The sequence below is a fragment of the Garra rufa genome, unplaced genomic scaffold, assembly GCF_049309525.1.
Source record: "Garra rufa unplaced genomic scaffold, GarRuf1.0 hap1_unplaced_004, whole genome shotgun sequence".
Taxonomy (NCBI): Eukaryota; Metazoa; Chordata; class Actinopteri; order Cypriniformes; family Cyprinidae; genus Garra; species Garra rufa.
The window spans coordinates 1-117,500 of record NW_027394279.1 but is presented as its reverse complement, the minus strand read 5'-3'; the positions used below and the strand labels follow the sequence as shown (position 1 = coordinate 117,500).

General features: G+C 38.1%; 5 protein-coding genes across 5 annotated transcripts; 1 reads left to right on the top strand and 4 right to left on the bottom strand.

The window, feature by feature from the left end:
- Window positions 1-40,271: 40,271 nt before the first annotated feature.
- On the bottom strand, window positions 40,272-43,842 carry LOC141312736 (von Willebrand factor A domain-containing protein 5A-like). The gene is made up of 12 exons (XM_073832615.1): window positions 43,803-43,842; window positions 43,015-43,217; window positions 42,528-42,938; window positions 42,338-42,452; window positions 42,043-42,218; window positions 41,578-41,666; window positions 41,355-41,499; window positions 41,199-41,278; window positions 41,008-41,122; window positions 40,763-40,921; window positions 40,573-40,676; window positions 40,272-40,494 (listed from the first exon to the last, which is right to left on the bottom strand). Exons 1-12 carry the CDS (start codon window positions 43,840-43,842, stop codon window positions 40,272-40,274), a joined length of 1,860 nt encoding a protein of 619 aa, XP_073688716.1.
- A 7,361-nt stretch (window positions 43,843-51,203) lies between these two features.
- LOC141312729 (von Willebrand factor A domain-containing protein 5A-like) lies at window positions 51,204-58,600 on the bottom strand. The gene is made up of 18 exons (XM_073832609.1): window positions 58,561-58,600; window positions 55,709-55,911; window positions 55,227-55,637; window positions 55,037-55,151; window positions 54,725-54,900; window positions 54,109-54,197; window positions 53,882-54,026; window positions 53,720-53,799; window positions 53,527-53,641; window positions 53,282-53,440; window positions 53,103-53,206; window positions 52,797-53,014; window positions 52,574-52,636; window positions 52,340-52,366; window positions 52,075-52,125; window positions 51,702-51,785; window positions 51,469-51,608; window positions 51,204-51,395 (listed from the first exon to the last, which is right to left on the bottom strand). The coding sequence occupies exons 1-18, from the start codon at window positions 58,598-58,600 to the stop codon at window positions 51,204-51,206; spliced, it is 2,412 nt and encodes an 803-aa protein (XP_073688710.1).
- Window positions 58,601-60,225: 1,625 nt separating this feature from the next.
- Window positions 60,226-72,117, top strand: cyp19a1b (cytochrome P450, family 19, subfamily A, polypeptide 1b). Its single transcript, XM_073832598.1, has 10 exons — window positions 60,226-60,373; window positions 63,026-63,201; window positions 63,294-63,444; window positions 64,816-64,970; window positions 65,068-65,244; window positions 69,025-69,139; window positions 69,348-69,459; window positions 69,543-69,705; window positions 69,904-70,145; window positions 71,437-72,117. Exons 2-10 carry the CDS (start codon window positions 63,057-63,059, stop codon window positions 71,701-71,703), a joined length of 1,527 nt encoding a protein of 508 aa, XP_073688699.1. The 5' UTR covers window positions 60,226-60,373; window positions 63,026-63,056; the 3' UTR covers window positions 71,704-72,117.
- Window positions 72,118-73,505: 1,388 nt separating this feature from the next.
- ap4e1 (adaptor related protein complex 4 subunit epsilon 1) lies at window positions 73,506-105,814 on the bottom strand. Its single transcript, XM_073832597.1, has 21 exons — window positions 105,533-105,814; window positions 103,768-103,839; window positions 103,569-103,692; window positions 103,355-103,428; window positions 103,153-103,274; window positions 98,996-99,155; window positions 91,415-91,581; window positions 91,219-91,292; window positions 87,734-87,856; window positions 87,544-87,653; window positions 87,096-87,235; window positions 86,895-87,007; window positions 86,693-86,811; window positions 83,854-84,150; window positions 82,646-82,757; window positions 81,937-82,075; window positions 80,216-80,456; window positions 78,448-78,978; window positions 78,187-78,377; window positions 76,807-76,967; window positions 73,506-76,671 (listed from the first exon to the last, which is right to left on the bottom strand). Exons 1-21 carry the CDS (start codon window positions 105,659-105,661, stop codon window positions 76,511-76,513), a joined length of 3,360 nt encoding a protein of 1,119 aa, XP_073688698.1. The 5' UTR covers window positions 105,662-105,814; the 3' UTR covers window positions 73,506-76,510.
- A 1,314-nt stretch (window positions 105,815-107,128) lies between these two features.
- On the bottom strand, window positions 107,129-116,398 carry LOC141312721 (guanine nucleotide-binding protein subunit beta-5a). The gene is made up of 8 exons (XM_073832602.1): window positions 116,326-116,398; window positions 115,913-116,045; window positions 115,696-115,839; window positions 111,757-111,848; window positions 111,431-111,479; window positions 110,700-110,796; window positions 107,839-108,005; window positions 107,129-107,762 (listed from the first exon to the last, which is right to left on the bottom strand). The coding sequence occupies exons 1-8, from the start codon at window positions 116,385-116,387 to the stop codon at window positions 107,751-107,753; spliced, it is 756 nt and encodes a 251-aa protein (XP_073688703.1). The 5' UTR covers window positions 116,388-116,398; the 3' UTR covers window positions 107,129-107,750.
- Window positions 116,399-117,500: the final 1,102 nt, after the last annotated feature.

Genomic DNA, 117,500 nt, shown 5'->3' with positions numbered 1-117,500 from the left:
CAAATACAACAGACACATGCTTGCCAGCAATGGAAACCCACATGAAAAAAGAACAACTTACCACATCCTCCCTAAGACAAATTTTTTGTTTTACATTTTACATCTTAATGAGGTCAAATGAACACCATACAGACACAAACAGAGCAACAACACGAGAGATTGAAAAGAAGACTCCATTTTTTTTTTTATCTTACCAGTTGAGGCTCCATAATCCATTTCTAAAAAACAAAAACATTTCTCATTAAAATGAGCTGCTCATACCAAATGTAAACTGAACATTTTCTAAAAGAAATTCATTCTACACCCTGGGTAGATTAAATACTGTATTTTATTTTCATACTTCACATTTTACATTGCTTATAATTTACCCGGGGTTAATAAATAATTCAGTGTATTCATAAGCTGCCGTTTGGGTTAACCTCCTTATTTTAATGTTTGCACCATCATTAATTCAATGATGAACGCGCACAAGACCTATTTACATTACGGCTATAGCATTGTGCATGCATAGTATTATACAATATTATTATTATTACAGGACTTGCAAAATCGCTAACCTGACGTCCTGGGGCCAGGGGCGCCGCTCGCAATTTTGGGCCCTATGACAAAATATGAAGTTAGGCCCCCCCTACCACACCCATCCAGGACAAAACATACAAGCCAACCTAGCTTTTCAAAATCTTTGTCTGCAATATAATAGTACTGACATATTACTTTTGTTATTGCTTCTGACCACATTTTGACCTACCATGGCTGTAGCTAGCAGATGATATATTGTTCAAAAATAAATGTAATAGAAAATAGAAGAGTGCAAAATGCAGTAAAGTGCAACTTTCCTGCATAAAATCATTCTACATAACTTCAAATTCATCTTTAATGTTGACTAAGTAAGGCTATGTCAGACACTGAAGTAGTAGAATGAATGCTTATAATCGAACTGCAATGTCTTTTAGTCTGTTTTTAAAAGGCAGGATCTTAGTGGCATGCTGGTTACCTCCTTCTTCAACTGGGAGAAGAGTTGGGGGAACTTCGTGAGGAAGAGTGAGTGAGGGCGAGGCTGCATCTGTACAGTAGGAGGAAGATCTCATTATTAGTGAACTAGAAATCTGCTATCATACACAGTGGTAGTATTTCAAGTCCGCCAGCAACTTGTTGTATTGAGTATCAGATAGTGGTTTGCTATGCAAGCAGTGCCAACATTACATCAAAGGAAGCTTCATGAATAAACATACACCTTTCTTTTTGAAAAACTTAGCGAGTAATTGTCGGCCCGTTTTCTCTCTCTGTGCTCTCTGTAACCTCGCTTGTCGTTTCTGATGACCGGACTTATGCTTCTTTGTTGAACTTGATGACATATCTGCTTTGACAGTTCAACACCTGTATGGCAAGCCGTTTTAGCCTAAAATATACGAAGTGTTACTTGTCGTAATTGCTTTTTTACTAGTAAGAATTGAATTAGAGAGCTCTATAATTTAATTCTTACTAGTTAAAAAGCCACATTACAGATATGTTTAATTGCAGAGCTCTGTAATTGATTTAAAATAAAACAAACTGTATACTTGATTTATCCCTTTAAATGGTCTAAACAAGGCTGAAATGACATTGTATACGATTTTTTGTTTTGTGAAAACCTGTTTCTGAAAAGTAAATCGTGTTATGTTAATATGTTACCGTACATTGTCCAACCCCACTCATACCACGTTCCTTTTACATGTGCAGCTCTTAAAAAGGGTCATAAACTGCCTTAAACTGATATTTAGAAATTCTGCAGATACAATGTAAATAGTGAAATTAAATTCCTTTGTTGATATTTGTCTACTGAAAATATTTTTGATTGACATTTAGACTCCCATCTGATTTTTTATATTTAAAAATTAAAAAAAAAAAAAAAAAAAATTTAAATACATTTTCAGGCTACCAAAATCTGAAAAGTACCTGCCCGAACGGCTGCCAGAGATTTTGAAATTTTACGAGCCTGTATTATACCCAGAACAGGGAGGAGTGAGCATTAGTGAGTACACAAATATAATTGAATTCATACTAGAAGCCTGAGCATGGAATCTTTAATCAGACCTCACATATGCAATAGAAGCCTCAGTTTTCCTTTATGGTTAATAATAGTTCCAACTTGCACTCCTAAATGTGCATTGAAAACTGACAGCTCATAAAACTCGCTAAAAAAAAAAATCAACATGTTGATAACACATAAGCAGTGTTTCAGAATGCTCTCAATTATATATATTTGCTCTGGGATAAGTGAATATGGGGCTGGGAGGGAAGAATCACAGTATACTCACTACAAAAAGCTAGACTACACCACTGGCTGAAGTTTATCACTACACAAACAGTTTAAATGAGTAAGTTTGTTGAAGTGAGCAGCTTCAGTACTTCAGACTGCGTTGTTGCACTCCACCATGATATAAAAAAATAAACATAAAACTTTGTGTGCTGTAGTTTGTACAGAACATAAGTGAAAGACAGTCATTTGTATCAGCGATGATAGACAAGAAGCTGTCGAATTACAATTAAATGAACCTTAATTTTGACAAAAAATGACTTTCGACCCATTTTTCCAATGTACTGAAAACTTCCCAGTGTGACATTGGATGGGTTTATTCCAGAGCGCATCACACTGTATTCCTGTGATAAAACGTACATTTTCAGCACCATTATTCACTTATCACCAGCAGGGTGGACTATTGTAATGGTCTCCTCACTGGCCTTCCCAAGAAGACCATTAGACAGCTGCAGCTCATACAGAACGCTGCTGCCAGGATTCTGACTAGAACCAAAAAATCTGAGCATATCACAGCAGTCCTCAGGTCCTCCAGTTATGTTTAGGATCGATTTTAAAGTACTTCTACTCGTTTGTAAAGCTCTCAATGGCCTAGGACCTAAATACATTGCTGACATGCTCACTGAATACAAACCCAACAGACATCTCAGATCACTAGGATCGAGTCAGTTAGTAATATCAAGGGTTCACACAAAACAAGGGGAATCCGCTTTTAGCTATTATGCCACCCAAAGTTGGAACCAGCTTCCAGAAGAGATCAGATGTGCTAATACATTAGACATATTTAAATGCAGATTCAAACCCACCTGTTTAGTTGTGCATTTATTGAATGAGCACTGTGCTACGTCCGAACAGATTGCATTATTTTATGTATAATCATTTCTACTGTTTTAATTCATTTTTAAATCAAATTTTAAATCATTTAAAATGTTCTTAAATCCTCTGTTTTTATGGTTGTGATTTATTATGATGATTTTTATATTATGATTTTAATTCTTCTTATGTACATAGTGTATGAAATGTGCTATATAAATAAACTTGCCTTGCCTTGCCTTGCCTTGCCTTGCCTTACCCGGCACTGACACAGACTTCAGTGCTAGTGGAGGAGGAGGAGCTACAGACAGACAAAACCAAAGGTCAGAACAGATTCAGATCTGGAGAAACAACCATGGACAGACACATCCAACAAAACTAACAAACAGTGCCAGTCTTTAGGCTTGTAGTGTGAAAAAATGTCAAAGAAATTTGACCAGTTTGACTATTTTAAAATTTAAGTGCATTATGTATTTAAGTGAAAGTGTATTGATTGTAACACATTCAGACAGACATTAAAATATTTAAACAAGTGAAAAACAAAGAGTGCAAGTGAGTTTGAGTAATAAGATACACATGAAACACAAATAAAATATTAAGTATATACAAAAACTAAATAAACAGAGACATTCAGACATTGGTAGCTGAGCCACTTGAGGGCCTTCAAGCAGAAAAACAGATTCAGATCAACAGAACTAAAATAAGAAAAGCTTTGGAATAGGGATGATATGAACATTTTGGGCCCAAAACAGATTTGCAATTGCCTTTATTGTTTTGACTGCACTTAGTCATTTCTAGTTGGCATTGTGTACATCTTAAAGGGATAGTTCACCCAAAAATAAAAATTTGATGTTTATCTGCTTACCCCCAATGCATCCAAGATGTAGGTTACTTTGTTTCCTCAGAAAAACACAAACAAAGATTTTTAACGAAAACCGATGCAGTCTGCCAGCCTTATCATGGACGTGGATGGGCACCAAACCTTTAAAAGTAAACAAAAACATGCACAGACAAATCTAAATTACACCCTGCGGCTCGTGATGATACATTGATGTCCTATGACACGAAACGATCGTTTTTTGTGAGAAACTGAACAGTATTCATATAATTTTTTACCTTTGATACACAGCCACGTCCATCTTTAATGTGCACGAGTTTGGCATCAGTAACGTCACATGAGCACGTGCTCTGTTGTAGAATACGCAAACGCCGGAAGCGATCTGTTGCATGTATACGACACTCATTGTTTACACAGAGCACAGAGATTGTGGTTATGGTTGCTATTCAAAATGGTAATTACTTGCGCGTATCCTGATTGTTCAAACCGATTTAAAGCTAAAAGATTAAAGTAGTTTGCACAAACTCATCCGGGACTTTTCACTGATTTCCCTTTACGGCGTTTGCGTATTCTACGCTAGAGCGCGTGCTCATGTGACATGACTGATGCCAAACTCGCGCACATTACAGATGGACGTGGCTGTGTATCAAAGGTAAAAAATTATATAAATACTGTTCAGTTTCTCACAAAAACCGATCGTTTCATGTCTTAGGACATCAATGTATCATCACGAGCCGCAGGGTGTAATTTGGATTTGTCTGTGCATGTTTTTGTTCACTTTTAAAGGTTTGGTGCCCATGCATGTCCATGATAAGGCTGGCAGACTACACCGGTTTTCGTTAAAAATCTTCGTTTGTGTTTTTCTGAGGAAACAAAGTAACCTACATCTTGGATGCATTGGGGGTAAGCAGATAAACATCAAATTTTCATTTTTGGAAGAACTATCCCTTTAATGAGGTCAAATGAACACCATACAGACACAAACAGAGCAACAACATGAGAAATTGGAAAGAAGAATCCATATTATTATTATTTTTTACCAGAGCGCATCACACTTTATTCCTGTGATAAAATGTACATTTTCAGCACCATTATTCACTTACCCCACACTGACCTAGACCTCGGTGTAGAGCGATCCGGTGAACCAGGAGCTACAGACAGAGAAACCAAAGGTCAGAACAGATTCAGGTTTGGAGAAACAGCCATGGACAGACACATCCAACAAAACTAACAAACAGTGCCAGTCTGTAGGCTTGTGGGGCCCTAGGCAAGATAATGAGAATGGTCCCCAGTAGTGTGAAAAAATGTCATAGAAATTTGACCAGTAAAGAGAATTTTTATTTAAATTTAATATTTAAGTGCAGTATGTTTTTAAGTGAAATTGTATTGATTGTAACACATTCAGACAGACATTAAACTATTTAAACCAGTGAAAAACAAAGAGTGCAAGTGAGTTTAAGTAATAAGATACACATGAAACACAAATAAAATATTAAGTATATACAAAAACTAAATAAACAGAGCATAAACAAAATAAACATATGTTTTTTTTTGCTCTGTTTAAGGCCTACTAATATTCTTACATGATAAAAAAAAATAAAAATCCAGGCTATTTTGTTTGATTTTAAGGAGTGATTGATGATCAAATCTAATGAGGTGTGCTTAGGTGTGATTTAGATTTAGTACATTCAGACATTGATAGCTGAGCCACTTGAGGGCCTTCAAGCAGAAAAGCAGATTCAGATCAACAGAACTAAAATAAAAAAAAGCTTTGGAATAGGGATGATATGAACATTTTGGGCCCAAAACAGATTTGCAATTGCCTTTACTGTTTTGACTGCACTTAGTCATTTCTAGTTGATGTTGTGCACATCTTAATGAGGTCAAATGAACACCATACAGACACAAACAAAGCAACAACATGAGAGATTGGAAAGAAGAGTCCATATATATATATATTTTTTTTTATTTTACCAGGTATGGCTCCGTAATCCATGTCTAAAAAACAAAAACATTTCTCATTAAAACGAGCTGTTCATACCAAATGTAAACTGACATGACAAGGAACTACAGTATGTTGAAATACCATTTTTAACTGGATCTGAACATTTTCTGAAAGAAATAGATCAGTCTAAACCCTAGATAAATAGATTGATTAGATAGATGAAATACTGATAAAATTAGATTAAACACTGTATTTTCATACTTCACATTTTACATGCTAATAATTTACCCAGGGTTAATAAATAATTCAGTGTATTCATAAGCTGCCCTTTGGGTTAACATCCTTATTTGAATGTTTGCTCCATCATTAATTCAATGATGAACGCGCACAAGACCTATTTACTTTACATTTTGTATTTACTATACAATTTTGAAATATTTGGACTATTTCAATTACAGCTTTTTATCTGAAAATACTTTAGCGAAGAAACTCCATCGCACACCTCTAAGTGATAGGTGCGTAGGATAATAAGACCAACCTGGTGGATCGTTTCAACAGACAAGCAATACCCGCACACTATCGTAACTTGCAGTATTATTTATTGACACAACGTTTCGGTCACATGACCTTCATCAGGTCTGAAAATACTTTAAAATATAACTGTGATGCGATCTAGAAAAACCCAACACATGGTGAAATTTTACCTTATTTTGTTTCGATACCATATGAAAGCTGCGTTCAAGCCCTCAAGCAAACACTGTTTTTATTTTGTCCATTGTAGCTTAAACGTAACAAATGTTATGGCCATCTTAATGCAATGGAATTATGAGAAAATTGGGTTTAAGGACAGACAGGTTCTTTCACTTCACAGGTTTAACGAGAGCTGTCTGTCAAGTCACAAACAGTTTAAACGAATAAGTTTGTTGAAGTGAGCAGCTACAGTACTTCAGACTTCATTTTGATAGGTTAACTGTTTGTGGTGTTAAGAGAAAGCACCTCCGCAGCGTGTTCTTTACATAAGTGAAAGACAGTCATTTGTATCAGAGATGATAGACAAGAACCTATCGAATTATAATTAAATGACCTCACTCTTTGTGTAAGAGCACTTATTGATTTCTAGTTGATGTTGTGCACATCTTAATGAGGTCAAATGAACACCATACAGACACAAACAGAGCAACAACATGAGAGATTGGAAAGAAGAGTCCATATTTTTTTTCTTACCAAGTATGGCTCCATAATCCATTTCTAAAAAACAAAAACATTTCTCATTAAAACGAGCTGTTAATACCAAATGTAAACTGACACGACAAGGAACTACAGTATGTTGAAATACCATTTTTAACTGGATCTGAACATTTTCTGAAAGAAATAGTTCAGTATAAACCCTAGATAGATAGATCGATTAGATAGACGAAATACTGATTAAATTTGATTAAATCAGTGGTTCTCAAAGTGGGGGGCGCACGAGTACTGCAGTGGGGGTGCGGGTCATCAGCAGAAAAATAAAAAAGGCCGTAAACAGCCAAAGGACGTAACTTAGAATGGGAGATCGGTGTGTGAAAGAGAAGAGAAAACCATAGATGAATTCGCACAAACCCAGGCAGGTGCTAGTCTTTCAAAAGCTCAATCCCGAAAATATGACGAGGTATAATTGCTCTCGGCTTCAAAGTTAAAATGATTTACAACTGTCGCTTTGTTGTGTCCAGCAGAGATGTAGCTCCGCTCAGCTAGGAACCGGTCATTTTTTTTCTCTCTCTTCACCAACCCCTGTTCCGACTTTGCGCAAACTGCATTGCAATTAATGTGTGTACGATATGACGCTTTTTGATTTTGATTTGGACAATTTAAAGGTCTCCGCAATCTGCTTTTGAAGAAATATTTTGTGCTACAGCGCACATTCTTTCAAATGTTTTTTTTAAAGTAATGTCTTGTATTTTTTTTTTTTTTTGCAAAAATCATAATCACGATTATTTTGGTCAATATTGTAATCACGATTATTTAAACGATTATGACAGGCTTCAAAACTTTACATAGCGATTAATTTAAAGATAGCAATACAGCTAGAACAAGATACAAATAAAATAAAACAGTGCTTTAAAAATACTGAATACTTTTATGCAAGTCTAAAGTAGTCTAAACAATACTACAGAAATTTAATTTGAATGTAAAATAAAACAATGTCTTCACTCTAATAGTTAAACATGCTTTGTTTCTTATTAAAACTAAAAACGTCCTTCATTCAAGAGCAGTGAGTGATGTTTCTCGTATAAAACGTATTTTTACGTTTTATTCATATTAGGCACAGAGACGCCAAAAGGAATATAATGTGTTGCCGCTTTAACCACAAGGATCCATTATATTGTTACGCACGGATTTTCATTCTCAACTGTTTATGTTCATTTAAGACATAACTGACAAGAGTTTACATGAATAATTACCAAGCCCCTCATTTTGAAATATTTGTGCGTGTATTTGACCGATTAGGTGCGTACCTTGAGCTAACGGAGAACTTTCATGTCCGTGTTCCGCTCCGTCTCTGAGCACATTAAGGACAGCGGATTTCTTTGGTGCTATTAAAAACACAACATCAAAGAAACATTAATAAATAAAGCACGTCCCATTTTATGAAAGCCACCTTACATGATTTAGCTGATTTGCATGTGAAATTTGGCTTTTATGGAGGAGCGAAAGCGCACCACTGGTAAAAGGGCAGAATGGGGCGCAATAATCGTTTCATCTCGATTACTGCATTTTCATGATCGTTTGAAGCAGAAATCGAAATCGAAACTGTATTTCGATTAATTGCACAGCCCTACTATAGCTCTATTTCATGCTTGAAAAATTGGGATTTGCACTAAAAGAGTAGCCTACTTTGATTGTGGCTGCATTTATTGCCTACTCGACTAAGAAAGAACTGTGTCATTTATTTTATTTTATTTTTATACCATAGATTGTTTAAAAATGCAGTGGCTGCAACTAATTTAAATGGCTGTATTATAATAGAGAAAATAAACATCTCGTTCATGTACTCATATTTTCATTCATTCCTGTCCCTTGCTTAAGGCGTAAAATAAATATATAAAAAAAGTCTTTCAGAATCAGCCAGTGCTACCAAGTAAAAAAGGTGATCCAAAAGTACAGCAAAAGCAGTAAAATCTTGAAATATTTTGACTATTTCAATAACTGCTCTTTATCTGAATATACTTTAAAATATAACTGTAATGCGATCTAGAAAAACCCAACACATGGTGAAAATGTACCTTTTTTTTGTTTCGATACCATATGAAAGCTGCGTTCAAGCCCTCAAGCAAACATTGTATTTATTTTGTCCATTGTAGCTTAAACATAACAAATGTTATGGCCATCTTAATGCAATGGAATTATGAGAAAAGTGGGTTTAAAGACAGACAGGTTTTACTTTCACTTCATGGGTTTAACGAGAGCTGTCTGTCGAGTCACAAACAGTTTAAAACGAGTAAGTTTGTTGAAGTGAGCAGCTACAGTATTTCAGACTGCGTTGTTGCACTCCACCATGATATAAAAAAAATTTAAATAAAACTTTGCGTGCTGTAGTTTGCACAGGACTGCCGGGGAATGTGCAGTGATACACCTTTATCAAATATGTTGCGCGGTTTATTTTGATAGGTCAACTGTTTGTGCACCTCCGCAGCGTGTTCTTAACATAAGTGAAAGACAATCATTTGTGTCAGAGATGATAGACAAGAAGCTGTCGAATTATAATTAAATGAACCCTAATTTTGACAAAAAATGACCCATTTTTCGAATGGACTGCAAACTTCCCAGTGTGACATTGGATGGGTTTTTCCAGAGCTCATCACACTTTATTCCTGTGATAAAACGTACATTTTCAGGATTAATTTCACTTACCCCGCATTGGCCTAAACCTCAGTGTAGAGCGATCCGGTGAAACAGAAGCTACCGACAGAGAAACCAAAGGTCAGAACAGTTTCAGATCTGGAGAAACAGCCATGGACAGACACATCCAACAAAACTAACAAACAGTGCCAGTCTGTAGGCTTGTGGGGCCCTTGGCAAGATAATGAGAATGGTCCCCAGTAGTGTGAAAAAATGTCATAGAAATTTGACCAGTAAAGAGAATTTTAATTTTTTTTTTTTAATATAAAATTTAAGTGCAGTATGTATTTAAGTGAAAGTGTATTGATTGTAACACATTCAGCTTTGGAATAGGGATGATATGAACATGTTGGGCCCAAAACAGATTTGCAATTGCCTTTACTGTTTTGACTGCACTTAGTCATTTCTAGTTGATGTCGTGCACATCTTAATGAGGTCAAATGAACACCATACAGACACAAACAGAGCAACAACATGAGAGATTGGAAAGAAGAGTCCATTTTTTTTTTATCTTACCAGGTATGGCTCCGTAATCCATATCTAAAAAACAAAAACATTTCTCATTAAAACGAGTTGTTCATACCAAATGTAAACTGACATGACAAGGAACTACAGTATGTTGAAATACCATTTTTAACTGGATCTGAACATTTTCTGAAAGAAATAGTTCAGTCTAAACCCTAGATAGATAGATCGATTAGATAGATGAAATACTGATTAAATTAGATTAAATCAGTGGTTCTCAAAGTGGGGTATTGCAGTGGGGGCGCTGGCCATCAGCAGAAAAATAAATAAAACCGTAAACAGCCATTGCAATTATTGTGTGTACGATATGACGCTTTTTGATTTTGATTTGGACAATTTAAAGGTCTCCGCAATCTGCTTTTGAAGAAATATTTTGTGCTACAGCGCACATTCTTTCAAATTGTAGTGAATTTTACAGGAGACTCAAGTCATTTTAACTTGGCCCACCTTGGGACGCCAATTATGTAGTGAGTTCTGCTTTCGCCCACTAGGAAGGCGAAATAGTATAGTGATGGGTACTCGTATCACCGATGACATTATGATTCTTGGATCACATGTCACTTAATGTGCGGTTATGAGTACATCACATAAGAAAGATTGGTGGGATATCTAGCTTCTAGAACCTCTTACTGTATTATCAACACAAGGAAGACACAAGTGTAATAAAATACATTTTATTAACAAATGATAGACAAGAGTAATCAACTATTAAATGAATACAATAAATGCAAAAGGAATAAAGTGCATAAGATGCATAAAATGTGATTCAGTTGGGTGTTACTATGTCATAGCTATGTTATCTTATGGAAAGATAAACTGTTGCTACCCTGAAACAAATAAGGTAAAGAACCTTATTATGCATCAAACAAATAAATGAGCTATTATTTGTTATCAACTGCAATCAGCGATACAATATCTAATGTAAATTAGAAAAATCATATACTGATAGTACACAACAATTCCAAGGTCTCTGGAAGAGGATTGGAAGTGATATTTACATTCTCTGTGGTTGATTGAGCAGTCCGGTAGTGGTGAATTCTTCCGGTGAAGTCAGTGGGAAAAAGAGCAGGAATCCGTTTCGACAGCCTTGAGCATGAAGCGCTGTAGGATGCTGATCTCCTGGAGCACCAAAGGGTCCTAAGATCTGGAACACGCAGATGTGGCCCTGGTGTAGGTGCTGAAGGCCCTTAGCTGGGAACACGCAAGCAAAGGTACCTGAAGTGAAGGTTTGCTTGCTGGAGCTCAACCTTGTTGCAAATGTCTGTTGGTCTTCTGCCTCTCTCGGCTAGAGACTCAGAACTTGGTCAATCCGCTTTGTCTCTCTCGGATGGAGACTTAGGATGTGCTGCATCTGTGGTTGCCTCGCTGGACGAAGACTCTGAACGTGGAAAATATCTCTTTCCTCACAGACAGAACATAGTTGTATCTGCTGCTGCCTCAAAGCTGGAGACTCGAAGCGTGGAGCGTCTGTTTCTGTCTCTCTGGACAGTAGGCTCAGAATGGTTGTGTCTGTTAGTGTCTCTCTCTTGTGGAGCTAGAGACTCAGAATGGAGGTATCTGTAGCTGCCTTCCCAGTAACGGGCAACAGACTCAGAAAGAAGTTTGATCGGTTACTGTCTCACCCTTGCGGCCTAAGATTCAGAACTGGTGTAACTGTTATGTCTTTCCCCGACGGGACTCAGACTCAGTACTTTGTTGCTCTGTTAGTGTCCCTTCCCCTACGGGACTCAGACTCAGAACGATTATCTGTTAACGTCCCCTGGACGTGCCGGAGACTCAGAACAAAGAGTGTCTTTTGGAGAGGTACCTTTATACCTTTCCGATGAGGAGGAGATTGCAATTTGCGGGGGGACATGGGGTAGCCCACCCTTCTTTCCTCTTGTGGAAGTCATTTGCATAGTCCAAACACAAAGTTAGAAAAGTGTCAATAATGTTTTACTGGTGCATTTCTCACTTTCCAAAACACAGTCATGTAATGAACACATTAAGTCCAAACATGATGGGAAAAGATTGAACTGTCATGCATGCATTCATTTGTCCATTAACAGCTGAGTTTGTGTAAGATGTTGCACTACACATCGCTGTCAGTGAGAATACTTATTTCTCTGAATAAGTATAAGATGTGTGTGTTATGGTTCGCATCAGTTCAAGGTTTGAAAACATAGTTATGAATGGATTTGGATGGATCTTTGTGATCTCTCTTTGTTTCACCCATTGCTGCTGTGTCTGGAGATCCTAAGGAATTTTTAATGACCGTCACAGGACCAAACCTTAGAAAACAGTCTCAAGGTGGGTAAAGGGCAGAAACTGCGTCTTGACCAATAGGAAGTTCTGTCCTTTCCGGGTTTTTGTCCCAAAGGTCTCTTCTTGCCCTCTAAGAGGTGTCTGGCAGTTGTCCTGGCATCCTTATCTGGTGGCGTTGGACAGTTTGCTTATGTTATTCCACCAAGATCCAATCAAAATGTAGCAAACCTTTGTCAACTATTGTGGCCAGGGAGGGGCCCTTGCCATAAACTGGCCCCTGGAATGCGCGGTCCACTACAAAATGGTTTTGTTAAAGTAATGTCTTGTATTGTAGAATGCACGCTCACAAGAAGAGATCAAAAAGATCATAATGTCTTTAAAATCTGGCAAATTACCAGGCTTTGATGGATTCCAAGTAGAATATTACAAAAAGTTTGTGGAGGAGTTGACCCCAGTATTAACGGAGGTATATTCAGAGGTACTTGAGGATCATATGCTGCCTGACAGTTTTAATGAAGCTATAATAACAGTCATACCAAAACCAGGAAGAGATATGACAGATCCTGCTAATTACCGTCCAATAAGTTTATTAAATGTAGACTTCAAAGAGTTAACAAAATTACTAGCCTCAAAATTAGAAGGTATTTCACCTAAAATCATATATAAAGATCAGGTGGGCTTTAAAAAAAAAAAAGATCTTCGACCGACAGTATATGGAGGCTATACAGTGATTCTCAACTCCAGTCCTCAGGGCCCACTGCTCTGCACATTTTGTATGTTTCTGAATCTGACACACTCATTTCAGTTCATGGATCTTTCTCCTAACGAGCTGATTATCTTAATCAGGTGTGTTAAATGAAGGAGACATACAAAATGTGCAGAGCAGTGGGCCTCGAGGACTGGAGTTGAGAATCACTGGGCTATTACATCTAATATGGATGAATCATTCTAATTTAGACCCCATCGTGGCAATATCCCTAGCTGCGGAAAAAGCCTTTGATAGGGTGGAGTGGGGGTTTCTGTTGCAGCATTAAAGAAATATTGTTTTGGTTTTCGCAATTTGTGAAGTGGTTTAAAATTCTTTACTCCAACCCTAAAGCAGCTATAATAACTAATGGAATAACTTCTTCTTTTTTTAATTTGTCTAGGTCCACCTGTCAAGGCTGCACTCTCTGTCCATTACTTTTTATATCAGTTTTAGAACCGCTTGCGTCAATGATTAGAGAAGACCCAAGAATAAAAGGTGTATTTGCTGGGGAAAGAGAACACAAATTATTGTTATATGCTGATGACATATTGCTTTTAGTTAAAGAACCAGCATGTTCCTTACCAATACTTCTTAATGTTATTGAATCTTATTCAAAATTTTCAGGATACAAAATAAACTGGCATACAGTAAGCCAGAGGCTATGCCAGTATCACGAGCATGCTTTTCTTCCTCAGTGAGTACATTTAAATTCAAATGGATGAATAAAGGAATACAATATTTAGGCATCAATTCGAGCCCTAATTTAGAGAATATATTGTATTTAAATATGGAACCTTTGTTGCAGAAAATACAGACAAAATTAGAGAGTTGGAAAAAACTTGTGTTAACTTTATGGGGGAAGATTAATATAATAAAGATAGTGATAGTGCCACAGTTTAATTACATATCAGGAATGGTCCCTGTTACCATGCCTCCTCGGATATATGCACAATTTAATGAATTGTTAATGGGAAGGTAAAAGACCTAGGATTGGGGTAAATAAATTATGGTTGCCTAGAGACAGGGGAGGCTTAGCATTACCTAATGTAGAGCTCTATAAAATAGCATTTGAAATCTCTAAACTCGCTAGACACTGGGGGAATGAGGATTCAGATTTAGATTGGGTATTGATAGAACAACAACTTACTTCCCCTTTTAGGCCAATAGAGGCTTTTTCCCAAAATTCAGAGGAGAACTTACAACATCCAAAGAACAACGAACAACAATGAATAAATGCTGGAAATGTAAAGAAGAAAATGGTACATATATGCATGCTCTTTGGGAATGTTCAAAGATTCAGCATTTTCGGAAAGCTGTGTTAAAATATTTATAGGCGGCTGCATACATGAAAAAAAAACACCTAACCCCAAAAAAATTCTAACAAAAGGTTTCTCAGCTGTTTTTTGTAGTATTAGGTGTCCTTAATAACATACTAAAAGTTTACCAAAGTTTGACCACTAGAAAGGTGTCACAAACAGTTTAAACGAGTAAGTTTGTTGAAGTGAGCAGCTACAGTACTTCAGACTGCGTTGTTACACACACAAAAAAAATAAATAAATAAAACTTTGCGTGCTGTAGTTTGCACAGGACTGCCGGGGAATGTGCAGTGATACACCTTTATCAAATATGTTACGTGGTTTATTTTGATAGGTCAACTGTTTGTGGTGTTAAGAGAAAGCACCTCCGCAGCGTGTTCTTAACATAAGTGAAAGACAGTCATTTGTATCAGAGATGATAGACAAGAAGCTATCAAATTATAATTAAATGAACCCTAATTTTGACAAAAAATGACCTTCGACCCATTTTTCGAATGCACTGAAAACTTGCCAGTGTGACATTGGATGGGTTTTTCCAGAGCGCATCACACTTTATTCCTGTGATAAAACGTACATTTTCAGCATTATTATTCACTTACCCCGCACTGACCTAGACCTCAGTGTAGAGCGATCCAGTGAACCAGGAGCTACAGACAGAAAAACCAAAGGTCAGAACAGATTCAGGTTTGGAGAAACAGCCATGGACAGACACATCCAACAAAACTAACAAACAGTGCCAGTCTGTAGGCTTGTGGGGCCCTAGGCAAGATAATGAGAATGGTCCCCAGTAGTGTGAAAAAATGTCATAGAAATTTGACCAGTAAAGAGAATTTATATTTAAATTTAATATTTAAGTGCAGTATGTATTTAAGTGAAAGTGTATTGATTGTAACACATTCAGACAGATATTAAAATATTTAAACAAGTGAAAAACAAAGAGTGCAAGTGAGTTTGAGTAATAAGATACAATGAAACACAAATAAAATATTAAATATATACAAAAACTAAATAAACAGAGCATAAACAAAATAAAAATATGTTTTTTTTTTTGTTTGTTTATGCTCTGTTTAAGGCCTACTAATATTCTTAAATGATAAAAAAAATGCAGGCTATTTTGTTTGATTTTAAGGATTGATTGATGATCGAATCTAATGAGGTGTGCTTAGGTGTGATTTAGATTTAGTACATTCAGACATTGATAGCTGAGCCACTTGAGGGCCTTCAAGCAGAAAAACAGATTCAGATCAACAGAACTAAAATAAGAAAAGCTTTGGAATAGGGATGATATGAACATTTTGGGCCCAAAACAGATTTGCAGTTGCCTTTACTGTTTTGACTGCACTTAGTCATTTCTAGTTGATGTTGTGCACATCTTAAATGCCACTGTACACCATACAGACACAAACAGAGCAACAACATGAGAGATTGGAAAGAAGAGTCCATATTTTTTTTTATCTTACCAGGTATGGCTCCGTAATCCATATCTAAAAAACAAAAACATTTCTCATTAAAACGAGCTGTTCATACCAAATGTAAACTGACATGACAAGGAACTACAGTATGTTGAAATACCATTTTTAACTGGATCTGAACATTTTCTGAAAGAAATAGTTCAGTCTAAACCCTAGATAGATAGATCGATTAGATAGACGAAATACTGATTAAATTAGATTAAATACTGTATTTTCATACTTCACATTTTACATTGCTTATAATTTACCCAGGGTTAATAAATAATTCAGTGTATTCATAAGCTGCCATTTGGGTTAACATCCTTTTTAAAGAAAAACATTAAAAATTTCACCCAACACATGGTGAAAATTTACCTTTTTTTTATTTTGATACCATATGAAAGCTGTGTTCAAGCCCTCAAGCAAACACTGTTTTTATTTTGTCCATTGTAGCTTAAACATAACAAATGTTATGGCCATCTTAATGCAATGGAATTATGAGAAAAGTGGGTTTAAAGACAGACAGTTTTTACTTTCACTTCATGGGTTTAACGAGAGCTGTCTGACGAGTCACAAACAGTTTAAACGAGTAAGTTTATTGAAGTGAGCAGATACAGTACTTCAGACTGCATTGTTGCACTCCAACATGATATAAAAAAAATTAAATTAAACTTTGCGTGCTGTAGTTTGCACAGGACTGCCGGGGAATGTGCAGTGATACACCTTTATCAAATATGTTGCGTGGTTTATTTTGATAGGTTAACTGTTTGTGGTGTTAAGAGAAAGCAGAGCGTTCTTAATACAAGGGAAAGAGTCATTTCTGCTTGCTTCAATAAATTGCTATTTTTCTGCACTAAACAAGTGAGTTATGCCACGATATTGTCAGAGATGACAGACAAGAAGCTTTTGAATTATAATTTTTTTAACCCATTTTTCGATTGTACCGAAAATATCCCAGCGTGACATTGGATGGGTTTTTCCAGAGCGCATCACACTTTACTTAATGAATTTCACACTGAGGTCCACTTACCCTCCATTGACCTTGACCTCGGTGTAGAGCGATCTGGTGAAGCAGAAGCTACAGACAGAGAAAGCGAAGGTCAGAACAGACTCAGATCTGGAGAAACCACCAAGGACAGATACACCAACAAAACAAACAAACAGTGCCAGTCTGTAGGCTTGTGGGGCCCTAGGCAAGATAATCAGAATGGTCCCCAGTAGTGTGAAAAAATGTCATAGAAATTTGACCAGTAAAGAGAAAGTACATAAAAGGACTATTTTAATATTTAAGTGTACTATGAATTTAAGTGAAAGTGAAATTGCTAGTAGGCAAAGAAAAACAGCTGAAGATCCCTTGTTTTTTTAGTTATTATGTACTGATTCAAATTACTGGGGTGGAGAAGACGGAGTGGGTGCAAGCGCAATAATCAAATATATTTTAAAGCAAGTCAACGGCATGGTTCTGACTGGGTCCACTGTCTTTATTTTTTACATTTGTTTTCTGAAACACTGAATGAACACATAAAACAGAAAAAATGCATAATCAGCAATCATTTCTTCAAACATTACACACTTCAGTCTTTCACATGACTAATATAACACTGAGGTGCACTTACCCAGCGGTAAACAACACTTACGAGGTACAGAAGCCCATGACCGAGCAGCTCCTGGGGGTACAGGTGAAGAAAGCGAAGGTCAGAACAGATTCAGATCTGGAGAAACAGCCATGGACAGACATATCCAACAAAACAAACAAACAGTGCCAGTCTGTAGGCTTGTGGGGCCCTAGGCAAGATTATGAGAATGGTCCCCAGTAGTGTGAAAAAAATGTCATAGAAATTTTTAAGCAGTAAAGAGAAAGTACATAAAAGGACTATTTTAATATTTACAGGTCCTTTTCCAAAAATTAGGATATTGTGATAAAGTTCATTATTTTCTGTATTGTACTGATAAACATTAGACTTTCATATATTTTAGATTCATTACACACAACTGAAGTAGTTCAAGCTTTTTATTGTTTTAATATTGATGATTTTGGCATACAGCTCATGAAAACCCAAAATTCCTATCTCAAAAAATTAGCATATCATGAAAAGATTCTCTAAACGAGCTATTAACCTAATCATCTGAATCAACTAATTAACTCTAAACACCTGCAACAGATTGCTGAGGCTTTTAAAAACTCCCAGCCTGGTTCATTACTCAAAACCACAATCATGGGTAAGACTGCCGACCTGACTGCTGTCCAGAAGGCCATCATTGACACCCTCAAGCAAGAAGGTAAGACAAAAAGAAATTTCTGAACGAATAGGCTGTTCCCAGAGTGCTGTATCAAGGCACCTCAGTGGGAAGTCTGTGGGAAGGAAAAAGTGTGGCAGAAAACATTGCAGAACGAGAAGAGGTGACCGGACCCTGAGGAAGATTGTGGAGAAGGACCGATTCCAGACCTTGGGGGACCTGCGGAAGCAGTGGACTGAGTCTGGAGTAGAAACATCCAGAGCCACCGTGTACAGGCGTGTGCAGGAAATGGGCAAAAGGTGCCGCATTCCCCAGGTAAAGCTACTTTTGAACCAGAAACAGCGGCAGAAGTGCCTGAACTGGGCTAAAGAGAAGCAGCACTGGACTGTTGCTCAAATTTTGCATGTCATTCGGAAATCAAGGTGCCAGAGTCTGGAGGAAGACTGGGGAGAGGGAAATGCCAAAATGCCTGAAGTCCAGTGTCAAGTACCCACAGTCAGTGATGGTATGGGGTGCCATGTCAGCTGCTGGTGTTGGTCCACTGTGTTTTATCAAGGGCAGGGTCAATGCAGCTAGCTATCAGGAGATTTTGGAGCACTTCATGCTTCCATCTGCTGAAAAGCTTTATGGAGATGAACATTTCTTTTTTCAGTACGACCTGGCACCTGCTCACAGTGCCAAAACCACTTGTAAATGGTTTACTGACGATGGTATTACTGTCAGGGGCGTCGCTGTGTCGTTCTGGGCCCTGTGCACTGACTCAGCTAAGGGGCCCCCGCTGTACTACGTTCCGGGGGGGGGGGGGGGGGGGGTTGATCCTCGGGGGCCCTCCCCACACTTGGGGCCCTGGTAATTTAGTCCCCCTTTTCCCCCAACTACGACGCCCCTGATTACTGTGCTCAATTGGCCTGCCCAGTCCCCTGACCTGAACCCCATAGAGAATCTGTGGGATATTGTGAAGAGAAAGTTGAGAGATGCAAGACCCAACACTCTGGATGAGCTTAAAGGTGCAGTGTGTAATATTTAAGATTATCTCTAGACAGAAATGCAATATCATATACATAACTATGTTTTCAGGGGTGAATAAAGACCTTACTTAATTAACCATTATGTTTTTATTACCTTAAAATTACCAGTTTATATCTACATAGACCGCGGGTCCCCCCACATGGAGGCCGCCGTTATGTTTCTACTGTAGCCCTGAACGGACAAACTGCTCTACAGATCGCGTTTCATCACTGCTGTTCTTGGGAAAAAACACTGACACAATGATGAACAAGTAACTGCAATATTCACAATAACATCGTTTTATTGAATTATCAAGTAAATATAATTCTATTATTTACGTTTTAAAAGAAACTTCATTATTCTTTGCTGTCTGAAACGACGACATCTTAATCGTGTGTCGGTTGCCGTAGTTTCTGTAAAGGGAGGGGTGAGCGGTGGACGGCGCCGTTCGTTGCAATCAGGTTGCAATTCAAAACTTAACCGCTAGATGCCGCAAAAATCTACACACTGCACCTTTAAGGCCGCTATCGAATCATCCTGGGCCTCCATAACACCACAGCAGTGCCACAGGCTGATTGCCTCCATGCCACGCCACATTGAAGCAGTCGTTTCTGCAAAAGGATTCCCGACCAAGTATTGAGTGCATAACTGAACATCATTATTTGAAGGTTGACTTTTTTTGTATTAAAAACACTTTTCTTTTATTGGTCGGATGAAATATGCTAATTTTTTTAGATAGGAATTTTGGGTTTTCATGAGCTTTATGCCCAAGATCATCAATATTAAAACAATAACTATATTAAAACAATTTCTTATTATTCTGATTCTAAAAGGCTTGAACTACTTCAGTTGTGTGTAATGTTTTTTGTAAGTCTAATGTTTATCAGTACATTACAGAAAATAATGAACTTTATCACAATATGCAAATTTTTGGAAAAGGACCTGTAAGTGTAGGCTACTATGAATTTAAGTGAAAGTGAAATTGCTAGTAGACCCAGAAAAACAGCTGAAGTTCCCTTGTTTTTTTAGTTATTATGTACTGATTCAAATTACTGGGGTGGAGAAGACGGAGTGGTTGCAAGCGCAATCATCAAATATATTTTAAAGAAAGTCGACGGCATGGTTCTGACTGGGTCATCACTGTCTTTATTTTTTACATTTGTTTTCTGAAACACTGAACACATAATATATAAAAAATGCATAATCGGCAATCATTTCTTCAAACATTACACAATTCAGTCTTTCACATGACTAATATTACACTGAGGTGCACTTACCCAGCGGTGGCGGTGGCAATGGCGGAGCAGCTCCTGGGGGTACAGGTGAAGAAAGCGAAGGTCAGAACAGATTCAGATCAGGAGAAACAGCCATGGACAGACATATCCAACAAAACAAACAAACAGTGCCAGTCTGTAGGCTTGTGGGGCCCTAGGCAAGATAATCAGAATGGTCCCCAGTAGTGTGAAAAAATGTCATAGAAATTTGACCAGTAAAGAGAAAGTACATAAAATGACTATTTTAATATTTAAGTGTACTATGAATTTAAGTGAAAGTGAAATTGCTAGTAGGCCAAGAAAAACAGCTGAAGATCCCTTGTTTTTTTAGTTATTATGTACTGATTCAAATTACTGGGGTGGAGAAGACGGAGTGGGTGCAAGCGCAATAATCAAATATATTTTAAAGCAAGTCAACGGCATGGTTCTGACTGGGTCCACTGTCTTTATTTTTTACATTTGTATTCTGAAACACTGAATGAACACATAAAACAGAAAAAATGCATAATCAGCAATCATTTCTTCAAACATTACACACTTCAGTCTTTCACATGACTAATATAACACTGAGGTGCACTTACCCAGCGGTAAACAACACTTACGAGGTACAGAAGCCCATGACCGAGCAGCTCCTGGGGCTACAGGTGAAGAAAGCGAAGGTCAGAACAGATTCAGATCTGGAGAAACAGCCATGGACAGACATATCCAACAAAACAAACAAACAGTGCCAGTCTGTAGGCTTGTGGGGCCCTAGGCAAGATTATGAGAATGGTCCCCAGTAGTGTGAAAAAAATGTCATAGAAATTTTTAAGCAGTAAAGAGAAAGTACATAAAAGGACTATTTTAATATTTACAGGTCCTTTTCCAAAAATTAGGATATTGTGATAAAGTTCATTATTTTCTGTATTGTACTGATAAACATTAGACTTTCATATATTTTAGATTCATTACACACAACTGAAGTAGTTCAAGCTTTTTATTGTTTTAATATTGATGATTTTGGCATACAGCTCATGAAAACCCAAAATTCCTATCTCAAAAAATTAGCATATCATGAAAAGGTTCTCTAAACGAGCCATTAACCTAATCATCTGAATCAACTAATTAACTCTAAACACCTGCAACAGATTGCTGAGGCTTTTAAAAACTCCCAGCCTGGTTCATTACTCAAAACCACAATCATGGGTAAGACTGCCGACCTGACTGCTGTCCAGAAGGCCATCATTGACACCCTCAAGCAAGAAGGTAAGACACAAAAAGAAATTTCTGAACGAATAGGCTGTTCCCAGAGTGCTGTATCAAGGCACCTCAGTGGGAAGTCTGTGGGAAGGAAAAAGTGTGGCAGAAAACATTGCAGAACGAGAAGAGGTGATCGGACCCTGAGGAAGATTGTGGAGAAGGACCGATTCTAGACCTTGGGGGACCTGCGGAAGCAGTGGACTGAGTCTGGAGTAGAAACATCCAGAGCCACCGTGTACAGGCGTGTGCAGGAAATGGGCAAAAGGTGCCGCATTCCCCAGGTAAAGCTACTTTTGAACCAGAAACAGCGGCAGAAGTGCCTGAACTGGGCTAAAGAGAAGCAGCACTGGACTGTTGCTCAAATTTTGCATGTCATTCGGAAATCAAGGTGCCAGAGTCTGGAGGAAGACTGGGGAGAGGGAAATGCCAAAATGCCTGAAGTCCAGTGTCAAGTACCCACAGTCAGTGATGGTATGGGGTGCCATGTCAGCTGCTGGTGTTGGTCCACTGTGTTTTATCAAGGGCAGGGTCAATGCAGCTAGCTATCAGGAGATTTTGGAGCACTTCATGCTTCCATCTGCTGAAAAGCCTTATGCAGATGAACATTGCTTTTTTCAGTACGACCTGGCACCTGCTCACAGTGCCAAAACCACTTGTAAATGGTTTACTGACGATGGTATTACTGTGCTCAATTGGCCTGCCAACTCCCCTGACCTGAACCCCAAAGAGAATCTGTGGGATATTGTGAAGAGAAAGTTGAGAGATGCAAGACCCAACACTCTGGATGAGCTTAAAGGTGCAGTGTGTAATATTTAAGATTATCTCTAGACAGAAATGCAATATCATATACATAACTATGTTTTCAGGGGTGAATAAAGACCTTACTTAATTAACCATTATGTTTTTATTACCTTAAAATTACCAGTTTATATCTACATAGATATCAAGTAAATATAATTCTCTTATTTACGTTTTAAAAGAAACTTCATTATTCTTTGCTGTCTGAAACGACGACATCTTAATCGCGTGTCGGTTGCCGTAGTTTCTGTAAAGGGAGGGGTGAGCGGTGGACGGCGCCGTTCGTTGCAATCAGGTTGCAATTCAAAACTTAACCGCTAGATGCCGCAAAAATCTACACACTGCACCTTTAAGGCCGCTATCGAATCATCCTGGGCCTCCATAACACCACAGCAGTGCCACAGGCTGATTGCCTCCTTGCCACGCCACATTGAAGCAGTCATTTCTGCAAAAGGATTCCTGACCAAGTATTGAGTGTATAACTGAACATCATTATTTGAAGGTTGACTTTTTTTTGTATTAAAAACACTTTTCTTTTATTGGCCGGATGAAATATGCTAATTTTTTTAGATAGGAATTTTGGGTTTTCATGAGCTTTATGAGTCTGTAGGCTTGTGGGGCCCTAGGCAAGATAATGAGAATGGTCCCCAGTAGTGTGAAAAAATGTCATAGAAATTTGACCAGTAAAGAGAAAGTACATAAAAGGACTATTTTAATATTTAAGTGTACTATGAATTTAAGTGAAAGTGAAATTGCTAGAAGACCAAGAAAAACAGCTGAAGTTCCCTTGTTTTTTAGTTATTATGTTCTGATTCAAATTACTGGGGTGGAGGATACGAAGTGGGTGCAAGAGCAATCATCAAATATATTTTAAAGAAAGTCGACGGCATGGTTCTGACTGGGTCATCACTGTCTTTATTTTTTACATTTGTTTTCTGAAACACTGAATGAACACATAAAACAGAAAAAATGCATAATCAGCAATCATTTCTTCAAACATTACAGACTTCAGTCTTTCACATGACTAATATTACACTGAGGTGCACTTACCCAGCGGTAAACAACACTTAGGAGGTACAGAAGCCCATGACCGAGCAGCTCCTGGGCGGTGTAGAAGAAGCGGTGGCTGAGCAGCTCCTGGGGCTGGTGAAGGTGAAGAAAGCAAAGGTCAGAACAGATTCAGATCTGGATGACTGTTATATGTGGGATTGTTTTAACTTTTGTTTTGTTGCAGTTACTCACTAGCTCATCTGCAATCAACTGGGCCCAGTTTTTCAAACGTAATCTACTAGGATTTTGGATAACAGATTGGATCAAATCTTGAAAATGGGTTTTTCAAAAGAAAAAAATGATTACATAATCGGATTAGATCACGTAATCCAGGCCTACAACAAAGTAGAAAGAGTTTGGCCTCATAAAATAATCCCCCAAACAGCTGTCAAAATTGACCAAAAACAAAACATTTTATTCTGTCACTAATTGATATACATATTCATCACAATTGAAAATATTTTTGTTTTTAGAATATTTATAAGTGATGCATGCAATGATTACAGAATAACCAAAAAAATGCAAAGAATGGCAATCACTGATTTTTGAAATCCAAAACAAATCCAAAATAGAAATAGTGTCTAACTATTGCGCCCCTTGTTGCACGTCCTGTTTGCTCGTTGGTTTGAGCAAACAGGAGGTTGGTTTGTGTTGTAGGTCTCAAATGAACGGACTGCTGGAAGAGGATGGGGTGGGGATCCCTTCTGAGGGAACTCTCACTGCGTCCCCTAGGCGTCGCTATTGGAGAACGCCGCAGTGTGACTCGTGTCTGAAGAATGCATATGAAAAAACTACATGAAATGACCGGCGACAGCGTATGACGTCACCGCGGCACGACCGCCGCTGCTGGTGCATCACTACCGGGCGTCACTGAATAAAGACACACATCCTTATCGCACACATCCTCTTCGCGTCTTCAGCTTCTCTTTGTCTAGGAGTGCATGTATTCTCTCACCGGAGGCCTGCGTGTGACGTGTGTGGTAATCTGATACCTGCACTTTCACATTGCCCGAGCTGTGAGAGAAGAACGCAAGCAACATTAACTCTTGAGAGAGTAAAATGCAATCGGTGAATTCATTGCTTGTTTGTAACAAGAGGCATGCTCTCATACCCACTTGCACTACTCTCTGCTTCGTGGGTGTGGTAGTTTACAGCACGTTCAGCTCCTGAGGGAACTAATGGGCTCATTGCGAAAACGCATTCGCAAAGGAGGGAAGTGAGTTTCTCTGTTCCTCATTTTGCATGAGTGTGTTTGCCTCTCGCGGCAAACGCATTCGCCGCGTTACGGTGGCTCCCGCGGGAGCCGAATACAGTGCTGTGCACCGCGATAGTGGAGTTAATTTACCGCCCCCCAAAAAAGAGGGGATTTCCTGAGGGTCTGGAGATTTTTGGTCAGTTTTTCACCTCTGGTGGTCCTTCCTACACACACAGATATCTGAGGATGACTGTGTTTGTGAAGCTCTTGCCTAGATGGTGCTGTCTCCACTGCTAGGATTAGACAGCCCACTCGATTGGTTTGGGCTGTGTTTAGGAGGACTAACCAGAGGTCTTTCACTGATCTGTTAGTTTCCCCAGACTCATTGGCTGATGGTCTGTATTTTACCCCGTTAAACAGGTTTTAAGTTTGAGTTAAATGCAGGTCACTTATGGGTGAGTACGATCCATTTTTTCCTTTTATAAAAGTAAAGGAACGTAATACTGTCTCAGGCCTGTGTGTTGTGTTTTGGCTTCTCAGAGAAAAATATGACGAGTCTACGGTGGATGCTCCCCCTATTATCCTACGGATTATGGTTACGGCAGTGTTCGTTCTCTCCACGCCACAGATCGTGCGGTAAACCACCCTTAAAGCATACGTTAGACATAGGACTTATGTCCTTTTCAAGATAAGCTCCTTAAGTTTCTTTCTTAGGATTGCCCTTGGCATGTTTAAAGCCGTTCTTTGCAGGCCTTATCTGAGAATCCCTCTTCCAGACCCTCTCTGTGGACTTCAAATCCTGGAGTGATCTCCTCAGCTAAAGGTTCTTTCCAGCACCTCCTGAATTTTTGTCTCCGAGGAGCAATTTCTCAGTTCTCCAGTTCCTGCTCCGGGGAATTTATGTCCTGTTGAGACAGGAACATAAGTCCACCTAGACTGGGGTCTGTCGATTGCACTGTTAGCCCGAGGGCAGGGTCGGGTCGCCCGAAGTAGTACTCTTCTTTCCGCGGAAAGGGTTTATTCAGAGTACCGCTTCTCACTGACAAACCCAGGTTTTCCTCCCAGTTCATCTGGGTTTGGAGCCTGTCCGTCTTGTCCAGGCTGATTCTCATTCTTCAGGCCTCACGCACGGGCTGGGCTCTCCCCTTTCTGAGGAAAGGGTCCCCAATGAGCGCCCCATCGTCAGAAGGGGCGTTCCTCGGTGGCCTTCAGGGTTAGTAGTCTGTCCTCATGGCTAACCAGGAGCTCTCCCTTCTCAGGACCTTAAGGTGACTTTGGTAGCTCCCCTTACTGCGGAAAGGGTCCTCTCAGAGCACCACCCTCTGGCGGGTGTTGGTATTCCTCCCTGTCCTCAGGGTTTGAAACCTACCCTTGATAAGGCTAAAGACAAGTATGGCAAGATTCCCTCTTTTGTGGGGTAGAGTCTGCCACCAGGCTTCCTGAGTCAAATGTGATTTGCTCCCCTTTAAGAAGGATCCCACTCTAGAGCACTGCTTCTGGCAGGCGGGTTTTCCTCTCTGTTAATCAGGGTAAGGAGCCCGTCTGCGCCTGACTTCTGGGTTGAGTACAAGATCCCTTTCAGGCCTCATAACTAGCTAGGAGCTATCCCTTTTCAGGACCTTGACATGACTGGGCTGCTCCCCTTTCTGCGGAAAGGGTCTTCTCAGAGCACCACCCTCTGGAGGGTGTTTGTGGCAAACTTCCCCCTTTTTTCAAAGGGTAGAACTAGTCATTACCTCATCTCAGGCTTCCTGAATCGAGCACGATTGCTCCCCTTTGCGAAGGGTCCCATTTTAGTGCACAGCTCCGGGTGGGATGAGTATGCTCCCTTTCTAAGGACGGGGAATTTCTGAGCACCACCTTCTCCTAGTAGGCTTGATAGGCATCCATGTGGACTGGGTTTAATATGCTCCCCTTTACACTAAAGGTTCCCTTCAGAGCGTAACCCTTTGTTAGGACGGATGTTCCTCCCTGCAAGTCGGGGTTAGGAGTCTGTACGCTATCTACGTTCACTATCATGATGGTCAGTAGCTCCATGATTATATCAGTCGACTAACAGTCTACAGACTGTCTGTCCTGATTAGGGTGTAGCATTGCTCCCCTCTCTCAAGGGAGGGTTCTTCCCCTATCTAAATGCTTGTCATCTCTGACAAGCCTGGAGCTTTAGCGGTGAATTACCTAAAAGGGAAAACACTGTCTCTTAAAACCCCTTACTAGAGTAAGTTTCCCACGCTAAACCCTGGCCACTTTCTGGAATCCACAACAGTGGTAAGGGCACACGCAATCCCTGTGCACTTCCTAAAATCCACATAAGTGGTAAATTCCCACCAAATTTCTGGGTTCTTTTCTAAAATCCTACACGGTATGGGTTACGCGGTACTTCGTTCCCATTTTTGAGCTGGTCTTAAAACCCCGGTCTCCCAGGGTCCAACTCCACTTGATATCAACTTAGATATCTCCTGACCATCTGTTTCCAGGGTTTGTTATCTGACGATAACCCCTGCTAGAACGGTCTGTGTCCTAGGACAGGCCTGTTAGTTGCTATCTCTGAGTCAGTTCACTGAGGGAACTAGACTCAGGTGGTACTGGCAGTTCCTGTTCTAATTAAGTCTAAGTATTAACTTAGTCGTTCCTCCGAAGAAATATCTGATTCCAACCTTAGCTGTGCTCTGGGTCCTTTGACCCATCCAGGTAAGTGAGTAACAGTTCAGGCTTTGGCCGGGGAGGATACATTTTGACAGCCGTCACCATGTCCTAATTGGGGCAATTCTTTTCAGAATTGATGCTTAGTGCTAGCTGTCATAGCATACACTCCCCTCAGCATGGCAGCGTGGGTATAACCGTTCCCCAATAGCGACCCCTAGGGGACGTGGTGAGAGTTCCCTCGGAAGAGAACGTCTCTAGGTTACGTATGTAACCATGGTTCCCTGAGGAGGGAAGGAGACACCGCGTCCCCTAGGCTTTCTTGCCATGCTTCGGATGAGAATCTTCAGATGATGAAGCAGATGTGTGTTTCTCTTTATTCAGTGACGCCCGGTAGTGACGCTTTTTTTTTTTTGCTTTGAAAAACTGGCTCAAAAGTTAGCTGGATTACATGATCATGGATCGCAAAAAAAAGGATTACTAAATCCAGATCAATTTTATCCGGATTAAACCTTCTGAAAAACCAGGCCCATCAAATATATTTTAAAGCAAGTCGACGGCATGGTTCTGACTGGGTCATTACTGACTTTAGTTTTTACATTAGTTTTCTCAAACACTGAAAAAATACATAATACAAAAAAATGCATAATCAGCAATCATTTCTTCAAACATTACAGACTTCAGTCTTTCACATGACTAATATTACACTGAGGTGCACTTACCCGGCGGTGGCGGTGGCTGAGCAGCTCCTGGGGCTACAGGTGAAGAAAGCAAAGGTCAGAACAGATTCAGATCTGGATGACTGTTATATTTGGGAGTGTTCTAACTTTTGTTTTGTTGCAGTTACTCACTAGCTCATCTGCAATCAACTGGTTAATTGATGTCACCTGAAGGAAACCATTTTAAACTCCGGGGCCCAGTTTTTCAAAAGTAATCTACTAGGATTTTGGATAACGGATTGGATCAAATCTTGAAAATGGGTTTTTCAAAAGAAAAAAAAAACGGATTACATAATCAGATTAGATCACGTGATCCAATCTTGGTTTTGATCTGGATAAAACCTTTAGTTTGGGTTTTTCAGAACTTTTTTGTAGGATTTGGATCACTTTGGTCCAAAAAATCTGGATTAAACTGATCCCATCAGAAGGGTGGATTCAGTGTGGATTTCATGCCCAAAATGTAATGAAAACTTTTAAAATGTATCAAATAATACTATATTTGGATCATGCAGTATCTTATAAGATATCCTATTTATTCATAAGGTTTTAATTTTATTTGTTCATCCGTCAGGCTACAGTGATTAGGTAGGCTTTAACGTATTCAGCCTTTCAGTATAGGCCTACAGAAAAGTAGAAAGAGTTTGGCCTCATAAAATAATCCCCCAAACTCAAAATTTACCAAAAACAATACATTTTATTCTGTCACTAATTGATATATATATATATTCATCACAATTGGAAATATTTTTGTTTTTAGAATATTTATAAGTGATCAATGCAATGATTACAGAATAATCAAAAAAATGCTAAGAATGGCGATCACTGATTTTTGAAATCCAAAACAAATCCAAAATAGAAATAGTGTCTAACTATTGCGCCCCTTGTTGCACGTCCTGTTTGCTCGCTCTGGCAGAATGCAGGAGGTTGGTTTGTGTTGTAGGTCTCAGATGAACGGACTGCTGGAAGAGGATGGGGTGGGGTTCCCTTCTGAGGGAACTCTCACCGCGTCCCCTAGGGGTCGCTATTGGGGAATGCCGCAGCGTGTCTCGTGTCTGAAGAATGCATATGAAAAAACTACATGAAATGGCCGGCGACAGCGTATGACGTCACCGCGGCACGACCGCCGCTGCTGGTGCATCACTACCGGGCGTCACTGAATAAAGACACACATCCTTTTTGCGTCTTCAGCTTCTCTTTATATAGGAGTGCATGTATTCTCTCACCGGAGGCCTGCGTGTGACGTGTGTGGTAATCTGATACCTGCACTTTCACATTGCCCGAGCTGTGAGAGAAGAACGCAAGCAACATTACCTGTTGAGAGAGTAAAATGCAATCGGTGCATTCATTGCTTGTTTGTAACGAGAGGCACGCTCTCATACCCACTTGCACGACTCTATGCTTCGTGGATGTGATAGTTTAAAGCACGTTCGGCTCCTGAGGGAACTAATGGGCTCATTGCGAAAACGCATTTGCAAATGAGGGAAGTGAGTTTCTCTGTTCCTCATTTTGCATGTGTGTTTGCCTATCGCGGCATTAACAAATGTATTCGTGGCGTCGCGGTGGCTCCCGCGGGAGCCGAATACAGTGCTGCGCATCGCGATTTGTGGAGTTAATTTACCGCCAAAAAAACAAAAAAAAAGAAAAAAAGAGGGGATTTCCTGAGACTAGTTCAACCATAATTATGGCAGAACAGTCTTATTAACTGCAGCTGTCTGAGGCTAGCTGTGTTTTAATTCTTCCCCCTTTAGGGTCTGGAGGTTTTTGGTCAGTTTTTCACCTCTGGTGGTCCTTCCTACACACACAGATATATGAGGATGTTTGTGTTTGTGAAGCTATTGCCTAGATGGTGCTGTCTCCCCTGCTAGGATTTTAAGTAGACAGCCCACTCTGATGGTTTGGGCTGTGTTTAGGAGGACTAACCAGAGGTCTTTCACTGATCTGTTAGTTTCCCCAGGCTCATTGGCTGATGGTCTGTATTTTAACTCCTTCAACAGGTTTTGTTTAAGTATGAGTTAAATGCAGGTCACTTATGGGTAGGGTTGGGCATCGAGAACCGGTTCCAACTTGGAACCCAAAACAAATCCAAAATAGAAATAGTGTCTAACTATTGCGCCCCTTGTTGCACGTCCTGTTTGCTCGTTCTGGCAGAATGCAGGAGGTTGGTTTGTGTTGTAGGTCTCAGATGAACGGACTGCTGGAAGAGGATGGGGTGGGGTTCCCTTCTGAGGGAACTCTCACCGCGTCCCCTAGGGGTCGCTATTGGGGAATGCCGCAGCGTGTCTCGTGTCTGAAGAATGCATATGAAAAAACTACATGAAATGGCCGGCGACAGCGTATGACGTCACCGCGGCACGACCGCCGCTGCTGGTGCATCACTACCGGGCGTCACTGAATAAAGACACACATCCTCTTCGTGTCTTCAGCTTCTCTTTGTCTAGGAGTGCATGTATTCTCTCACCGGAGGCCTGCGTGTGACGTGTGTGGTAATCTGATACCTGCACTTTCACATTGCCCGAGCTGTGAGGGAAGAACGCAAGCAACATTAACTGTTGAGAGAGTAAAATGCAATCGGTGCATTCATTGCTTGTTTGTAACGAGAGGCACGCTCTCATACCCACTTGCACGACTCTATGCTTCGTGGATGTGATAGTTTACAGCACGTTCGGCTCCTGAGGGAACTAATGGGCTCATTGCGAAAACGCATTTGCAAATGAGGGAAGTGAGTTTCTCTGTTCCTCATTTTGCATGTGTGTTTGCCTCTCGCGGTATTAACAAATGTATTCGTGGCGTCGCGGTGGCTCCCACGGGAGCCGAATACAGTGCTGCGCGTCGCGATTTGTGGAGTTAATTTACCGCCAAAAAAAGAGGGGATTTCCTGAGACTAGTTCAACCATGATTATGGCAGAACAGTCTTATTAACTGCAGCTGTCTGAGGCTAGCTGTGTTTTAATTCTTCCCCCTTTAGGGTCTGGAGGTTTTTGGTCAGTTTTTCACCTCTGGTGGTCCTTCCTACACACACAGACATCTGAGGATGTTTGTGTTTGTGAAGCTATTGCCTAGATGGTGCTGTCTCCCCTGCTAGGATTTTAAGTAGACAGCCCACTCTGATGGTTTGGGCTGTGTTTAGGAGGACAAACCAGAGGTCTTTCACTGATCTGTTAGTTTCCCCAGGCTCATTGGCTGATGGTCTGTATTTTAACTCCTTAAACAGGTTTTGTTTAAGTATGAGTTAAATGCAGGTCACTTATGGGTAGGGTTGGGCATCGAGAACCGGTTCCAACTTGGAACCGTTTAAAAAATAACGATGCCATTGGAATTGTTTATAAAATTTGTTTTCGATTCCGATCGCCGGTTCCAAACACGCAAGTTTTGGTTTCCATTGTGGCCACCGTATTTCCGGAAGTGCTTGCCGCGCGCTTGTTCAGTTGCAGCTATGGAGCACGGTAAGCGGCGCTCAAAAGTGTGGCTTTATTTGACACTAAGAGTTTACTCACACTAGGCAGTTTGAACCGTGCCCGAGTGCGCTTGACCACCAAAGCGACTAGTGTGGGACAATCGTACTCGGGCCCCGTTCACGGCAACCGTGCCTAGTGTGAGTACACCCTAAAAAAGCCTGGGTCGGCACAGAGCAACACATGTGACAAAATTATATCTTGCACGGGAGGATGCACTACGAATATGACGAAACACCTACGCTTGCATGATGTACAAATTAAGGGGTGTAGCGTGTTTGACGTGCTGCGCAGGTCCACTGTCTCGTCATGTACAGAGAGTCCAGACCAGAATGCAAGTTCTGCATATAAATCTGTTTTTGGTCTGGTGCAGAGGCATTCCTAATTTTCTCCTACATGGGCTGCAGCTCCTAAAACTAAAACTCATATTGAATCAAAATAAAATTATCCTCTGTGAAATCAAATGAGCCTGTGACATGTTTTGACTCCAGCCCACAAAGAATCGGAATTGAGAATCGAAAAGAACCGAAATCGAAAGGAAGAATCGGAATCAGATTCGATCAAAACGATGCCCAACCCTACTTATGGGTGAGTACGATCCATTTTTTACTTTTATAAAAGTAAAGAACGTAATACTGTCTCAGGCCTGTGTGTTGTGTTTTGGCTTCTCAGAGAAAAGTATGACAAGTCTACGGCGGATGCTCCCCCTCTGATCCTTCGGATTATGGTTACGGCAGTGTTCGTTCTCTCCACGCCACAGATCGTGCGGTAAACCACCCTTACAGCATACGTTAGACATAGGACTTATATCCTCTTCAAGATAAGCTCCCTAAGTTTCTTTCTTAGGATTGCCCTTGGCATGTTTAACACTGTCCTTTGCAGGCCTTTTCTGAGAATCCCTCTTCCACCTCTGTGATTTTAGAAGCATATACCTTTTCTTTAAATAGAGACACCCAGAAAGCAAAGAGACATAAAAGGTAAAGAATGTCATCTAGATGAGGGGAAGCAGCTGGGGAAGCAAATGGGCACCTTTGGTGACCCAAAAGGTCTCTTAGAAGGTTTTCTATAGGTTGACTAGTATGCTAAAAAAGGAGTTTTCTTTGGTCCCTGGGGGATAGGGAGTTACAGGCTGTTTTAAGAAATAACCTTGAGGACTAGAGAAGGGATATAAAAGTGGAGGAAGCCCTCCCTTTCTTGTCGCATTCTGCAGCAACCTGTGTTCCTGTATGACTGTCTGACCTTCTTTGCAAAGAATAAATCCTTACAAAAGACAATTGATTGAGTTTGTCTCTTATGCGATGAGAGTCGTTTGATTTTTGCCACGACACAGACCCTCTCTGTGGACTTCAGATCCTGAAGTGATCTCCTCAGCTAAAGGTTCTTTTCTATCTCCTCCTGAGTTTTTGTCTCCGAGGAGCAATTTCTCAGTTCTCCAGTTCCTGCTCCGGGGAATTTATGTCCTGTTGAGACAGGAACATAAGTCCACCTAGACTGGGGTCTGTCGATCACCCTGTTAGCCCGAGGGCAGGGTCGGCTCGACCAAAGTAGTCCTTTCTGCGTAAAGGGTTTATTCAGAGTAACGCTTCTCACTGACAAAGCCAGGTTTTCCTCCCAGTTCATCTGGGTTAGGAGCCTGTCCCTCTTGTCCAGGCTGATTCTCATTCTTAAGGCCTCATACACGGGCTGGGCTCTCCCCTTTCTGAGGAAAGGGTCCCCAATGTGTGTCCCCAAGATGTGTGTTTACTTTGTGTGTGTCTTTATTCAGTGACGCCTGGTATTGACGCACCAGCAGCGGCGGTCGTGCCGCGGTGACGTCATACGCTGTCGCCGGCCATTTCATGTAGTTTTTTCATTTGCATTCTTCAGACACGAGTCACGCTGCGGCGTTCCCCAAAAGCGACCCCTAGGGGACGCGGTGTCTCATTCCATTCTCAGGGAACCATGGTTACATACGTAACCTAGAGACGTTTTTCTTGTTTTGTTTTGTTTTAAATTTGTGTATTTTCATTTCATATAAAAATAAATTTATGTTGACCCCACACTGGCTATTCTACTTGTTGCTCTTTACATATCTATATTTATACATTGTGATTTCCTATCCTGTTTGAGCACTGGTTATCCAGATTTGGTGATCCTGAAAAGTTCCTTTCCGGATCAGATTGATCCAATCCGATGTTGCTTTGAAAAACTGGCTCAAAAGTAAGCTGGATTACATGATCACGGATTGCAAAAAAAAAGGATTACTAAATCCAGATCAATTTTATCCGGATTAAACCTTTTGAAAAACCAGGCCCCGGACACATGCTCTCATTCTCTCTGATTCTGTGGCAAGCCTGGCAGAGCTTATCCTGTTTTTGTCACAGTCCCCTTTTTGTTCTCTTTTGTCATTTGATAAACTTCTTTTTGTTTGGTAAACTTGTTTTGTGTCCTTGAAGTTGCTTCCCCAGAGTCAGGGTTGTAACATAATGGGGGCTCGTCCGTTTCTTTTTTTATATATACTTTGGGACTGTGCTTTTTCTTTATCCTCTTTTGATTATGTTTTGGTGAGTATGGTTGTTTGAATATTTTCTGTGATTATGCAAGCGTTTCCCCGGTTAGATAGGGTGAGAGTTCCAGCTGGGTTAAATATTCAATCCTTCCTTCGGTTCACTCTTTTATTATTTTGACTTTTTTATTTTTGAGGTTATTCTGGGTGGAGACTTGTTCTCTGTCAGGGGTAAGCATTGCACAACTGTTTTAATCATTGATAATATGGTCTACAGTTGTTGTTGTTGTTTTTTTGCTTTTAAAGCCGCCTCGTGCCCGGTACACTTCAGAAGATAGATAGGTATCAGAAAATGTTAGACTGGTATCCAGGTGTTTCTCATGTATTTTGTATTTAGGCTCAACAACCATGCTCACTTTTGAAAGGAGCAAGAGGACAATATTTCAGTTGGGTGAGTTGAAAGTTCATTTTTGTGCTTGTTTGGTCTATGATCCTAACTTCAGTGTGAAGCTTTTGTGTGATGTTCCTTCGTGGACTTTAGTGTAGACTAATGCTGAGTATAATATTTGTGATTGTTAACTAGTAGCATTAGAGAGCTGTTACTTGTTTGGTTTTTTTGGAGTTTACTTGGTTATTTAGTTCTACTTTTGGGGTTAAAGCTTTAAAGCTATTGTGTGGTAGAGTGAAATTTGCTGCTTCGTATTTTTATTATATTTATTAATATCATTCTAGTTTTGTACCACTGTGGACCTGGGGTGTTAGCTGTACATTTTCTGCAGGAAGTAGTACAAAGGGCTTCAATTGTACTTTTTGTCTTTGTTCTTTGCTCTTAAGTTTAGTTGGAGTTGAGTTTATAATGGCTTCTTTATAGGATTTCCTAAAGGAACCTTCAGATGAGTTGCTTGAGCTATTTACAAAAGATCAACTCTTGCAATTAGCCTCTCATTATGATATTACCAGCACAAGTAGTGACAAGCTTTTAAAGGATAGTGTAAAGTATATCATCAGAAATGTGTTAATTGATAAGAGTATTTTGAGTGTTAGGCCAGCCTCCTTGCAACCCATGGTTTCTCCTTTGCCTGAAGCTGCAATTCAGCTTAGGCTTAAGGAATTGGCTTTACAGGAGAAAGAGCTAGAGGATAAAGAGATGGAAAGGCATTTTAAAGAGAAACAAATGTATCTTGAACATGAACGGTATCTTAAGGAGTTTGAGTTGAAAGTGGCTTTTGAAAGACCAGCTCCCAGAGGTGGTGTTCTTTTGTTTGATGTTGGTAGCCATATTAAGTTAGTGCCTCCCTTTTCTGAGAGAGATGTTGAGATATATCTTTCTCACTTTGAATGGGTAGAGACCACATCTAAGTGGCCTAGAAATGTGTGGACTTTGCTTTTACAAAGTGTTTTGGTAGGTAAGGCTCAGGAAGCTTACTCTGCTCTGAGCCTTGAGAAGAGCACTTTTGATGATTTTGATGAGATTAAAGCAGCTATACTGAAGACGTATGAGCTAGTTCCTGAAGCTTACCGCCAACGCTTTAGATGTTGTGTCAAACATGCTCATCTCACGTATGTTGAGTTTGCAAAGCAGAAGGAGAATCTGTTTCATCGGTTGTGTACATCTCAGAAGGTGGAAAGTAAAGAGCAGCTTAGACAAATTATTCTGCTTGAGGAATTTAAAAACTGTCTGTCTGAGGTTGTTTCTGTTTATTTAAATGAGAAGAAGGCAGTAACTTTAGAGCAAGCTGCAATCTTGGCAGGTGAGTTTGTATTGACTCATAAGATATGTTTTGGTGAGAAACAAGCAGGGTAAAGGTCAGTATAACAGGTCCCAATTTGGAAAGTTTCCGCTTCGTCTCCTGGTAAGAAGTTGGCTAGTTATAGTTCAATTTCAGAAAGGGCTTGTTTTTACTGTAAAAAACCAGGTAATCTTATTGTAGATTGGCCTGTTCTAACTGAGAAGCAGAAGTCCACAAAAACTGTAGCCTTTGTAAGTTCTCCAGTGCCAGCTCTACCTCGGTCATCCTCTCTTGCAGATATTCCATCTGAGAAAGTGGAATGCAAGAATGGTGATTTAGCTGGCTCATCATAATTTTATATGGATGGTTTTGTACAGTATGTCTGTCTTTTGATTCTAAACATAGACACGTTGTCAAGATCCGGCGAGATACTGGAGCTTTCCAATCTGTGATTCTTCATGATGTCTTGCCTTTCAATGAAAAGTGCGCTCTGGGTTCAGAAGTAATTGTTAATGGCTTTGGTGGAGGATTTTTGACTATGCCTTTGCACAACATTTATCTACAATCTGATTTAGTCTCTGGCAATGTTGTAGTTGCACTTTCTTCCCATATACCTATAGATGGGGTGTCCATTATTCTGGGGAACGACTTAACTGGGGGTAGAGTGCAAGCTGGTCCTGAAGTAACTTCCACTCCCTGCAAGTCAGATATCCCAGATGAGCTTAAACTGGCATTTCCAGGGAGGTTTCCTGTTTGTGTCACGATGTGTGCTATGTTGGTTAAGACCAATGCTGAAGGCAAGTCTTCAATTCAATCAGAGATTCCTCTTTATGATACTTTTATGGCCCAAGATGATATGAAACTTACAGATTTTGAAAAGACGTTTCTGTCTTGTGAACAGTTGATGCTTGAGCAAAAGCAAGATCCCTTAGCTAACAAAATAGCTTCTGGCTATTTTGTTAGCGATGGGGTTTTGATGAGAAAGTGGACGGATCCAAAAATGTCAAGTCACGATGACTGGAGAAGTGTGTTTCAAGTGGTGGTTCCAAAAGTTTACTGATCTGATATTTTATTTCTTGCTCATGATCATTGTTTATCCAGCCACTTAGGTATTAGGAAAACTTTGGATCATGTGTTAAGGCATTTTTTCTGGCCAAGGATAAGGTCAGTTGTGGCTCAGTATTGTAGATCATGTCATGTTTGTCAGGTTATAGGTATCCCTAGCTAACCCTAACCTAACCAGTCTATCCCAGCAGCTCCATTGCATCCCATTCCTGCCATGGTAGAGCCATTTGAACAGCTTATGATTGATTGTGTTGGACCTCCCCCACGTACCAAGTCAGGTAATCAATATCTTCTCACAAGTATGGGTGCAGCAACAAGGTTCCCTGAAGCTGTCCCGTTGCGTAAGATTACGGCCCTTGCTGTTTCAAGAGTCCTTGTTAAGTTTTTCACAGTATTCGGGTTACCTGGCTGAGCTTGTGTTTGGCAATACTGTCAAGGGGCCTTTGAAATTAGTAAAGGAAAAGTGGCTGGCTCTTGAACAATCGACTCCTACTAACCTCTTGGACTATGTTTCTAATTTTCGTTTCAAACTGAGTAGGGCCTGTGAATTGGCCAAAGAGAATTTAAAAGCTGCTCAGGGGAAGATGAAGACATGGTATGATCGAAAGGCTTAGCAGAGGGTCTCAAAACATCACCATGGGCATACCTGTAAAACCCATTACAAATTGCAGTTTGTTGCATGACATATGAACACTGTTTTAGCACTATTGTTTTATTCACTATTGAATAAATACTAGGGATGCACGATATTTATCGGACAGATAAATTATCGACCGATTTGGGTAAAAATGACGTCATTTTTATTGCTCCGATAAATAAATGAAACCCGATCCGACAAAGTACTTTTGCTGGTAAATCAATCAATCAGTCTGGTTTATCTGAGATTCATCTGCTTTCCGAGTGCAAGTGACTGCAGCTGTAAACTGAAGTGACTCTCTGCCTTTGTCGCATTTAATACGTCATCATCTGTGTCGTCATCATCGCCTTCGCAGGTCTGGAAGTTTTTCACGGTGACAGAGGAGCACAATGCTACTGCTATTTGCAACACATGTTTAGCAAGTATTCCGAGAGGAGGTGAAAAGCCGTTAAGTTTTAACAATCTTATATCTCACTTCAGCGGTCGTCATCGCGGTGAATCTGTTTTAGGTGCCGTTCACGTCGCGTCTAAAAACGTGTGGAAAACGCTTAAGCGCCGCCTTCTCTTTCTTTCCAAACCCAGTCTTTGCCAAACCGCTCTGTGGTTTGAGCTCCAGTGGCGTCTGACGTTGCTAAGCAGCCATGACATGCACTCTCCATGAAGACGCGGTAGTTTCAGCAAAGAATAAATAGATTTTCAGCATTAAAAATCGCTTGCAGTAGCTCTGTTATTAAATTTATTTAAAAATGTTTATTCCTGTACAGCTTTGATAAGCTGTTTCTCCACCTTGCTAGTGCTTTCAGTGTTATTAAGGGAAAGGATGAAGCTGATTGGTTAGTTCATGTCACATGACCTGCGTTGCGCTTGCAGAATTCTGAAGAGTTGAGATGTTTTTATCTCGATTCTGATGTTTTATTCCCTGCCTTGTACGATTTGGCTGCTGCACACATTCATAATATGATCAATAAGAATGGACTGCATGTAAGCTTTAACGGACATTTGGACATCTGACTTTACTCCATGATGCACTTTTCATTTTTTCCAGGTTGACAAAATGTCAAAGCATTTTATCTTATTTAGAATTGTGGTGCCGTACACAAAAAAATAAAAACATTTTTGAAGAGTCAGGACTGTTTGCTATGATTGTTAGACCCAGATATATAATATACATTTCATTAGTTTATCTTAGATTTTGTATTCTCCTGTGTGCACAAAATTATCATATAAAAATATGAATGTATTGGTTATCGGTATCGATATCGGCATCGGCCAAAAGAAGGACTTAATTATCAGCTATCGGTTAGAATTTTTCATATCGTTATTATTTCATATTTCATATCCTAATAAATACTATATACTGTTTCATATTTTAATTAATTTTGCAATTTTAAGTCAGCACTCAACAATGTGGCCTCTTTCACCTGTGAATTTTTGTTAATTTTTATTTTGTGAATGTGCAATGTTAAGTAAGCACTTGTCTTCCAAACCCTTGCTGTACATACAAAGCAACTGTTAGTGAATATACATTTGATGACATTAAAAATAAATTCAAAACATTAAACTTGTTGTGTGTATTTGCAAAGCCATTTAAGAACCTCGCCTTAAGAGATAAACATTTTAAGTTTAGTGATTAAAACAATTTTGAAATTTACTCAACGAAATGTGATTATTTAAATGTAACTAAAATAAATTGATTGCAACCACTTACCTTTTATTATATATTTTTAGTAAATTCAATGAATATTTTTTCTTCAGAAACAAATACATAAAGAGTAAGTAGCATAATTGGGCTGAAATAACTCTTTTTTTTTTTTAATACTAAGTTAACTAAATAAAATTGATTAAATACAAATAAATGTGCTTGTTTAAATTTAGATCAAATCAATTGATTGCAACCACTTACCTTAAAAAAATTAAGTAAATTCAATTAATAATTTTTTCAGTGTTCCTGTGTGAACAATCCCTTACTCATTCTGAACTCTCAGGGGTTATTTGGTTTGATGAGGCTTGTAAATGTACCAATTTTGTAAATGCCAAGAAAACAATCAATGCTTCACACATTTCATAATTCACAGAACTGTTACACTTACCTGACAGCAATGAGGCACATCCACCATTCAGCGGAGCTAAAGGCAATGAAACCAAAGGTCAGAACAGATTCAGATCAAATAGTCAAAAACAGACAGAACTAAGAAACAAACAACAAGAAAAGCTTTGGAATAGAGAAGGACTGATATAAACATTCTGGGCCAAAACAGCTTTGCTAAAATCTTAATGAAATAAATCAACATCTCAAATGTATTAAACTACAAAGTGACAAGAAAAATTATAATTGAAGACCTTTTAGTGAAACACACACATCCATGCAGACACAATCACAGGAATAAAAATGCACTGATGTGACAGAGGATCAAGAAGAGTCTGTATTAAACTTACCATACCCGCGTCCACTACGCCTCCCTAAGAACAAATTTACTTCACATCAATATGAGCAGCACACAGCATATGTAAACTGTCACTTGACAATTAAGTATTTTGAAGTCATAAGTTTATTCATTTTAAACATTTTCTAAAGAAAATGTGATTGGCGCTCATCCTGCAAAAGCCACTGCCACAAACTGGTGTCCTGGGACTTCTTATATTTAATACGTATCTAATATATATTTTTTCCACTATAAGAGCACTAACCGGGTGTCTGCACTCTTCTCTGCAGCAGGGGTCCTTTCACAGTCTGTCTGCTGTCTTTATTCACAGCAATGAAGGCTGTATGAACACTGCTCACTCCTGCCTGAACACTGAGCTCCACCATCCTGCTCCTGATGCCCTTAACATCTCCAGCACCTGACCTCTCCTCCTGCTCCAGAGAACGAATCAGGGTCCGAGCAGCCAACCTGTGAATGGACAACCTGCAGAAACAATTTTTGGATTTTAAAAGCGAACAGTTAATGTCAGTCCAAACACCATGAGTTTTATGTGTGTCTTACCCTGTTTCCTCAGTTGGTTTGAGACAGAAGTGGAGCTGGTTTGTCACTGGTTGATCTTTAAGAGTGTATTTGACTGTCATTGTTCCCTCAGAGCCTTCTGAACTCTGTGAGAGAAGAAAGGCAGATTTTTATATTCTAAACAAATAGGAGACCCTGGAATTAAAAAGAAACACACACTACATCATCTCACCTCTCCTTTAAGTTGGGCATAAATGAGTGTCCTTTCACCCTGGAGGAGTACATTGATGGGTGGAGACAGTGTGTCAACAGTAACTCCATCTGGAAGGGCCCAGTCCAGAGAGATATTAACCACAGCGGGCTGCAGTGCAAACCTGAGCGACTGCATCACCTGATATAGTTTGAAGAGAAAGAGAAACCATTGAGACATTTGACTAGGAAACATCTTTGGCTGTGAGATCCAGTGGAGAGCTTTACTTTGGGCTGCATGCGGTCGGTGTCTGTGATGAACTGAGCGTGACCAGATCCCTCCCTGGCCATTCCTGTGATGAGAGCGGCACTTGCACCCTCACCAATCCCGAATGAGAAACACCTGAAGACACAATAAACTGTTACTGTTAGTGATGAAGATATGAATGATGGACAGATCAAACTCAGGAGACCTTTACCTGTGAGAGTGAGCGTGACTTTTCACCAGGTCCAGAACCTCTTTAGTGTTTCCCACCTCTCCATCAGTGAAGATGAACAGCTGAAGAGAAAAATAATAAATTGACTAAGATCCTTCACATTAGTACAGAGCATCATTCAGGTGCACATTGCTGTACCTGTCTGGGGTGTTTGGGGTTACAGCGCTGACTGTAGATGTGTTTTAGAGGCCTTAAAATCTCTGTGCCGCCCATGTCTGCTTGCATTTCCTTCACTCTGTTCAGAGCCTGTTTCATTGTTTTCTGTTTGTACAAAACACTCTGACTGCAAAGACAGAGAAAAACATCTCATCTCCACTCATTACAAAACTGATTATCTATGAATAAAAATCTAGTCACTAACGGGAAGGAGGACTGAAAACGAGAACCAAATCCATAGATATTGAAGTAACATCCCATGGGCAGACTCTTCAACAGTAACACCAGAGTGTCCTATAGAGAGACATGGATAGATATTTAAACTCAACATAACTCTTACATAACACACATTCCTGGGCACAACTACATAAACATAGCCGTTAAGTTAGGTCTATCAAGGAGTAATGAGTGTAATATTTCAGATTCAGATAAGACCAATCTATCTTTTTGTAAATGACCATGTAATGTTATGATGAATATAAAGGAAAAAAAACAAAACAGTTGACTGAGCGTTTAAGACAAGTGTAAGCAGTTTATGCAACAAATTCTTAATGCACACAAGTCATTGGTCATTTTTCACAATAAATAAAATCCCAAAACATCAACTAAACACCCATAAATAAAATCTATATTCTGGCATAAAAACTGTTACTGAATCTTAAATCTTAACCTTTGCGCTTTCAATGCGCATCTGTGCTCCTCTCTCATGATGCATTATGCTGCTCATACTGCCTGATCTGTCAATCACAAATACAAACTCGCCATGATTTCCCAGTGATTTCATCACTTCCTCTGAGAACTCTGGGTACAAACTTATCATGACCACTGGGTCCCTCATCAGAGAGCCTGAAATATGAGAAAAACTAGGTCTCAAATAACACACTATACACTTGTACTATGCACTCTACATTTTAGTTTCTACATTTTAAGAGGTAAATTTGTCATCTAACATTGATGTCTGGTACCTGATGGGGAAGTAGCCACTCCTGCCTCCACTATAGCAGAGGGCTGATGGGTATCCTGATAGAACACAAACAGCTCAACGTCCTTATCAAACATGTGACCAGGACTCAGATTCACCTACACACACAAACAACACATGCATAAAACTGCTCTGCTCACACATCCAGATAAACACATGAAGACACACAGTACCGTAGCCTGAGTGTGATCAGAGTTGACGAACACTAGAGGATCCAGAGTGCAGTTGGACTCGAGTTTGGAGATGGGCTTTGGAGAGCTCACATGGACACTGAGAGTCAGCGTGTAGGGAACAGCTCCACATCCTGATGAAATCTCTGAGACTATACCAGCATCTGAACCTGAAGCAGCTGCTGTAGTACCTGCTGGTGTGTATCGGGGGTTGAGTACAGCCGGCAGACAGAAGCGCAGCGAGTGGTCGTCCTGCACAGCGAGCTCAGTGACGTAGATGATGGTGACAGCAGCGTTCTGACCCGCCGACAGACACCCGACACTCAGTTTGAACACATCAGGACTCTCTGCACTCTCTTCCAACAGAAACGCCTGCTGACCCGAACTCACAGCGTCATCATACTGATCCCTTGCCTGCAGGATACAGTTTTGTTTTGTGATGCACAGTAAAAACAAATGCAACTGAGCTGAGGTTTGTATTTGGACTCACCCTTTGTCTGTCCTTCACTTCTCCCACAATCTCCTGCTGTCCGATCTTGGCACTGAAGTGGCAGACAGCAGCATCAGCAGGCAGAGGGAAGACGAACAAGGCCTCCAGGGGGCGCTCTTCCTCATTCACATACTGCAGAGTGGAGGAGACTGTGGCTACATGATCCTGAACACCAACCTCCACTGAGATGCTCTTCAGAGGAACTGAGTCACACAAACCAACACAACATCATCACAAACACATTTTGTTGCCATTCTGTTAGGTGGAGTTGATTTGCTTGAAATTTAAGATGAACTGCGATTTATTTAATTGGAACGCATTTGGGGGTTCAGTCTTCAAGAGCCACCACAGCCAGTTAGGCACTAAAACTGGTGTACTAATTCGCTATTGATCTCTAAGTTTAATGGGTTTACTATATCTTTATAAAACGTTGACCTGGTACAAAAATAGTCAGATGTACAATATAAAAATAATGTTATTCTTTGGAGCTAAATATATCAACTGTTCCAGTCTGACACTTGGACTGTGCCAGGAATGTTGATTAAGCTCTTTGACTAAAATGTAAATTAAACTCTCACATTATCATAAACAAGAACGTGTTAATATAATTAATAACAAAAAAGATGAACGCGAGGTGATATTTTCCCCCTTTGGTAAAAATGTAGTTCATTACATAGTAGGCTATTATACTAAGACAAATTGCGAAAAACTGTGTGGAAAACACCTCAGCTCTAAAACACAATACAAAGTTTACACGTAACATTAAATGTAAACAGGTGCATTCTTACCTGGCTCATTTTTCACAGTTACAAGACCACAGATCTCCATTCTCGCACTCAAGACGGTTCTTCAAATTGAAACTAAAACTCAAACACCGAACCTGCTGCCTTAAGGTCTGCCTTAAATCCTGCCTTAAATCTTCACAGGTTAACTTTTACCGAGTAAATCTGTGTTTTTGAAAGTTTACAATGATGTCAAATGTTTGGGGAATGGTGAGATGAAATCGTGAAGACGCTCAATCACCCAGTCAGATATAAGACAGATACAGTGTAATAAGGATTGCAGAAGTGCTGTGGCAACAGCCGTTTCAATCGTGAATATTCAGTAGGTTGTGTTCAGAAGCTCTCCGCGGTTTCAATACAACTTCCGCATTGATGTTACGGTAACACTTTAGAATAATGGGCCGTTGTTAACAATAGGTAGTTCTGCATTAACACTTAACGTAATACTATTAACTAATAGAAAAGCAAGATTAACTAAGCAGTAGGTAATTGCTAATTTTGGACAAAGGTAGTCCCTTATTAGGTATTTGATGATTACTAAAGAAAAAATTGTCATTGAGAACTACTTGTGAACTGTGAGCAATTCATAAAGAATAACTAATTAATTATCACAACAGTAACATTTATAAAATCAACAATTAGGTTCTTTGTGCAAAGTAATTTATGAAAACCGCCACCATCACCGGTTGAAATTGTGACTCTGACCAAAATATGAATGGATGTGTTCTCTGTTCATTTCAAACAAACATATAATTTATTTAATTAGGATGTAATTCCAGCAATGATTGTATTCTCATGATTGGATTATTTCACTATTGTGAGCTGCATTTAGTTCAATGTTGTTGTTGTTGTTTTTTAAGTATTCTGGGGCAGGCTTCACTTTAGTGTGATGGTAAATATATTTTGCTTCCGTAATGAAGACATTAACTGCATTTATTTTGTTAAGCACAAACACAACATTTTCCACATTACAATGTCTGTTAGAATATCAGTATAGTGCTTCAAAGAAATGCATGGCTGTACAGTAGGCTATGTCATTTAAAACAGGGATTCTCAACCGGTGGGCCGCGGCCCACTAGTGGGCCTCAGTGATCCTCCAGGTGGGCCGCGAGATGGCTTAAAATTAATTTAAATATTGTTCTAAAATGAGCAAAGCACGCCTCTTTCGTGTTCTGTGATGGATTGCTTTGTACTCGGCGCAGCAAGCCTCATCGTATTGTTAAATACAGACTGAACGGCGGCTCAAAACTTCTAACTTATGCACGCAAGCGTCATTAGATACCTGCAAGGGACCAGAATATGTGAGCGGAGTCGAGCGGCAACATTTTCCCCTCCGCGCTCCGTGCATTTAATAGCCTAATCACTCCTCTCCGGGTGCATTATTTACCGCTCCCGCTCCACTCCTCGCTCACTGATATCAGAAACACCGCTCCGCGTCAAAAAAAAAAAAAAAAAAAAAAAAATTCAGTATGTTTGAAATATAACAGTCATGTTCATAACATATATTAAAACACAAAAAATGATCAAATAAAATATCAAGAGAGTTTGGAACACTACTGTGCAAACTATGTTCCTACCACATGCCAAACTAATAACACTGTCAGCATTAAAAGAGTATAATTTCTGCTTTTTGCAGTGCAAAGTTTGTAATGAAAATAATACGTTTTCATCGTAGTTATTTCTGCTCATTCGAAATCAGATACCATTACATTTGTTTCAATGCATTGCTTGTGAATAAGTGTTGTTCACCTAAAAATATTAAGTATCTAGAAGGAACAAACTAATTCCTTTTGAACTAATTTACCGCTCATGTCTATTGCCGTCATCATAACCTTCACATTCTTTCTGATTTGCGTGATCCATCTCTATCAAGCTAGGTAAATATGTTTAACATGTGAATTCTTGCTTAATATGCAGTAATATTACGGACAGTTGGCGTGAATTGTTCTCATGATGGAGCGGTCGTGGAGCGCGTAAAAACCACGACGCTCCGACTTTTCAAAAATCCGCTCATCCCTCCATTCAGAATAACACCGCTTCACTCCGCGCTCCGCTCCGCTCACATACTCTTCAAGGGACGGATTTTTTTGTCCCGCGCCCGCCGGCTCCCGCAGAAATCAATGTATGTTATTTCGTCCCGCTCCGCCCGCGACATTCGTTTTTTGTCCCCCACTCACGCCAGCAAAAGCCCGCATAAAAGTAACCTATACCCCGTGGGAAAACAGGTCTCTACTTCATCTCTTGACTGCATGGAACAAACCCTTGCGCTAATTTGAAGGTAAAGACGATCAGAATGGTAACGGACTTGCGCGTAATGTATGACACATCGGAGTCTAGGCACGCTATTCCGCTATTAGTCCGCTATAGATTCACAAACTATTCATGCTTTCGGGGCTCTGATCCTTATATTTTGCGTGAAATTTCAAAATATTTGCATAGTTGTCAAAATGAATGTCTTGTGAGTGTTTTATAATGAATGCTCACCCATAGAGGTGGATCTTGTGAGGCTCAGTGGTGTTTATGCACATATAAGCACCAGCATCAACAGATTCAGAATGGATTTGCTGTATTTTTCATTTGTATATTTTATAATGGATACAAACAGTAGATATTCTGTCAATCCAGTTCAAATGGACAGGTTTAGTGAGTGGAATCTTGGCATCTCCCTGTTGTTCTGTTTGGCAGGTTCACTTACTTATAATAAAAAGTACTCTGAAGTTGTAAAGAATGTCTGAATTAAAGAATTCAGGAGCTTTAAACCTGTATATGTATATTTATGTTAAAAAGTTAGAACTGAATAGAGGGTTTTCTTTTAAATTCAGCTTTAATTTAAAGTTTGTTTGTTTGTTTGAGTTTTTTTATAGCATGCAGTAGAAGAATAAGGCAAAACAAATGTTTTGGTTATTAAAAAAAGGTTTAAAAAAATGAAATGAGGAAATGTCAGGCATAGGAGGGCCTTGCAAAATTGACCCGAGAAGGAGGTGGGCCCCGGCGCAAAAAAGGTTGAGAACCCCTGATTTAAAATATGATAAAAACTGTTTATTGTAAATTACTTGCAAAATCCATCTTAACCCCTCAATAATAACTCAAGTGTTACCTTGTCAGTCCGCATGAACTACTAGTGTGATCTGGCCCATTATTTTAAAGTGAAAAACCCCTCACCAACATGACTATATGCAACATGATCTCATGATAATTCGTATGTAAGTTATTTACATAAAATGTGGTTCTCCAAAACGTACATTTAACTTACTTACGTTTTTCCAGACACTAAAACATTCAATACTGACGTATTTACAGCATCTAAACGTACAAATACTTAGCATTTTTAGGTCTACAAAATGTTAAACAAGACTACACTTTAAACCATTAAAATAAATGACATTTCTGCAATCGTTTAACCATTCATGTAATATTAGCTTCGCTTGCCGTGGTGGGACACAAAAGGCGTTTTCTCCGACATGCTGTGACTAACAATACAACCATAAAATGCACCGAACACGCATCATAATCATAAAATCAAACAATTTTATTTGTACGATGTAATCCAGATCTTCAGAATTCATACAATTGCGAGGAACAGACCCAAATTCAAGCCTTTATATGACGATCCTGACATCTCCATCCCGAGCAGCGACTCCAACAGCAAAAAAAAAACCCCGCGCTGCAGTGCATTTAAGAATTCAAATACAAACGCACCAGGAAACTACAGGCTTTACGGCAGGAAAATTGAACGTTCATTGGCTCTTGCCAGCATTCGCTACAGATTACGACATGCCGTGTTTCTGGTGAGATTTGAGCGATGCGCAGGCGCCACCATCACGGAGAGGATCAGGATAATATTTTCAGCCATCAGCAACTTAAATTTTATCCTACTCTGTACCTCAAAGAAACCTACTGTATTCCGCCAGAGACGACTGCGGTTGCAAACGCATAGTCATTTGGATTACTTTTTGGTACGGCTGTTGACATTTTTGCAATAATAAATGATTGCGATTGCACGTTTCCATCTTTCATGTTTTTCTTTATTACTGGAAGACAAACAAGGTCTCCAGGGGGCGCTCTTCCTCATTCATATACTGCAGAGTGGAGGATCCTGAACACCAACCTCCACTGAGATGCTCTTCAGAGGAACTGAGTCACACAAACCAATACATAACATCACAAGCACCAAAACAAATATATGTCATACAGCTCTGATAAAAAAAAAAAAAGATTGTATTAGACACTATATTTAAAATTACACTCCCTTAAGAACACGAACGTATAGATAGATAACTAACGTTATAATTTGGTTAACAAAGGAGAAAGGGACATATGTTTCATAACATTTGTGAAAAATACACTTCTTAAAAGAAAGAACATTCTTTTAATTTAGGAAACAGTAATATTAGTTTATTTCATGAGTAATAATTAGTAAACAGGTGAAATCATACCTGGAACATATTTCTCGGAGAGAAGACCTAAGTTCTCCATTCTCACGCTCCGTTAAACTTAATGACTAGAAGACCTAACGTTACTTCAAAAGTGAATGAAAAGTGAACATCAAACACTAACATTACTACTTTTAACTTTGGTTACCGACAGAGTCATTAAATGAGAAGATCTATGTCTTGAGAGTTTCTATCGTTTGAGGGAGAGACGATTTCTGTCGTTCAAACACCGCAGAATCAATCAGAGACCGTTAACTCTGCGTTGTGTCCAATTTCTGACGCGTCACGTTATTTAAATTGAGGCGTAGGTTTAGCTCATGAATATTAAGTAGCTACAGTGTAGGAGTGAAAACGTCCTATGCAGGCGCTAAACATAATGGCTGATTCTTCCATTAAATGTATTCAATTGCATTAAAAACGTTTTATTGCATTTATAAACTATTTTTTCTTAATTTAGTATCTTTTGCACGGAAATGGAGGTTTAAGACTAAGATTTCGCCAGACTGTAATCTAAATCTGAACATATTACAGGTTGAACAGACGCCCTCTACTGGAGAAACTAACAACATGACAAACACTGACAGCTAATAAATGAATAATAAATAAATAAAGACATCTTGACCAGAGATTTTGTGCTGAAATACTGCCCCAAAAGTAGTTGGATATAAACTACATGTAGGAATATCTCTGCATTAGATAAGTTATATGCATTCATTGGTCTTTTATACCAAATATATTTACAAAATTTAGCTAAAAAAATGCTATCAATAATGAAATAAATGTTTTTGCTTTAAATTGTATAGTTCTATACATACATTATAAATGTATAGGTAGAGGTGTAGAGGTAGGAAGAGAAGGAGAGGAGATAGGAGGAGTAGGAAAAGACGAAGGAGAGAAGGTAAAAGGAGAAGGAAAAGCAGGAGAGGAAGGAGTCAGAAAGAGCTGAGGAGAAAAGAAAGAGGAAGACGTGGTGGCGGAGGCTTCACTCTTTCTTCAGAGCTGCCAAAAAACAGCCTCCAAAGAGCAGCTCAGGTCAGGGAGAGGAGGAGCAGAAGCAGGATGAGGAAGAGAAGAGGAAGGTGGCTTGGGCTGTAAGTAGTAGTGTGATGGTAAATCACACAACCATGTTATGAGAATGTGTTTTGTTTCTAAACAGCTCTACTTTGATCATATAAAAACTAATATGATCAAACACAATATCAAAATGTACATCAGCACATGCTGTACCAAAATCCACTCCAAAACCATGATTAGATCTTTATTCTGTGACATGTTAAAAACATTACTGTTTTATGTCTAGATGTACTAATATGTGTTCAAACTTTAAATATCCAGTCAGTATAATTACATGAACATTATTTTTGAATATAAAAAACGCTAATTTATCCAGTAATGTTTTTATGAGTGAGTCATTTATTCATTCAAACCACTTTTTCATAAATTTAATATTAAAAATTGGTGTATTGAATATATTGTACTTTAAATATATATATATATACAGGTCCTTTTCAAAAAATTAGCATATTGTGATAAAGTTCATTATTTTCAGTAATGTACTGATCAACATTAGACTTTAGATTTTAGATTCATTACACACAACTGAAGTAGTTCAAGCCTTTTATTGTTTTAAATATTGATGATTTTGGCATACAGCTCATGAAAACCCAAAATTCCTGGATGAGCTTAAGGCCGCTATCGAATCATCCTGGGCCTCCATAACACCACAGCAGTGCCACAGGCTGATTGCCTCCATGCCACGCCACATTGAAGCAGTCATTTCTGCAAAAAGGATTCCCGACCAAGTATTGAGTGCATAACTGAACATAATTATTTGAAGGCTGACTTTTTTTGTATTAAAAACACTTTTCTTTTATTGGTCGGATGAAATATGCAAATTTTTTGAGAATTTTGGGTTTTCATGAGCTGTATGCCAAAATCATCAATATAACAACAATAAAAGGCTTGAACTACTTCAGTTGTGTCTAATGAATCTAAAATATATGAAAGTCTAATGTTTATCAATACATTACAGAAAATAATGAACTTTATCACAATATGCTAATTTTTTGAAAAGGACCTGTATGTATATGTATATATATATATATATATATATATATATATATATATACATACACACACACATACAGTATATATATATGTATTAAATGTTTATTAATTTATTCAAATGAATTAAACACTCAGACTGCAGCAATTGATATTCTGTCTCACATTTTTTGCTGAATTCGTACCTCATTGAGATGCTGCTGTCTCATGGACCATCGTAGAACAGAGAGATTATGATATGAAAAATCACTAAATTGTATTCCGTTAAACATATTCATGTGTAAAACCTTTAAAAGATGGTAATACAAAGATGTTCATCATTATTGATCTGTCCTGGTTATATCAATAGCTCTTGTAGTAGCCATCATACTTTATCTAAATGAAATGTATGTTGAAATATAGGGACATCATGATATGACTATTTTATGGTGTGTTTGGTTTTATTATTGCATTAAAACTTGGGAAGATTCTTTTCACTTTAATAGTAGTCTCAGCATTGTGTTGGCACCCAAATTTAAATAAAGTTCAACTTTACAAATGTTTTGATTGATTAAAAACCGGTCTAACAGCTTCAGATAAACACTGATACACACACAAACACAACAACAACTATAAGAAACAGGAAATGTTTTAGTTTATTCTGATCATTATTTCATTTTGAAACCCAATGAGATTTAAAATATTCTGTATAACAATATGGTGTTGATTTAAACTAATAAAACACAAATTTAATGAAACCCTGACAGAAATGGTGAAACATCAACAGTTCTTTGGTCTTCTGATGGATCAGGATGTAGAAACGCTGACGTCTTCAGATTCCCAGAGTCTCTTTGGTCACCTGACATCCGAGCAGGACATTCCCCGCACACACACACTGAGACAGATCTCCCACTGAAACACACACACACACTCAAATCATCAGTGTGTGCGTCAGATAAACGCTGACTGAATGAATGTGGTCTGGAATGGAGATCTCACCTTTCTGAGAGCCGATCCATGACTCTGCCTTCATTGCCACAAACTGCCACTCCACCTGCTGCTCTATTTTACAGCCGTATAACCAGATCAGAGCCAGGAGAGTGGCCCATACTGACCCATCCACCTGTGGACAAACCATTTGTCACTGGACACTGGACACAATCATGGCTGTCTTGTTATTTCATTACATCTCTCACCTGTGCTGGTTTCTGATTGGTCAGCTCATCCTCCGTCTTCCCAAACACATCAGCCAGTGTGGCATCCAGATCCCAGCAGCCTGACGCCTTTTGGAGAGAGACCAGCTGGAGTAACAGGTCCTTCTGGGGGACAGGAGCAGCTGAACAAATTAACACACATTTAGAATAATGGTAAAATGGACAGATAAAGTCTGAGGTTTGTTTAGGGCCAAGCACTAAAGGTAAGTACACACCCACTGTTTTCATGACTGTTCTTTCTCCTTCTTTGTCTTCTTCACTGTCCCACTCTTCTTCATAATCATCTTTCACACTTGAGTCTATGGAAGCCCACAGAATCATAAGTAAGTTATGAAAATTTCTATCTAGTTGTTGTTGTTATCTCTACAAGACAGATCGTCGACTGATGAATTTGCTTCTATGAATTTAATGTCAAGCACACCACACAGAACTTGAGGCTAAGTTTCTGCAAGGATTTGGCATATTAAGACAAAATTTGGATATCATTGGCATCACACCCTAGTTGAACTAAGTATTGGAAAATTGATATTTCCAATAATACATATTTTTCCAGTGTCACAATCAACTATTACACTGAGGTGCACTTACCTGACAATGAATTAGATCTTCTGAAGGCCGGTGGCTGAGCGGATTTAGCATCTATTGGCAGAGAAATCGGGTAAGAACAAATTCAGATCTTGAGAAACAGCCAAGAACAGACACATCCACAAGAGTTTTGCTCTCCAGAGGACAAGCTCTCCAGAACCGACATTGGACACCCCTGATATATATATATATATATATATATATATATATACACCAAAACACACACACAAAAAAAACCTGAAAATAGACACAATATAATTTATCTTACCATCACTGAAATGCCGCAGGTTCATCCCTACAAACAAACAAATAATCTCACATCTTTCTCATCTACAGCTGTTAGTACTAAAGCACTCAAAACTAAAAAATAAAGGAATGGAGAATTAAATAAATAATTGAATGTACCAAATATGTAATATGCCATGAAAAACAATAATTACTGCTTAAAACATTTGATACTTAACTTTTTCAAAAAACTAGTAATACACTGATGTGCATTTACCTTGCCTGATGATTCCTAAGAGCCCTGGGTGTGCTGACTGAACGGCTACAGGCAGAGAGCTATCTGGAGAAATAGCCAAAAACAGACACATCCAATAGACACAGCAACAATATGTGTCTGTGAGAGGTACATTGGTTTTGAAATAGAAAGGAAAAAAGGTCACAGTTGTATCCTCACAGGCATACACAATCAAATAGCACACACACGCAATTGGAGCACTAACCACGTGTCTGCACTCTTCTCTGCAGCAGGGGTCCTTTCACAGTCTGTCTGTTGTCTTTATTCACAGCAATGAAGGCTGTATGAACACTGCTCACTCCTGCCTGAACACTGAGCTCCACCATCCTGCTCCTGATGCCCTCAACATCTGCAGCACCTGACCTCTCCTCCTGCTCTAGAGAACGGATCAAGGTCCGAACTGCCAGCCGGTGAATGGACAACCTGCAGAAACAAAGAGGAAATTTGTTGAATTCAAAAAACTTACAGTTGATGTCACTTCAATTCATTGTGTTTCTAATATATGTGTTACCCTGTTTCCAAAGTTGGTTTGAGGCAGAAGTGGAGCTGGTTTGTTACTGGATGATCTTTAAAACTGTATCTGACAGTCACTGTTCCCTCAGAGCCTCCTGAACTCTATGAGAGAGAAAAGGCAGATTTATATAAGCTAAACAAATGAGAGTCACTGAAACACACGCTACATCATCTCACCTCTCCTTTAAGTTGGGCATAAATGAGTGTCCTTTGACCCTGGAAGAGCACAGTGATGGGTGGAGACAGTGTGTCAACAGTAACTCCATCTGGAAGGCTCCAATCCACAGAGATATTAACCACAGCGGGCTGCAGTGCAAACCTGAGCGACTGCATCACCTGATATAGTTTGAAGAGAAAGAGAAACCATTGAGACATTTGACTAGGAAACATCTGTGGCTGTGAAATCCAGTGGAGAGCTTTACTTTGGGCTGCATGCGGTCGGTGTCTGTGATGAACTGAGCGTAACCAGATCCCTCCCTGGCCATTCCTGTGATGAGAGCGGCACTTGCACCCTCACCAATCCCGAATGAGAAACACCTGAAGACACAATAAACTCTGTTACTGTTAGTGATGAAGATATGAATGATGGACAGATCAAACCCAGCAGACCTTTACCTGTGAGAGTGAGTGTGACTTTTCACCAGATCCAGAACCGCTTTAGTGTTAAACACCTCTCCATCAGTGAAGATGAACAGCTGAAGAGAGAAAAACATCTGAGTCTTAAATCTTGTTTATACCTTGTTTAAACCCAAGTAGTTCAGGTGCACATTGTTGTACCTGTCTGGGCTGATCAGGGTGACAGGGCTGACTGTAGATGTGTTTTAGAGGCTGTAAAATCTCTGTGCCGCCCATGTCTGCTTGCATTTCCTTCACTCTCTTCAGAGCCTGATCCATTGTGTCCTGATTGTACTCAACACTCTGACTGCAAAGACAAAAACAAACAAATCATTTCCACAGACACATTTCAATATTGAATATCTATAAATGAAGATCTAGTTACTAACGGGAAGATGGACTCAAAACGAGAGCCAAATCCATAGATATTGAAGTAGCATCCCATGGGCAGACTCTTCAACAGTAACAGCAGAGTGTCCTATAGAAAGATATGTACAGATATTTAAAAGTTGATGACATGAGAAACCAAATGTTCCTTGATCTTTTGATACAGAAAAGGTCTTTGTATGCTCAATAAATTATTTAAGTTTCAATGAGTGTCACGTCCCATGTTCGCATTCTGACACAGTCCCCATGCTCGAGTCTGTCCTCAGTAGGATAAATGGAGTGAAAGAATGTTAACTTTGACGCTTTTGTTTTTAAACAACTCATTTGTGTCTTTGTACAGATATCAGAAGAATATCAGCGTAAGGAACAAGTGGATAGTTATTTTTAATGGCATGTCGGATCATGTCAGAGGACTGTTCGAATTTCAGAGCTATTTGTTTTGCAATCGAGGCAGTATCAGACAGTTCACAAATAAACATTTGTTGAAAGATGAAGCGGTACTAGATCTGACAGTAGCTGAAAACTCCAAGTAAAAGATTTCATAATGCTTTGTCTGGAAATTACTATTTTATTTTGATTATGTTTTCAAATCACTCAAAACATGAAATAGCAAGATACCTTAGCACTGTCTATCCGTTTCTGTGCTCCTCTCTCATGATGCATCATGCTGCCCATACTGCCTGATCTGTCAATCACAAATACAAACTCGCCTTGATTTCCCAGTGATTTCATCACTTTCTCTGGGAACTCTGGGTACAAACTTATCATGACCACTGGGTCCCTCATTAGAGAGCCTGAAATAAATAAAGAAAAGCTGTGTCTCAAATGAAAAACTAAATACTATGAACATCTAACATTGGAATCTGGTTTCCCCCTCCAAAGAGTCAGTGATCACTCAATCCCATAACCCCAGTGAGTTACAGGTCCTACCTGATGGGGCAGTGGTCAGTCCTGCCTCCACTATAGCAGAGGGCTGATGGGTATCCTGATAGAACACAAACAGCTCAACGTCCTTATCAAACATGTGACCAGGACTCAGATTCACCTACACACACAAACAACACATGCATAAAACTGCTCTGCTCACACATCCAGATAAACACATGAAGACACACGGTACCGTAGCCTGAGTGTGATCAGAGTTGACGAACACTAGAGGATCCAGAGTGCAGTTGGACTCGAGTTTGGAGATGGGCTTTGGAGAGCTCACATGGACACTGAGAGTCAGCGTGTAGGGAACAGCTCCACATCCTGATGAAATCTCTGAGACTATACCAGCATCTGAACCTGAAGCAGCTGCTGTAGTACCTGCTGGTGTGTATCGGGGGTTGAGTACAGCCGGCAGACAGAAGCGCAGCGAGTGGTCGTCCTGCACAGCGAGCTCAGTGACGTAGATGATGGTGACAGCAGCGTTCTGACCCGCCGACAGACACCCGACACTCAGTTTGAACACATCAGGACTCTCTGCGCTCTCTTCCAACAGAAACGCCTGCTGACCTGAACTCACAGCGTCATCATACTGATCCCTCGCCTGCAAGATACAGTTTTGTGATGCACAGTAAAAATACATGCAACTGAGCTGATGTTTGTACTTGGACTCACGCTTTCTCTGTCCTGCACCTCTGCCACAATCTCCTGCTCTCCGATCTTGGCACTGAAGTGGCAGACAGCAGCATCAGCAGGCAGAGGGAAGACGAACAAGGCCTCCAGGGGGCGCTCTTCCTCATTCACATACTGCAGAGTGGAGGACACTGTGGCTACATGATCCTGAACCCGAATCTCCACTGAGATGCTCTTCAGAGGAACTGAGTCACACAAATAAAACAGTCCGTGTCACTAACTACAGTGCCAATCTCTGCCTTGAAACCGACAACAATGTCTCTTTTGATAATTGATATCTCGTTCAGATTCATTTCTTTATGGCAATCAACCTGTTTAATGAGGAAGTAAGGTAATGGGTGAGACTTCCGTTTCATTATCCGATATAGGGAAATAACGAGAAGAATAACAACTTGCAGTAAATGGTAAAACTGTTTGTACATCTAAAAATAGCTGGATGCGAACATGACCAGAAGCCACAGCCATAAAATTTACAAATGAGGAGGTGATTAACCAAGCGATCAGTGTAACTCTCAATGCCCTTTCGTGGTGAAAATAATCAGTACACAATTGCCAGCATGAAATATTGGTCGGTCTTTTACAGCGTATTTGCAAGTGCCAGTTGTTTTGAACGTGATGTTAAACAGGGACAATTCCAGGGACAGGACGCAAGAACTGAAAAACTTTACAGCCCTACCACAAATTAAGAAAAGTTTTAATTTAGAAAGAAGGTAACCGTAACAGTAAATGGGTGTTGTTGATTTTCTTCTCTATATGATATAGCAGCTTCCACATGTTTTTTTTTCTGTGGTTTAGACAGCATAAATTAGCTAATCAACGTATTCAGTACTACATTAAACATGCAATGCATGCTGTTGTTTACCTCTAAAAATCTCCAAAATGGCCGTGCATCCAGGTAACTGACCAAACCGTGACGTAAGTGCAAACCCTCTACTCAACTGTTAATTCATTTTTAGCATTTCAACTTTGTTACACTTTTCTAAAGGCGTTTCAGTAAATTCAAGATAAAACGTGTGACTTAGGACAGTAATTTAGCCTATTAAAAAAATTATTTGCATTTTATATTTTATTTTAATTATTAAATATTAATGGAATTATACAATATGAACAGAAGAGAAAGTTAAAGGAAAAATTAGGTATAACTGTTGTTAAAAAAATGTCTTAAAAGGAAAAAAATCACTTGCATAACTGTATTAAATGTGTTAATTAAACTAAAAGACATAATAAAGTATAAAAAAAATTGCAAATAGACTGAATGCATTAGTTTACAAAAAAAATGTTTATAGTAGGCTACTATCATTTATTTATTTATTTATTTTTTTTTTAACAATAAACCCCCATGTGTTTCCAACCTGGATAGTTGCTGGGGAAAAAAACAAAAAGCTAAAAAAAAACAAGCTGGTTGGCTGGGAAGTAGCTGGTTTTAGCTGGTCTCCTAGCCTGGCCAAGCTGGTTTTAGCTGGTCGGAAAGCTGTTCTCCCAGCATGACCAGCTAAAGAAGTGGTCAAAACCCCTCTAAACCAGCCTGCTGTTCTGAAAAAAAAAAAAACTTTGTTTTTTCATCCTGCATTTGCAGATCAGAAATTTCTGTTATCATTTAACCCTTTAAACTAAAATGCTATATTTTTTTGAAAGTTTTCATGCCTGTAGGCTATGTTAGGGTGACCATATTTTAGTAAAAAAAAAAAAAAAAGAGGATGTAGGTCAGGTAAGGTCCAAGTTTTGGTATCAAAATATGTCATTTCCATACCAAAACTGCATATTTTACAGTCAACATTATGCAGATTGATCATAAACACAGCTAAAAAGCTTCCTACCACCATGGCCATCCTTAATATCTACCACAGTTTTATCACAGGTAGAATGCAAAATGTTTCAATACAAACATTTCAGTCAAATAGAATTTATGCAGTATTTCAAACTTTTAACCCACGGAAGAAAACCTCCTGCAACTGTTTAAAATCAGGCCAATTCCGTGGAAAGAATGCAAATTTGGCAAACCTACATCCAATACGTGCTGCATCAAAAGCGAGTTAAATACTTCTCAGTCTGTGGTTTTCCCGCGGAATTGGTCTATTTTTACACTGTTGCCACGGGTAGTTTTTGATGTCCGCGGGTTTAAGCGACCCCAATAATGTCATATTTAGCCCTGAAATGCAAATTTACCAGGGGAACTTTGACCAAAAAAAAAAGTGTATCTTATCCCCAGAACTCGATTTTTAACAAGGAACCCCCTCGAAACGTGATTGGGAAAGTTTTGGGGTAGTTTTGAGTTGCAATTGGGCAGGTTCTTTTGTGAAAACCTGGTAACCCTGCTAATATTGATAGCGACTCTGTGATGCACGAAAATGTTATTCAATATAAGAATGTTTGGGGGAGCGGGATTAAGAAAACAGTCCCGTGGAAGGCTTTAATACCAAAACGCACACAATGAATGGCGACTGTAGAAAGCAAAAATCCCGGACATTTTGGGCGATTTAGGCCAGACGGAAAAAGAGGACCGGGGGAAAGAGGATGTATGGTCACCCTACTGTATGTTTACTTTTTTTACTGATAAAAATGTCGCTACATCCACGAACCTATAGCAATCTATATTTTCGGACTTTGATATTTGTAAAACCCATGTGTATGGCTGCTTTCCAGGTTAAATTTATGGCCTTGAATTTCTCAACAACTTATGACATTTCTGAAAAAATACTCTTTTCGATTAAAATCAACCTTCATTATTTTTATCTTCATTATAAGTACTTGCCTGTGTGAAAAACACCCCAACTCTAGGCTATTACAGATTTAAAAGTTTCAATTTAGATAAAAGTAAAAAGGTGATTTCATACCTGGATAATTTTTCCTAGAGACAAGACCGCAGATCTCCATTCTTAGGCTCTGTTACACAAAATGACTAGATGATCTAATTCAAAAGTGACCTAGAGCTTTTAATTCTGCCTCAGATCTTCACAGAGCAACTCATGTAATGAGCAAATGGATGAATGTTTCAGAAAGTCTCTACTGCGACCAACAGTATGGGGAAGTGGGAGATCATTTTAGGAAGTTGTTAAAACGCCGCTGTACTAGCAGTTGGAGACTAATGAATATTAATATTAGTAATGCAGAAGCCAGTAATTCTCAACAAAATTTCTAAGCAGCTTCCAAATATATGGCTGATTTGTCCATTAGATGGTAAATCCAAGACGGGCAGGGAAACACACACAAAAATCACCTTGAGATCTGACAAAGAAACACCAAACTGAAATCCAACTTAAATAGACGGGTTAATGACACAAGGACTGGTGTCCCCCCTGCTTCAGCGGGAGGATGAGGACACCGGGATCATCCATGACAAAAATATATATGTGACCCTGGACCACAAAACCAGTCTTAAGTCGCTGGGGTTTATTTGTAGCAATAGCCAAAAATACATAGTATGGGTCAAAATGATCCAAAAATCCAAAATGAGTAAAGATCATGTTCCATGAAGATTTTTTGAAAAATTCCTACTGTAATCCTATCAAAATGTAATTTTCGATTAGTAATATGCATTACCAAGAACTTAATTTGAACAACTTTAAAGGTGTTTTTCTCAGTATTTAGATTTTTTGCACCCTTAGATTCCAGATTTTCAAATAGATGTATCTCGGCCAAATATTGTCCTATCCTAACAAACCATACATCGATAGAAAGCTTATTTATTGAGCGTTCATATGATGTATATATCTCAGTTTTGTAAAATTTAACCTTTTGTCTGGTTTTGTGGTCCAGGGTCACATATATATAACAAGAAACAAAATCGTGGGGAACACGCCGCTTCTTTTCTTTCTTTCTTTTTTTGTTGTGGTCGGATCTTCTGTCACGGATGCGTGTAGAGAAGGAGGTGCACCAAGATGAAATGCAATAACAAGTCTTTTTAATAGTATCCACAACAGGTAAATCCAAGACAGGCAGGGAAACACACACCAAAGTGACCTTGAAAAAGAAACCCTGAACTGAAATACAACTTAAACATTATCTGAACTTTCCACAAAACAACTGTCTAATCAAAATTGAGTTATTTAATTATTCAAAACATTACACAAGAGTCTTCAATTAAGGGACAAAATGCACTATGTGTGCTTTAGGAAGTGGATTGAACACTTACATTTCTTAGGCACCATTGTTTCCCGCCTTCACATCTTTGGTAGATAAAAGCTCATTCACTCTTGCAGTTCTGGGTCAGTCTGACCTGGCTTTTTAAAAGGCCCTTCAGAGAATGAATGACAGCGGATTTGGAACCAAGACAAAGGCCAATAAACCTCTAAAAAAAAACAAAAAAAAAAAGAGAGTGGGAAAAAATGTGTTTCGCATTAAAGAGCTAACAGCATCCCACACTGACCAGTTTATGTGCTTCCTTCTGGAAAGTATGAAAGCCTGCTCTACTTTGGTCCATCATTGTTTCATTATTCTGTTCTGCTTTGGGATTTCAATGACATTTTACAAGCAAAATTAAGGGTGTATCCTGGCAACCGGGGATTTTAAAGCACTTTAAAAAGAGGGAAAGACTATATATTGGGCTAAACACCAGCTAATGAATTTTAGGATGATGGGAGCACGAAAACAGCAAGTCTGAGCTACTGAACAGTGCATTTGAAATGAAGCAGCTGCAGATATAAAGAGGTGAGTGTGTTTGTTATTTTTCTCCAATGGTTGTCAATTCATTCAGTCGATGCAAATTCATTAGACTGAGCTGTAATTTCTGAGCTTTTGGAAACTCATTTAAGGACATAAAGAGTGTTTTTCAGCAGAATGTAAAATCATGTTACATTAGTGAATGTTAATGTATTAACTAACATGAATTAATGAACAATACATTACAGTATTTATTCATCTTTGTTAATGTTAGGTAATGCAAATACAGTTATTCAATTGTCAGTGCATGTTAATTCACAGTGCATTAACTAATGTTAACAAGCACAAGTTTTGATTTTAATAATGCATTAGTTGAAATGTTGACATTAACATTGACTAAGATTAATAAATGCTGTAGATTCAACTTAAAAACCTAAGTTCAGCAGCTGCCTTAAGTTTTTAAGTTAAATCAGCTTAAAACTACAAGTCATTTTAACTTATTACAATAAAAATGAGTTGATATAACTTGTGAGTTTAAATGACTTAAGTTGATTTAACTTAAAAACTTAAGGCAGCTGCTAAACTTATGTTTTTAAGTTTTTTACAGTGTATTGCTCATTATTAGTTCATGTTAACTACAGTAGTTAATTAATGTCAAACTACTAAATAAGTAGTTAACTTATTGCAAAGTGCTACCCAAAAAAGCTCTTAACATATATTTAAATTTTAAAGAATATTTTATATTTTCACTTTTAATTTTTATTTTATTTTCTTTTTGCAATTTTTTATACATTTGGTGATTTTATTTTAAATATGTCCATTTAATTTATATACATTTTATTTATTAGTTTTGGATTCGTTTTAGTTATTTTAATTCTTAGTTTAGTTAAATAAACATGAGAAATTAGGCTAAAAATAAGTCAAAAAAGTTTAAGATTTTAAAAAATACTTTATTTTGTTTAAGTTAACTATGGAAACTGAATAAAAAATTTTATTGTGCCTTTTTATCTCACAATTGCAAGTTTGCATCTCACATTTGTAAAATATAGTCAGAATTGTGAGATATTATATACAATTATAAGAGCATTTCATAATTGTGAGCTTTTTCTCTGCATTTGACTTTATAACTCAATTGTGAGTTTTTCTTTCACAATTCTAAGAAAATAAATGAAAATTGCAGGACATAAACTCGCAATTAGAAGGAAACGTCAGAATTGTGAGATATAAACCCACAATTGCAAGGAAAAATTCTGAAGTTTATAGAACAATTTTGACATTTTCTTGCAGTTTTGAGTTTATATCTCTTAAGTCTGAGACAAAGATGACAGAATTGTGAGATTAAAAAAAATGCAATTATAAATTGTGAGCTGACTTTTTTTGCTCAGAATTGGACAATTCTGAGAAAATAGGTCAAAATTGCAGGATATACACTTGTAATTAGAACAAAATGGCAGAATTGTAAGATATAAATCCAAAATTGCAAGAAAATATCAGAATTTGTTAGATACAAACTTGCAATTGTGAGTTATAAAGTACAATTCTGAGCAAAAAAAGTCTGCTCACAATTTATAATTGCAATTTTTTTTATCTCACAATTCTTGTGAGTTTACATCTCTTAATTATAAGGAAGAAAAAAAGAATTGTGACAAAAATTTGCAGTTATAAATTGTGATCTGACTTTTTTCCTTGGACTTATAACTCACAATTGTGAGTTTATATCTCACAATATTAGAAAAAATACATCAAAATGGCAGAAAATACACTTGCAATTAGAACAAAATGTCAGAATTGTGAGATATAAACTTACAATTGCAAGAACAAAGTTTATATCTCACCATCTGACATGTTCTTGCCACAGTGAGTTTATATCTCACAATTCAAACTTTTTTCTCGGAATTGAGAGACAAACTCACAGTTGCAATTATAAACTGTAAGCTGACTTTTCCTCAGAATTGGACTTTATAACTCGCAACTGTGACTTTATATCTTACAATTCTCTGATAATCAAATTTGATATAAAAAATCGCAGGACATAAACTTGCAATTAGAAGAAAATGTCAGAATTGTGAGATAAAAACCCACAACTGCAAGGAAAAGTTTATATTACAATTTTTACATTGTCTTGCGAATTTGAGTTTTATCTCTCAATTCTAAAACAAAGATGTCAGAATTGTGCAATTATAAATAGTGAGACGACTTTTTTCCTCAGAATTGGACTTAATTCCAAGTTAAGTTTATATTTCACAATTCCAGGAAAATAAGTCAAAATTGCAGGACATAAACTCTTTATTTTCTTGCAATTGTGAAAAAAAAGAACTGTGAGATAAAAAGTAGCAATTATATTTTACTAAGTGGCAGAAACAAGCTTTCATAGTTAACCTTAATTTTGTTGCAAGTCATTTTATTCAATGGTTTTAGTTGTAGTTTTAGTGATTATTAACCCAGCTTCTAGCTGCTAATTTTAGATATGCGCGTGGCGAATTAGATATTTTAAGTGATTAAAGTTAAACATGTTTTGGTCAAATTCTTTGCTGAGAGAATATCCCAGTCTGCACCATGACAAACTATGTGAGGGAAAACTTAAAAACAGAAAATGTTATCTCAAAATCATGCCATTCATTTTTATAGTAAAGAATATCACATCATTACCTTGGCAAGATACTAACAGCAAGTTTTATGGTGTCGTTTCCAACATTTTAGGGTACTTGGATATATTTAGGTAGATGACAGAATGATGGAGCAGGTCGTCAAGGGCACGGAAAACATCGCCGCAGCGGTGCAGGGAACGTTGCTGGTGTTGACGGGGACGTTACTGCTGATTCTGCTGCTAAGAATAATTGGAGTCAAGAATTGGAAGAAGAAACCAGCTGTCCCGGGTGAGTTAAAACCAATCAGATTTACTGGGAACAACCTACCTGTACCAACTGGTACCAACTGGTCACACCGGTTGTGATGTGATGTTTTTCAGGTCCTGGTTGGTGGTTGGGTCTCGGCCCGATTCTGAGCTACAGCAGGTTCCTGTGGATGGGGATAGGCACCGCATGCAACTACTACAACGAAAAATATGGCAGCATTGCTCGAGTTTGGATCAACGGAGAAGAGACCTTTATACTTTGCAAGCAAGTTCTCAAAAACATAAACATCATTCATCCAGCTAAAAGGGAACATTCTCAGAATGTTCTGCCAAGGGTCTCACGAAGTTATGAACAAATGTTCTTTCAGTAACAATCGGCCGGATGTACATTATCCTGCTCATTACATGGCCTTTTGCCACAAAAGTAAATAAGTAGGCATAAACACTGATCTGAGTTCTGATTGAGAAACTTCTGTTGATTTATCTCATAATTTAATTATTATTGATTGTACTAAATAGCTGTTGCATCTAAAGCAATTTCATTTTTCAAAAATGTGCTTAAGTTCGCCACCTACAAGGCCAAAACAATGTTTTTGGTACAGTCTGCTACACAAGTCAATAGAACCCAATTATGTCATTAAGAACAAGATTTACTAACAACTTGCACCAGCGCAAACTGTCTTTTGGTGTTAAAAGAGTAATATCAGAATTGAAGTGAAGAAGAATTAGCACTAAAAAGGTGTGGACACAGCTATTTTTGTGTCTGACTTTATTGAATATGCATTTTTAGGATTTCCCTTTCAGACGCAAAATTTATGGGAGGAGAGTATTAGAATCATTACTAACGTTTGTGCATGTCAAATTACTGCTATTTCCAAATTATTCAAATGGATAGTTCACCCAAAAATTAAAATGTAATGTTTATCTGTTTACTCCAAGGGCATCAAAGATGTAGGTGACTTTTTAAACTTTGTTTAACTCAAACCGTTGCAGTCTGTCAGTCATATAATGGCAGTGAATGGGACCCACGGCTTTGAGAAGAACGCACTCAAGACAGTTGGACATTGTGGTAGAACAGAGGTAAAAATGATACAAATACGGTTCATTTTCTTGCACAGACCGATTGTTTCGTGTCTTAGGACATCAATGTATCGTCACAAACCAAATGTTTTTTTTTTGACTCTCAAATCTGTGGGTCCCATTGACTGCTATTATATGACTGACAGACTGCAATGGTTTGGGTTAAAAATCTTTGTTTGTGTTCAACTGAAGAAACAAAGTCACCTACATCTTGGATGCCCTTGTGGTAAGCAGATAAACATCAAATTTTTATTTTCAGGTGAACTTTCTCTTTAACACCCAAAAAGCATGTCTTAAAGCAGGCGGTAATTTGCGCTGCTCTTAGTAGATTGTGCAGGTCATTATGGAAATGATATGGCTGCGTCTGTGTTGTTTAATGTGCGCATTATCAGTAAATCACATGCAGAATTTCCCCTCCCATCATTGCTTTTATGGAATTGCACTCTAACGCTAATTTGCCTTGTTTAGGGAATCTGGCCCTAAATGTTGACTCAAATGAGGAGTGTTAACACCTGAGAGAACCATTTTTAGTGTAAAAAATATGAAACTGTTTCAGGTCCTCTGCCGTGTATCATGTTTTGAAGAGCAATAATTACATTGGGAGGTTTGCCAGTACAAAAGGTCTGCAGTGCATCGGCATGTTTGAACAAGGCATCATCTTCAACAGCAACATCGCACTGTGGAAAAAAGTGAGAACATATTTCACCAAAGGTGGGTGTTATTCACTGGTGTCTGATCAGTTTGCATAAAGATTAGTCAGAATCTATTGTTTATGTGTGTGTGTGTGTGTGTGTGTGTGTGTGTGTAGCTCTTACTGGTCCAGGTCTCCAGAGGGCAGTAGATGTGTGTGTCAGCGCAACCAAAAAACAGCTTGATGTCCTGCAGGAGTTCACAGACCACTCAGGACATGTGGACGTGCTCAATCTCCTACGCTGTATCGTTGTGGACGTTTCCAATAGACTCTTCCTAAGAATCCCTCTCAATGGTCAGCATGCAATACAAACATCTGATTATTCACTCTTAAAAATAAATGTTTCCTAAGTAGTTCTTTTGGTTTAGCAAGCGTTAGTCTTATCAAGATCCATCTTGGCTCTATGAGGTTCTTGGAGACTGAAAAAATTCTTGATGTCTCATTTGGAACAAAGGGAAAGGCATTATTTTTAGTACTTCTTCAGTTTTGGAGGGAAAGTTACTTTTAAAAGTAATGTATTTCAATATTGTGTCACTCCATAAAAAAAAAATTACTAATTGTGTTCCTTAATTACTTTTTTATGGAAAGTAATGCATTATGTTAGCCTAGCTAACGCCAGACCACGTTATGACTTCGTCATGATTCGTGGTCTGGGAACCACATGTTAATTTTCTCGTATTTGAGGCGTGGTTTACGAATGCTCAGAGCCGTTTATTGGGCGATACTAATGTCTATCAAATGCGCCTGTGCGTAGCTCATAGCCAATCGTTTCAATCATGCCGGATGACGTATACAGAGCGATGGTTTAACGCCAAAAGTTGCTCTTTTTTTCAAAATAAACTTGCGTTCCAAACTACTTAGAACACTATCTAAGGGGCCGTCCACATGTCGCGTCTTTTGCGAGCTAAAGTTCGTTATTTCAAATGTAGACGCGTGGTATGCGCGTGCATAATGGAAGCGACGCGGTTGCGACCAAGGGGCAACCTTCCGGTCTCCCTCGTGAAACCAACACGGAAGTGACTGAAACTGCAATTCATCGACTGGCCGCTTGAGGCTGGCTGCAAAAGGGAGTCAATCCCATTGACACTCCATGTTAAAATGCCCAACTTTACAGCAGAAAAAAGTATGTTTACAGCCTGGTTCAAAAAATGGTTTTGGTCTATATAACTAGTTTTGCCCTTCATGTCAACTGTGAGGGGGGTGAATTTTTTTATAACTCATCGGTTTAAGTTATATTAAGCCTTAAAGTTCAGCATAATTAAGGGCGTGGCCACTTGAGTGACAGGGGGATTGCCGCTGCTGTCACCACTGGCGCTCTAGGCGCGCGTGGTTTCAGCAACCAGCTCCACCCACATCCTGCCTTTTTGCCCATTTTTGATTATCCGGGAGTGACGCGCGATGACGCTATGAGCTTCAAATTAGCGCTTCAGAATCCTACGGGTGACGTCACGGATACTACGTCCATATTTTTTACAGTCTATGGTTGCGACGCGCTCGCGTTTTCCATGTGCAAGCTACAGAGCGGGTTGGAAAGGAGAAAGCAACGCGCCTAGCGTTTTCCACGCGTTTTAGGCGCGACATGTGAACGGCTGCATCGAATGATAACTTGCTGCCATGCTGGATCCATAGTTATAAAGAAACTGCTTCGGTGAGCAGTGTTGCCAGATCGGGTTGACGATTTCCAGCCCAAAAGCTCACCAAAACCTGCCCACTTCAACAAAAACCAGCCCAAATTTTAACTGCCAAAACAATGAGAATTTTATTGCCATGTCAAGGTTGATAAGGACCATTTTTATCTCTTTAAAAAAAGAATAATGACAAAATAAAATAAAGATAAATCAATTTCACAGGAATATGGATCAAAACAGTCCGAAAATAAGCGTAAAATGTCTTCTTTTCAAAGTTGAAATTAACCGATGACTTTAACCCTGGGAAAAACACATGCATCATTTTCAATGTCCACAGTAAAAATATGCTAATTTCTGTGCAAAAAGTGCACAATAAAGTGATGAGAAACAAATGTAATGTAGCTGACATTTACGTTCATGCACACACCCACGTTTTCTTATTTCAGTTACAATTATATTTAGAAGTCTTCTATTCATCTCTCACCACGTGTAATCCACTTAAGACTTTTTTATCGTGTAACTTATATTTAGGCCACTTTGCCATGCAATTACTTAAAATGAATAAATGAATAAGCTGCATAATCAAAATCTTGCCCGTTATAGGGCCAACACCCTGTCACTCACAAGTCATCACATCTCACTAACGTTAAAGACGTAAGTTGATTGACAGGTCTCTGTTAAACTAAACCAGTAAGGGTTGCGTTAAGCAAAAATGAGTTGATGACTGCACTACACATTATATTACTGTGATACTTTGAGCTCGAAGGTATTAAAATAACAATCACTAATGATAAAAGTGAAGAAAAAAGCAGCTGATTGGGCGGCTTTTATTTTTTTTAAAGCAGCCCAAATTTTGTCTACCCGCCCAATGCGTTATTCTCCGGTCCAAGCCGATCAAAAGAAGCCCAATTGGGCGGAAACCCGCCCAATCTGGCAACACTGTCGGTGAGTCACATAGAAGACGTCATAGTCTTGCTGCTCCCTCCCCGTTCTGTGATTGGTTCCCTATCTGAGGTGAAAATTTGGTCCATGGTTTCCATGCTGCCTTCCAGCGTGAATAAAATCGCGCTGCGCGGAAGGCAGCATGGGGACACCCAGGCTAGCATTATGTTACTTTTGCATTACTTTTGTCACATGGGCTGGTCTTGCTCATTTGTTTTTTAATAACAAATAAGCCAAAAGTTATATTTTTGGCAACTGTAAAAGGCCCTTTCACACCAAAAGTGAAATTAAATTTTGCTGCAAGCAGCGATTACTGGGGTTCAAGTGCTTTAAGGTTTTTAAGGACATATGAAAAAAAGACATTACATATTTATAAAGCCTGTAAAAATCTAAATCAATGATAAAAATAAAAAGCATTTTTGGCAAATCCATGTCATTTACCATAGAAATATGATGTTTTTAATATTATTTACTGTTTGAATGGCCGCCCTAAAAGTTTGCATGCTTGTTTAGAGTCACCCATTGCATGTGCTCACCAGGGCTTGTGAAGTTTTGAGCTTTCGTTTAGGTTTTATAAACTTTTAGGTGTATTAGGACACGACGCTTTTCTAAATTACTCCATTATAGCTTTCCAAAAGGGAAACATTTGAACCTTTTTTTGATAATTATTGACCTAGACAGTCTAGAGAATTGTACTCCAGTGCTCTTTTCCATATTGTGTGAAAAAACCAAATGAACAAATGTTTTGATTAACAGCAGTGGTTCTAAAGGCAAAGTTGATCAGAATGAGGAGGTCTATTGTGTGATATGAAAATCGTGTATATGTGTGAAAAAAACCATGCAATCTACAATCGTTTACTTTTTTTTGGATAATTATTGATAGTCACTCTCCAGAGAATATTCCTGCACTGGTTTGGTTCCAATCGGATGAAAAACCTAGGACTAGTAGGTAAAAAAAAATCTAAATACCCATACATTTCGCTAAGGAATGACACTTGACCGTGCGATGAATGGTTTAGGAGCTATGAGTGATTTTGTACTTTTGATTGCTGTAGCGCCGCCATCAGGCCGATTGGGGCGAGCCTTGGTGATCGTGTAGACGATGTGAGTACTACCACCCCTCCAAGTTTCAAGTGACTTATGGTTTGGTCTGCCCAATCAGTTTCATGTGGAGATTGCTAATACTTGGCCATTCTAACAATTACAATAGCATTTCAGAGGAACCCCTAAAAAGCATTAGGATGAAGGAAGTGACTCTGCACCTCACTCCCAATTTCTCTCAACACAGGGACAGGAGAGCTGTCAGTCAATAAATGGGAAAACAAAGTAATGCATTACATTCACTAGTTACTTGAAAAAGTAATCAGATAACATTACTCAGGTTACTTGCAATGCTTTACCCCCAACACTGCTTCTGATCAATCTGAATAATCTTTGGCAGTTATAGATTTTAACTTTTCACAGTAAGCATGAAAACATCTTTCGTTATACCGGTTCATTGCAGAAAAAGACTTGCTGATGAAGATCCACCGGTATTTCAGTACCTGGCAGACGGTTCTCATACAGCCAGACATTTTCTTCAGACTAAACTTTGTTTACAGAAAACATCACCTGGCAGCGTGAGTCCACCTCACCTTTATCATTTGTATGTGGTGCCAAGGTTTTTTACTCTCTTTGACTTGTGGAATTAAAAGTCTTTGAACTTTTTGCCACTGTAACTTTTAGTTATGTAAATGATCTCTAATTTGATTGGTGAAGTCTTATTTAGTGGCATAAATTCAGAAATCACTAAAAGCTCTACAACACTTAAGAAGTGTTTTCTTGTAGAAAAGAGCTGCAGGATGAAATGGGAAAGCTTGTGGAGCAAAAGCGACAAACTATCAATAACATGGAGAAGCTAGATGAGATGGACTTCGCAACGGAGCTGATATTTGCTCAGGTTTGTTAAACACATACTCTAATTATGTACCATCTCCTGTACTAAAGCAATATAACATATTAATGTACCATACATGTCTGTAGAACCATGATGAGCTTTCTGCGGACGACGTGAGGCAGTGTGTGCTGGAGATGGTGATCGCCGCTCCAGACACCCTCTCCATCAGCCTGTTCTTCATGCTTCTCCTGCTAAAGCAGAACTCTGTCGTGGAGGAGCAGATTGTACAGGAGATACAGTCTCAAATAGGTATGATTAAACATTTACAAGAGAACTTTTCTACATAGTTAATATTTAAGGTGGTCAATCTGGTAATTGGAACATGGTAGCTAGTTTGTAAATGTGGCCTACCAGCTCTAGCCTAGGCTCCAACAACTAGTAGTCCAGCCGCTGACCATGAAGAACCGGCTAGAAACTGGCCAGAAAATGTCTTTATTGTCCTCTCAGGTGAGCGAGATGTAGAGCCAGCCGACCTGCAGAACCTGAACGTTCTAGAGCGGTTTATCAAGGAGTCTTTGAGGTTCCATCCGGTGGTGGACTTCATCATGAGACAGGCTCTGGAGGACGACTACATCGATGGTTACAGAGTGGCGAAAGGGACAAACCTCATCCTGAATGTCGGACGCATGCACAAGTCAGAGTTCTTCAAAAAACCCAATGAATTCAACTTGGAGAACTTTGAGAACAACGTAAGTACTGGGACAATCAAACATATGAGATCAAATAAGAACATACTAACCTGGATGTAAAGTTTTTATTTCTTAAATATGACTCATAAATTGGTGCATTTGTATATTTTATACCAACAATTCATATTCTTTTACAAATATACAAATATTTTAAAGATCTTCCCTATAACTGAATTATCAATATTGACCTGTTAAACTAAAAAATTTGCATTTTCTGTAAAAAAAAAAGGGATATATGAGTGAATTCTCACACTTCCAAAAAGAACCGTGGAATTACAGTGTTTTTGAACATGGTATTGGGACTTTTAATACCAGATTTTTGAAAAACCCATTTATTGGACAACTTTAAGAACTTTGCAAGTACAGGGATAATCAGATGTATAAAGTTTAAATAATACCATACAAACCTGTATGACTCATAAATTAGTGCATTTGTAGATTTTATATCTATTATTCATATTCTTTTACAAATATTAAAATATTTTACACATCTCCCCAAAAACTGAATAATCAATACTGATTAAGCTAATACTGTTAAGCTAGAAAATTAGCATTTTCTTGATAAAAAGAGGAAAATTAGTGAATCCTCACATTTCCAAAATAAAATACTGTGGTATTACAATGTTTTTGGACATGGTACTGGGACTTCTAATATCATATTTGATAAAACCCAATTCATTCTACTTGGAGAACTTTAGGAACACCATAAATACTGGGACAATTAGACATATAAGATCAAATAAGAACATACTAACCTGGATGTAAAGTTTTTTTTTTCTTTTTAAATATGACTGGTGCATTTGTAGATTTTATACCAATTATTTATATTTTTTCCGAATATCCAAATATTTTATACATCTTCAAAATAAGAGCAAAATGAGTAAAAATACATCTCCCAGATACATCTCCCTAATAACTTAATAATCAATATTGATTGAACATTTTCTGGATTGAAATAGGAAAAAAGTACTGTGATATTACTACTGTATGTTTTGTGGATGTAGTACTCCAGAAATACCATGTTTTTGTATTTATACCATTTCAATATGCATTTTGGACATACCATGGTGATAACATGGTATTTCTTGTACCATATGCCTTGTGGTGTCACGTTAATGACTGAATATGAATATAGTATCAAAATATCATGAAGACCATTTTCTGGAAATGTACCATGCTACTTCAGAGTACCAGGCCACAACATTCAATAAATGCAATGGTATTACCATCTGCTACCATCACTTTACCCCTGCAACATTGTAAGCGTAATGGTGTCCGCTTCTCTCCTCAGGTTCCCAGTCGTTACTTCCAGCCGTTCGGGTGCGGCCCGCGGGCCTGCGTTGGGAAGCACATCGCCATGGTGATGACTAAGGCCATCCTGGTGACCCTGTTGTCGAGGTTCACGGTTTGTCCTCGCCACGGCTGCACCGTCAGTACCATCAAACAGACCAATAACCTCTCCATGCAGCCCGTGGAAGAAGATCCTGACTGTCTGGCCATGCGATTCATTCCACGAGCTCACAATATCAGCGGAGAAACAACAGACAACCGCACCTGAGCGCCACACAACCTAGGAAAAAACAGGAATAAAAACGTTTGCGCTGAGTAATTTCCTTTAAGCTAAAATTTTTAATTAATAAACAGAAACAAACTAAGTGGAACTTACCTCAAACTAACACCAGTCAGCCTATGATAACACTGTATTAGACATCATTAACCAAAAGAGACAAATCATGACATGGTGCACTGTTGAAGTGTTCTAGCTGAACTTAAAAAAAACAAAGATTGAGGTTTTGCCACATGTACTAATCTACAGTAGAAAAATCGAACACCTCTGCATTCATCTGCTATTTGCTGTAGTCTATGGCAAGGGCGTAGGTTTGATTTTGGCATTGGTGGGAACATAAAATGGTTACTGCACTTTTTACTATATTAAACATGACTACAATAAAAGCATGGTTAATTTTCTTAAGGGGTTTGAATTTGTTTATTCTTTCTTTTTCTTTGTTTTGTTATTATAACTATGCTTTGTACTGTTTTAATAAAAAAAAAAAAGATAATCTAAATCAAATTATTCACAAAGTTCCTATCTGATGTTCCAATTCAAATTATCCTTTGAATTAAAGGATGCACAATATGCGTAGTGAAGTCCAGATCTGAATTAAATTATTATTTACAATCCGTGCTGCGGAGTTCAGATCTGAATCAAAAGATTAGCAAACATGCTCTCAAGCTCTGATTTAAATCACTAATTACTTAATACTTATGTACATTAAATCATCATTTTAGATCAGGACTTGTTTGTGAATCATTCAATTTGTGAAATGATTGGCAAACCAGCTAAATCAAATAATTTACAATATGTGCTCTGAAGACTCAATCTGAATTAAATGATTTGCGAAACTCTGATATGAATCAAATGACTTGCTATACACGCTCTGAAGTCCTGGTCTGAAATTAATGATTCATAAATCCACACTGAAGTCCTGATCTCAATCATATGATTCGCAATACCTGCTCCAAAGTCCTGATCCTGATTCACAATTCATGCTTCGAAGTTCAGATCTGAATCAAAATATTTGCAAACCTGCTGCGAAATTCCGATCTAAATCAAATGATTCGTGAACCATCATTTCAGATCAGGACTTGGATCGCAAAAGATTTAATTCGCTATTTTTTTTGTGAACCTGCTCCGAAGTATCAATCGGAATCTAATTATTTGCAATACGTGCTCAAATGTCCAGATCTGAATATGTGATACGTGCTCTGAAATCCTGATCTAAATGAAATAATTCACAAATCCGTAACAAAAAATGTATCAAAATCAAGTGATTTGCAATACGCGCTCCAAAGTCACCATCAATGCTCCGAAATTCAGATCTGAATCAAAAGATTCGCAAACTTGCTCAGATCTAAACCAAATGCTAGTTTCAATCTGAATAATGATTTGTTAACCATTTCAGATAAGGACTCGGATCATGAATCATTCAAATTGCGAACTCGCTCCAAAGTCTAAATCAAAAGATTTGTGATACTTGCTCCAAAGTCCCGGTCTGAATCAAATGATTCACAAAGTTCTGATCTAAAGCAAATAATTTGCAAAATACATGCTCCAAAGTCCTGATCTGAATTAAAAATGATTTGTAAATCTGCACCAAAGTCCTAATCTGAATCAAATTATTCACAATCCGCGCTCCGAAGATCTAAATCAAAAGATTTTCAAACCTGCTCCGAAGTTCCAGTCTGAATCAAATGATTCGTAAAGTTCTCATGTAAATCAAATTATTTGCGATACATGCTCCATAGTCCCAATCTGAATTAAATGATTCACCATCAGTGCTTCAAAGATCAGAACTGAATCAAAAGATTTGCAAACTTGCTCAGATCTAAACCAAATGCTAAAGTTCCAATCTGAATAATGATTTGTGAACCATTTCAGATAAGGACTCGGATCATGAATCAATTTGTGAACTCGCTCCGAAGTCTAAATCAAAAGATTTGTCATACTTGCTCCAAAGTCCCGATCTGAATCAAATGATTCGTGATACGGACTCAGAAGTCCCGGTCTGAATCGAATGATTTACTAAGTTCTGATCTAAAGCAAATAATTCACAAAATACATGCTCCAAAGTCCTGATCTGAATTAAACGATTTGTAAATCTGTACCGAAGTCCCAATCTGAATCAAATGATTCACAATCTGCGCTCCGAAATTAAGATCTGAATCAAAAGATTTGCAAACCCGCTCTGGAGTTCCAATCTGAATCAAATGATTCACAAAGTTCTGATGTAAATCAAATGATTCGCAATACATGCTCCATAGTCCCAATCTGAATTAAATGATTCAACATCTGTGCTCCGAAGTTCAGATCTGAAACAAAAGATTTACGAACTCGCTCCAAAGTTCCGATATTAATCAAATGGTTTGCGATACGTGCTCCAAGGTCCTTATCTGAATTCAATTATTCCCAAACCCACACCAAGTCCTGATCTGAATCAAACGTTCCACGCTCCAAAGTTCCAATCTGAATCAAAAGATTTGCGGACCCACTCTGAAGTTCCGATCTGAATTAAATGATGCACAATACAGGCTCTGAAGTCCAGATCTGAACTAAAATTATTCACAATCCATGCTCCGGAGTTCAGATCTGAATCAAAAGGTTTGCAAACACACTCTCAAGCTCCGATTTAAATCACAAATTATTTAATAATTTATATTGTTTAAATTAAATCATCATTTTAGATCAGGACTCGTTCGTGAATCATTCAATCCGTGAAATGATTCACAAACCAGCTACGAAGTCTAAATCTAATAATTTGCAATACACACTCCGAAGTCCCATTTTGAATTAAATGATTTGCAAAATTCTGATCTAAATCATCTGAAAAAAATGTTTTTGCGAATCCACACCAAAGTTCTGATCTAAATCAAATGATTCATAATACATGCTCCGAAGTCCTGATGTGAAATAAATGATTTGCGAATCCACACCTGATCTAAATAAAGATTTGCGATACTTGCTTCAAAGATACATACTCAAAAGTCCCAATCTGAATCAAAAGATTTGTGAAGTTCTGATCTAAATCAAAATATTTTCGATAAATGCTCCAAAATCCTGATCTAAATTAAATAATTTGCGAATCCGCACCGAAGTCCTGATCTAAATCAAATTATTTGCGATACGCGCTCCAAAGTCCCGATCTGAATCAAAAGATTTGCATGCTTCCAATCTGAGTAATGTTCCGTGAACCATTTGAAATCAGGACTCAGATTGTCAATCATTTAATTCAATTCAATTCAATTCAATCCAAAGTCTAAATCCAAAGATTTGTGATACTTGTTCCAAAGTCCCAATCTGAATCAAATGATTCATGACATGCGCTCAGAAGTCCTGGTCTGAATCAAATGATTCACTAAGTTCCGATCTAAAGCAAATGATTTTTAGTACGTACTCCAAAGTCCTGATTGGAATGAAATGATTTGTGAATTCGCTCCAAAGTTAAGATTTTAAATAAAGATTTGCGAACCCACTCCGAAGTTCCGATCTAAATCAAATGATTCGCGATCCATGCTCTGAAGTCCTAAACTGAATAATGATTCATGAACCAACATTTCAGATCAGGACTCGGATCACAAATCATTCAATTCACGAAATGAACACACTCTGAAGTCTAAATCAAATGATTCGCATTACGTCCCAATGTGAATCAAATGATTCTCGATGTTCTTACTCCATCTATGTATTAAATGCACATCCTTGAAAGCACACGGTTGTCTAGCTTATTTACTTAATCTGCTCAGGTAAAATCAATCGTATGACCTATTTGACACGCAAAATTATTGTACATTTAATGACAAAAGAACTTTCAAAAAAAGAGGCGAATGGAGGTAGGTGCTGAAAATTTTGTGTGGTGTTGTTTATCAAAATAGCATGTTGCATAAAAAGTTTTTTTTAAAGATTTTGAAGACAAACATTTTTGTTTGAAATAATGTGCAGGTAATCATTTACAATACGAAAACTAATTTTTAAAAAGTAAATTGGGTTCTACTGTTTGAGGATGATTGTATTGCATAACAGAATTTTCTATTAAAAAATAAGAAAATATTAAATAACAGAACTATTTAATAAACACTTGCAATATTTCTATTATTATTAAAATAACAAAAGGTCCCACTTTACATTAGGTGGTCTTAACTACTATGTTCTTACATTTAAATTAATAATTTGGTACAATATACTTATTGTGTATATACATGTTTTTACATTGTACTTATATTTTTTTAAAAACCTATATGTAATTACATTTGTAATTAATTTTTGTAATTACCACTGTTGACCCATCCCTTACACCCTAACTCACCCTTAAACCTACCCATACCACCAAACCTGTCCCTAACCTTACCCATATCCCAACTTAATTGAAGCAAAAGTGTTTTGCAATGCAAAATGACCACATTAAGTACATTGTACTTATTTTTTGATGTAAGTACATGTAGTTAAGGCCACCTTATATAAAGTGTGACCTAACAAAATATTAGATTTTAATAGTTGTTTTTCGCTCTAATAAATTGTATCAATTAATACAGCAAATAAAATGCCATTTTGAAAAAAAAAATCATGTCATATTTGAACATACCTACCAGAACAGACCAAACCACATATGTTTAAAATCAATAAATACTTTTTACTGTATGCAAGTGTGACACAATGCAGCTCAGCTGTGTGCAAAAAAATATATATCATTAAAATTATTAGTCAGAGCATAAGACAAGCAATACTCAGATACTGCTTTCAAACAGTCATTGCATGAAATCGTTTTGTCAAGGAGCTTCCCTGGAGGTTTCAGCGGGGGGTTTGTGGGTCTTCAGTGTTGCGCGAGCGCTCTCTGGCAGTGGTACAGGATGCAGTCTGGGAGAGCAGGATGAGGAGAGCGCAGCCACATGGCCAGAGCAGCACCGTTTACTCTGCAGTGCATCAGACAGGGGGCGCCACTGAGCAGTCGACATGCTACGATTCCCTCCGAACCTGAAACAACAACACATGATTGATGGGCTGCTTCTCTAAATAGTGGTGGAATCTAAATAGTGGATGTTTGAAATGGAATGTCAAAGGTGGTAAAATGACATTAAAGTAAGTGAATTGGAGGCTTTTTTTTTTTACCAATGATGTCTACTATATGTAACTGTAAGGCATCTTTGAGAGCATTCAGGGTGGTTCTGAGCGGGTCGCTGGCATCTGTGAGCAGTTTCAGATTTTGTTTGACGTCATGAGACAGAGACAGCCAGAGTTTCCCATATTCTTCTGTGGTTACAACTAAAGGCCTGTGTGCGACAGAGAGAATTGAGTTTATTAGTTAAGTCTCATACAGTCAAAAAGATCCAAACAAAGTGAAATGCACAAAGTGATTTGTTCAGTGGAAAAAAAATCGAAACTGCAGCCTGAAATCTGTTGCAATGTGCATGTCTTTAACCTCACCCTCAGATGATTATTTGTAGCTAAAACTAATTGAAATGACAAAAATATATAGTTAACTAAGACTAAATCTATAAAAAAAAAAAAGTACGTAAAAGATAACTGAAAATTAAGTATTTTAAATAAAATTTAAATTTTAAAATGTACATTTATTTTATTTCAGCTAGTAGCCAAATATTCTTTTTTATTTACTTTAACTTGACATCATAAAATAACTAAAGCTGAAATTAATAATTCTATGGACAATTAAGTTATAGTTAACTAAGATTAAAATTACAAAAAAAAAAAACTTTACTTGAAATAAAATAGAAGATAACTAAAATAAAATTAAATGTTTTAACTAAAATCAAAAGTTTAAAACATAAATTTATTTCAGCTAGTAGCTGAGGGAAAAATTCTGATTTTCATTTATTTTAACTTGACATAATATAATAACTAAAACTGAAATTAAGACATTAAATAAAACTAATCTGAATTACAAGAAATGAGTTAACTAAAGACTAAAACTGCAATAAAATGGTGGAAAAAACTTCACTTGAAATAAAATGAAAGATAACTGAAATCAAATTAAATATATTAAATAAAATCTAATTTTTAAAACGTAAATCTATTTTATTTCAGCTGGTTTCATTTTAGTTTAATTTAACTTAAATTAATAATTATATAGACATTAAAAGAAATAATTTAAATGACAAAAAACACCACATGATTATGAAAATTATGATTATAAAAACATATATATTTTTTTTAAAAACCTAATATTTAAAATATTAAAATAAAAATTAAACAGTATCTCAATAATACTAAAATAATACTGGTATCCATTTATTTATTTTCATTACCCAATGTATTTATTATTCTTATGTATTTTATAATTGTGTTATTATTTATCTATTGAAAATAAATAACTATTTTTTTTAAGTATGATCATTTAGCAGATCACAAAAAGATTATTTCAGTAAATGCCGTTTCAAAAAAATTATTATTGCTTTATTTATTTAGTAATCATTTCTTAATTATTTAATAAAACATAAACAGTAGTTTGATGCTTTTTTAGACACACATTACCTGATGAAGTCTCCTGTGGACAGCGTCCCCGAAAAAGGGAGTGTGTTTGTGTGGCCAGGATGTGTTTGATAAGATACAGTCCCGGTAAAGGACACGTTGGTTTGAGGATCATCCATCAGCAGAGCATAATGACACACAGACATACTCTTGCCCTCCAGACAGTCCGTGACGTTCCCTCTCAAACTCGCCGTCTAAGACAAAGAGGTCACATTTTATAATACTCTATAATATTATAAACACATTTTCTGACCCATTACACACCTCCAGCTCCTCACAGGCCAGCTGAACTGCAACATCTTTAATTGCACTTTCCGTGCAGTTGGATATGAAGATCACAAGCAGCAAAGCTTCATCTCTGAACACGCGGCAGGAGGACAAAGACAGGCTGGGGTCAGAGGTCAGGCTGATGACATCAGAGCGAGGTAGGTCCTTGAGGTCAGCAGGTAACAGCGTGGTTAGATCTGAAGGATGAGGATGTTTGTCCTGGATCGTGTTGGGCCGCACTATAACCATATCGCCGCCTAGTATCTGAGACGTGTTTGCGCGTCTGTCTTCTTTAGTGTCTTTGTTTTCAGCCAGGCCATTGGCTGTGGTGGATTTGGGGGTGTGTCCTAAAGTGGATATGGACGTGGCTGGCTCCTCCTCCAGCAAACTGCCGTACAGGAAGCTGTCGGTCGTGCTACGTGAGGAGGAGTCAGAAGACCTCTCGCTGGTGCCTGATGATGATGAAGAGGAGTCATGTGGGCGGGGCTTTTTTCTGAAGCGAGAGGGCGGGGCGTCAGACTTTCCCAGCTGAAAGGAAACAGAACAGTTGGCATTTATCATTTAGGACAATAGTTGGCCGAGATACAACTATTTGAAAATCTGGAATCTAAGGGTGCAAAAAAATCTAAATATTGAAAAAAATTGTCCAAATTAAGTTCTTAGCAATGCATATTACTAATTAAAAATTACGTTTTAACATATATTTACAGTAGAAAATCTACAAAATATCTTCATGGAACATGATCTTTACTTACAGGGGTCATCGGATGCAAAACTAACTTTTCACATGTTGTTTGAACATTAATGTGTGTTGGCAGTTTGTGTACACAACCACCCTACAATGATAAAAATCCACCCAGTGGTATTTTTTTAATCTTTAAAAGTAATATCCCCTTTTTAAAATCGGGTCATTTTCAGCTTCTTGTCGTTGTGACGAAACACAAGCGATTGACATGAGCGTCTTACCTTAGACCCGCCCTCACCGAGCTGAAACAGTCCAAATACGATCGCCATTGTGTGACTCAGGTGCAGAGGAAGACTCTATTTGAGCGATTGAGGTGTTCTGTTGTTGGATGTAATAATGAACACAGCAGTCGTCATTTACTCCCGACATCCTAGCCGCTTAAGAGGCAGAGGACAACGTTACTTTCGCTTTTAAAAGGAAATCGCCAATCCCGATCTACATATGCATCTATGTTCGTGTGAATCATTTGTGATGCAGCTTCACCCACAGCAGAAGTGAGTATAAGGGCTTTTTATGCATCTTTGCAAATGGCCTTTCTTAATAATGTGCTTGTTGGCAAGTTTCGCCGATTAACGCGGCTAAATGCAGCTAAAGTAAACATTACAGCTCGTAATCCCTCAGCATAGAGGGGCGGGGCGAGCAGAGCTCATTTGCATTTAAAGGGGCCATGCGATAAAATGAGCTGATATTTTGCAGAGCTGATTTTGACAAGGCAAAAGGGTGTTTTTTACACTACTATTGAGAATTTTTAACCAAAGTATATTAGAGACTTTTCATTAAGACCCTAAAGAATCATATGGACTTGTGGAAAATGGGCATCCGATGACCCCTTTAATGATTTTTGTCATGAAAGAAAAATTGATCATTTTGACCCATACAATGTATTGTTGGCTATTGCTACAAACATACCCATGCTACTTACGATTGGTTTTGAGGTCTGGGGTCACGTATGGTAAGGTAAACATACTATAACTCAAATCACAATTTCAAAATCAAATCACAAATCCATAATTTTCTCACCAGAGACATGGAGCTCCCGGCTCCTAAACCAACAAACAAAGAGGAAGCCAGCTGCTGTTTGTCCTGGTGTTGCGACGGGGGCTCTGGCTGTGGCTCTAATCTCTGTGCTGCCTCCTGCTGGATGGAGGGCTGAACTGCAGCACTGGGTTCGTCCACCGGAGGTGCTGTTGTTTCTTTTTGTGGAAGATACCCATCTTTCCCCCAAACTCTCTTTACACCCTCAAGAATCAGAGTGCTGGAGCTGAAATGATACACAAAGTTAATATACAAGGCTGCATTTATTTGTTCAAAATACAGGAATATTGTGAAATATAGCTGCAAGCAGCAATTAAGGGGCCAAGCACTACAGAAGCAAGCCACCTGGCAAACATCAGACCAACTGCAGCAATGAATTATTTAAGCCATTTTAGGATACTTTTAGTCGAAATGGCTAAAAATAATAAATATAATCACTAGTAATATGATTTAATGGCTTAACACTTTTAACCAATAGGTGGCACTGTTATCAAATCAATGTGATGTGATCTGTGTGAGGTGACAATTATACACACAAAGTTTGGTGTTAATATGTCAAAGTTTAAGATGATCTGAGTCAAATTTGGTGAAAATCAGACCAACACTCTAGGAGGAGTACGAAAAAGTAGGTTTTCAAAATGAATCAAAAAGGCGGACACAAAGTTCGGCTGACTATGGCAAATTTGTTATCTATGTTTTGGCATGACCCAAAGAATATATTGAGACAAGTTTCATTACAATAGGTTAATAAACTCAAAAGTTATTGTTTTTTGGAAATGTCATTATTAATGTTTGATGAATGTTTTTTAATCTTGACCAATAGGTGGCGCTTTTATCAAATCGATGTAGTGTGTTCTGTGTGAAGTGACAATGACACACAAAGTTTGGTGTCAATGTCAAAGTTTAACAGAGATACAGCCTGAGACACAATTTGGCATGATTCCAGCAAATCCGTTGATGTGTTAAACGATAACTGTTTAGTATATCAACACAAAATCCATAATTTTTTTGTCAGCATGGTCTGAAGAGTAAAATTTGGTGAAAATCAGACCAACGTTCTAGGAGGAGTTCGAAAAAGTAGATTTTCAACAAAGCAAAATGATGGACAGGAAGTTCAGCTGACTATTGTAAAATTGGTATCTTTGTTCTCAGCATGAAGCAAGGAAAATATTGAGACCAGTTTCATTACAATAGGCACTGCCACAAAACTTTCTGAGTACTATCAGGACATGGTGCCGAAGACACATACTGAGTATGAATACACCAATGCATTCATAAAATATAGACTTTTACAACAAAATTCCAATATGGCTGATATGGGAAATTTGGGTATGTTTGACTCGGCATGTTTGTGATTTTTGGCCAAAACATTCAGAAGTTATAAGCAAAAACAGCCATTTTTCATATCTCCTGACCACTAGGTCACTGTGCCAAAACTGTGCAGGTAGTTGATTTGCCGCTCAAGAAACATTTCTTATTATCATCAATGTTGAAAACAGTTGTGCTAATTCATATTTTCTGGAAAACATGATACTTTTTCAGGATTCTTTAATGAACAGAAGGTTCAAAGGAACAGCTTTTTTTTAAACAGAAAGCTTTTATAACAAAATGTTTAAAAGTATTAATTTATTTCAAACAAACTTACTGACTCTAAACTTTTCAGCAGTTGTGTGCAACCAAAGACAACATGCTATACAGATACTCACCCTGCCTTTTGAGAGAGTTCAGTGCTGTTTCCCGAGAGTCCTGAACTGACCGACAGTGGTGTGGGAGAATGTCTGTCAGTGATGCTACATGATGATAAACTTACAGGCAGAGAAAAATTATATGGCTCCAGATTCAATGCTGAAAATAAAATCCAAAAATGATCAGTCAAGCAAATTTAAAATGAAATGAGGGTGAGTAAATGATGGCTAAATGTTCATTTATTGTGAACTATCCATTTAAAGGGATAGTTCACCCAAAAAAGAAAATTCTGTCATTAATTACTCTCCCTCATGTTGTTCCAAACCCATAAGACCTTCGTTCATCTTCGGAACATAAATTAAGATATTTTTGATGAAAAACTAGAGAGCTTTCTGACTCTGCATAAACACAATTTCTCTTCCGTGTCAGTTCTGTGTCAAGAAATTGTTGAATAAAATTGTTCTTTTTGTTTTGTTTGCACATAAAAAGTGTGCAGTAAAGATATTTTAACGAAGTCCTTACTACCTTTCTGGGCCTTGAATGTGTCAGTTGTGTTGCTGTCGTTTAATCAAAAATATCTCAATTTGCATACTGAAAGAAGGTCTTACTGGTTCGGAACGACATAAGGATGAGAAATTAATGACTGATTTTTCATTTTTGGGTGAACTATCCCTTTATTAACGGCAGAATACATATACAGTACATGATGAGGGTTAATAATGGCTATACCTCTGTCCTCACATAGCTCTTCCTGTCTCTGATGAGGGGGTTTATATGGTGCAGCTCCTGCAGCCAATGCCTCAGACACAAACCCATCCAGAAATGACAGGGAAGAATCAATCTGTGAAGAAAATATACATACTAGGAGCAACAAGTTGGAAACTTTGGGTATTTTGGGGTGTTTTTACACAGCGGATTGGAAGAAGTATTATTTATTTGAATGCTCAGAACATGCCTTGCAAACAAAAAACACTCGAATGTCGACCACTAAATATCTAGATGGGCTCGGTTTACTGTTTTGTTCACTTAAAAGTGCTGTAAATCTGGTTGTTTAGTGTGAAAACATCCTTAAAGTTACTGTTGAGGTCAGAAATGTACATACACCTTGTTATTTTTTATTTAGTACTGACCTGAATAAGGTATTTTACATAAAAGACGTTTACATAGTCCACAAGAGAAAAGAATAGTTGATTCTTAATACTGTTGTAACCTGAATGATCCACAGCTGTGTTTTTTGTTTAGTGATAGTTGTTCATGAGTCCCTTGTTTGTCCTGAACAGTTAAACTGCCTGCTGATCTTCAGAAAAATTTTCAAGTAACACAAATTCTTTGGTTTTTCAGCATTTTTGTCTATTTGAACCATTTCCAACAATGACTGTATGATTCTGGGATCCATCTTTTCACACTGAGGACAACTGAGAGACTCATATGCAACTATTACAGAAGGTTCAAATGCTCACTGATGCTTCAGAAGCAAACAAGATGTATTAAGGGGGTGAAAACTTTTGGAATTTGAAGATCAGGGTTAAATTTAACTTATTTTGTCTTCTGGAAAACATGTAAGAATCTTCTGTAGCTACCAAATAAAAAAAAATGATATTTGTAATAGTTGCATATGAGTCCCTCAGCTGTCCTCAGTGTGAAAAGATGCATCTCAAAATCATACAGTCATTGTTGGAAAGGGTTCAAATACACAAATTTACTGAAAAACCAAATAATTTGTACTAGTCCCTTAAGGACTTTTCTGAAGAACAGCGGGCAGTTTACCTGTTCTGGACAAACAAGGGACTCATGAACAACTTTCATTAAATAAAAAAAACAGCTGTTGATCATTCAGGTAACAACACAGTATCAAGTATCAAGTGCATGTAAAACAGTGTCATTTTTATAAACTATTATAACTTGTCATAATTGGAACAAACAATCAGCCCTGTTACCTCCATCCCCTCCCAGGGGACTCCAAGTGGCAGGACCCCGTCATGAAGCTGGGAGTCCTGACTGAGGTGACGCAGCTCCTGGGCCTGCTGACGGAGCACCGTGTCCTGAGAGGATGACAGACTCTCAACCAAGTCTAGAATCAAGTCTGTCTGGCCCTCAGAGATTTTGGTCAGCGCAGAAAGAATCCAGACCCGTGTCTCCAAGCTCACATTTCTCTGATCCAGCAGCTTCGCCAGGAGCCGGATGACCTCGCACTGGTCCACAGACTCTTGGAGGAGAGCGTATTCTCCAAGCACCTGAGCAAACACACACACACCGGTAAACAAATATCACTTTTGAGTTTACCCTTAACTCAGTACATAGTTGAAGCACCTTTACAGCCTCAAGTCTTTTCGGGTATGATGTGACAAGCTTTGCACATCTGCATTTGGCAATTATCTGCCATTCTTTGCCTCACCTTTTCAACTCTCAAGCTCTGTCAGCTTGGATGGGGGCTGGCAGACATTTTCTAGAGTCCTAGTTGTTCCAATCGTCTTCCATTATGGATAATGTAGGCTACATGCTTCTGTGAGCCTTCAATGCAGCAGATTTTTTTCTGAACTCTTCCCTAGATCATTGCCTTAACGCAAGTCTGTCACTGAGCTCTACAGGCAGTTATCTTGACCTCAGGACTTGGTTTTTGCTCTGATATGCATTTTCAGCTGTTAGACCTTTTCTGAGAGGTGTGTGTCTCATTCAAATGAATTTGCCACAGTTTAACTCCACTCGAAGTGTAGTAACATCTAGAAGCAATATGAATGCTCCTGAGCTAAATTTCAAGCGTCCCAGAAAAGGGTATGAATACTTATGCAACGGGATCTTTTCAGTTTTTTTTTTTTAATAAATTTGCACAAATGTTAAAAACCTATTTTTTGCTTTGCTATTATATAGTAGGGAGTGTAGACTGATGTGGGAAAAAAAGTAATTTAAAGTAGTTTAACATAAGGCAGCAACATACATGAAAAGAAATTTGAAAAAAATGAGGGGGTATGAATAATTTCGCAAGGCACTGTATAATGCTCTGTTGGGTTTTAAAAGATAATCAATATTCAGAAAATACAAATGAAAACAAACTTGAATTGAGCTAAATAATGATTATTTTTCTTCTGAAGTTGTTTGAAATTTTATGAATTTTTGCAGCATTAATTTCCTCAGTTATTTTCCTTAAAGGTCCCATATTGTACACATTTCTGGAGGTTTATTTTAGTTGTTGATGTCCTTAAGAATATATATTTGCGGTATAAGTGCCAAAATCCATCTCAATATATTTTTACAGCTCCTTTTTTAGGAGCTCTGTCAAAAACAGGTCGATTTTGGCCCATCTAATTAATATTCAAGAGCCTCTCTTCTGATTGGCCTGTTGTCTTCTGAGTGACGCGCAGCCAGGCCAATCACAGGTAACTACGGTCATGTATCTTTGTAGCCGAACCCAGAGCAATAGAGAGAGCCTAGCCTGCTGCTACTCAACAGGATATTTCAGAATGATCATTAATGTTTTTTCTTTTTCAAACACCGAATGCAGTAAGCTACATAACTGTTGCTTTAGTAAAGCCCCTTTCACAATGCGCGCTGATTCTGGAAAATTACGGGAACGAGCGCTGTGTGAACAAAAGCCAGAACCATAAAGGCAGTGTTGTAGTGATGATGCACGTTACCCTGCGACTCTTCACGACAAAAAAATACGTGCAAAGTGGAATGAAGCGGCGATCAGGCAGAGCCAGCTCCTCACTATCAGCACTGAAGCACAGTTTGTTCAGGTTAGTTTCAGTTTCGTGAAACGTACGCGTTGCATTACATCTCACATCCAAAGGTCACATGTCTTTATGGGTTGTGTGTAAAGCACGCACAGATTCCGGAAAACAACTGTGAATGAACCAAATCAAACAACTCCGGAACAAATCATGGGAAACATTATCCGTGTATTTACCGGAATCGCTGTGAAAGAGGCTGAAGTTGATGTGCCTCTGGTCTCTTATATTCACGTTGTTCTGAAGCCTGTGCAATGATGTAGTTTCGACATCTATAGACTGAACAGGGTTTTCTAGATTAGTTTCCGTGTTGTTGTTGCTTAGCAATGTTATGGACACGATGTTGTCTGGGTTTGACAAAAGGAGGGTGGGACGTGATTGGTGCTAGGGGTGGTGACTGAAGGCGGTGACTGAGTAGATCGGACGTCACATCTGTACGGAAGTCACAGCGGCTCGTGAAAATGAACAGCTACTTTAAGCAGGCTGTGTGCAGTTTACTGTGGATTGACTGTTTTGAAACTCATATGGTAGTTTCATAGCCCCTAGACCTCAGTTATCATGAAAAAAAGCCAGGAAATTTCAATTTTGACAATATGGGACCTTTAAATATTACTCTGAAAACACTGAAACTATCTGTATTTGTAAAAAGCGCTATATAAATAAAGGTGACTTGACTTAATAAAAAAAATAAAAGTGTCTTAATTGATTAATAATAAAAACAAACTGGCATTTGCAGGTAAATAAAACAGCAACCTATTAGTGCAAATTGTTTTCTTCATCTACCGAAGAAAACATCTTTGTAACCTGCAAGTCTTTTACTTCAATCGAAAATTAAACAATAAAAAATAAATAAATAAAATTTATTTGATTGATTAAATACATTTTTTTACCTAACAAATGTTATTTTTTGTAATATTTTTTCTCAATTTATCCACTTTTAACAGGTGTTTTGAAAATTTATTTTGAACCCGGTCACTAGAATTTCAATTAGCCTTAAAGTAAAATGTTTTAAAAAACATTGTGTGCGTGTGTGAGCATATGTTGTACACACCCAGCTCATGACCTGTAAAAAGCGCTGAGGCAGATGAGAAGCGTCTTCCTTCAGCACAGTCAGATACGAGTCAACAGCATAAAGCCGTAACTGATCATCTTCCTCTTTAGACTCAGAGCCTAAGACAAAAACATCAGAAATATAAGACAACACACCTTCAACTACAGTTCACAGCTCTTAGATTGTTTACACTTATGGTTACCCTCCGCCAGCAGTCGGAGGAAGTTGTTCGGAACGTCCTGCTGGAGCAAATCTCCACCGATGGAAAAAACCTCATTCATCGTCTGAATGAACCACGAGTTATCTGGAGCAAACGTAAGGGTTTTTATAGGAACATAACAGCTGGCATTCAACAAATATTTGTAGTACATTGTTCATAAACTCTGGTTAATTAAAAGGATATTTTTCAGCGAGCTCTGCGACTTTCCCAACCAGATGGATGATAGTGTGCTCATCATTGCAGCTGCGCAGGAAGTCCAGCATCTTCTCAACTATCACAGTCACGTTCTGAGCATTTGTGATCCTGAACAGCAACTCAAGAGTCTGAGAGAGAACAGAGAGGAAGTGATGAACATACTGGAGATCAATAGAAATCTGATATTAAGTAAATTAATAGACTATCTGTGTGCATCAAACTTTTTAAATTTGATTTTCTCTGTACTTCTGTTGCCGTTAGGATATAAAGTAATAGATATAAACTAAAAATATCAAAATTATGACACAAAATTTATAATTATGATATAAAAAGCCATTTATGAGATAAAATGTCACATTTATGGCCTAAGAAAGTCATAATTCTAAACAAAAAGGTTAAATTATGAAATAAAAACCTGGTGTGGTCTGTTTATTACCTCTCTCTTAATAGTGAAATCTGAGTGGTCTAAACACTCAATAATGGTCATCTGATGCTGCAGGGCCAGTTTAGCATCGTGCTGGACGACGTACGTCAAGGCTTTCAAACCTGAAAAATGCACCAATATGTGAGGATTTAAAGTTAGTGCAGGTTTACTAACCTGTGCAAATCAAAAGCAAGGATTTTACCAAGGTATTTGAGGTTGATTTTTGGAGACAGAACAAAATTCCCAATGCATCTCGCGGCTTTTTCCAGCAGCTCAGCTTTGGGGTGTATGGTGTAGACGGCCTTCACACACTCATACAGGATTGCTGAAACAGATTTTAAGTGTTAGTTGTATATATTTTGCTGACAAATTATTGTTCACACCATTAGAAAAGATGATGTATGATTTTAAGTTATTCTTGGTCTAGAAAGCAGAAATAAGACAAACAAACAAAAAAGCAAAAAAGGTTCTGCACAGTGGTTATTAAACACTTACTATAAAACTATACTAAAACTAATAAAGACTGGTTTTCGTTAATTGAAATTAAGCTGAAATTCATAAACAGTTGAGGTCAAAAGTTTACATACACCTTGCAGAATCGGAAAAATGTTAATTATTTTAGCAAAATAAGAGGGATCATATAAGATGCATGTTATTTTCTATTTAGTACTGAAGTAAATAAGATATTTCAAACATAAGATGTTTACATGTAGTCCAGTAAGGGCAGTACTAAATGAAAACATATGATATTTAGGCAAAATAGGAAAAAAGTACACATCTTCATTCTGTTCAAAAGTTTTCATCCCCCGGATATTTATGCATTGTTTTTCCTTCTGAAGCATCAGTGAGTGTTTGAACTTTCTGTAATACTTGCATATGAGTCCCTCAGTTGTCCTCAGTGTGAAAAGATGGATCTCAAAATCATACAGTCATTGTTGGAAAAGGGTTAAATACACACAAAAAAAAAACTAAAGAATTTGTGGGACCTGAAGGATTTTTCTGAAGAACAGCAGGCAGTTTAACTGTTCAGGACAAACAAGGGACTCATGAACAACTATCACTAAACAAAAAACACAGCTGTGGATCATTCAGGTAACAACACAGTATTAAGAATCAAGCGTATGTACATTTTTGAACAAGATCATTTTTATAAATCCAACTATTATTTCCTCTTGTAGACTACATTAAACATCTTTTATGTGAAATACCTTATTCAGGTTAGAACTCAGACCTGCAAACTCATCAGAGAAAAAAAGGTGACAGTCTCTGGAGGGGGGGGGGGGGTCTGACTTGAACTCAAGTAAGAACAACTAAAAACAACAAAAGAACCAAAACACAAATTATATTATACTGAAAAACATTATTTTTTTCCTTCTTAGCCTGGACAAGGGTTTCACAAACACACACGCACACACCATGGAGGGAAACTGAAAAACATTCACAAACTATTTAATATATTTTACAGTTCAAGATAAAACTTAAAAGATGTAGTTATTAAATTATATGAAATATTTCAATATATAGGAATTATCGATTCACATTGAGTGCATTAATTAATTTTTATACCATCAATATTTAACGTAGTTTGTAGTGAACTATATATAAGTATTTAAATAATTCACCCTTATAGGCTGTTTGTGTGTGAGCTTAATGTCTTTCTGCACTTGCTATATTTTATATATATATATATATATATATATATATATATATATATATATATATATATATATAAAAAGTACTACAATTTATTATACTAGATATTGTATAATAAATAAAAAAGAAAGCTGTCTTGAAAAATATAGGGAGTTTAAAAGGCAGCTGCATAATAAATAATCCTCTGCTGCCATCTATTGGTTATATGGGTAATTCCATATTATTTAAAAAAAAAAAGACGTTTTCTGCGAAGTCATTTTGTCCGATGCAGTTTTTTATGAATGAAAAATGAGTCCTTGAAGTACATTTTATTTCACAACTGTAGAGTTGGAAAATAATAAAGGCTTTAAAATATTGTGATAAGATTTTAAAAATGTGTTCATGACTTTGAAGGCAAGTTAGTGATTATCAAGAATACGATTAAGATGTCCTTGAAGAGAAGTATGGCTTGCTAGCTAACGTTAGCCTAAACACGTTAGGACAGTGTTTAGCTGTCAGCATTTAAATGTACAACTCTGCAGATACGGAGAGTACGGGATTACCAGGCTCCGCATTTAAATGATATGTTGTTAAATAATAATAAACTGAATGTTCACGCCGCTAACATTGTTTATAATGTTGCAATTATCATTTTTCTCAGTTTCTGATAAGAACGAGGCAGTAGATGAGTCTCAAGCGTGTTCACCTAATATATAGCACATATAAAATGAGCTTTAGCGGAAGTTTACGAGCTGCTTATGTTTATGCAGAAGTTCTAAAGAACGCTCCGTGCAATTTCCATCAGAGTTTCCACATTAGGTCAGGTGTCTCTTGACAGGCGCGAACACAGATGGCAGTGTGTTTCAAGATACTGAAGCAAGCGCTGAGATTGGTCCAGGAAAAATGTCATTTATAAGAATTGTCCAATAATGGCCTACATGGCACGCAAGCCCACCCCCACCTCCCTCTCTTGACAGGCGCGAGCTCAGTTGAGATTCCGATCGGCCCAGATGTCAATTAACGCAGGCTAAAATAAAATATAAGTATTAGATGAAAAAACTTTAATCTAACTTTAAAAATTAAAACAAATATTAGAAGTGTTTTTCTTGCCAACTACCTGAAATAAAATAAGCTTAGTTGAAGCACTAAATTACTAAAACTTAAAAAAGCAGAAATTAAACAAATAATAATACAACAAATAAACGTAAAAAAGATTAATTTCATTAAATGAAATAAAGCTGAAACATAACAACATAAAAATTGGACAACTAGCTGAAATACCTGAAGTTTAAATTACTAAAACTTCAAGGAGTAGTTCATTTTCAGAACAAAAATTTACAGATAATGTACTCACCTCCTTGTCATCTCTTGTTCATGTCTTTCTTTCCTCAGTCGTAAAGAAATTATGTCTTTTGAGGAAAACATTTCAGGATTTCTCTCCATATAATGTGCCCCCCAAGTTTGAACTTCCAAAATATAGGTTAAAAGCAGCTTCAAAGGGCTCTAAATGATCCCAGCCGAGGAAGAAGGGTCTTATCTAGCGAAACGATCGGTTATTTTCTAAAAACATTTACAATTTATATACTTTTTAACCTCTAAACAGAGCACACACAGAGCTAGACAAGATGAGAACTTGAGGTTAAAAAGTATACAAATTGTAAAAAAAATTTTTTTTTGAAAATAACAGATCGTTTCGCTAGATAAGACCTTTCTTTCCTCGACTGTGATCGTTTAGAGCCATTTGAAGCTGCATTTTGGAAGTTCAAACTCGGGGGCACCATAGAAGTCCATTATATGGAGAGAAATCCTGAAATGTTTTCCAGAAAAAACATAATTTCTTTACGACATGAAGACATGAACATCTTGGATGACAAGGGGGTGAATCTGTAAATTCTTATTCTGAAAGTGAACTACTCCTTTATTAAATCTGAAAATAAACAAAAGCTGCATAGAAATATATATATTTTAAAAATGTCTGAAAGGCATATTATATGATAAGGGAATTAATTTAAATGACAAATTGCCTCTTGGTCCGTTAGAAAAAAACTATTTTACCGTAAGTGATGTTGTGGTTCATTTCCGCTCGGCGGAGAGACTCATCCAAAACTTCATACATCAGCTCACTGTTGCTAAAAAAATGAATACATACATTTTACATTTCAGATGAAGCATGCACTTTTTGAATCCCAGTTTTAGCACATAATGTCTGTATACGGATTGGCACGCATCTCGTATTTGCATCCATTGGTACCTTTGGTCCTCTTTCCCGAGCAGCGAGAGGATCCTGAGCAGCTGGATCTGTAGCCACGGCGCAGGAACATTGTGGTAGTTAAAATCCACCGGGAGTTTCCCACCCACCACCTGCTTCAGGATGGTGACGAAACTACCTGTCAGGTCCTTATAGCCGTCTGGACTCTCCTGATAAAAGAGAAAAACATAAGATGTGACGACAAGCCAGTTTTCCCTAATGAAGTAAGGGATAATCAACGGTTTGCCGTGCGTTAAAGGATTTTAAATGCACGACGTGGAGGCTAATAACCGCCCGACGCGAAGCGGATGGTGGTTGCCTCCGCGAAGTGCATTTTAAATCCTTTAACGCACGGCAAGCCGTTGATTATCCCGCTTATTCCATGGTTATAGACAAATTAAAACTAGGATTGATATTTGCAGCGCAAAATTTGACTGAATGGATAAAAAGACGGTTATTTTCGTCAGTTATGACACGCAGCTCTAGCATTCTGGCCGCTTCAAATCAGACTCAGAGATTAAATAGTCCGGTAAAAATCACATTTATTTGAATGAAATATAGCATTTGTTTCAGTAGATTATCGATCGACCAAGAGAGAGTGTGAAGGCAAGAGAGATGACAGTTGTGAGTGTGCGTAACGTTACAACGTTACAATTCATTCAAAAACAGCAGTTCTCTTACTAGAGGGAACGAGTACTGCGTAAGAAGTATCTTACGCTAGGGGAAAATCCTTTTCTGCGAGATATTGAAGCCAAAAATTATCCTTAATTTTGAAATAATGTAAAGCGCGTTGCAGCAGCATACAGACATAGGCGAAACAGCTTGCGCGCCTATTGGCTGCTCTGCGGCAACTGCAGCAGCCTATTAGAGCGAGGCCTGACGCGACGCCAGATCCAATGGGGGCATTTCGCGCCCTTTGCGTCGCTTCGCGCCCTTTTCGTAGCTTCCCGCCTAAAAGGGCGTGGTCTAGGCCTATAAATATCGCTCATAGGCAGCTATTATCTGATTTTTCATCCTTCACGCGAAGCACACGCATCGCTGGAGCCGGATAGAAGCCGCCGTTTGACTGCAAGCATCTCAGCGGGACGAGCCACTGAAGCTGCTGGCCACGCCGCCTTCCGTGCCTTCCTGCTGCGCTTTCCGGCGCTAATATCCTTTTATTAAATAAGTGTGTGTTGCCGCTGCAATACACACTTCTCACAAAAGAGCAAAAGCGTCTTTCTAAAGATGTCTTCTTGCGGCTCATGTCGAGCCACACTCAGTGACGGGGACCGCCACGATATCTGCGTTTCCTGCCTGGGTGAGGAGCACGCAGTGAACGCGCTCGCTGAGGGCGGCTGCCCTCAGTGCGAACTACTGCCATTAGCGACTCTGAGGACTCGCGTGGCATCCTTCGCTGAACCTGCTCCCCCGCCCGCCGCGGTGTCGCGCCGTAAAAAGCGCCGTGCCCAGCGGGCTCCGGAACTCCCCCTCAGTCGACAAAGCTCGCCGGTTCGCCCGCCAGCTTCACCGATCTCGTCACCCCCCGTCTCGGAGGTTAAATGGCCGCGGTCTGCCGCCGTTTGCTTCGACGCTGCTGACGAAGGGACTGTCATGGAGGAGGAGGAGGATTCCTGCTCTATTCTGGCGTCGTGCAGTGAGGACTGGGAGAGCTCTGCGGACCTCGCTCCCCCCGCGCACGCCCCGTCAGGTACGAGAGCATCAATTGAGGCAGAATTGATGAGGATCCTCACACAGGCCACGGCGAGCCTTGGCCTCGAGTGGTCCTCACCAGAGCAGCCCGCTCACAACCGGTTGGACGGCTGTTTCCTGCCAAAAGGGGAGCGCGCTTCAAACGCATCGAAACCGGCGCCTTTTCTTCCTGAGCTACATGAAGAACTGGCTAAGTCCTGGAGCGCCCCCCACTCTACGAGAGTGCGCCCTACCTCTTCTCTTGCGTTCTCTGCTGTAGACGGCGCCGAGAAGAGAGGGTACCTCTCAATGCCGCCGGTCGAGGAGGCGATTGCAGCCCACTTGTGCCCGCCCTCCGCTGGACGGCGTGCCAAGTCGGCGCTGCCCTCAAAAGCCTGTCGCCAAACGTCAAGCCTGCTCCGCCGCGCGTACACCGCCGCTGGGCAGGCCGCGTCAGCGTTGCACACTATGGCCACGCTGCAGATTTTCCAGGCTGACCTCCTCCGAAAGCTGGATGAGGAAGGCTCTGAAGCGATCTGTGTGCCGGACCTAAGAAGCGCCACGGACCTCGCTCTCCGCGCTACAAAGTCCGCAGCACAAGCCATGGGACGTAACATGGCCGCGCTTACGACAACCGAGAGGCATCTGTGGCTGACGCTGTCAGAAATGGCCGAGTCCGAACGCACCGCGTTCCTCGACGCCCCACTCTCACCTGCTGGCTTGTTCGGATCTTCGGTAAAGAATTTTGCAGAGAGATTCGCAGAGGTACAGAAAGCGTCTCAGGCGATGAGGCACTTTCTGCCGAAGCGTTCTAGTTCTGCTGCCGGCCGTGGAAGACCGCCCGCGCAGAACTCACGAACCCAGCCTCAGCCTCAGCCCGCCGCAGCAGCGTCACCGAATGCAGGGCGCGAGACCGCGTTCTCGCTCTTCTGGCCGCCGTCCCGTTGGGCGCGGCTCGAGACCCAGAATTGAGCTAAAGCCGGAACCTCCGAAGCTGTCCTAGCAAAGCTAGGAAAAAGACGGTGTACGAGTCCCGCTGTCGCCGGACCCCCACCAAAGGTATTTGCTCGTTCAGTTCCAAGAAATGTGACTGTGTATTTTGTGTATTTTGCAGCCAACAAACCGGCTCTGTCGCCCGTTTGCCTGTACTCAAAAGCCGTTTTCACGGCTACCCAGATAAATCCAAAAAAGAGTGTATTTTCTGGTGTCCCGGCCACGGCCGATGGTGTTTCACGTGTCAGAATGCCCACACCTCAGTGCCCATTTCTACACACAAGCACACCCTGTCTCACAGGTCAAGCGCGCATAAAATCGACTCGTATCGATTGCGCTTCACAACCGGCCACGGCCGATGGTGTTTCAAGTGTAGTCAAAATGCCCACTCAGTGCCCATTTCTACACACAAGCACAACATGTCATACAGACCCTGCGCACATAAAATCGGCTCAGATCGATTGCGCTCCTCATGTGATAGACGTGCCCACTTCACAGTGCCCACAGACATCACATCACGCACGTCAAAAGGTTTCCGTAAAAGCGAAACTAACGTGCATGCAGGCGAACGGTGTTTGCAGTGTGTTAAATGTGCCTGTTGCCACACGACCACATACACACACAGACATAATAGTTCCCGCTATCAGCGTGCCCCACGCCTCGAATGTCACGAGCACGTCTCTGGTGCCACAGCACTCCGAAACCACTCCGTTACGGATAGAACGGAGCGCGTTTCGTATTCAACCTCTAGCTATTCATGCAAACGCATGGGAAAAGCTTCCAGGGGTTTCGAAATGGGTGCTGGACATTATAAAAGGAGGCTATTCGCTACAGTTTCACCGACGCCCGCGCCGCTATACAGCGCGCGTCGAAACCACAATGCAGACAGAAGCAGCACACCTGCTTCGAGCCGAAGTGACGAAACTATTGAGCAAAGGGGTCATAGAGCCCCTCTCTCAAACTCAAAGCGAAGGAGGGTTGTACAGCAGATATTTCCTGGTACCGAAAAAAGACGGGGGTCACAGACCCATATTAGATCTAAGGCAACTGAACAAAGCGCTGGTGAAGCGTCGGTTCAGGATGCTCACGACCAGAAAAATCCTTGCGCAAGTTCGCCAAGGAGACTGGTTCGTGTCAGTGGATCTGAAAGACGCGTATTTTCAAATACAGATAGCGTCACGTCACAGGCGATTTTTGAGATTCGCCTTCGAGGGCCAGGCATATCAGTACACAGTCCTGCCGTTCGGTTTGTCCCAGGCACCCCGTACATTTACAAAGTGCATGGACGCAGCGCTCGTTCCTCTCAGACTGAAAGGCGTGCGCATACTGAACTATTTGGACGATTGGCTGATTCTAGCGCAGTCTCGCTCAGTGCTTGTACAGCATACGACCATGTTACTCGATCACCTCGAGGATTTGGGTCTAACAGTCAATTGGGCGAAGAGCTCACTGTCCCCCAGTCAGAAAACTTCCTTCCTGGGCACAGAATTGGACTCGCTGTCAATGATAGCGCGGCTGTCACCACAGCGCGCAACAGACATTCAGCGCACAGCGGGCTCGTTCCGCTGCGGCGCGTCTGTCCCGCTCAAACAATTTCAGAAAATGCTGGGTCTCATGGCCTCAGCGTCATCAGTTCTGCAGCTGGGTCTGCTGCGTATGCGTCCACTGCAGTTCTGGCTGAAAGCGCGCGTCCCGCGTCAAGCGTGGGCGCCCGGTCGGCTTCGTATCACGGTCAATCAGAAATGTGTCACAGCCCTGAAGCCGTGGAAAGCAGTCGACTGGTACCAGTCAGGTGTAAGCCTGGGGACTTTCTCGAGAGTAAAAGTGGTGTCTACGGACGCGTCAACCTCGGGATGGGGGGCTCTGCTCGAGGGCAGACCGTCTTTTGGCCAGTGGTCAGAACGGGAAAAGCTCCTACATATCAACTGCCTCGAAATGCTGGCAGTACGGAACGCGCTGACGCGCTTCTGTCCCCAAATAAAAGGAAACCATGTACTAGTCCGCTCGGACAACATGTCAGTGGTTTCCTATATAAATCGCCAGGGCGGTCTCAGGTCCAAAAACCTATACAGACTGGCAGAACGCCTCCTGGTATGGGCTCAGCGCAACCTGCGCTCGCTGAAAGCAGCGCATGTGCCGGGGCTTCTGAACATAGGGCCAGACAGACTGTCCAGGAACAATGTTCCAGCAGGCGAATGGTCTCTACACCCACAGACAGTACAACTACTGTGGAAAAAATTCGGCAAAGCGGAAGTAGACCTTTTTGCGTCTCCGAACAACGCTCACTGTCAGGAATTTTACTCAAAAAGCAGAGACGCGCTGGCCCACGAATGGCCCCGCCGTCATCTCTATGCTTTCCCCCCCGTCTCTCTCCTACCTCAGGTGATAGAGAGGGTCAGGGAAAAAGGATGTTCAATACTGCTGATAGCGCCGTTTTGGGAAAATCAGCCCTGGTTCCCAGCGCTGATGCAGCTGACGAGCACCGCCCCGTGGCCGATACCAGTGAGGAGAGACCTTCTCTCTCAGGCCAGCGGCTCGATTTGGCACCCTCACCCAGAGCTGTGGTCCCTTCATGTCTGGGCCACCAGCGAATATATGATGAACTCCCAAAAGGAGTATTAAACACGATCACGCAGGCTAGAGCCCCTTCTACGAGACGGCTCTATTCCTCAAAATGGTCAGTGTTTTCGGGCTGGTGCGCAGCCCGCGGCTTGTCACCCACTAACTGTGGTGTGATGGAGGTGCTTTCCTTCCTACAAGAGCTGCTGGACAAGGGCAGAACCCCGTCCACGCTCAAAGTCTATGTGGCGGCTATAACGGCGTTTTCGAGCGCAACGTTAGGTCAGTCAATAGGAAGGAACGATTTAGTTATTCGCTTCCTGAGGGGAGCTAGAAGACTAAATCCCCCCCAGACCTCCCTCAGTCCCCGTATGGGACCTTTCTGTGGTACTAGAGGCCATGAAAGGTGGACCATTCGAGCCTCTGCAGACGATTGATTTGAAATACCTGTCTCTTAAGACTGTGTTTCTGCTGGCTCTCGCTTCAGTGAAGCGCATAGGGGATTTGCACGCACTTTCTGTGAGCGCGACGTGCATGGAATTTGGACCTAATGACTCTAAAGTCATACTCAAACCCAAGCATGGTTACGTTCCAAAATCACTCAACACACCGTTCAGGGCACAGGTCATCGCGCTGTCAGCCCTACCGGTCAATGATGAGGAAACGGACGCGAACCTCCTATGCCCAGTCAGGGCATTAAGAGCTTACGTGTCTCGCTCGTCTGCTTTTAGACAGACAGATCAGCTTTTTGTTTCGTTTTACGGGCGTCCCAAGGGACTGGCCGCGTCGAAACAGAGCTTATCCAGATGGATAGTTGATGCTATTGCGTTGGCATATGCTTCCAAGGGCAAGCAGTGCCCGCTAGGTGTCAGAGCACATTCCACGAGGGGCGTGGCCTCATCGTGGGCGTGGTCGAGTGGGATTGCTTTGCAAGATATTTGTACGGCGGCGGGCTGGGCCTCTCCGTCTACATTTATAAGGTTTTACAACCTGGAGGTTCCCGCCTTACAGGCCAGATTGCTGTCAGTCTAGATGTTCAGTGTTGTCTGACCTGATGTTATCAGCTCGGAATGCTGCGTCTACTGAGCACAGCTCTAGGGTCGACAGTGAAAGTAATAGCACAAGATGTGTCTGGGCAAACTGTGTGATGACCCTTATTCTTACGTCAGCTCAGGCCGTAACCCCGCCCTGTATGTACGTTTACTCAGCGTCTGAGTGACGCTGCACTATGTGGAAGAGTGCGGCGTTGCCCCTCCCTCTTCCCCGGACTCCCTGTGAGTTCTATAGGTGATTATGAACTGTATGAACCCCGGGTTTTCGCCCTTGGGTCTTTGGTGTCAGATCTCAGCATGCACGGCGTTTTACACTGGGTCCCCTAGCGTAAGATACTTCTTACGCAGTACTCGTTCCCTCTAGTAAGAGAACGTACTCGGTTACTTACGTAACCTCGGTTCTCTCTAGAGAGGGAACGAGTACTGCGTATCTTGCCGTGTATGCGCACGCTCTGGTTGCTTTGATGATGAAAAACCAGATAATAGCTGCCTATGAGCGATATTTATAGGCCTAGACCACGCCCTTTTAGGCGGGAAGCTACGAAAAGGGCGCGAAGCGACGCAAAGGGCGCGAAATGCCCCCATTGGATCTGGCGTCGCGTCAGGCCTCGCTCTAATAGGCTGCTGCAGAGCAGCCAATAGGCGCGCAAGCTGTTTCGCCTATGTCTGTATGCTGCTGCAACGCGCTTTACATTATTTCAAAATTAAGGATAATTTTTGGCTTCAATATCTCGCAGAAAAGGATTTTCCCCTAGCGTAAGATACTTCTTACGCAGTACTCGTTCCCTCTCTAGAGAGAACCGAGGTTACGTAAGTAACCGAGTACGTTTTACCACCCCGTTGCTGAGGATAATGTAGCGATCTAGTATCTATGCTATTTTAATAAGGATCGCAAGCAAACGCTGACAAGAAGTTTATGTATGTGCGCAGCACAATGCGATCTCCGACCTCTCTCTCTCTCTCTCTCTCTCTGTGCTTTTGCGTGCATCAATTAAAGCAGCGCATTAATATAGAACGGTGATTAAACTGACTTGGAACTACCTGTGCATTAAACGGTTTTACTGCACACCTGCCAGCCAATCAGAATCCAGTATCCAGACATTCCATGGAATAAAGTTAAATATTGCATGATGGGACAAAATCACAGCCAATCAGAATATATTTAATGTTAAATATAGATTTGCACATAGCAAAGTTATGAAAAAAACTTGGCATAAAATGCATAAAGATGTTCACTTTGGCTCAGTTTCATAATACCCTATCTATAAATACTGATATTTGGCGATCATACAGTATGTTACAGACTGACCATGATCAGCTGTAGGTAAATGTGTAAGGATGACGTCATGACACCCGGGTCTTTGTCGCACAGGGCCTTTCGAAACTTGGCATGAATGTGCTGGACTTGATTTGGAGCAATGAGATAAAACTTGTACAACGCCAGGACCGCTTTCCTCCGAATGATCTCCCTTAGACAGAGAAAGAAAGACAATAATATAAGTTATTATTAAACTGAGAATCACATTGCCCAGTATACACACATATTTACCAACATCCAATATTTTTGCTGTAAGAGTGGACACGGACCAATTTTATTTTTCTGGCTTCCGGTCTCATCCGTGTCCAGCTATTTTTAGCTGTACAAGACAGCTTGTTTTGCTGCTTGATATTGCAAATTGGTCTATCTTACCATATTATTGTAATGTATTTTTTAAACTGGATAACTGGTTATTAGTTTATTAATACTGCAATTTCTGTTAAATCTGGTTTAATGCATGAATACGTATTTAACAGGAAACAGCGGTGTTCACAGGTAAACTACTTCTTAAATTAGTACTAACATAATATTAAAACATATGCCATATTTTATTTATATAAAAAGCTTTATTAATGTTGTTATCATTATTATTAATGGTAATAATAATTTGTAAATGGTGCTTAGTTATTCTTATAAAAAAGCCAAAATAAAACATGGTGGTTATTGGGCACTTATTGTTTTAGTTAAACATTTTTTTTAAGATTTAAGATTTTGTTAACTGAAATATTGCTGGAATAAAATCAAATATTACACGAAAAACTAAAGTTGTTTTGGCAGTGCTAAGTATTAAATGACTAAAAGTGACATAAAAACAAAATTAAACTATATAGAAATATAGAAAAAAATAAAAATTACAAAAGCATACATAATTACTAAAACCTTTAAATGCAAGTCAAAAATATAAAAGCTAATTTAAAATACTACTATAAAATATCACTAGAATATTATAAATAATAAAAATAACACTGGTTGTAAAGGAGACCTTTTATATGTGACCCTGGACAACAAAATCAGTCATAAGGTTAAATTTGACAAAACTGAGATGTATACATCACATGAAAGCTCAGTAAATAAACTTTCTATTGATGTATGGTTTGTTGGGATAAGACAATATTTGGCCGAGATACATCTATTTGAAAATCAGAAATCTGAGGGTGCAAAAAAATCAAAATACTGAGAAAATCACTAGAGGTCGACCGATATTGGTTTTTACCGATACCGATAGCTAGGTTGGACCACACTGGCCGATACCGATTAATTAACCGATAGTTTTTGAAAATGGATACTTAACGGCAACTAAAATAGTGCTCTACTATTAAAAAAAATAAATACTAAACCATACTTTGTAAATAAATAAAAATATTAATATTAATTATATATTGATCATTAAAGTTATTTCATAGTTCATTAATGTTAACAAAATAAACTTCAAAATTTAACAATATTACAGTAAATGTTGAAATTAACAGACTCTAACAAGGAACAATACTTCTATTCTACAGCTTTCATCAATCTTAGTTGATGTTACAAATGGGCTCATTGTAAAGGGGTGTGAATCTTTACATTTTAACAATATGTAAAATTGCAGGTTTTATGCCTTTTGTTTATATTTGGAATCTCTGTATGTCGGTACTGCCATCTTAAAAATTAAGATTCAATTTAATTACTTATTACTTATTTTCAATATCAACTAAATATAACCATGCGTCATATTCTCCGTTTTCAATATTACTGCACATGGCTACATTTTCATTTACATTTTATATCAAATAGATTTTTCCATTATATAAGCAGCCTACTTTTTTTTTTAAACAATTACTTATTTAAAATAAGTGTTCTTTTTTCTTTATCATTTGATTATTACCGATGAGATCGTAGCAGCAGCTTCTTTAACAGGCTGCATTAAAACGAATGCACAGATCTATTTCGATATATCAAATGTTTTGTCCTGCTCTGAAAACATATCTGCCTGTGTGTACTGTACATCAGTTTCGTATAAAAGTATTCGAAAATGCCAGTGCATTTAACCGCATCCACAATCGAGCTTTTTAGGACGAACAAACCCAAAGCACAAGTGAAACTCTGTCAGTGCGCGAGTTTAGAGCATCTAATAGTACTGCATTACAAACGGCAGAAATGAAGGCATATGTAAAGTAAAAAACTCCGGTTAAAAGTTCACACTGTCAAACAATACACATGTAGCTCACAGTGCAAATCCTGTGCAATGAAGCCCGCCGCGTCTCTAGCGCGCACACGTGCCATATGCGAGGAAAACACAAGCTCATTGAAGAGAGGATTGCGATGCATCGGAGAATCCTTTTTTTCACCCACCCTTAATGAAACCGGACAAATGTGCAGCGCTGGGTTGCGCGGATAACTTGCAGGTATCACAAACACACACAGGACACGTTGTGTAGTTCAAGCAGAAATCTAAAACAGTTTATTTATTCACCAAAACGGGCAAATGTTTACTTCAAGAATGATAAAAAAGCGGCAAAGGTTAGATTAAAGAACAGATCAAACCGAAAGAGAAAGTGCGATCTATATCGTCAATTGCAGAAACAATTTCTTTTCTGTTTTACATTTATGTTTAAATATTATTTGTTTTGTTTCAGTTTAATATGTTAATTACGAAAGAAGTTTGTGTAATTTGTAAATTTCATAAAGGACGTGGAATGAATTGTACGGCAATACGCCGGGAGAATTGGAGAGGGTCAGACACAATTTTTGACCACTTTGTACGTTTTTATTTGCTGAAAATCCCTTCTTAAACGAATTTCGTTTTCTATAATTTTTATCTTAATTTTTAATATATATTTTTGTTGATCAGTTATTAAAATCAAATAAGAACAGGAAAATGGCATTGTAAAATAAAGTGCGTATCTACCATGCTTCCGCTGCCAGACGAAAAGGCTAAAACATTAATTATAGCTCTATATGAAGAATACAGACTTTATTAGAGCTACAGAAATAAAAAAATATTTTGCTTAAATGCACAATACTCAATCTTCCAGCCCAGGGTCAAGTCTTAATCAACATTAACAATGATTTGGGACAGATCTGTAATGTAAAACTATGGCGCGCTGTGACTCGGCAGGATTCTGTCGGCTGATTCGGGCTGAATGAACACAGTTTGCTTTCTCAGGTCACGTCTTTAAATCTGCAACTTTGCTGGCTAACAATATCACCAGCTGGATATAAATCAGTACAAATATATGGTAACAATCCTGACATAAAACATTGGTCTGGGGCTTAACCTCTCATACTCTATGACAGCAGAGCAGAGCGTGAGCCGCTTCAGCAAAGAACGCAAGCCGGGAAAACTATCGGCAAGTATTTTTGCCGATAACCGATAGGTCGGCCAATCAACTATCGGTGCCGATTAATCGGCAAAACCGATACATCGGTCGACCTCTAAAAATCACCATTAAAGTTGTCCAAATTAAGTCCTTAACAATGCATATTACTAATTAAAAATTACATTTTGATATATTTATAGTAGGAATTTTACAAAAAATCTTCATGGAACATGATCTTTACTTAATTTCCTAATGATTTTTGGCATAAAAGAAAAATCAATAATTTTGACCCATACCATGTATTTTTGGCTATTGCTACAAATATACCCCAGCGACTTAAGACTGGTTTTGTGCTCCAGGGTCACATATGTGACAATGGACCGCAAAACCAGTCATAAGGGTCCATCTTTGGAAATTGACATTTATACATCACCTGAAAGCTGAATAAATAAGCTTTCCACTGAAGTTAAGAGAGGACAACATTTGGCCAAGATACAACTATTTGAAAATCTGGATCTAAATATTGACAAAATCCCCTTTAAAGTTTTCGAAAAGAAGCTCTTAGCGATGCATATTACTAATCATAAATTAAATTTTGATATATTTATGGTAAAAAATTTACTGAATATCTTCATGGAACATGATCTTTACTTATTACCTAATGATTTTTGGCATAAAAATCGATTATTATGACCCAAACAATATATCTTTGGGACTTTGGCTATTGCTGCAGGACTGGTTTTGTGGTCCAATGTCACATATTATATACGAAAGCCTTATTAATATGGCGCAAATAAGTAATATCTTGTGTATATTGTGTAGGAGTGAACCTCTCTGGCTCTGGCTTACTTTGGATGCGACAGCTTGTCTTCTACCAGAGGAAGGACAGCAGGTATCATGTCTTTGGGAAACACCTGAGCTACAACAGTCAACGCCATGCACGCTTCAATGAGGTTAGTGCTCTGAAGATCCTGTCACACATGCATGAGACGTTCAGACATACAACTTACATAACAGGTCCACGATTGAAGGTAATCAGAACCAAGCTCACCTTTAATACTGTGTTCACCAGCAGCAACAACAATTCATGGCCTTCATTAAGGAAAAGAGACACTGCAAGGTACCCTGCGACCATAAAAGAGATGAAAATCATACACATTTGAAACCACAGGTAATGTTTTTCATTAAGAATCTCCATATGAATTCTGGAGATCTGACAATTACAAAATAACTATAATACCTATAGAAACACAGTGCAAACGTACCCACTCTCTTCTCCAGTACGCTGCCTTGCTGGGCCAGTTTGATGGCGTGAATGTAGGTGAAGGAAGCGTCGTATCCCAGCATCTCACAGTACATGGCCCGAACCATGATCTCTCTCATCTGCTTCTGTAATATTCACACAGAGGTCAAATAATGAGCTTCTGAGTGACTAGTGATTACGGTAACGTCTGTATTGCTCACCATGGTGGTGTTGGGAGATGAAACCTGCTCTTTCATGGCAGACAGCTCCTGTTTGATGAGGTTCTCCTCCTCCTGCAAATGTGGATAAAATAAGATCATGCTTTAAAATCAAGAGCTCTGCATTGCATTTTTTAATTATCTATACAATACCAGTCAAAAGTTTTTGAACAGTAAGGTTTTTAATGTTTTTAAAGAAGACTCTTCTGCTCACCAAGCCTGCATTTATTTGATTTTAAAGTACAGCAAAAACTGTAACATTTTTAAACAATTTTACTATTTAAAATAACTGATTTATATTTGAATATGCTTTAAAATGTTATTTATTCCTGTGATTTCAAAGCTGAATATTTGGCATCATTACTCCAGTCACTGGATCCTTCAGAAATCAGAAATCATTCTAATATTCTGACTTGATGCTCAAAAAAAACCATTTATTATTATTGATATGTTGAAAACAGCTGAGTAGATTTTTTTCAGGTTTCTTTGATTAATAGAAAGTTCAGAAAAACAGCATTTATAAAAATAGAAATCTTTTGTAACGTCTTTACAATCACTTTTGATCAATTTAACGCATCCTTGCTAAATAAAAGTGTTCATTTCTATAATTTCTGTAATTTATTGTAGATAAATGCTGATAGTTGGATCTTTCCATTCATCAAAGAATCCTGAAAAAAATGTAAATATTGATAATAATAATAACAATAACAATAAAAATGTTTTTAACCAGCAAATCAGCATATTAGAATGATTTCTGAAGGATCGCGTGACACTGAAGACTGGAGTAATGATGCTAAAAATTTAGCTTGTTCACAAAAATAAATTACTTTAAATTATTTTGAAATATATTCAAATAGAAAGCAGTTATTTTAAATAGTAAAATATTTCACAATATTACTGATTTTGCTGTATTTTGGATCAAATAAATGCAGGCTTGGTAAGAAGAAAAGAATATTTAAAAAAAAAATCTTTTGTCTGGAAGTGTACATTATACTAAATAGTTTTTAGTATTATTATTTATTTTGCTAGTGGCCACTTTTTGCTGTTCACTTTAGTTATTGCTATTAATATTTCACAATTTTATATATATATATATATATATATATATATATATATATATATATATATATATATATATATATATATATATATATATATATTTATTATTTTTTATTACATCATTATATAGTAACTAAACAGAAAATTGAAATTGCAAATAAACAGAAAATAATATATTACAGTAAATTACATTATATATAATAGTATTAAATCATGGATATAAAAATATATAATAATATATAAAGAGTTCATTTGCAAAAACAGATAAACAGATAGTTTAAAAAAAATAAAAAAAAATCGTGTTTTTTATTTTGCATTCCAAGTAATATCAATCAAACTGCAGTTGGGTTGTTTTAATTAAATAACAATAACGTTTTCTGTTTTTTTTTTTTTTTTTTTTTTGCAAATTAACTCTTCATATAATTTTAAATATTTACGATGATGTAATATAGTTTATTTACCGTTTAATTCATTATTATTATTTATGAAAATACAAAATAAAATATTCCGTGCAATAAATTAATCTGAAATCATGAAATTAGAAATATAAAATTGTATGTTTTCTACTAGATAAACTGTACTGTACGCCACTAAAAGCGACACCACTGTCACTACTTAACGTAACCTGTACCTGACATGTCAGTATCTATCGTTATATTTACGCTATGCCTCTGCTGTTCTTTTATTAATAATCGAATCTATAACTCACATGTTTAGATGTCAGTTCTGTGATGCTCTTGATGAGTTGTCTCAATCTGTTGTTGATTTTAGCAGCTCCAGTTTGAGAATCAAACAAACCCGGCAGAGCAGTGAGAGTTTTCTCCACAACATCACTCATTTCAGCACGACAACACAGACGACCAGATTATGAGACACAACCGAGACCCTACATGAAGATAAATGCACTACAACAGGAGAAATACCTTCAAAACACTTATATTACAGTCAAAACACACAGTATGAAAACACAAACCATCATGACTAGACTTTCTCGCCGCCTACCGGAAATACGCTGTGGTTTTCAAAATAAAAGTTCCTCGGGTGCGTTTACCGTTTCACTAAAATATTAATCCTAATAATAATAATAATAATAATAATAATAAAACTATATTAATATTATAAAGACAACTAAACTTTAAAAACGATATAATTTATTGACGTTTAGATCGTTCTATTCAATGTATTTATTTATCTATTGACAACACAATAAATAACAGTTTTTCTAAACAGTAGAAATCGGAGAACAAATTTTGTGTTTTAGATTTTAAAGCCTTTTTACTAATTAATTAATTTATTCGAAGTAAAATGAAACAGTAATTTTATCACATTTAGTAAATGTAAAAAAACAAACATTTAAGCTAAATAATTCAAAATTAATAATTAATTAAAAAATACCGGTAACTAACGCAATAAAACACTATGAAAACATAACACAATAAAAATGATTTATGAAAATTAATAAGTTTTCTATAATGAAAATTAAAAGTTTTCTGTTTCTGCAAATGAACTCTTTATATAATTTTAAATATTTGCTATTATGTAATATACTTTTTTATTATTATACTTGTTTTTATTATATTATACTTTGTTTAATTCATTATTATTATTATTTCTGAAAATACTAATCTAAACAAATTTTGTATTTTCGATTTTAAAGCCTTTTTACTAATTAATTAATTTATTTGAAGTAAAATAAAACAGTAATTTTTATCACATTTAGTAAATGTAAAAAAAACATTTAAGCTAAATAATTCAAAATTAATAATTAATTAAAAAATACAGATAACTAACACAATAAAACACTATGAAAACATAACACAATAAAAACATGATTTATGAAAATTAATAAGTTTTCTTTAATGAAAATTAAACGTTTTCTGTTTCTGCAAATTAACTCTTCATATAATTTTAAATATTTACTATTACGTTATATACCCTTTTATTATTATACTTGTTTTTATTATATTATACTTTGTTTAATTCATTATTATTATTATTTATGAAAATACTAATCTAAGCAAATTTTGTGTTTTAGATTTAAAAGCCTTTTTTGTTAAATAATTAATTTATTTACAGTAAAATACAACAGTTATTTTAGCACATTTAGTAAGTGTAAAAAAATATATATATTTAAGCTAAATTATTCAAAATGATTTTTTTCTAACTTTACATTTTTGGAAACTGTCTCTGTAATAACTTTTCTGAACAGTTATTTAACAGTTATAAAAAAAGTAATGAATGATCTAATAAACAACAGCAACTTCATGAAATGCACATTAATTATGAAATAAAGACACAAAATGCCTTTCAGTGTTTACAATCCATTTATTTGGTTTAGAAGGATATCTGTGATATGACAACCTATATGATATTATAGTATATACACTCTGCTACAATAAGAAAGAACAACTATAGTGACGTAATAATTAAATGACAAGCAGACCATTATGAATAAAAGAGCAGAACTAAATCTGTTAGCTTGCATATCGGAAATAGTCTCCGCTAAACAATCCCTCCTTTGTTTCAGTCATTCACAATGATTCAAGCAGTCAGTCTAGACATCAGTGTCTTTGTTGTGTCTCAACCTCATGCACAGACCTAAACAACACGGAATACATTTGGACTTTTAGATTAATGTTTCAGATAAATTATTTCTTGAATCATGATTCACACGTACAAACTACGCCATAATAGAGGGGCAATCGCTGTCATAGAAACAGAAGCCATCGACTCCATCCCATAATACCTAGCATACCTTGTGCTGTTTAGAGCTGGATGCACTACAGCTCCTCTGTATCATATACTCTACTGCACTCAACACACTATTACAGTCTGCGGTTTATCCTTGAATCCGGCTGCGGTGAGAGAAGTGAGAAATCTGATAGTGCCGGACGTCAAACGCAAGCAGTCTGAGGTTCAGCCAACGTTTAGGCCCAGATCTGGAGGAAGACAGAACAAATGTGAGACTTGCATTACGTCTACTTGCATTGTGTTTAGACAATTTCGTTCACCAACCCGTAATGTGTGATCCCAGGATCCCGAGCAGAACGCTGTCCCATCCGGAGAAACGCGGAGGGTGCTAACTCTGTTCTCATGTCCGAACAAAATGGACACGCGGGAGCCCTTTAAAACGTCCCACACGTTGATGGTGTAGTCATTGTAGCCACCAAACAGCAGCCTCCCTGAAAGATATTAGCTTACCATAATTTACTCCTTCAAAAAGCGAATCAACCTTAATTATTCTGGTATTATATATATACAGTCAAACCCAAAATTATTTTGACTTATAGTTACTGTTATTCAACCAGCAAGTTTTTTTATTAGAAATTACACAGAAGTCTCCCAAAAGATAAGGCGACGATGTACAAGAGGCATCATTGTGGAAAAAATATTACTCATTTTTTATTTACATTTGAACAAAGAGTGTCATGTCCAAAATTATTCATACCCTTCTTAAAAATCAATTGAAAAGCCTTTATTGGCTATTACAGCAATCAAACGCTTCCTATAATTGCTGAGCAGCTTTTTGCATGTCTCCACTGGTATTTTTGCCCATTCATCTTTAGTGATGAGCTCCAACTCTTTCAGGTTGGAGGGTCTCCTTGCCATCACCCTGATCTTTAGCTCCCTCCACAGATTCTCAATTGGATTTAAGTCAGGACTCTGGCTGGGCCACTGCAAAATGTTGATGTTTTTGTCTGCTAACCATTTCTTCACCACTTTTGCTGTGTTTTGGGTCGTTATCGTGCTGAAATGTCCACTGGTGCCCAAGGCCAAGTTTCTCTGCAGACTGCCCGATGTTGTTGTTGAGAATTTTGATGTATTGCTCATTTTCCATGGTGCCGTTTACTGTGATTAGGTTCCCTGGTCCACCGGCTGAAAAACACCCCCAAAACATTAGGTTCCCACCACCATGTTTGACAGTGGAGATGGTGTTCTTAGGGTTGAAGGCTTCTACTTTTTTATGCCAAGTGAAGGTTACATCATTGTAAGACCATAAAACAGAAGACCAGAAGTCTTCTTCTTTGTCCAGATGAGCATTTGCAAAGGCCAAGTGGGCTTTTGTGTGTCTTATCTGGAGAAGTGGTGTCCTCCTTGGTCTCAGTCTGTGAAACCCAGCGGTGTTCAGTGTCCGTTGGACTGTCTGCCTTGAGATGTTGCCACCAGCAGAGCCCAGATTCATCAGGATGGCCTTGGTGGTGATCCTTCGATTCTTTTTTACCTCTCTCACTATCCTCCTGGTCAGCACAGGTGTCACTTTTGGCTTTTTCGACCACGTCCTCTGAGATTTTTCACAGTGCTTGTATTTTTTTTATAATACTTTGCACTGTAGCCACTGGAACTTCAAATCATTTAGATATGGTCTTATAGCCCTTTCCTGACTTGTGAGCAGCCACAATGCGCAGCTGCAGGTCCTCAGTGAGCTCCTTTGTCTTAGCCATGACTGTCCACAAACCAACAGCAGAGAGCTTGTGTTTTTCACCTGTTGAGTTGATTAAAACAGCTGTTCCCAATGAATCAGGGTAATTAGGATGCTTTAGAACAGCTGGGACTATTTGGAATGGTATAGAACTTTGGATTTTCCCATAGACTGTGACAGTTTGCAAAAGGTATGAATAATTTTGGACATGCCACTTTTTGTTCAAATGTAAATAAAAGCTGAGAAATATTTTTTTCCACAATGATGTCTCTTGTACATCGTCTTATTATTTTTTGGGAGAAGCCTGTGTCATTTCCGGTCAGAATTTTTTTTTGCCTGGGGTTCGAATAATTTTGGGCTTGATTGTATATACATACTGCCACTCAAATTTTTTTCTTTATTTTATAATTTATTCCCGTGATGCAAAGCTGAATTTTCAGCACCATAACACCAGTCTTCAGTGTCACATGATTCTTCAGAAATCATTCTAATATGCTGATTTGTTATCAATGTTAGAAGCAGTTGTGCTGCTTAATATGTTTTTTTGGAACCTGTGATACTTTAGTTTTTTTTTTCCATCAATAAAATGTTTAAAAGAACAGCTTTTATTTAGAATAAAAATATATTTTGTAATAATATACACTACCTTTCGAAGTTTGGGGTCAGTAATTTTTTTTCTTTCTTTCTTTGAAAGAAATTAATACTTTTATTTACCAAGGATGTTTTAAATTGATAAAAAGTGACTGAAAAGATTTATATTTTGAATAAATAATGTTCTTTTTCATTTTTTATTCATCAAAGAATCCTGAAAAAAGTATCAGGATCCCAAAAATATTAAGCAGCACAACTGTTTCCAACATTGATAATAAAAGTAATAAATCAGTATATTAGAATGATTTCTGTAGGATCGTGTAATTTTAAGTTCTTTAAGTTTTATTTATAGTTTTAAGAGTTTTTCCAGGTAAAAATGTACAGGTTTAGACTTTAATTATGTGGACTGTTAATAAAGATAACGTCTATTTAAAAATTGGTTATAGATAGATATAAAGATTTAAAATAATTACAAATAAATATATCAAATTATACATTCATATTGTTTCATTGTGGTTTCTAAGACTCAGTAAAATACTACATTATTGTTAATATATCAATTTATTTTAAATAATGACATTGACAATTATTTTAAGTTATATGTTGTATATATCATGTGACACTGAAGACTGGAGTAACGATGCTAAAAATTCTGCTTTGAAAACACAGGAATAAATGACAATTTAAAATATATTCAAATAGAAAACATTTATACATATATTACAAAATTTGACTGTTTTTGCTGTACTTGTCCAATGAAATAGTAAGTTTAGGAGGAGACAATAAAAAATGTGGTTGATATTGCTCATTCATCACACTAGAAATTAAAAATATAAAATATTTCTTGTAATATGTAATAGCTTACCACTGAGGGAGAAATCCACACTAGAGGCTCCAAATATGATGCTCTCTTTAGAATAAATGGCCACCTCTCTGTCTGCCCTCAGGTCATAGAGACGACACTGTAAACACAGGAAATTAAGATTTTCATTTAAAATTATTTAACTACAATACCTATCAAACATTATGATTTTTGCATGTTTTACTAAAGTCTTTTCTGCTTACCAAAGCTGCATTTATGTGCTCAGAAATACAAAAAAAAACTTTTTTATTGTAAAATATTCTAAAATGTCATTTTTTCCTATAATTCAAAGCTGAAATTTTTAGCATCATTACTCCAGTCTTTAGTGTCACATGATCCTTCAGAAATCATTCTAATATACTGATTTGCTGCTCAAGAAACATTTATTCTTTCTATTCATCACAGAATCCTGAAAAAAATGTTTCCACAGCAGCAAAAATAGTTTTTAACATCGATAATAATAAGAACCATTATTATAACTGTGCACCAACAATAACTGAGCATTAGAATTATTATTATTATTATTATTATTATTATTTATTAGAATGGATCATGTGACACTAAAGACTGGAGTAATGATGCTGAAAATTCAGCTTTGCAAGTTTTAACTATATTTTAGATCAAATAAACGCAGCTTTGCAAGCATAAGAGATTTCACTAAAAACATTTCCTAGTCCTAATGTTTCCAAATTTTTGACATTATATCAAAAAACGCAAAAAGAGAAAAGACTCACAGTAGCGTCATCTGAGCCTGAAGCGAAAGCATCTCCGCTTGGATAGTACCTGCAGTGATAATAAAACACAAGCAGTCATGTGACTGTTTCGCTCAGTAAACACTGCTTGAAGGTGCTGCCAAAGTCCCTTTTAAGACTAGTCAGATCGGTCGATGGCCATATTAGCACTCTTCCGGGCCTTTAAGGTCTCTCGTGACATTTTGAGTGTTTACACAGACTATAAATATTGACCAGAGCCTGTAAAGGCCTTAAATGTCACTCAGCCCTCTTTGTGCTTTTTTGCTTTGACAAAACCGGAAGGGGAAAATAGGCCTGAGGACACTTACCGCACGCTGTTGATGTCTGATTCATGGGACTCAAAAGATTGGGCACACTGTCCCGTGCGCATGTCCCACACGCAAGCCTTCTTATCGCAGCCCTGAGAGACATGAGAACATGCGGGTCACTGCACAGGCATGTTAACAGCTCCATTGTGCTTGTGCTTGTGCTTGTGTGTGTGTGTGTGTGTGTGTGTGTGTGTGTGTTTGTGAGAGATCTGTGCTGCTCAAGCTGTGAACTGTTTAGAATCAAAGAACTGCTTCAGAAGAATGATTCATTCGCAAACCAGATCCGAATCTGGATACTGTTGTAAATTATTTCTTGCACAAACTAACCGCTTTTAGAAGACCTCAATATATCATCAGGAGCCATAGGTATTAATTTTGTGTTCTTTGATATGCTTTTTTTTTTGGTAGAGAAAAAAAAGTCAGAATTGCAGAAAAAAAAGGTTAGAATGGCAAGTTTTTGTCTCACAATTCTGACTTTATTTCTTGCAATTGTGATTTCATATTACGCAATTCTGAGAATAAAGTCAGAACTGCGAGTTTATATCTTACACTTCTGAGAAACTAAGTCAAAATTGCAGGATATAAACTGGTAATTGTGAAAAAAGGTCAGAATTGCACGTTTTTATCTTGCAATTTAAAGTTTATATTCCCCTATTCTGACTTTATAACTTGCAATTGTGAGTTTCTATTACACAATTCTGACTTTTGCATGAAAAAAGTCAGAATTACAAGATATAAACTTGAAAAAAAAAAACAGAGTTGTCAGAATTGCGAGTTTATTTCTTACACTTTTGAGAAACTATATCAAAATTGCAAGATATAAACTCGTAATTGTAAGAAATAAAGTCAGAATTGCAAAATAAAAACTCGCAATCCTGCTTTTTGTCTCATAATTTTGACATTATTTCTCGCAATTGCAAGTTTATATCTTGCAATTCTGACTTTATAACACAATAGGGAGTTTAATTCTGAGAAACAAAGTCAGAATTGCGAGAAAAAGAGTTTTTATTTTGCAATTTTGACTTTATTTCTCACAATTGTAGGTTTATATCCCGCTGTTTTGACTTTATAACACGCAATTGCGATTTTAATTTTCTGTGAAAAAAATAGCGAGAAAAAAGTCAGAATTGCGAGACAAAAACTCGGAATTGCGGAAAAAAGTAATTGCGAAATAAAAACTTGCAAGTCTGACTTTATTTTTCCGTAAATTCGAGTTTATATCCCACTCTTTTGACTTTATAACTATATAACTATATATTTCTCACAATTGCAAGTTTATATCTTGCAATCCTGACTTTATAATATTCAATACTGAGTTTAATTCTGAGAAAAAAAGTCAGAATTGCGGGTTATAAACTCGGAATTGCAGAAAAAAGGTTAGAATTGCGAGTTTTTGTCTCACAATTCTGGCTTTATTTCTTGCAATTGTGATTTCATATTACGCAATTCTGAGAATGAAGTCAGAACTGCGAGTTTATATCTTACACTTCTGAGAAACTAAGTCAAAATTGCAAGATATAAACTGGTAATTGTGAAAAAAGGTCAGAATTGCACGTTTTTATCTTGCAATTTAAAGTTTATATTCCCCTATTCTGACTTTATAACTTGCAATTGTGAGTTTTTATTACACAATTCTGACTTTTGCATGAAAAAAGTCAGAATTACAAGATATAAACTTGAAGAAAAAAAAACGGAGTTGTCAGAATTGCGAGTTTATATCTTACACTTTTGAGAAACTATATCAAAATTGCAAGATATAAACTCGTAATTGTGAGAAATAAAGTCAGAATTAGGGATGGGCATTTCTGATCATATTTCATTTCGATTAATCCACAGGTTTGAGAAACGAGTACTCGATTAATCAGGGGTGGAGTTTAAGCAAGGGGCAGGGCGTTTGCGTCACAGTATACAGTAAACATTTAAAAGAAATAACAGCATGAGGTGAAGCTGAAGCGCTTTTTCTACATGACGCATTGTATATAAAATTAATTCCATAGCCTAGATACATAAATATGTAAATGTTATATTACAAATTGTATTTATCTACACAAAATGCATGTGAGCTTGAACATGCCAATGATAAAGTAGCGTATGCGCTTCTCCCGTTACTTTAAAACAACGGCAACTCAAGTCATTTTCATGCCCGATCGTCGCTGATGGGTTCGAGTAATCGATTAATCGAGTACTCATGCACATCCCTAGTCAGAATCGCAAAATAAAAACTTGCAATTCTGCTTTTTGTCTCGCAATTTTGACATTATTTCTCGCAATTGCAAGTTTATATCTTGCAATCCTGACTTTATAACACATAGGGAGTTTAAATCTGAGAAAAAAGTCAGAAAGTTTTTATTTTGCAATTCTGACTTTATTTCTCGCAATTGCCAGTTTATATCCCACTATTCTGACTTTATACTTGCAATTGTGAGTTTATATCACACAATTCTGATAAAAAAAAAACAGAATTGTGAGGAAAAAAAACTTGGAATTGCAAAAAATAAACAAAACGGAATTGCGAGATAAAAACTTGCAATTCTGACTTAATTTTTTCGCAACTGAGTTTATATCTAACTATTTTTATTTCAGAACTCACAATTGTGAGTTTATATCACGCAATTCTGAGAAAAAAAAAGGTCAGAATTGCACGTTTTTATCTCCCAATTCTGACTATTTCTCACAATTACAAGTTTATATCTTGCAATCCTGACTTTATAATATGCAATAGTGAGTTTCATTCTGAGAAACAAAGTCAGAATTGCGAGAAAAAAGTGTTTTTATTTTGCAATTCTGATTTTATTTCTCACAATTGTAGGTTTATATCCCGCTATTTTGACTTTATAACACGCAATTGCGATTTTAATTCGGAGAAAAAAATAGTGAGAAAAAAGTCAGAATTGCGAGACATAAACTCGGAATTGCGGAAAAAAGTAATTGCGAAATAAAAACTTGCAAGTCTGACTTTATTTTTTCGCAAATGCGAGTTTATATCCCATTCTTTTGACTTTATAACTATATATTTCTCACAATTGCAAGTTTATATCTTGCAATCCTGACTTTATAATATTCAATACTGAGTTTAATTCTGGGAAAAAAAGTCAGAATTGCGGGTTATAAACTCGGAATTGCAGAAAAAAGGTTAGAATTGCGAGTTTTTGTCTCACAATTCTGGCTTTATTTCTTGCAATTGTGATTTCATATTACGCAATTCTGAGAAAAAAGTCAGAATTGCGAGTTTATATCTTACACTTCTGAGAAACTAAGTCAAAATTGTAAGATATAAACTGGGAATTGTGAAAAAAAAAAGTCAGAATTGCAGGTTTTCATCTCATCAAGTTTATATTCCCCTATTCTGACTTTATAACTTGCAATTGTGAGTTTTTATTACACAATTCTGGCTTCTGCATGAAAAAGTTTTAAAACTTGGATTTATATCTTACACTTCTGAGAAACTAAATCAAAATTGCAAGATATAAACTCGTAATTGTGAGAAATAAAGTCTCGCAATTGTGACATTATTTCTCGCAATTGAAAGTTTATATCTTGCAATTCTGACTTTATAACACAACTGCGATTTTAATTCTGAGAAAGAAATAGTGAGAAAAAAGTCAGATTTGCAAGTTATAAACTTAGAAGTTTAGAATTGCAAGTTTGTATCTCACAATTCTGACCGTATTTCTCGCAATTGTGAGTTTATATCACAATTCTGTGAAAAAAGTCAGAATTGTGAGATACAAACTTGCAATTACCTTTTCTACTTTTTATTCAGTGGCAGAAACGGGTTGTTTGACAGCATCACATTTTCTTTTTTGGGTGAACTATTCCTTTAAGACTATGATCTCATGTTGACTCTAAGGTAACGTAAGGTAATGTGTGACAATGGTTTGTTAACTGAGGGTTTGTGTGGCTTGTGTTTGGCATCAGCAGCTCAGTTCCAGTTCCCACCCCTGACACGAATGTGTTTCCGGTCTCAGATGGAGCCAGATCCAGACACAGCACATCAGCCGCATGTCCATGGAAGCTCTGCAGCATCTGACCGCTCTCTACATCCCAAAGAGCACATGTGCCATCACCGCTAGATGTCAGGATCTGCCATCAACAAAACCACAATCAGTCAAATGCAAGACACGGTTTCATGATTTCACCATGTTTTCAAACACACCTGCATATCAGAGTTAGTAAAGCAGCATGCGGACAGGTAGTTGGTGTGCATGGCCACGGATTTCTTCTTGGCGGCAAGGTTTTCGTTCTTGTCCAGGGATAGAGGGTACACAGAGCACTTATTGTCCAACCCACTGCGAAAAACAACATATCAGTTACTTAAGAATCTCCACTAATATTATCTCCATATTGTTGGTTTTATCTAGCAAGGATATTTTGTAATGACTAAACTTCTAATTAAAGATTAAAGTGCATCACATCACATTTAGTGGCACTAAAGGGAACTGCAAAACAAGACAGTGATTCCTAAAAACTCCTAAAGCCTTCTAGTCTTTACACAGGTTGCAAAAGCAATAATTTCGAAACTCAAATTCATGCAATTGGTTCAGCTCAAAGAGAGCGATATATGCTTACCCACAAGCCACTGCACATCCAGAGGGGGCGTAAGCACAGGCCATGACCCATGTGCAGGGCATAGTCACTGCATGCTCCTGTCAAGACATTTAATATATTAATATTTATATATATTAATCAAACCTTCAACATGTCTCATATTATCATAGTTTATTCGTTACAGTTTAGAAAATGGTAATAAAATTTGAAGAACTGTGTCAGAACAAATTTATCTTGGTAATGTCATATTACTAACAAACCACGGCTAGGTTAAAGTGTCAAATCTTAAAAATTAATAATCTTACATTTTTTAAATCAATTTTACTGATAGTCCACTGTTTGAATAATTTTGGGGTATAATATGTGTATATCCTCACTTACATAAATGGCCTATACTGTCCTGCACCCACCCGCTTATGCTCATTAAGACTGCATTTATTTGATCAAAAATACTGAAAAAAAAACATTAATACTGCAAAATCTTATTAGAATATAAAATAATGGTTTCACATCCTTGCTGAATAAAAGTAATAATTTCTTTCAAAAAAGGAAAAATACAAATTTACTGACCCCAAACTTTTGAACAGTAGTGTATATTGTTAGAAAAGGAAAATAAAAAGTATTTTAAATAGATGCTGTCCTTTTAAATTTTTATTCATCAAAGAAAAAGATGAATCACAGGTTTCAAAAAAATATTAAGCAGCACTGTTTCTAGCACTGAATAAATCAGCATATTAGAATAATGTGAAAAAAATTCAGCTTTGATTACAGAAATACGTTTGATTTTTAATGTATATTAAAACAGAAGAACATTGTTTTAAATCTTAATATTATTTCACAATATTGTTTTTTTTTTTCTGTATTTTTGATTAAATAAATGCAGCCTTGATGTGCATTCGAATCTTATTTAAAAGACATTAAAAATCTTACTGATGCCAAACTTTTCACCAGCAGAGTATATATACAGTACAGACTTTCTCATTCAGGTGTTTTCAAACTTTTGGTCTGTACTGTAGAAATGAATTCAACTGAAAAAACTTGTGAAAAAATATCTTTCAGGTGGTCAAATAGCAAATAGTGGAGCTCTGCAGCCACCTACTGGTAAAAGTTATTTGTAGTTGTTTTTTTTTACTTTTAAAACTGGATTTTCCAAAAGATGGGCAAAAATCTTACACTAAACCATGTGAAATTATCCA

Bases quoted from the DNA above. Each gene is read 5' to 3' on its own strand.
- LOC141312736 (XM_073832615.1), bottom strand. From the start codon at position 43,842: ATGGAGATCTGTGGTCTTGTAACTGTGAAAAATGAGCCAG. The intron at 42,219-42,337 runs GTACCAGACATC...CTCATATTTCAG, and splicing joins AGTGGCTACTTCCCCATCAG to GCTCTCTGATGAGGGACCCA. The intron at 40,495-40,572 runs GTAAGACACACA...TTGTTTCTGCAG, and splicing joins AAACCAACTGAGGAAACAGG to GTTGTCCATTCACAGGTTGG.
- LOC141312729 (XM_073832609.1), bottom strand. From the start codon at position 58,600: ATGGAGATCTGCGGTCTTGTCTCTAGGAAAAATTATCCAG. The intron at 55,152-55,226 runs GTACCGTGTGTC...TTGTGTGTGTAG, and splicing joins CTGATCACACTCAGGCTACG to GTGAATCTGAGTCCTGGTCA. The intron at 53,441-53,526 runs GTAAAGCTCTCC...AAACTATATCAG, and splicing joins CCGACCGCATGCAGCCCAAA to GTGATGCAGTCGCTCAGGTT.
- cyp19a1b (XM_073832598.1), top strand. From the start codon at position 63,057: ATGATGGAGCAGGTCGTCAAGGGCACGGAAAACATCGCCGCAGCGGTG. The intron at 65,245-69,024 runs GTCAGCATGCAA...GGTTCATTGCAG, and splicing joins CCTAAGAATCCCTCTCAATG to AAAAAGACTTGCTGATGAAG. The intron at 70,146-71,436 runs GTAAGTACTGGG...TTCTCTCCTCAG, and splicing joins TGGAGAACTTTGAGAACAAC to GTTCCCAGTCGTTACTTCCA.
- ap4e1 (XM_073832597.1), bottom strand. From the start codon at position 105,661: ATGAGTGATGTTGTGGAGAAAACTCTCACTGCTCTGCCGGGTTTGTTT. The intron at 103,275-103,354 runs GTGAGCTTGGTT...CATGTGTGACAG, and splicing joins TGGTGAACACAGTATTAAAG to GATCTTCAGAGCACTAACCT. The intron at 80,457-81,936 runs GTGAGTATCTGT...GTATCATTTCAG, and splicing joins GAACTCTCTCAAAAGGCAGG to CTCCAGCACTCTGATTCTTG.
- LOC141312721 (XM_073832602.1), bottom strand. From the start codon at position 116,387: ATGCCCTGCACATGGGTCATGGCCTGTGCTTACGCCCCCTCTGGATGT. The intron at 116,046-116,325 runs GTAAGCATATAT...TGTTTTTCGCAG, and splicing joins GGATGTGCAGTGGCTTGTGG to TGGGTTGGACAATAAGTGCT. The intron at 111,849-115,695 runs GTGGGAACTGGA...CATGTCTCTCAG, and splicing joins GAAACACATTCGTGTCAGGG to GGCTGCGATAAGAAGGCTTG.